Source organism: Dasypus novemcinctus, chromosome 1 (genome assembly GCF_030445035.2).
Source record: "Dasypus novemcinctus isolate mDasNov1 chromosome 1, mDasNov1.1.hap2, whole genome shotgun sequence".
Taxonomy (NCBI): domain Eukaryota; kingdom Metazoa; phylum Chordata; class Mammalia; order Cingulata; family Dasypodidae; genus Dasypus; species Dasypus novemcinctus.
In genome coordinates, this window is record NC_080673.1 from 155,288,732 (window position 1) to 155,432,910 (window position 144,179).

General features: G+C 42.4%; 1 protein-coding gene and 1 long non-coding RNA gene across 3 annotated transcripts in view; both read left to right on the forward strand.

Moving 5' to 3' along the window:
• LOC139439406 (uncharacterized) overlaps positions 1 to 1,188 on the forward strand; it is a 3,290-nt gene extending 2,102 nt beyond the window's left edge. Inside the window, exon 2 of the long non-coding RNA XR_011649319.1 lies at positions 160 to 1,188. This is a non-coding gene — a long non-coding RNA (uncharacterized lncRNA). The remainder of the gene's footprint in view (positions 1 to 159) is intronic.
• An 8,406-nt stretch (positions 1,189 to 9,594) lies between these two features.
• USP46 (ubiquitin specific peptidase 46) lies at positions 9,595 to 82,254 on the forward strand. 2 transcript variants are annotated; one of them, XM_004460625.4, is made up of 9 exons: positions 9,595 to 9,914; positions 44,826 to 44,906; positions 46,819 to 47,032; positions 49,742 to 49,971; positions 65,505 to 65,581; positions 70,251 to 70,334; positions 72,440 to 72,637; positions 77,690 to 77,768; positions 78,617 to 82,254. In XM_004460625.4, exons 1-9 carry the CDS (start codon positions 9,879 to 9,881, stop codon positions 78,716 to 78,718), a joined length of 1,101 nt encoding a protein of 366 aa, XP_004460682.1. In that variant the 5' UTR covers positions 9,595 to 9,878; the 3' UTR covers positions 78,719 to 82,254. The 2 variants fall into 2 exon arrangements, with proteins under 2 accessions (XP_004460682.1, XP_023445208.2); XM_023589440.2 differs by lacking the exon at positions 9,595 to 9,914 and adding an exon at positions 12,370 to 12,478.
• Positions 82,255 to 144,179: the final 61,925 nt, after the last annotated feature.

Genomic DNA, 144,179 nt, shown 5'->3' on the forward strand with positions numbered 1-144,179 from the left:
GTTGTGGATCTTAAGCACATAACCTCTTTTGGCTCCAAATTGGTTGAATTATATATTCAATTGTTCTATAGTCTACCTTTCATTTTTTAAAAGCGGGTAGTTTCTCTGTTATTCCTTATAGTCTTTGAATATCCATTTCTCTATCTTGTTTTGTTTCAGGAAATATTAGACAAATCCTTCTGTTTACCAGATGGTTCAGATGGACCTGTCACATATCTATGTTGCTGTTTTTGTATGAGTTGTGACATGGACTCATAATCAAGATGGACCTAAAAGGAAAAAGGATGATGTGGACACATCACCAAAATTATTTTTATGAGTACTCTGAAGTCATCTATGGTTATGTCTGCTCTGTGATAATAGGAAACACAATTAGCTGTTTATTAAATTATGTCACTTTAATACCATGTGAAATATGACTACATATGCACAAAGATGGCTAAAGCTAAAAAGCAGGAAAATTTGATGTGTGGGAAGGATTGTGGAGCAATAGAAACTCTGACGCTTTGCTGGTGGGAGTATAAACTAGTATGATCACGTAAGAAAACTGTTTGACAGTATCTACCAAAGTTTAACGTATGCGTACCCCATATGACCCAGCAACTTTATGCCTAAGCATATAACCAACAGAGATGTAGGCATACAAGAATGTTCACAGTAGAATTTTTGGTAATATCCTCAAGTAGACACAACCCAGATTTCCGTTAATGTTGAATCTGTAAAGAAATATGAGGCATCATCATACAACGGAATATTTTATTCAGTAATGAAAGCTAATCAGCTCCAGTTTTTCTGGAAAAAACACATGAATTTCACAAACATAATACTGAATAAGAGAGGACATGCACAAAAGAATACAGACTGCATAATTTTATTTATATTAAGTAAAAAAACAAACAAAATAACCAGGCAAAACTAAGCAATGATGTTAGGAGTCAGGATGGGGGTTACCCTTGGGGAAGAAAGGGATGGAGGCTGGGAAGAGCAGGAGGGGACTGCAGGGATGATGATGCCTTCGTCCTTGAGCTGGGTGTGACTACTTGGTGACAATGCAGGGAACTGTGTACGTAAGATTTATGTACTTTTTTTTCTGGGGATGAATCCATGACACCGTGATTATATTAAAAGCCACTGATTATACACTTTGGATAGATTGTATGGTATGTGAATATATCTCAATGAAACTTTTTTTTTTAAGATTTATTTTTTTCTCTCCCCGCCCCGCCCGCAATTGTCTGCTGTGTCCATTTGCTGTGTGTTCTTCTGTGTGTATTAGCTGTGTGTTCTTCTGTATTCTTGTCAGTGGCACCAGCAATCTGTGTCTCTTTGTTGTGTCATCTTGCTGTGTCAGCTCTCAGTGTATGCGGCCCCACTTCTGGGCAGGCTGCACTTTTTCGCGCGGGGTGGCTCTCCTTACTGGGTGCACTCCTTGTGTGTGGGGCTCCCCTATGCGAGGAACACCCCTGTATGGCAAAGCACTCCTTGCACACATCAGTACTGCACATGGGCCAGCTCACCACATGGGTCAGGAGGCCTTGGGTTTGAACCATGGACCTCCCATGTGGTAGGTGGATGCTCTATCCATTGAGCCAAATCCGCTTCCCGAAACTGCTTTTTAAAAAAGCATGCACTAGAAAAAAAAGATTTATGCACTTTTCTGTATGCATGTCATTTTTCACTTAAAAATATTTAAAAACATAACAGGAGAAATGATGCTTTGTGTCTGGACATAAGAGATTCTTTAAAAAGTTGTAGCAATCTAAAAAAAAAAGTTGTAGCAATCTACAGGAATCAGTAATGGCTGTTTTCCCACTCTATTTATAAGTTGAAACTATTTTATAACACTGTCTTTGACCAAATGGTGCATAATCACTCCTCCAAAAAAGATAAGTATGCTGTCCTAGAACTGTCCTTTTTATTTAAAAAATGTCCAAACAGCGACACATATAATGTGCCTAAACTGGAAACATCTACAGTATCACTTTTTCAAAGACTCCAATTGACCCAGAATTCTATCAACAACAGCCTAAAACATTTGTAATCATTTGACTCAACCAGCACTTTTGAAACATTTGAATCCACTTACCTAGTTCATGTAAGCCTAGTTCATCTTGTTTTTTTTTTTGTTGTTGTTGTTCTGTTTTGTTTTAGTTCATCTTGAAAGGCTTAAGGAATGAGTACCCAGTACTGAGAGAGTCAGTTCCTCACAGCCTATCTCTTGTTGGCCACTGGTGACAGTAGCAATGACCAGCATCTGTAGAGTGCTGTGCAGAGCACTGCACCCTAGGAAGAGGCTCCTTAGGTGGCCCTTTCAGTGTAAACCATAATCTGACTGTATGACCCTATTTCCGGAGAAGAAATAGAAGGTGGAACCCTAACCCCTGGCTGGAGACAAAGCTGTAAAAAGAGAGAGCTCAGAACAGTGTGACATTGTTTTCAGTGGACCACATGGTTTCCAGCTTTCCAAAAGGGCAAGACTCACAGAGCAGGATAGGTGCTGCTCCTGGGAGAGGTCTCATTCCTCCGCAGCCTGTGCCCTCCCGCCAGGTGCTGGTACAGCTCTGGGAGTGCTCACACATGGGCTGGGAGGATGCTGAGGCGTACTGTCTGAATTAAGGAACGTTTCCTTCATAGTCAAACAGTGTTTACAGGCATAGGAGGAATATATATGCCCCCAAAGAAAGCCTGCTCTAAATATGATCAGGCTATAGAACAACTCTTCACCTTACCCTACAGAGTCTATAATTACAGTTCTTCCAACCTTAGCCTTTTTTCTACTTAATTTTCAACCATACTCTTATTCACAAATACTTACTGAGCAGCTACAATGCATCTGCTGTTCTGAGGGCTACAGCAGTGAACAAAAGTCAAAACTTAATGGGGTCTTGGAATTTATATTCCCTCCTACTCTCACTGAGAAGATTAAGGCCATCTCATTTAACTTCCTCCACCTTATGGATGGACTTCCTCCTTTCCAAATCTCCAATACCCTTGAATCACCTCTCCCTTCTAAAAACTGCCCACATCAAGCCTCACTCCTAGGTTTACTAGTTCCTCCCTTCTGATGACAGACATACTCAGGGGTTCCTGAAACAAAAGAAAAGAAACAAAATGATCAATTCTCCATTGATTTCATTGCCACCCTTAAGTTACTGCCTGTGCGCTCTCCTTATTTTATGGCCAAACCTCATTTCTGGGGAAGCTCATTTGCTTCAACTTTCTCACCACACATGTAACTTCTAATCCTGCCTCCTAACCCCTTAGGGCCAGCCTTTCTATAGAATTCAGACCAGAACTTGGAGAGAGACCACCAGGAAGCCAGGATGGTGAGCAGAATGGTGCCGACCAAGGGAGCCATGTGTTCCTGACAATCTCCTGGGTATGTGCCTCACACCGAAGCTAGCCTTAGGTTTCTAAAGAAATGCCAAAAGTAATCTTTGATTCAACTTCACTAAGGAAGATGAGATTGAGAAGACCTCCTGCAGAAGTGAGTTTTCAGGAATGAGTGAACTTAAAGTAATCGGCTGAGGATGGGGGAGGCTGGGTACCTGCAGGCCTGGAAGCATGAAGAGTGTGATATCCTTGTTTGACTTAAAAGTTGGAAGAGGTGCGATAGAGCCACGTTAGGGAAGTTCTTGCAAACCAGGCAGGGCACCACTCACTGAAGGTATTTTGAGCTTATCCTTCCCTTAAAAACGAAACATCTTTGGAGTTACTGGCTTGTCAGTTTTCTCAGCTCCCTTTTGCTTACCAACCTATTCCAATTTGTGTATATATATATATTTTTGTATTCAATCTTAACCATTCCATCCAAATTGCTTTTGATGGAATTCAAAAGACTCCTTGGTAATTGGTGAAAGAATACTTACTAGACTCTGGGCAAGTTACCTAAATCCTCTGCACCTCAGTTTTCTCTTCTCTAAAATGGCGATTATAATATTTCTTCCTTCATAGAGTTGTTGGAAGGATTAAATGTATTAATGCATGTGAAAGCCTTGTTCAAGAAGTGAGTGTTGTTGCTATTATTATTTATCTTCCTTGATATCTTTTAGCTGCAGTTGATATATTTGGTTGCTCATACTTCCTTGAAATCTGCTTGACTATTGAGACTTGAGGTTGTTGGCTTTCCTTTACCACTGCCCCCCCATCGTTGTTTGGCTCACTGTCTGATCCCTGTGTCCACTGACTGTGTGTTCTTTCCATGTCTGCTTGTCTTTTCTTCTCGTCTTTCTCTTTAGGAGGGACTGGGAACCGATTCCCAGACCTCTGGTGTGGGAGAGAGGCACTCAAATGCTTAAGCCACCTCTCACTGTCTCTCCTGTGCATCCCCCTTTGTTGTGTCATCTTGCTGCGCAGGCCGCCAGATCTCTGTGGTGCGGGCCAGCTTGCCTTCACCAGGAGGCTCTGGGAATCAAACCCAGGGCCTCCCATATGGAAGATGGGACCCTAATCACTTGAGTCACATCCGCTTCCCTCCTTCTACCCCTTTGGAAGCTCTGTCTTTGTTTTCCTTTGGCGCCTCTTCCTCTTCCTGATCCTTGCATGGTGGAGCTTTTCAAGACCCTACGTTCCTAACCCCTGGTCTAGTCCCACTCTAAACTCCCTCCTTAGGCAATTTCATCCACAATCCTGTGTCCTCCATTATTTTCTCTATATAATTATTTTTAGATTTTTATCTCCAGTCCAGATTTTCCTTGAGCCCCTGACTTGTATAGTCAAGGGCTTACTTGATATAACTCTTTGGATGTTTCATGATTATCTCAAAGTCAGCACATCTGAATGGAACATACTTTGTTCCAACCACCTACACCTGAAACAACCTCCTCCCACATTCTCTATCTCAAAAAACATTTCTCTTAATTCAAGTCAGAAACCTGGGACTCAACCTCGGCTCATCCTTGCCCCTCATTCCACTCAATCACCCGTTCAGCTGTCTACCTCCCAAATAAGTCTTGCATCTGTCTACCTCTCTTTTTCCATTGCTACTCCGTAAGTCCAGGATGCTAACAACAGTCCTGGGACTTTCCCTCACCTCAGGCCTCTAACTGGTCTCACCTAAAGCCCTCTTGTTCTCCTCCAATCCTCCTGTGAGCAGCCAGAGCAACCTGTTCTTTCAGTTAATTAAAATGTATTACCAAATAAGAATCTAATCATTTTTGAAACTAACTTAAAAATCCTTCAATGGTATTTTGGTCCAAAGGCTTAGGAAATCTTAACCACACATAAATACATTCATAATTTTAGATGTAGTTTCCCTGTCTGAGGAATTCTAATTTGATGTTGACTCCAAAGTTATCATATCCTGACTTTATACTAATAGCACACAAAAATAGCAAAGACATTCATAAACAATGCCAGTGTCTCACAAGATTTGGCACAAAGTATGTCTTTTAAAAATATTTGTTGAATACGTGGTGAATAAAGAAAAAGGCTGTCAAAGTTCTTCACAGAATTGAAATATACAGACACCAGTTTGGTAATCAAACTCAGGTCTACAGCCAGCAAAATACTTGTTTTCTGTTTTCTTCCCCCTAGACAGCCAAACAGTCACTAGTCATTCATATATCAAATGAGCTGTGATAGCCTATTGCCAGTGAGGAAAAAAGGAACAAGAATTCATGTGCCAGGCATAGTGCTTAAGACTCCAAGAGATTAAATTTAAGAAATGAGAGAGAGAGAGGGAAGGAGGGAGGGAGAGGCGGAAGGGACAGGGAGGGGGAGAAACACAAGACAAGGCTTCTTCCCTCCAGGAATTTCCAGCCACTTGGAGAGAGGCAACTGTGTAAATATTCCATGTGTGATTTATAGACTCCTCCTAAGGACAAGACACTATATTTTATTGGTGTAAAATAGTGAGCAAAAACAGAGCGTGTCTCTTCATCTCCGATGAAGGGTGGGAAACAGGCATTAGTCAAAAAATCACATGCACAATAGTAATTGCTATCACTTGTAGTGGTTAGTATGTGCCGGGCAGATTCTGAGGATTTTGCACAAAATCATATTATGAGGAGTACTCTTATTATCTCCATCTTACAGATATAGAAATTGAGGCATAGAGAAGTTAAGAAGCTTGCCTAAAGTTGTGCAGCTAGTCCAGACAGCCTGACTCCAATCTTTTTAAACCTCCCCCTCTACTGCCTCTGTGTTGTGTGCTCTGTGACATAAATAAACTCTACAAATAGGAGTGCTGCGAAGAGAAGATGGATGGTGCTCTAAGAACATATAACGAGGGCACCTCACCTTGTTTAAGGTGACATCTGCAGGCTGAGGTGGTGTTATCTAGGCGAGGAGGTGGAGGAGGAGGGAGACAGTCACCGAGTGAGGAACTGTAGAGGGGAGAGTGGCATCAGTGGCCTCATGGGTGCAGGAGTTCAGGGGTGATGGTGGGGAGACCAGCAAGTGGGAAAGCAACATGAGAAGTCCTCATAGATTAGGCAGGCCTTGAAAAATCTGTTTAGCAGGCAAAGCAGAGAGGAAGGGGAAACATCAGAATTCAGAATGAGCCTGGCAAATATCCGGGACAGGGAGAGACAGGTGTATTAGGGTTCTTTCTGTTGTGCAGCAAGCCGACACATGCTCAGGAGCTCTCTTCATTCCTAAGCTCCATTTTCTCGTGTTGGGGAGTGACAGGATGGCAGCTCTAGATTTCTATCTCATCAGCTCAGCAAACGCAGGAAGGAGAGCTTTTCTTTCCCCAAAGCCCCCGGGCTGGCTCTCACTGGCTCAGCTTGCATTGTATCCTCTTCACCGAACCAGTTGCTGTGGCTAGGCCTGGATTTTGTGTCTTCCTCTGGAGCCAGGGTTTGGGTCAGTCACACCTGAAGCCTAGGTCCTGAAAGCTGGGAGAGGGGAAGTTCCCCAAAGGAGAAATCCAGAAGCTGTTACCAGAATACAGGAATGGAGGCTGAGCAGGCAAAAAAGAGTGATCCCACCACTAGTGAGTGGCTGGGGCAGTGCTGCTCACAGTTGATGCAGAGTCTGATTTTTTAGGTCTGGGATGGAACCTCAGGGTCTGTACTTCCCAGGTGATGTCATGGCAGGGGGGGTGGTCCATGGACCATACTTCATGTATTAAGGGGCACGAAGCTGGAGACTCCCTCCCTCTAACCCATTTAGACTCTTTTGTGCCAGTCAATGTCTCATCTAATTGCCTACTTACCCCAGTCCTAACTCTCTATACCAGCAGCTCTTAACAAGGGGCCCATGAGCTTGAACTGAAATTCTAAAAAAACATATTCATGTGGGGACATGTTGGTGTGAGTGTGAAATATTTATTATATAGTACAGAGTATAATGCAGTCCGTGGTTTTCACCTGACTGGCAAAGGGGTCAATGGAACAAAAAAAAGGTTAAGACTCTTGCTCTATACCTTCAGACCAACTGATCCTTATAAATAGAACACTTTCCTCAAAGTTCTCTCATTAGCTTGTCAACATTTCAAGATGCTACCTATCACCCCCAAATGTTTCGTCAATGAGTACAGCTGAGGCAATGATTATTCTTCAACCCAAGCCTCTTCAAATTTAGGCCTGTGAATACCAACCTCGTAGCAGTGTAAAAATGTATTTAATTATTCATGTGTCTGACAAGATCTGCTGTGTTCAGTTGAATTGTTATGTATGTAATTCACTGCCTGAGTTTCAATCTGGATGTTTGTCTATATTTGAACACCTCAGTCTTAGGCTTTAGACTGTTAAAAGGCATGAAAATGATACTTCTAAAATGCTGATATAGCACTCAGTAACAAGTATTTTCAATCCTGTGGCAGTTATACTGAACTGTAAGATGGTATAACATTTCCATATCATTTAAGGCTTTGGATTCGTGTCTTTATAGTAGTACATCTGTGAAATTGAGTACTGAGGCCTGAGTTTTAGCCTGAAGTTGCTCCTGAACTTGTTTTACAACTTTCGTCAAGGATTTCCTTCAAATCTTTCTGGGCTCCAGTTACCCAGTTGGTCATGGTCTGAGCATCTGCTGTTCTTCTCTGTTCCTTCCCCTAATTTATTTGTTCAGTCAAATCAGCCCACCAGCTTCATCTGTAACATTTGGGGAACAAGCTCTGGATAAGATACTCAGTCCTCCAAAAGGAAATAATAGCATCAAACACCTAATAATACAGTTACTGTGCCATTCAATGTAATCTTGAGTGTAGACCACATTGTGATAAAAAAATAGGTAAGAAATCAAAGTTAGCTGTCAGCACTACCAGGGTCTATTTATTTGGAAACAAGATGAAGGTAAGTGGGAATCTTACTCCTTAATCCTCTTGAAAAACACAGAGCCAATATGATCCTTCAAAATTTCAGTCAGCAGTTGAATGTCTTCTTTTATTTCCACCCTAGTTCCTAGGGATATTAGAAATCAGCTCCTTTCAAATTTTATGTACATAACATTAAATAGATAATGGCAGATAGGAAGGGTGATATTTTCCTAGGACCCTTGTTTGGATAAAAAGCTATCTTCAATTATTTTAATTTCTCTTCTAATTCCACTTGTTTTCAAATATATTGGGTTAAGAATTCATCACGCATTTAATGTGTACAACTTCTCTTTGAAAGCACTGAATTGCAACCTGTAAAGTAGAATTGTTTCACACCTTCGGAAATGGGCTCCTTCAATTTTCGTGAACCTATCTGCCAAGATTCGCGCTTTGAGCCAGATGCCACGACCTTTTAAGCAGGATATGAGTCTAATAAGCCGATACAGCCTCCTTAAAAAACTCAAGAGACTGGGTGCCCCTGCGAGAATTATGTTTTTCTCGAAATGAGGAAGTTTTGTTCTCGTTCTTTCCGGATTCAAATGACTCCTGTGACAGTCTCAAGTCCTTGCTCAGAACTGGGCTTCTCCTTTGTGCATGCTAATGGCACAAACTGGCTGAGTGCGCCTTATCTAGCCTCGGCCCAGATCCACCTTCCTCTCCCTTCCTGGCGCCCTTTACCAGGCAGCCAGCTCGCTGCTGGCCAGGTTTTCTGACCACTCCCTACTCCTGACCCTGTTTTACTTTTGGGTCCCCCCCCCCCCCCCCCCCCGCCCCGCGGCCGGTGCCATGTGGCGCAACCACGGGGAGAAACTAAAAGTTGGATGTAGTTACCTCTACCCCTCGCCCCAAATAAAACCCCAGGGCTGTTGGCGCAGGAGGAGGGGGCAGGCGGTGGCGCAGCGAGGAAAAGGAAAAGCAGAAAAAGCTGAGACGGAAAAGCGCTCGACTCCCTGCCGGCCTCTGGAGCCGGCGCCCGCCTCCCAGCCCGCGGCCGGCCGTGGGCTCGGCCCCTTCCGCCAGCCCGCGCCGCAAGCCCGGCGCTGCCCCTTCCCTCCCGGCGGCGCCGGGCGAACTTGATGGTTCAGCGAAGCCTAAGGCTCCCCGGAGGACCTGCGCCGTGCTGGGGTCTGTCCCGGGGGGAGCAGGGCCTGGGCTGGCATTTACGGCCCAAACAGGGAAGCAGGAAAGCAGGAGGGCAAGGGAAAGAGCCCGCCCGGGCGGCCCCGGGCGCGGGCGGGCGGCCGGAGCGGCGCGGAGGCGCGGGGAGCCGGCCCGGGACCGAGAGCGCGGCCGGGGCGCGGGGAGCTGCGGGCGCCGACTCCACGCGGCGCGCCCGGGCCGCCCCGCCTCCCGGCGCCGCCGGCCGCGGCCCAGGCTCCCCAGCTCCGCCACTCCCCGCCCCTCCGCGCCCCTCCCCGCCTCCCCGCCTCCCCCGCCCTCCCCGCCGCCGCCTCCTCTTCCCTCCCGGCCTCCCTCTCCCAGCCAAACTGCCGGCCGGACCCCGGGCCGCGTCCCCGCCGCCGCGCCCCGCCCGCCCCGCGCCCGCGCCACCATGGACATTCCCGTTTTCACCTCGTAAAGATGGCGGTGCGCGGTCGCTGCCACCTTTAGACTAATGACTGTCCGAAACATCGCCTCCATCTGTAATATGGTGAGTGGCCGCCGCCTCGGGGGTCGCGCCCCAGGCGCGGAGACGCGAAGAAAGGGAAACCCGAGCCGCGCACCCGCCCTGCGCCGAGGGGAGGGGGGCGGCTCGGTTGGGGTCCGAGGGGGCGGTGGCACAGGCCGCCCCGGGAGGGCTTCTCCCGCCGCGCGAAGAGAAGTTGGCGGCCCGGGGGCTGGGCGGGTGCGCTGCAGCCCCGGGGGCGGCCGGGGGAGGGGCCCGAGCCCCCCGCCCCCCTCTGAAACCGGGGACCGGGGAGCGGGCCCGCGTGTCCCCCGGCCGGCGCCGCTGTTTCCCCGCCCTCAGGTTGCGGTGCAAGCGGCTTGGGGGGCTGGGGGGGCTGGGGGAAGCCGAAAGACCTCTCGGAGCGTGGATTGGGGGAAGAAGTTGGGGGGGGGGTCCATCCTTTCCTTGCAATAAATAAAGCCCTGCAGGGCTCCCGGACCGCCCCCGTCTCCTTTTGAATCCACACGTTAGACAGTATTTAAAATTCACTTTGCAAGGGCAATCAGTGTAGCTGGAAAAATTGGAAATATCGTAAAGCTGAAAAAAAGGGGGGGCGGGTTGTGATGGTGGTGGTGGTACAAAATTGTGGTTAGAGGACTGAAGTTCAGCCTGGCTGGGGACAGCAGGGTAGTTTGCTCTGGATATCCCAGTTTCCCGGTCTGTGAAAGAGGCACAAGGTTATCTGGCAGTAATATTCGGAGGCCCGCAGGGTGGGACTGGCACTGGGAGTGCAGGAGTGTGCCAGGGTTATCCAGCTTGCTTCACTTTAGAGGAAGCTGTGGGCATGGGCTCAGGGAGGGGACATCACTCGGTCTCAGATGGGGTCAGGGTCCATGATGCAGGGTCACTTCAACTTGTCTCCCATTGCTTTCCCTTCCTGTTCAGCTTCTGCAGGAACAGTCTCCGGTCTTAGGTCCTCAAGCGTGTACTCTGCTGGTCCCCCTACTTGTTGGAGCCTTGAGGAGCCTCGCTTGCCCCTGGGCGTAAGGCCTGGCCCTCATCTGCAGGGTGGGAGGCTGTGTGTCTTGCTTTCACTCCCCTGAGGCTTCCCTACCCGACCCCGACCCCTGTCCTCTCTTCGCTCCCCTCTCCGCCAGAGCTGGGACACATGCTCTGTTAATATCAGTTTTGGGGAAACCTTCCTTGAAGCTACTAATGAAGTCCCTTCAGGGGAAGCTGAGACACTTGGTGGAGAAGCCTGGGCGTAAGATGATCTGGCTGCCCTCCTTCCATCACGCAGCCTTTTAATCTTCTGTCCCACATTCTGTTGCAAGATCAGCACATGGCAACGGAGCATTAAGGAACCATGTGTTAGCTCAAGGATGGAATTGAGACCCACTGGTGCTGCTTCAGTTTTCGGCATTGTTGGACTTGGCCGCTCTTGCAAGCAAATGCCTGGTTTCTCAGAGTGATAGCTGCAAAGATACTGGTGCAGGGGGCGTTGGATGTGGCAGGTGGCTCCTGGGGCCTGTCCCTTTGCTCTCTTTCTGCCCCAGGCAGAGGCAGCTTTCCTCCTTTTTGTCTAGTGGTGTTAATGTTACTTGGTGCAGTGAAAAGGTGATGCTTTTCTTCTCGAATTTACGGCTACCACCAGCTCCTGAGGGGAAACTCTGAAACCAGAGCAGTTGAATCCTCTCTTTCATGCCTGCTGGGGTGGCCTCGGGCCTACAGGGGTGTCAGGCACAGCCCCAGCCCCTGGTGTAGCTCCTGTTTTGCGTGAGCTGGGGTGACAGCTCTGCTGCACTGATGGAAACGTGAAAGCTAGCATGTCCCAAGAGGAAAGCAGCCTCCAGCTTTTTTTTTTTTTTTAATTGTTCTCTGTGCAGCTGGGGCTTCTGGCACACCTGGGCAGAATGTCACACCCTGCTTCCAGTAAAGCTCAAAACTGAAAGCCCCAGCCAGGGAGAAGACTGTGGGAGGACACAGGAGTGGCAGGCGAGTACTGTTGTAGGCCCAGCATTTGTCCTGAAAGTTGCCATCCAATGTGGAGACCTGAAAAGGTACAGAATTTAGGAGCATCACCAAGTGAGGAAGAGTTTGGGCCCTGAAGTCAGACTTCCTACAGTCAAGTACCGCACAGTGTCTTTGAATCCTTGAACAAGTCACTCGGACTTACTTTGCTTATCTGTAAAATGGGGATGATAATGAATCATTGGGTTGTTGTATTAAATCAGTTGCCGCCCGGCCCACCTGCTTAGAAAGTGTTACCTGTAATTGACAGCCTTTTTCCTCATTATTGCTCCTTCAGATTGTCTAAGAGACCCGACACACGCCTTCTCTGCCTGAGGGAAGCAGCTACTAATACAAACAACCCACGTGTTCATTTATGCAAAGCAAGCTGAAAGGCAGTGTATACAAAGGGCTGGGGTGGGAATCCTAACCCCGCCCCTTTTCAAAACCTGGCTCAGATCACCCCTGCCCCTCCCAGTCTCACTTCCCAGAGGAGAATGCTTGGTGGCCGAGGAGACTGCTGCCTTTACCTGATCAGACTTAAATATTCCCTGCGCCCCTTTCTAAGTTCTTCACTCAGGATGAATTGTTTCCAGGTAGGACTTGTACGGATCTCTCCTTACTGTTTAGCACCTCTCTGAGGCTCTTGATGATCCTTCCCATTCCTTACTCCATTTGGTCGCAGCTCATTTGTAATAAGAGCAGGTGGAGATTGCATTTTTTTTTAAAAGCAGGTCATTTGGTATATTTTAAATACGCTGATGTGTGTCCAGGAAGCACGTTAAAAGAGACTATACTTAAGCGTGAGACATGAACAAATCAAGACTTCCTATTGAAAAGCAAATTTGTTTCCTCCACCAGACAAAGTACCTTTTGGCAGAGCAGAAACTGAGAAAGAAGCACCTCCTCTTCCCCCCACATCCTCTTGGACCAGATTTTTGACAAATGGTACTAGGAAAATATCCGTATCCCACCACCTCTCCCCTTCCCTGGTGAAGGTTTATTGTCTGTTGGAAGTTTAATGCCAGTTCGCATTTGTTTTAATTTTTTTTCTTCCATGTAAGTCTCTGCCATCGTGATTCTCGAAGAGTTTGCTTAGGGCATGTCGGCTTGGCTACATGCAGTGTCTGGTTCAGATAGTAAAGCTTGTTTGGCTGGTGTGTTGTAATTTTTGAAATGCACTAGCTGCTACCAAGCATGAGGAAATGTCCCCTGTTGATAATCCACTGATTTTTGTCCAGACCAATGCTTTTAACTTCCTATGTATTCTTTTTGTTTTTGTCTTATGTATTTTAAAAGCCCTACAAAGGGAAAGTGTTTTTTCTTATTAAGTTTTTTATTTGAAGTTGAAGAGCTTGAGGAATTTTTTTTTTGAAGGAAGCATTTGTCAGGAAAAACTAAAGGTGCCCTCAAGAAATGTGCCATGTACCAATGCAAATTGGTCTAAATCATCTAATCGTCATTTCATTTGTAAATGGTGCTGTAAGATGTACTGCAGAGGAAATGCCGTGTATCAAATAGATTACAAACGTTCCAGTAAATGACCATTTGTTGAGGACCTGCTTTGTTAGTGTTGGCACATTTTCTGTGAGGGTGCTTAGTAAATGAGGTGAACCTTTACCCACAAGGAGCTCAATGGTTCCTTATCTTGTGGGCATGACATTGGTAAGAATGTCAATTTCAGTACAGTGTAATATCTGCACAGATACAGCTCGAACAAAATCCTAAAAGCAGTGCAGTGGAGAAACTGATTAACATAAAAGAACTTATCTTTAGTATATTTTTGTTTGGCCAAAATTTGATCCACTTTCTATTTGTGGCTTTTATTTTATAGGAGGACATGATTATAGTCAATGTAATTTAGAACTTTAATTTGTAGTGTTTCTTCAGTTAAGGGTAAATCATGTGATACCCTTGGGTAAATAGTTGTAATTCTTGGGACTTTAGTTTTTCTCAACTAGGAAAACTGATTTTTTTTTTTGGTCATCAAAAGCTTTTTAGTAAATATGTTTCTTAGATAAAGGCTTTATAAAATTCTACATTTCTTAATTGATTAGCAACCACCTGAGTGCCTAACTACCTTGCTTGAAACTTTGTCACTTCTTTAGCATCTTTTGAACATCCCCAGCATATTATTTGATACCAGTTGAATACCAGATTTGAATTCTTGTAAATAAGTGCAGTCACTTTGAAATGAAGGGAAAGTAAAATTAGTAAAAATTTGGAGCAAAAACTAGGATTTGCTGCAAATTTTTGTTTCTGCTCTGCTGGGTCCTGTATAAAGATAGGTCCGTCTTGGTAAGTCAGCAACTTACCTGAGGCAAGTATTTGACAATAGTTGGGACAATGTTAAAAATTATTTGAAAAATGGGTAAACCTCATAATTTGGGGAAAGAGATAACTCATCTCTTCCTCTGTTACTGTTACTCATTCTCAAAGAAAATTGGAAACTAAGTTTAGTTTAATATATCAGCTGAGAGTTGTTAAAGTCATGCATGATGGTCTGCTCTTAAGAGTTGTCAGATTTTTAGAAATTGCTGCCTGAGAAGGGGGTGGGTTAATGTTTAAAGAAAAATTCTGTTCTTCTGGCCCCTCAGGATTGTGTGTGTTAGGTCAGGACCTGACATTTAAGGCTGCTGATTTTTCTGTTTTTCTTGGAATATCAGGTAAAAACAAAGTTGATTGTTAACCTTCAGTGTTAAAGATTGTTATACCATTTTTCTGGGTATCAGGTTTATGTGTTCGGGTTCACCTGTATAATAAAACCTTATTTCTTTGGATTTCACCAATATGGAATTTTGGTATGTTCATGTTGTAATTGAAAATAATTTTCAAGGTGGCATTGGATTGAGAAAAGTGGACATGATGGCTGATGGGTATGGGGAAAGGCAGGAAGAGATGAGAGGTGGAGGCGTCTTTGGGACATGGAGCTGCCCTGGATGGTGCTTCAGGGGCAATCACCAGACATTGTAAATCCTCACAGGGCCCACTGGATGGAATGGGGGAGAGTATGGGCCATGATGTGGACCATTGTCCATGAGGTGCAGAGGTGCCCAAAGATGTACTTGCCAAATGCAATGGATGTGTCATGATGATGGGAAGGAGTGTTGCTGGGGGGGGGGGGGGGGGGGGGAGAAGTGGGGTGGGGGTGGTGGGGTTGAATGGGACCTCATATATATATATTTTTAATGTAATATTATTACAAAGTCAATAAAAAAAATGAATAAAGTGAAAAAAAAAATTTTCAAATTTAATTTTCTTAGCATTTCAGAGAAATCTAATTCATATGTCTCTTTGTTCCGGGCTGGTCTTTCCAGTTAGTTTGAATGGGTTGAGGTTGTATGATTGTATTTAATTTTGTGGTATTGGTCAGAACAGCATCTCTTGGTGGTTTTATCTCCAGCCTATTGATGAAACCAATCCAAAGAAAACTGACTCGAACAGTTGTAAATGATGATTTAGTCTAGTTAGTTAACTTTTCTGGTCTGAATACTTTAAGGCAACTTCTTAATAATAAGTCTTCAGTTGTGGAGAAAACAAATGCTAGTCTAAGGGTTTGAAAGGCCTTGCTGGTATTTTAAGAGATAGGCCACTCAAAAATGAAACAGTAGTAACTTTCTTTTTTTATTTCTATTTTTTGAGGTACTGGGGGCCAAGAATGGACCCTGGGGCTTCATATGTGGAAAGCCCGTGCTCAACTACTGAGCCACATCAGCCTCCTGAGTTGGTTTTTTCATTTGTTTTGCTTGTTGTTGTTTTCAGGAGGCACTGGGAACGGAACCCGAGACCTCCCGTGTGGGAGGCAGGCACTCAACCACGCGAGCCACGTCTGCTCTCTAATAATTTTTAAAAAAAATTTCTCTCTCCTTCCCCACCCCCCTAGTTGTCTGTTCTCTGTGCCTATTTGCTGCATGTTCTTCTTTGTCTGCTTCTGTAGTTGTCAGCAGCAGGGGAATCTGTGTTTCTTTTTTTTGTTGCATCATCTTGGCTGTGTCAGTTCTCCATGTTTGCGGTGCCATTCCTGGGCAGGCTGCACTTTCTTTTGCGCTGGGCGGCTCCCCTGGGGCGCACTCCTTGTGTGTGGGGCTCCCCTACATGGGGGACATCCCTGCATGGCAGGGCAATCTTTGCGCGCATCAGCACTGCACATGGTCCAGCTCCACATGGGTCAAGGAGATCCGAGCTTTGAACCGTGGACCTCCCATGTGGTAGACGGACGCCCTAACCACTGGGCCAAGTCCGCTTCCCAATAATTTTCTTGATACAGGTAAATTCTGTATCAGTGCGAACGGCACTAAAGGCATTTTGGAATATGTTTCTGTTCTGGGATTATGGCTTAGAATTTGGGGTCATCAGAAGTCCTCTATGTGGAATTTTACCACAATTCTGAGCCTGATCATTTCTTGTGGATAGTTTTAACAGCATGAAGCGGGGCGGGGAGGATGGGGGACCCTCTTGGTTCCCAGGGCTTCACTTTCTATTCCTAGGACCAACCATCTTCTTGCTTGTGTCTGTAAATCAACCACGTTCTGATGCTACTTTCAGACCCTTAAATATTTTAGTGTAACCAAAATTGGGAGTCTTTTTTTTTTCCTGAGTGGTGATAAATTACAGGCATCCAGAGAAATGTGGAGAATAATGTAGTGAACACTTATGGACCCACCACCAGTGAAGAAGTAAAATATTGCAAATAAACTGAAACCCTTGTATACCCTTCCCCATCTGATTCCCCCTTCCCCTAACTATTGTAACTGCTATTCTGAATTTGGTGTTTATCACATTTTTATACTTTTACTAGATACGTATTCATATACCAGTACAATATTTCTCTTGTTTTAAGATGTTCTGTAATACTGAACAAATTCTTTTCAGTTTGCTTTTATTGTTTAAATTATGATTTTGGGATTTACCCACTTAGATACCTATAATTCTAGTCTTTTTTAACAACTGAATGATATTCCATCATATGAATATGCTATATTTCATTTTACCATTGAAAAACACTTAGGTTTACAATTTTTTGCATGTTTTATTATAGTACTATGAACTGTCTTGAACTTGTCTCTCTGTGTATATGTTTGAAAATTTCTCTGTGTTACGTACCTAGAAAGGAAATTGCTGGGTCCAAGGAAACAGGCATCTTTAATATATTGCCAGATTGCTCGCCGAAGCAGTTTTACCCATTTGCATTCCAGCCAACAGTAGGTGGCAGTTCCAGTCCTGCCTCATGCTTGCGGACATTTGCTATTCTCATCTTGATGTTTAGCCCATCTGATAGGTATGAAATGGTATCTTTGTGGTTTAAAATTTAGATTTTCCTATTTTCTCGCGTAGGTGAGCATCTTGTCATGGTTTATTGTGCTGAATTGTTTTGAATCCAGGGGCTCAGGAGCAGTTTTCTAAGGCTGGAAAGTCAGGGTTGCATTGTTGGTTTTGTCTGAAAACAGGAAAAGGCATAATGAAGGGGGATATAGGGGGAGACAAAGAAAAAGGTAAGAAAGGAAGGGTGGAATGGAGTTTCTAGGTTGAGGGAATGGTGATGAAATGGATACTGTGCCATCCAGGATGAAAACTTGTAGCAAAAGAATTATAGACTAGAGTCCACAAGATAGTTTGCATGTCACGAGTGAATTTGGGAAGCATTGCTGTGGTAGGCTGGCCTCAGCTCAAGTCCCCTCTTTGATGCTGGAGAACAGCTTTTTGTAATCAAAATGGACTTTGGTGAAAAGTGTGTCTGGGGCCTCTTCTGAGTGAGAATAACAGCAGGGCTGTACTTGTGCAGTTTTCCTGTTTACACAGTTGCTTTTTGAAGTTTTTTAGAAAGGTAATGTGAAATTATGGTCTTTCTCCAGAAATACATTTGTATCAGATTAAGTACAATGTGCAGGAAACCAGTTTTTATCAGGATCTGCTTGAATATATTTGTGGGATTGCTATCTCAAACACTTAGAAAAAATTCCCTCTATTTTACTTTATTTTTCATAGTATGACCTCCAAATGTTAACTTATTGAACACAGATGTGTCAGTTTTAAAATGTTATCCTTTAATGATTCTTCAGTGGTATCAAACAATTGTGCCCACAGGTGGATACTCTTATTAAAAATATAAATTCTGGCATTCTACCCCTAGAGATTTTGATTAAATAGGTCTAAGTTGGAGCCTTGAAATCTGCATCTTTTTTTAAAAAAATATTTATTTTATTTATTTTTCTCCCCACCCCCCTTGTTGTTTGTGCTTGCTGTGTGCTGTGTTTTTAGGAAGCACCAGGAACTGAACCTGGTACCTTTGATGTGGTAGGGAGGAATCTAATCTCTTGAGCCATCTTCATACCCTGCTTTGTTGTATCTTCCATTATCTTTTTCCTCCTGTCTCTTGTTGCATCAGCTTGCAGTGCCTGCCTGTCACATCAGCTCGCTGTCTTGCTCGTTTTCTTTAGGAGGCACCGGGAACCTCTGCTCCCTGTTTTATTGTGTCTCTCATTATGTTTTTTCTTCTTGTGTCTCTTGTGTCATCTTGTATCAGCTTGCTGCACCTGCCTGTCACGCCAGCTCACCCTCTTCTTTAGGAGGCAGCAGAAACTGAACCACAGACCTCCCAAGTGGCAGGAAGGAGCTCACTTGCCTGAGCCACATCCGCTTCCCAAAATCTGCATCTTAGAATGGGTATCCGTTCCCCTAACCCCCACTGTAATTCTGTTGCAAGTGAACCAAGGACCACACTTTGAGAAATATTGCTATACTTCGGTAATAGTCTTGGCTGCCTAAAATATTTTGCTTATAGAAATCACCTGTCAGGTGAATATTTTTAAATCTATGTATAGTTATTTTAGGTAGTTAAACTATCAAAGCCACAAATCATGAAACATTAATGCCCAGAAAAAACATGGGGAAGATGTGCAAAATAATATATAACATATACCCACTCCTAGATAACAGATATTACAATTTAACTATATTTGGTTAAGATCTTTTTTTTAGACTAATATCTTAAAAATATAGCTAACTGCCTCCATCTCTTTCCTCTCCCGTCCTCCTAGATTTCACCATTTTCTTGAAGTTGGTATGGTGCTTACCATGCAAGTCTTTATACTTTTATTTCATATTTATGAATCCAAAAACAGTACATTAAAGCTTTTGGGTATAAAAATATATAGCCTTTACAACTTTCTTTTTTCACTTGGCAATTACATTTGAGATTATCTATGTTGATACCTATAGATCTGGTTTATCCATTTTAACTGCTTTATAACAGAATTGTTTTCTTTTTAAAAAAATTTTTGTTCCCACCTCCCCCAGATGGCTCCCTTGTCTGTCTGCTTGTTGACTGCTCGTCTTCTTTAGGGGGCACCAGGAACCAAACCCTGGACCTCCCATGTGGTAGGTCAGTGCCCAATTGCTTGAGCCACATCCGCTCCCATAACAGAATTCTTTGGCTTAAACATGGTTTTCTTACCCATTTCTTTATTTCCAAAATATTTCCTCCTTAAATATTCCTGTTTCTCTCTACTGTGAACATGGGCCTTCATTTCTCCAGGATATAGTCCTGGAGGTGGAAGTGTGCCTCTCACATACAGCTTTAATATCAGAATGGAGCTCTCCAAATGGAGCTTATTTGATATGTAGCTTTCTAGAACCTGGAAACTCCATGGGGGGGGGGCAGGAGCTTTATTTATATTATTCACTGTTTACTTCCCAGCTTTTAGCACAGTGCCTAGTGCATAGGTAGTGTCTGCTCAATAAATAATTATTGGCTGAGTGAATGAAGAGAAGTAGCTTGGTAGAGTGGAAGAATTACTTTGAATGCAGTGAAGCACTGCTCCCCAAATTTTAATAAGAATTCCCTGCAGGGAGCTTGTTAAAATGCAGAGTTGGATTTAGTTGTCCTGATGTGGGGCTCAAGAGATTGCATTCCTGACAGCTTCTCTGGTGATACAGATGCTCTGGTTTGGGGAGCAAACGGATCAGCAGGTCCCTAGGGAGAAAATAAACCAATTTTTTTTTCTTCCATCTAATATGTTGTAAAGCAGAGGAGCTTTGATTTTTGAACTCTTGCTCTATTAATTTCACAGCCTATTTCCTCACCCCTTTACAACAAAGGCAAATACTGAAAAACCTTTCTCACAGCTTTTTTGGGGGAGAATAAAAGGAAGTCCTGCCCATGGAAGCACTTTTAAAGTTGCAATTCCTTCACACATTACTTCTCATAATTAGTCTCACTCTTTGAGTGAACTGCCATTTCCTTGCAGTTTGTGCAAGCTGTAGAGCCATCTTCCTCTTAGTCTTGCAGGAACAAATAGTATGAAATTCCACTCTCCCTTGATGAGCCACCTATGTTAGAGGGTATCTTGGGAGGAGTGGGATTGGAGGAGGCTGGGCAGAAGCAGAGGCAGAATTCACTGCATGGCTTGCTTTTGATGAGGCCGGGTGGTCCCGTCTTGCTCTTTCTGTTGTGTTGGGAAAAGAGGGCTAGAGGGGGGCCCACAGCTCTCTCCTAACTCAGCGCCACACTGTGGGATCATAGTGGGTTTCTAGATGACAGATCGGTGAGCTTCCTTGGGAAACGGTAGCATTGTTTTTTAAATTTTTATTTATTTTTTAATTATTTCTCTCCCCCCCCCCCCCCCGCCCCATTGTCTGTTCTCTGTGTCTATTTGCTGTGTGTTCTTCTTTGTCAGCTTCTGTTGTTGTCAGCGGCACGGGAATCTGTGTTTCTTTTTGTTGTGTCATCTTGTGTCATCTCTCTGTGTGTGTGGCACCATTCCTGGGCAGGCTGCACTTTCTTTCGCGCTGGGCGGCTCTCCTTACGGGGCATACTCCTTGTGCGTGGGGCTCCCCTACGCAGGGGACATCCCTGTGTGGCAGGGCACTCCTTGCACGCATCATCGCTGCGCTTGGGCCAGCTCCACATGGGTCAAGGAGGCCCGGGGTTTGAACTGTGGACCTCCCGTGTGGTAGACGGACGCCCTAACCACTGGGCAAAGTCCGCTTCCCTGAAACGGTAGCATTGTGGATGAGATCTGGCTGGAGTTTCCACACCATACTTGGTTGGGTAGGAGAACTTGAAATTATCTACCTTCTCAAAGACTCACTTCTCATCCACAACATGAAAACAACGAGAGAACTTATTTCCGTGGGTTGTGAGGCTTACATGGAATCACTTACGGCAAGTTCTTTACCCAGTGCCTGCCCATTTTTAGTACTGTTCTCTTCTCTCTCTCTCATTAGGGATATGAAGTCCTGGCCACCAATCCTACCCTTGCCACTTTAGTGACTTTGGACAGGTCACTTGGGCTTCACAGGGTCTATAAAATGGTCAAAACTATCTCTACTGGTGAGGATGAGATAATGTCTCTGCAAGCATCTTGTCAACCAGCCGTGGCTTCCAATCAGAGAGAAGACCAGGGAAGGGACATGGACAAGGGGAAAAGCCACAATTTTGGACTGGAATGTTATTAGAAGATGCCCAGCAAAGCTCTAATAATCACCAGTCAAGATAAAATGTTTTTCCTTTCCTGATTATGAGGGCACATCATGTAGCAAAAGACATTTAGTCATCTAATGAGCTTATAGCATACCCCTTTGTGTTACTAGGTGTAGAATGTTGTGTTCCTAATTGAGAAGTACACAAAGCAGCTAAACTTAGTTGTTGTTTTTTAAGTTTTTCAGTATATAATGAGAGTTCACATGATAAAAATTTTAAAATGTACAAATAACATCTGTTTTGTACAAATACAAATGTTGAAAATACATCTGCTGTGCAGTTCTTTTCTCTGGGATCTACTAATATTTGCAGTTTTTATGGTTCCATCCAGAGGTGTTTTATACATACACCAGCATATATATGTACAGTTTTCCCAAGTTTTTTTTTTTAAACCAAAAGTAATACATATAGTATATACTGATCGTCCTGATCAGCACCTTGCTTTTTAAAATTTTTTTAATGTCATTGTATCTTAGAAATGAGTATGAGCTGAAATGTAGAGAGCACCCTTATTCTTTTTTAATGGCTAGAGAGTATTCCGTTTCTTGAATGTATTGAATTCACTTGACCTGGCCCCCACAGATGGAGATAGTTTTCCAGTCGTTGGTTTTTACAAACAAGGCTGCAGTGAACGTTTTTATCCGTACATCATTTTGTATATGTGGGAGTGTATCTATCGGTGAACTTCCTGGAAATGGAATTGGACTTGTAACTTTGATGGATTTCTGCCAAACTGATCCCCACCGGTAAAGTAATACGTGTAACTCTTGTTTCTGGCACTCTTGCCAAAGCCGTGTGCTGTCCAAAAACGTTTTGATCTTTGCCAGTCAGGGGAAAAATCGTGCCTTGGTATATTTCTAGTTTGCATTTCTCTTATTAGGAGTGAGCTTGAGCAGCTGTTAACATATTTAAGAAAACAAACTCAATTTCATTTTAGCTGTTGGCAATTATTTTCAAAACTGGTGGGGAAGAACTAGTTTTATTTTTATTTTCAATCTGTTGCAGATCGATATTTTTGTAAAGTACAATAAAAATGAATTACTGGACCCTGCCCCAGTCAAGATGGTGGAGTGAGGCACTGTAGGGCTTCATCCTCCCACAGAAGCTTTGAACAATCAACAAGAACTGACAAACATCTTACACCAAGGTCCAGAAAATTAAAGGAATGTAGTAGCAGGATGAGTGCCAAATCAAGAAAAAGACTACTTGAAAGTGGTAGAATCTTGTGATGCCATGGCTGGCCACTTCCCTGCCCCTCACTGGTCCAGTGTGGAGCTGACCTGTGGTCAGCTCCCTCATCTTGGTCCTGGTTCTGGAGGTCACAGAGTAACCCTCGTGCACATATGGTGATTGTGCATTGTCTAGCCTAGTCTGTGTGGTGGTGGCCTGAGGAACTCTCTGTGCCTAAACTTGCCCTGTGTGTGGTTGGTTCACATAGCTCTTCTACAGAATGCTGTGGGACAGCAGTCAAGTGGCTGCATGGGGCAAGGGATGGCTGGTGCTACAGTACAGTGCCCAGGACCTTGACAAAATATTTCCTGAGGAAGACAAAATATTTCCTGAAGAACCATGTAGAATGGAGGAATTCCTAGGGCCAAATGCACATGCCCAACACAAGACAAGAAGCATCAACCGAAGGGAGCAAAGTCACTGGAAGTTTTGGCTTCAAGCTATTCTTTAAACTCATTGTATGGAGAAGTCCTGGAGAAAAGCACTGACACTGGGCAATCTGCAAAAACTGGAAAAGGCCATTCCTTTCTCCCTCCTTTCCTCCCCCTCTCTCCCTTCCTTCCTTGATTCCCAGCTGTATTATAATACTAAGTAGATACAGGGTTAAGGAACAGATACCCCAGAGTCTAGCACATTAAAATATCAAAATATCTGGATTTCAGCAAAAGATTATAAAACATACAAAGAAACAGGAAATGATGGCCCAGGCAAAAGAGAATTAAAGCATTAGAAACCATTGATGCCTGTGATATACCCCACAATGACTTTAAAATCATGGTCCTAAATTTGCCCAAAGAGCTAAAGAAAAACTTGGACTGAAAACTAAAGGAAATCAGGAAAATGATAGGTGAACAAGAAGAGAATATGGAGAGATGGAAATTATATGAAGGAACCAAACCGCTGAATACTACAGTAACAGAAATTTCAAATTCCCTAGAGGGATTCAACAGAGGATTGAAGCTGGCGGAGGAAAGAATCAGGGAACTTGAAGATCAGACAATTGAAATCATTCAGTCTAAGGAGCAGAATGAAGAAAGAAAAGTGAATGGAGCCTAAGGAATCTATGGGATGCCGTCAAGTGGATCAATATATTCACTATGGGAGACCCAAAGGGAGAAGAGAGAAGACAACAGAAAGAATATTCAAAGAAATAATGGCTGAAAATTCCCCAAATTTAACAAAAGACCGTGAATATATACATCTAAGAGATGTAATGAATTCTAAACTGGATAAACCCAAATAGACCCATGCCACTGCATATTATAATCAAACTGTCAAATGCCACAGATAAAGAGAGAATTCTGAAAGCCACAAGAGAGAAGCAACATGTCACATACAAAGGAGCCTCAGTAAAATTTAGGGCCAGTTTCTCATTGGAAACCACAGAGGCAAGAAGGCATTGGGATGAATTATTCAGTCTGTGCTGAAAGTGAAAAACTGCTAACCAAGAATTCTCTATCTGGTTAAACTGCTTTTCAGAAATGAAGGAGAGTTTAAGAACTTCCCAGATGAAAGCTGAGGGCGTTTGTCACCACTACATCAGCCTGTTAGAGAGGCTAAAAAGCTCTGCAGATTGAAGGGCAAGGGCAATAGACAGTAGATTGAAGCCACATGAAGAAATAATGACCTCCAGTAAGGTTAACAACTGGGATGAATATAAATGCCAGTATTATTGTGTTGTAGGCTTGTAACTCCACTTTTTACTTCCTACAGGATCTAAAAAGCAAATGCATAAAATGTAATGATGAATCGGTGATTTTGGACTCAATGTATAAATGTGTTAATTTCTGACAAGAACTATGTAAGGGTGAGGGGAATGGTGGGGCATAGGAACGTAGTTTGTATATTCTATTGAAATCACGTTGTATCAAAGCAAAAAAGATTGTTAAATACTTAGGTAGGGTGTTAAATTGCAGCCTATGGTAATGACAAAGAAATAACCAGAGAATATGTAAGCTTATAGATACAGAAATTATAGTACAGGGTGCCAGGGACAGGAGGAATCAGGAGTTAATGCAAAATGAGTACATGGTTTCTGTTTGGGGAGGTGGGAAAGTTTTAGCAATGGAAGGTGGCAAGAGTGCCACAATATTGTGAAAATGAATGGTGTGCTTGGGAGTGGTTGAGATGGGAAAGTTTATGTTGCATATATGTTCCCACAATAAAAAAGAAAAGAGCAGCTAAAAAGGCAGTGACAATTAAAGGGAATACATGATCCTGGATGGGATCTAACAAGGAGGAGAAAAGGCTCAAAAGGACATTATTGGGAGATATGAAAAAATTGACATATAGACTGTAAGCTTTGCATCAATGTTAAATTTCTTGAACTGATGACTGCCACTTAATCAGTTCAAGTTAATACATAAGTGACAATTCTTGTTCTTAGGAAATGTACATGGCAGTATAAAATATTCAAGGAGCATGATGTACATAACCTACACTCAAGTGTTCAGAAATGGATTGATAAATGGATAGACAGATGAACAGATAGATTGATGGATAGTTATAATGATATGACAAATGTGGCAAAATATTAAAATTGATGGATCTGGGTATTTGGGAGGAGGATTGGGGTATGTTGGAGTTCTCTGGGGTTTGTATTATTTTTATAACTGTCTTGTAAGTTTGAAATTATTTCACAGTAAGTTTTTTTTTTAGTTTTTTAATTTTTAAATTTTTTAAAATTTAATTCCCCCCCTGCCCTACCCCCTGCCCCGCCCCGCCCCCGTTTGTCTGTTCTCTGTGTCTATTTGCTGCGTCTTGTTTCTTTGTCCGCTTCTGTTGTCGTCAGCGGCACGGGAAGTGTGGGTGGCGCCATTCCTGGGCAGGCTGCACTTTCTTTCAGGGGCTGGGCGGCTCTCCTTACGGGTGCACTCCTTGCGTGTGGGGCTCCCCTACGGGGGGACACCCCTGCGTGACAGGGCACTCCTTTCGCGCATCAACACTGCGCATGGGCCAGCTCCACACCGGTCAAGAGGGCCCAGGGTTTGAACTGCAGACCTCCCATGTGGTAGACGGACGCCCTAACCACTGGGCCAAGTCTGTTTCCCCACAGTAAGTTTTAAAATAAAAAAATTACTATCAAAATGAAATAAACCCAAAGATATTAACATGCAAACTCTAATTTTTTATTACTAAACTTGACAGCTATAAAATTACCCGTTTATATATTTCTGTTTCTGTGCTTAGCTGATACAGACTTTTTTTTTTTAAGATTTATTTTTATTTATTTCTCTCCCCTTCTACCTCCCCGCCCCCCCATTGTCTGTTCTCTGTGTCCATTTGCTGTGTGTTCTTCTGTGTCCGCTTGCATTATCGGACAGCACCAGGAAACTGTGTCTCTTTTTTGTTGCATCATCTTGCTGTATCAGCTCTCCATGTGTGCAGTGTCACTCCTGGGTGGGCGCTGTGCCTTTTTCATGCAGGATGGCTCTCCTTGCAGGGTGCACTCCTTGCACATGGGGAACCCCTACGCCGGGGCACCCCTGCGTGGCATGGCACTCCTTGCACACGACAGCAGCACTGTGCATGGGCCAGTTCACCACACGGGTCAGGAGGCCCTGGACCCTCCATATAGTAGATGAATGCTCTATCAGTTGAGCCACGTCCGCTTCCCTGATATAGACTATTAATACTTGGAATAATGTTGCTATAACAGACCCCTTACTCATCTCTTTTCTTCTTTCGTTACCCTATTTGGGGGTGGGAGGAAAGATCACAGAATTTAACATTTTTGTTTCACAATAAGTACATTTCAGGATGTTTTTTTACATTAGATTAAAATATCCCTGATGGTACAATTCTGCCCAAGGGCAGGGATGCCATGCAGTCACATTCAGGCACTTTAGCTCCTTTTGTCCCCTCCACGCTGTGAAGTGGAGATACTGGTATCACTCTTTTCACTGATGAAGTCCTTGAACTTGAGTTTGAGAGAGAGAATTGCTCAAAATCACCCTATTAATAACAGTTGGGCCCAACCTTGGGGTTACCAGGATCCCGTGCCATCCTTCTTGCCTCTCAGGGAAGCAGTAGGAAATGTGCCCCTGGCAACCAGAGAGGGTGGATTCCTGAGGACTTTTCAGAACCTGGGACTGGGAATGAGGTGAACATTGTATCCTTCTCCACCTTCAGCCAGAAAGTAGGGCCAGGCGCAGGATTCTTTGTTCCTCTGCTTTTAAATTGAAGTTTTGCCTTTGCCCATGAGGAATTCATTGTGCTCTCTCTAAATATGTTGCAAATGGTTTTACAAACTAAAGCCTCTGGCTGTTCTTTAATGTTCCTTCCATCATGACTTGGGATCATTATAAAGTCACGTAACCTCAGTCGTCTTCAGTAGAAAACGTTTCTGTTGCTATATGTTATGAAGTATAGATTATTTTAAAGAAGTCATGTTTGTTTTATGTCTCCCCGAGAGTTATTTTTCCCTATCCATTATGGTGTGGACTGATGTGAGGATGCCCTTTACCTGCCTTCCTGTTGATGACCAGCTTCCCAGGAAGGCATGGAGAGTCAGGGCATGCTGGATGAATGCTACCAGACCGGAGGAGTTGGGGTTCGGGTTGTGGTGTAACAGTATTAAGATCATGGGTTCAAAACCGACCTCTGCCCCATCCGCTGCCCCATCTGTACTAACTCGTGACCTTTGGAAGTACTTAACCTCCACAAACCTCATCTTCCTCACTTGTAAAGTGGGGGTAGTGATTCCCTGCTGGTGATTTATCTGGGAGGGAGAGATTTTACCCAGTGCTGCACAGCGGGACAAAGGTTCCGTGGTGAACTGCCTGCTAACCAGGCAGGTGGGCCATCTGTAGCTCCTCTGGGTGCTGTGTGCTGAGCAGTCAGCTAACGTGACAGCACCCCAAGGACTCACTGTTTTATTTTTCTAGCTGTCAAAGCAAATACTCTGCAGTGGGTTGTCTTAAATAATGGGATTTTATTAGCTCACAGTTTTGAGGTCAAGTCCAAATCAAGGGGTCAGCAGGGTGATATTTTCTTCCTAGAGACTGAAGTTTTGGGGCTGGCTGCTGGTGATCCTTGGCCCTGGGCTTTTCTATCACATGGCAATGCATATGGCGGCCTCTCCTGGCCTCACCCTTCTCTTATAGGTTCCTTTGGTCTCCAGCTTCTTGTTTTCTGTGCCTTTCTTTCTATGTGAATTTTTTTTTTTTATTGCCAGTCTCTTCTTCTTTTTCTTTTTTAAAAGATTTATTTATTTATTCCCCTCCCCCCCACCCTGGTTGTCTGTTCTCTGCATCTATTTGCTGTGTCTTCTTTGTCCGGTTCTGTTGTTGTCAGCGGCATGGGAATCTGTGTTTCTTTTCGTTGCGTCATCTTGTTGTGTCAGTTCTCCGTGTGTGCGGCACCATTCTGGGGCAGGCTGTGAACTTTCTTTTGCGCTGGGCGGCTCTCCTTATGGGGCGCACTCCTTGCGCGTGGGGCTCCCCTATGTGGGGCCACCCCTGCGTGGCACGGCACTCCTTGCGCGCATCAACACTGCGCGTGGGCCAGCTCCACACGGGTCAAGGAAGCCCGGGGTTTGAACCACAGACCTCCCATGTGGTAATGTGGTAGACAGACGCCCTAACCACTGGGCCAAGTCCGCCGCCTCTATGTGAATTTTATTCTGCTTGTAATAGTAATAGAATTAAGACCCATCCTGATTGAGTTCGTCACACCTTAATTGAAGTAATTCATCCACAGCTCTTCCTTATAATGGGTCCACACTCACGGGAGTGGATTAAGTTTAAGAACAAGTTTTTCTGGGGTTACATACAGCTCTAAACCACCACAGTCATGTTCAGAAACAGTCCTGGCCCTCTGCCCAGTTCCTACATCTGCAGCTAAGGAGTTACTAAAAATGTGAATGAAAGGGTCATCCCTGTGACAAGCTCAGAGTCTGGACCTGAACGGCCTAGGTTTGAGTCCTGGCTGAGTAAGCTTGGGCAGTTTCTTTCTGCCTTCAGCTTCTACATGTGGAGAGTGAAGAATAATAATCTGCCTTGGGTTAGTGGGCAAGATTAAATGAATATATATATATATATATAGATGTAAACCCGTCCCTGTTTCCTACATTTATTTGACAAATTTTTCGAATGCCTTTAAATGGCAGACTCTCCAATAAGTGCAGACCAGTCTTTTGGATACAATCTCTACCCTCATAGCTCCAATGATCCAGTATTGGGGTGGGCAGGCTTTTCTGTAAGGGCTACGTAGAAGATATTTTAGGCTCTGCAGCTGTAAGGTCTCTGTAGCAATGACCAAACTCTGCTATTATAGTATGAAAGTAGCCACAATATGTAAGGGTCATGGCTGTGTTCTAATAAAATTTTATTTGCAAAAGCAGTTGGTGAGCTGGCTTTGACTCATGGGCTATGGTTTGCCAACCTGTGGTCTAGTCAGAAGACAGACTAAATAATCACAAAGAAATATGTTATTGCCAACTGTGGTCAGGGCTCTGAAGGAAACATAGGATTCTGTGAAAGAGAAGGTCAAGAAAGACCTGTTTGAAGAAGTGACATTCAAGCCAAATGATGAGTGGGAGGCGGCCAGATGAGGAGAAAGGGAAAGAGTGTTTCAGATCCGGGGGGTAGCGCTAGGGGCAGAGGACTGCCTGCACTAGTTCTGAGCCTCTTAAATCATCACCATACACATTTCCATCTATTAAAGGCACAACACATATTCTGCGACTTTCTTTGGATAAAAATATATATATATATTTTTTACTTATATATAATTCATGTAAATTCTTCCCATCCCACCACCCCCCTTTCCCCAACAATCCTAACACCTAGACATGTACTATATTAACACATTTTAGTAGTATACTTCTGGTAGGATCTCATTTCCTTTTTCTTTAAAAAAATTTTTTTTGTGGTGACATTTTTTACTTATGTACATTAGTAAAGAAGTTGAAAGTTTACAGAAAATCATGCAGAAAATACAGAGTTCCCATAACTGCCCCCCTGCACAGTTTTTCCTAATAATAACTTTTTTTTTTTTTGAAGTGCTAGGGGTTAGGGATTGAACCCAGGACTTTGTATGTGGGAAGCCAGAGCTCAACCACTGAGCCACATTGGCTTCCCTGAGTTGGTTTTTTCATTTGTTTTGCTAGTTGTTTGTCTTTGTTTTTGTGGGAGGCAGATGCTCAACTGCTTGAGCCACATCTGCTCCCAATAATTACTTTTTCATTAGTTGTGGTACCTTTGTTAGAACTGATGAAAACAATATTATTATAATTGTACCATTAACTGCAGTTATTCTTTCCACATCATGGGGTTTGGGGTGCAGTGCCCCCGCATTCTGGAAAATCCACACAAAATATTTTGGCTCTCTATTCATACCAGAGAAGTTGTTTTTTTTTTTTTCCCCCCTTTATGGGGTGTTTATAGTACCTTATGATAAAATTAGAGTATATTTATGTTATTAAAAGATAAAATATGGGAAGCCGCTGTGGCTCAGCCAGCTGGGCTCAGTCAGTTGGGCTCCCGTCTGCCATATGGGAAGCCCTGGCTTTGTGTCCCAGGGCCTCCTTGTGAAGGCAGGCTCGCCCACATGCTGTGGAGAGCCACCGGCCCACAAGCGCTGCAGAGAGTCGACTCAGCAAGGTGACACATCAAAAAAGAGAGACAAGCAAAAACACAGAAGAGCGTGCATCGAATGGACACAGAGCAGACAGCAAGCAAGCCGCAAGGGGGGAGGGGAAATAAATAAATACAGGCACAGAAGAACGCAAAGTGAATGGACACAGAGCAGACAGCATGCAAAAAAAAAAGATAAAATGTTGATGTACAATTCATATATTTTATACATATAAATATATGGGTTTCTAAACTTTTTCTCTATTGTTGCTGGCCTTCTCATGTCATATGTGGCCTCCAAAAATTCCCCCCAAATTCCCATTTAATTTGTTATACCTACCCACAGTATATATTATAGAAACTGCAGTGGGAAGGTAGTGATGTGGAAGGGATACCTTGTATAGTCCCTAGTTTATATTAAGGTTCACTTGGTTTTGTATAGCCCATATGAGTTTTTTATTTCATTTTATACTAGTAACATATATACAGCCTAAAAGTCCCCTCTTTTAACCACAGACAGCTATATAATTGAGTGTTGTTAATTGCATTCACAGTGTTCTCCTGTCGTCACCACTGTCTGTTATCTAAACTTTTCCATCACCCCAAGCAGAAACTCTGCACCAGTTAAATGTTAGCTCCCTAGTCCCTCCTCCACCCCAGGTGCTAGAAATCTGTATTCTCGTTTCCCAACTCTGTGAATTTACTTCTAATTATTTCGTATCAGTGAGATCACACAATATTTATCCTTTTGTGTCTGGCTTATTTCACTAAACACGGTGTCTTCAAGGTTCATCCCTGTTGTCACATGTATTATAACTTAATAAAGCTGAATAATATTCCATTGTATATATATACCACCTTTTGTTTATACATTCATCTGTTGTTGGACACTTGGATTACTTACATCTTTTGATATATGTGAATTTTGCTGCTGTGAACAGTGGTGTGCAAATACGTGTTCAAGTCTGTTTTCACTTCTTTTGGGTATACACCTAGAAATGGGGTTTCCAGGTCATAAGGTAATTCTATATTTAATTTTCTGAGGAACTGCCAAAATGTCTTCCACAGTGGCTACACCATTTTACATTCAAACTAATAAGGGAGTGTTTCTATTTTTTTCACATCCTCTCCAACACTTATTTTCCATTTTTTCAATGGTAACCTTTCTGGTGATATGAAATGGTGTCTCATTGTGGTTTTGATTTGCATTTTCCTAAATGGCTTATGATGTTGAGCATCTCTTCATTTACTACTATTTCTTTTTTTTTTTTTTAAGATTTATTTTTATTTATTTAACTCCCCTCCCCCGGTAGTCTGTTTTCTGTGTCTTTTTGCTGTGTCTTGTTTCTTTGTCCGCTTCTGTTGTCGTCAGCGGCACGGGGGACACCCCTGCGTGGCGCGGCACTCCTTGCGCGCATCAGCACTGCGCATGGGACAGCTCCACACGGGTCAAGGAGGCCCGGGGTTTGAACCGCGGACCTCCCATGTGGTAGACGGACGCCCTAACCACTGGGCCAAGTCCATTTCCCACTATTTCTTTGAGTATTCCTTCTGTATCATTATCTCTTCTCCTGCTGTACATATTGGTATACTTAATGCCCCACAGATGTCTTAAGCTCTGGTCACCTTTTTTCATTCTTTTTTCTTTCTGTTACTCTGTTTGAACTATTTCACTAGTTTTGTCTTTGAGTTTACTGACTCTTTTTCTGCTAACTCCAATCAGCTGTTGAATTTTTCATTTCGGTTATTGTGGTCTTGTGTGTCGGTTTATTACCTTTTAAAAATTTCTACCTCAATACTTGAGATTCTCATATTGTTCATGCATCATTTTCCTAATATCCTTTAGTTCTTTCTCCATGTTTTCCTTTATCTCCTTAAGCATATTGAAGATCATTTTCTTAAAGTCTTCTGCTCATATATCTAAAGGCAGGTTTTCTTCATTGATTGCTTTCTAAATTTTTATCCTGTTTTTTTTGATGGGCCATCATTTCCTGTTTCCTTGTCTATCTTGTAATCTTTTGTTGTACACTGTATATTTTAGTAGTTTAATGTATTAATTCTGGGATTTAGTCCCTAAGCTGTCTGTTCCTTACATTTCTATCCAGCTAGTGATAAAATAGAGATTTACTTGAATGCTAGGAGCTAAGGAAATAAACCAATCCAAAAAACATCTTTCACAGTCTTTACAAATTGGATTTTTGTTGACTGGTGTTCTTCAAAGCTCAGCCCTTTTATCAAGAAGATAAGCCTGAGGCAGAGTGAAGCACAGGGTTTTCTCCAAGTTGAGTCTTGTCCTTGGGTTGAGTCTTATCCTTGGTTGTGTTCCTTATGGCTTTAGGAATTTCTGTTTTTATAAGAAGGAATGTCACTTCTACTTCCTATGAAATAGCCTTCCTTACCTCCCAGCTGCTCTATTGTTTGTCTTAAAGCCAGGAATCCTTTGCCCTAGGCCACTTGGATTTAATTGTTTCTTATGCTGCTTTAGCTGTCTGAGTGCTGCTTCTGCTTGCAGGGCAAATTCTAGAAGGGAAAGCCTGAGATGAACTTCCTGGTTCAGGCTTCCAGGCTGTCTCCTGATGGACTGGCACTGACAGATAAGTACCTCTGCAGACTGGCTCTGCATATGCTGGAGTGCAGTTTGGAAGGGGCCATCAAGGGTGCCATAAACTTCTCTTTTTTTATTTTTCTTTGCAGGTATTGGGGGCTGGGAACCACCTGTGGCCTCCCATGTGGGAAGCAGGTGCTCAACTGCTTGAGCCACATCAGCTCCCCTCTCCTACATTTTTAAAGCTGCATTTTATTGATTTGGTACTCGCTCAGGTACTATAGCCCTTTAACTTTTTTTTCTAGAATTTTGAGGAAGATGGCTCTGCCAGTTTTTTCTGGTTCAAGGACTCATTTGGGGAATGGCATCATGGAGTGCCTTATACTGCCATCTTGGTTGGCCAGAAGTCCTTTCTCTCTCTTCTGTTTCGTTATTTTTGTTATATTATTGTCAGTACATTCAAAAAATTTAGAGGTTAGGGAATAAAATTTCACATTATTCTATTGTTAGCCCTAAAATGGCTCACTCCTTAGAACTCATTTTTCTTTTATGCTGTTTTTTCTTTATGTCTTTTTAAAATTAATACTGTTTTCTCTACATATTTGGCTAAAGATTCACAGCCCTGAAACCATTTTGTAAAGGTGAAAGATTTATGTGATCTGAAAAGAAACCAGAGTATACTGAAACCATTTTGAAAACTATTTTCTTCTTGACTGCATCTCATGTCTCCCTTCATTCCCAGCCTTAATTTTAAGTTTCCTTATATTGTTTATGGTTTAAATCCTTCAACAGGTTGTGGTGCCCTATGTAGATTTCACAGCAAAGGGCATGTATGTTTTCATTCTAGAGTGTTTTGAGGGATTTCTCAGAGGTTGGGATTTGTTGGTACAACTTTGTGACCCTTCCAGTTACTTCAGTCTTCAATCTCTATGGTTCTTTGGTTCCAAGGAGATTCTGCATTCCTGGGAAACAATATTGCACAGTGGTTGGGAGCACACACTGCAGAGCCAAACCAGCTCTATTATTTAATAGCTGTATGAACTTGAATGATGTTAGAGTCATGTTGCTTACCCTCTCTGTGCCTCAGCTATCTAATATGTAAAATGGGGACAATGATGATATCCACCTCATAGGGTTATTATGAGGATTAAAATGAGTAAAATGCACAAAGTGAATAGTGACTGAGCACAGTTGAGTGCTCTTTACTTGTTATCTATTATTGTTCCTAATCACATCTGAGGAACTAGTGGCCATAATTCCTCTTTAGACATTCTGGAAATCTGGCAAGCAGCTCCTGACTCTCCTCAGACCTTGGTCTACATCACTTCATTTTTGCCTCCCTCTTTACATAATGCTATAGGAATGAAATCTGGGAAGACAAGTCCTTTTGAAGATTCAGCTTTTATGTGCTTTGAGAATGTACTTAAGCAAAACAGACTTTTGAACATAGATCTAAAAATGTGATTTAGCAACATCACCACTCCTGTCGTATATTTTAATTCATTTTTAAAAAAGTTTTTCTTTTCAGATTTATTTTTTCTCCCCCTCTACCCCTTACCCCTCTGCACTCTGTGTCTGCTCATCATCTTTTTAGGAGGCACTGGGAACTTAACCTGGGACCTCCCATGTGGGAGGGAGGCACCAATTGCTTGAACCACATCTGCTCCCTGCTTGTTGTATCTCTCATTGTGTTTCCTCGTTGTGTTATCTTGTTGCGTCAGCTCGCCATGCGAGCCTGTTGCATTTGCTCACTGTCTTGCTCGAATTCTTTAGGAGGCACAGGGAACCGAACTCGGGACCTCCCATGTGGTAGGCAGGCACCCAGCTGCTTGAGCCTCATCTGTTTCCCCTTAATTAATTTTTAATGAGTGACTTATTTCCTGGATAGTTAGAATGCCTTGCATGTTATTTGTGGCATTTCTTGTGTCCCTTCTCTACCTTGTTCAAACTTGAAAGAGAGGCAGCAAGTCCTAAGTTGAAGATAAATGGTTTGCTTTGTGGTGACATTGGGCAAGTAACTTTACTTCTCTGGACCTGGTTTCTTCATCTGTGAAATGGTCCAACTGATTGCCAAGGATCTTTTCTGGTTTCTGTTTTTGTTTTAGGCTCCCTTTCCCCCATGCTATGGCAATGTCCTCATTGGTTTTTACAGTCCTTGTAAAGCCATTGTTCCTCCTCTTTCCTCCTCTGGGTCAAGGATCTGTCTCTTTTTTTCCCCTTTAAGGAAGAAATTCTAATTGGTTTTCCTTACAAATTGCTTTTAAAGTTGCTTTAAAGAGAACTTCTTTTCTATACCCGTATTATGCATTTATGATTCATCCTTCCTGGGTTTTTGTTACTGTTGTTTGTTTTGTGTTTTTGTAGCACCCCTCAGTAGTCACAGAATTGCTTTCAGAGCAGCTTTGAAGAGCTAACATTATAGTCTTCTTGTTGGAATTGGTCCCAGCCCAGATTCTATTTTTAATAAAGTTGGGTGCATTGTTTTTCAGATTCCCATATTTTTTACTGATGAAAGTAAGAACTCTATGTTTCTTATACCTTCAGACCCTATGATTTACCCCCGTAGACAAGTTCTTTGTTCAGCAGCTGGTCAAATAATTATTTTTTCGTGACTCCCATTTGACTTTTATTGCATTGAACTGGGTGCTAGCAATAGAAGTGCCTTTTCTTGGGCCTGTAATGTACTTTACAATTTCCACAGTGCTGGTAACTTTCCTAGTGTCGCCTGATTGCTCCCCCACGCTGAGGAGTAGGCAGGTTGTACATCAGCAGCCCCACCCACCTCCCTGCCAGAAGGCTAAGGCCAAGAGAGGTGAAGTGACTAAAAAAGGTGTGGCCAAGTACAACTCGAAGGTATGTGCTGAGGGCCTTAGATAACTGGTTTGTGGGGTTTTAGTTTACAACTTATAATAAGGTTTATTTTTAGAGAAGTTTTAGGTTATAGAAGAGTTACATCAAAACTATAGGGCTTTCCTATGTAACTCCCCTCCTTCCCCTCCCACCTTTCCCCCTTTATTAATGACTTCTTATATGAGTGTGGTACATTGGTTACAATTGATGAACCAATTTGGAAGCATTGCTACTAACCAAGGTCTATAGTTCACATTATGGTTTACATTTTGCACTGTACAGTTTTATAGGTTTTGACAAAATATATACTGGCCTGTATCCGTCATTGCAATATCAGGCAGAAAAATTCCAGCATTCCAGAAATGCCCCATGATCCACTTATTCTTCCTTCTCCCACCCTCAGAGCCTCTGGTGACCACTGTCTTTATATCAATGTTACAAGTGCTTCCCTTACTACAGTAACAAGCCTACTTTGGTCCATGGTTACCCTCCCCCTTTATGTTGGTTTACTCCTCAGTTTTGAAGAATTTGAGATGATGATGTCCATTCTGCTTCCAGCTGAGAGGAGGCTTAGATTTTATGGGGCGGATAAAAGGAACTGTTTTGGTTGCAGTTGTAGATACTCCTTGTTTTTTGGGATGGGGTTGTCCATCATCATCATTTTGTCAGTTGTCCTGGGTGAGTCTGATGAACTAGAGAGTAGGTGTTGGCTGCAACTCTGCTGAGACTCAGGGCTCAGCTCGCATGTAAACAGACTGAAAATTTAAGTCTCGGGTCATATATTTAACAGATATAGTGCTAATTATAGGTTCAAATAAAAGGGGTAGAAGAATTATAGGTATGGAAATTATAAATGCGTCCAACTCTGTTATATTGGGGAAATATATTATTTCAAGATCAGGCCCACTGATGGGGTGCTGATTTCATGGAGTTGTGTGCCTTGCCTGTAGTGTCTGGATGTTTTTGGAGCCCTCATGAGCATCCTTATTTGAGGCTTTGTTTACCATAGCAGTTAGTGCATAAGCATAACCTCTGGAATGATCTCCCAATTCTGAAATGTCTTAGCTAAAAACCCTTTTGTATTCAGTGTTTCCTCCTTTTGGGCCAGGTCTTTTCCAAATGCATCACTGCTTGGCGCTTGGTTGAATCCCTTGGTGCCAGAGAGGCTTATCTGTGGTAGTTTATAATTTTTTATTAAAATATTTATTACATAAATGACTTATGCTCATAGCATGAGTAAAAAAAATTCAGATGAGAAAAAGAAAAGCTGCCCTTCCTGACCTTCTCAATTCCTATCCGTTCCTTCCAGATACTGGTGACGACTGTTATTAATTTCCCCTGCATTCTCTCAGGAATTTCTTAAAGAATGTAGTGTCCTGGTCTGCTCTGTTCACTGTGTGTTTCCTCAGCTGTAGAATCGTGCTGGACATAAAATGGGTTCAGTGTCTATTGAGTGAATGAATGACATTTCCAATATTGTCTTGCACACGTTGTTAATCTATAACATGTTTTTACTTTTGAATGTATCATGTACATATTTCCATAGCAGTATCTATACAATGACTTATCCTTAAAAAAATAGCTACATGGTGTTCCATCATCATTATTATTATTTTAAGTTTTATTTATTTCTTCTCCCCTCACAGTTCCCCCTGTTGTCTGTTCTCTGTGTCCATTCACTGTGTATTCTTCTGTTCCTGCTTTGTATTCTCATTAGGCAGCTCCAGGAACTGATCCTGGGACCTTCCAGAGTGGAGAGAGGCAATTACTCTCTTGAGCCCCCTCAACTCCCTGTTCTGCTACATCATCTTATTTTCTCTCCTCTGTGTCTGTTGTTGCATCATCCTGCTGCGCGAGCTCTCGGTGTCAGCTGGCACTCCTGCGCAGGGCAGCTTTCCCACAATGGGTGGCATTCCCACACAGGGTGGCACTCCAGCATGGGCCGGCACTCCGTGTGATCCAGCTCACCACGTGGGCCAGCTTGCCCTCACCAGGAAGCCCTGGGCATCGAACCCTGGACCTCCTACATGGTAGACGGGAGCCCAGTTGGTTGAGCCACATCTGTTTCTCCAACGTCATTATTATTTAACCATTTCAAGTTAATTCTAATTTTTTCTTGTTCAGATCTTGCTGTGGGGACCATCTGAACTATTGACTGCTAATCATTTCCATTTCTCTAAGAGAAATTTTAGCTGGACGCGGCTGCTCAGGTAATGGCCACATTTGCCAAGCTCCTTTGGAGGTAGGTGTGGCCATATGGTTGGAGTAGATTTAGGCTAGCAGGTCTTAAAAAGGGTGGTGTGCTCTCTCCCCTTCTTTTCTGTTTCTGGCTGATGGCAGATGTTATTTGATGGCAGGAGCTGGAGTAGCCGTCTTGGTATCAAAGATAGAAGTTGACTTTTGAGGATAGCTGAGCAAGATAAAAGGAGCCCCTATGCTGTCGAGCTGCCCTATCAGTCCTGCACTGCGTCCTCTGAACATTTACATGAAAGAGGGAAATCAGCTTCCACCTTGTTTATGCCATGCTTATGTTGTTTGGGGCTTTTTGCACCTGTGTATGTATGTAGAATAAATTGCTTAAAGTAGAATTACAGAGTTGAAGGATCTGCTTATTTAAAATTTTGGTTGATACTGCCTAATTGCCTGCACTTAGAACGGTGCCTGGCGTAGAGTAAGCACTCATTCCTCATCATGTCTGTCATGGAGAGAATTACTTTTAACATGTTTAATTCCAAAATCTGTTAAAGATGCACACAAATTCTCGTTACCAATGGAAGAAACTGGCATGTTAAGTACGAGTTTGGTTTCATATGGCAATTTCACTGACAAAACCTCTATTTTCTGTGTCCACAAGAAGTATTTTCTAGTGTGTATTTACAAAAGGGAAGCGGGTTTGGGAAAGTAGTGGAGGGCACCACTTTTGCCTCCTTATCCAGTAGGTAGGTAGAGTGCACATATCTGTGTTCAAATTGTCATGCACATGGAAGCTGCTACTCAGACAGCCTTAATAAAATCCCTGTTCATCCATCCATCTATCCATCCCTCCATCCAGTAGGTATTGTGGGCCTACTGTTTGCTAGCCACTGGAAGTACGGATTTGTGCGGATCAGTCTTTACTTCCGTGAGTTATATAGTTTAGGAGATAGGCCAGATATAAATAATTACTTAAATAACAATTGCTGTAACTAGCGTAAGGTATAGATGTACAGGATGTTGTTAGTGGTGGGCGGAAGTTGGGGGGTGTATTAGTTTCCTTTTGCTGCTGAAACGAATCACCACCATCTTAGTGGCTTAAGTAACATGTTTGTTATCTTACAGTTCTGGAAGTCCAGAATCCTAAAATCAAGGTGTTAACAGGGTTGCATTTCTTCTGGAGGCTCCAGGGGAGAATCCATTTCCTTGCCTTTTCCAGGTTCGAGATTCTGCCCACATTCCTTGGCTTTCAAAGCTAGCAGTGCAACATTTTTCTAAGGGTTCTCTCTCTTTTTCTCTCTTTTAGAAGGTACTGGGGATTGAACTCTGGACCTCGTACGTGGGAAAGCAGGCACTCAACCACTGAGCCACACCCACTCCCTTCTTTCTTTCACTTCAACCTCTGCTTCCATCATCACATCTCCTCTCTGACTGATACTTGCCTTCCTCCTATAAAGAACCTTGAGGTAACATATTCACAGGTTCTGGGGGTTGGGATGTGGGCGTCTTTGGGAGGCCATTATTCTTTCTTAATCTAGGGGTGGTCAGTGAAGAATTCCCTGATGCTACAGTCGGAAAAAGAAGCAGAGGGCAGGTGTTGAGATGATGGGTGAGAAGAAATGTGAGGTATTTGAGGAAGAGAAAGAAGACTGCTGTGATAGGCAAGGGGAACCGAGAGAGCAGTGGAGGGCCTATGGGATTTTTAAGCAGATTTGTATTTGAAAAGAGCACTTTTGCTACGGTGTTGTCAGTGGGGTTAGAGGTGGATGAGGTGAATGTGGGGACCAATTAGGAGGTGGTTGTAGCTCAGATGAGAGATGGTGGTGGCCTGGTCCGTGGGTGGTGGTAGAGTGGAAGAGAAAGGGGCAGATTTGAGAGCTTTAAGGGGTGTGGATCATTGGACGCCACGACGGATGGGTGTGGAGGGCCGGGGGCACGTCAGGCGTGACTGCGAGGTCGGCGTGATCCAGGAGGAGCCGGGTGGTAGTGTTTGCTAAGTTAGGAAATATCAGGAGAGGATCAGGTTTGGGGGAAGGAGACGTGAAAAATTTAGTTTGAGGCAGAATGATTTTGAGGGCCTGTGACAAGCAAAGTGGAAGTACCAGTATTCATTCAGATTCTGGAGCTCAGAAGTGAAGTTTCTGGGATGAAGTGAAGCAGTTGGAAATAGCCGGCCTGGAGTGGCTCCTTGGAGCCACGGCAGTGGTATTGCCTGGGCCCTAGAGAGAAGTCGAGAAAAAAGGAGAAAGAGAGCCTAGGCCAGCACCTGGAGAAGGCTAACGGTCTAAGAGCGCCCCCTGGAGCTTGCCATTTTGGAGGTCATCAGAGAAGCAGTAGAGGCAGAATCCAGAATGGGCTGTTTTGAGTAGAGACTTGGAGGTGAGGAAGTGGAGACACGTCCTAAAGAGTGTTTTTATTATGGAAAAGTTCACTCTGTAGTTCTTAGTGCTACTGTAACACACTGCCATAAACCTAGTGGCTTGAACAATACAAACTTATAATCCCATATAATTCTGGGGATCAGAAGTCCAAATTGGGTCTCACTGGGATAAAACCAGGGTGTCAGCAGGGCAGTGTCCATTCTGGAGGCTCTAGGGGAGACTCCGTGTAGGACACCTTTTTCAGCTTCTAGAGGCTGCCTGCATTTCTTGTCTCTTGGCTCTTTCCTCCATATTCAAAGCTAACAAAGACAAGTTGAATCCTTTTCTCACTGCATTGCTCTGATCTACTTTTCTTCAATTTTCCACTTTTAAGGACCCATGTGATTACATTGGGCCAACCCAGATAATCCAGCATCATCTCCCTATTTTAAGGTCAGCCCACTAGCAACTTTAATTCCTCCATCTGCAACCTAAATTTCCCTTTGCCATGAGCCTAATATATTCACAGGTTCCAGAGATTAGGATGTTGTCATCTTTGGGGAATCATTATTTGGCCTGCCAGATATAGGAATATGTAAAAGTAAAGAGAATAGCATAATGAGCCCCCCTATCACTCAGCTTCAACCACAAGGTTTTATCTTTCTCCACAACTCCCCACTTCACCACTGGCTTATTTGAAACAACCTAGAAATCATCCAGTTTCCTCTGTAAATACTTCAGACTAGACAGTTGCTTAAAGAAGTTTAGCTATGAAGGGAGATGAAAAAGAAGATGGTAACGTGGAAGGGGGAAATGTGTGAGAGGATGTTTTTGTACGTATTTTTGATATGGAAGAGACTTAAGCATGTTTACATTCTGATGGGAAGGAGCTAATGGAGGAGGAGAGATTGACCTTGGACAAGAGACAGATGTCTTGGTTATCGACAGGACCAAGTCATCTAGGTTTGTAGGTTTGGGAGTGGGAAGTTGAGAGAGTTCCTGTCTGCTGGTTAAATGTTTTTTCTGTTCAATAGGAGGCAAGTGAGAGGGGCAAAGGGGATGTTGACATTGTGAGGAGATTGGAAATAGTCATTGTGGGGTGGGAGAGTAGATATGTTAGAGAAATCTTGTCGGCGTGTGGGATGTATTGAGGTCCACTTGAATTTGGTGTCCTTGAGTTTCTAGTGAATCCACTTAGCTCAGTTGTGAATTTTCCCCCCTAGTTTTGTACATCTGTCTAGAGCTATATTTAGAGAAGGTGGATAATTTAGTTCATATTGGCCTGTTTTTCCCCCTTCCTACAAGCTGTTGTGACCAAAGGACAGGATAAAGGGGTATTTTTAAGTGCAATTGGAATCATCATCCATAGAATCTAAGATGAATGAGAGCATAAAGAGTGAAAGGTTCCAGTGAGGTTTAAGTGTTGCTGTGACAGGATATACTTAAAGAAGCAAGAAGGAGACTGGAGGTTGTGGGATGATGGTGGGAAGCTGGGGATGAGAATTTCAGGGGTATTAACCAGATCTGGGCTGTATCAGAAGTGGAGTGGAAAAGAGGACATGGCAGAAGCTGAGCGTGTAGGCTTGGGGTTCTTAACCAGGAGTCTGTGAGCTTGAATTGAAATTCAAAAAAACATTATTCTTTTGGGGACGTGTTGGTGCAGGCGTGATATATTTATTAAGTGATACACAGTATAGTGTGGACTTAGTAAGGGGTCTGTGGTTTTCACCTGACGGCAAAGGGGTTTGTGGAACAAAAAAGGTTAAGAACCCGTGGTGTAGGGTGTGAGATGCTCATCCACATAGATGTTGGAGACCACCCAGGAAAGATGGCAAGAATAGGGCTGAAAAGGTAGGTCTTCATGAGTCGGGGTCACCCAAGAAGAGGAGAAAGGAAGGGGCTTGTACAATGCGAGGAGGCACGGGAGTCAGCAAGGCGGAGGTCTTGACAAGAGGCTCACCGGGTCTTGGTCTGGAAGCAGCACTGAGCGTCAGGGCCCTGCTGGCTTCACCTGCTGATGTTCGCCAGTTCTTGTATGTGCACATGGTGTGCAGCGGACAGAGCAAGCTTGACCTGAAGGCGGTTGAGGGAAGAGCCAGGTTCACTGAAGACACCGGTACTCACTTTCTTCTCTGTGGTCTCAGTGCTCCCGCTGTATTTCCTGAGTCCCTGCCTCTTGCTTCCAAAGTATTTCTCTTAAGCACTGTCCCTGGGGTAACTGTTCTTAGTGCAAGTCACCACCCACACCTTGCCCTTTTCACACAATGGGAAAATGCTGATGGTAGAAAAAAAGTAGACTCTCTCCAAGGATGGTCAAGTAGCACAAGCCGTGGATTGACTTGAATATTATTGCTGCTACCTCATGAAGAAAGATTTAATGAGATATATCTCTGTGTACTCTGCTTTTATATCTGGCACTCCTGGGATCTAAGCCATATATTCTAATTTTGCTTCAAAACTGTCTAGGGGTGTATTTAATGTGTATTATTTACATCAATATATGGGAGAGATGTAGTTCTATTGAAAATGTTTAGTGATTTTTGTCTGTAGCATAAAATCCTGCCATAATTTGATGTGTCATTTAAAAAATTCAGCCTTGTATATGGAGCCTCATTATTGCAAAGGCAATGTAAGCAATATACACATTTTAAAGGAAAGAAAGTAAAAAATATCCTACATACAAATGACCACTGAACTCAAAGTCACGGATGATGGATAAAGCAATTTGGAGTGTTGAAACAGTATGCATGACCTAGCAAATAAATGGAAACAAGGGATATTATGATAAGGGGTTGGAATTGCCATTTCTGCTGATGTTCTGTTTGCTTAGAATTGTGGTTTTTTTGTTTATTTGCTTGTGGGCTTTTTTTTTCCATTTAATGTTTACATGGCGAAAAGTGGCCATTTTGGCTACTTCTCACCCCACTTTTTGGCAATTTATTCCTATAACAAGAGATGCTAATTATACAAGTCAAGAATAGGTAGTGGGGGAAGGGGACTTGGCCCAGTGGATAGGGCGTCCACCTACCACATGGGAGGTCCACAGTTCAAACCCTGGGCCTCCTTGACTCGTGTGGAGCTGGCCCATGCGCAGTGCTGATGCGCACAAGGAGTGCCGTGCCACGCAGGGGTGCCCCCCGCATAGGGGAGCCCCATGCGCAAGGAGTGCACCCCATAAGGAGAGCCGCCCAGCGCAAAAGAAAGTGCAACCTGCCCAGGAATGGTTCCGCACGCACAGAGAGCTGATACAGCAAGATGACGCAACGAAAAGAAACACAGATTCCCGTGCTGCTGACAACAATGAAGCGGACAAAGAACATGCAGCAAATGGACACAGAGAACAGACAACTGGGGAGGGGGGGAAGGGGAGAGAAATAAATAAAATAAATCTTTAAAAGGAAAAAAAAGAATAGGTAGTGAAAGGCTTATTTTTAAAATAATGCATAATCATCTCTTTTTCTTTTTAAAATACCTGTATCCCAAATCCTTGAGATTCTGTGAACTGAGCTTTCTGTGCTAGCCTGAGAACGTGACAAGGCTGTGTGTTGATGGTAGGGCATGGATGCCAGTGGAGCTCTGTCCTCCCCTAACTCCTTACCATGTTGTGCTGAGCGTTGGTCACTTTTCCTAATCCCAGCAGAATCGTCCAAGCCTTGGGGAAAAACGATGATCAATTTGGTATTGCCAGACACTGGCCCTTCGTGTGGGGCTCAGTGCATGGTTTTGACTGGTATGATTGCTCTGTATAGCATCTGGGGTTCAGTTCATGGGCTCCTAAGTCCAACTCCCTGGGTGCAAATCCAAGCTCTACCACTTGCCTGAGGTAAGTGGGCACTTATTGTGGACCTTGGGCAGATTCTTTAACCCTTCTGAGCCTTAAGGTCCTTGTCGTTAAATGGGGATAATAGTACTACTTAACCTATTCTTAGAGGGTTGTAAAACTTGGGTGCATGAGGCTTATTCGTTTTGGGCATTTGGTAATTATGAGGTTTTAAATTGCATCTCTCCATTGTTTGCAGTATTCCTTGGGCATGTTACCTACTCAGTAAGGCCTTCGCTGACCACATATTTAAAGCTGCAGCTACCTGTCCCCGACTTCCTCCCATCCCTCTCCTCCACCCCCCATTCCCTGTATTCTCCACCCTCCTTTCCTACTTTATTTTTGTTTACTGCACTTACCACCTTCTAATATATTGCCTCGTGGGCCAGCTTTGTGTTTCAGCTATCTTCATTCACTAGAATATAAACCCTGTGAAGGGATCCATGCTTGTTTTGTTCACTTTCTAAAATAGTACTTGGCACATAGTGGGCACACAGTAAATCTTTATCAGATGAATAATTGACTGCAACTAGTAATATGATTCCATGTACCATCAAATATTATAAAGGTTGCTGCAGCTATCTGAGCGAAAATGTTTTATTTGGAAGTTCTCAGTGATAGTTTGCTCATTTGCTCATATCTCAAGCCTCCTGTCCTAATAGAAGGAAATGGAACCCGGTAAAATAGGTTTTGAGGGGATGAATGGATGAGTAGAAGACTAGGGGTGGCCTTATTAACTAATTTACCTGTTTACTTCTGATACCTTTTCTTTCAGCACACACATCACCAAACACCTCGGAGGTGCTTGTCTCAGTTGTTGACTCTCATCATTTTACTTTCTTGTCTGTTTTACAAGAAACAGAACTTTTGTTATTTTTCTTCTTTAGGGCACCAATGCCTCTGCTCTGGAAAAAGACATTGGTCCAGAGCAGTTTCCAATCAATGAACACTACTTCGGATTGGTCAATGTAAGTATTTAAAAATGTATTACTTTTTATCAAATGGTTTAGAGTACTTGAAGCAACTCCACTGGCATTTTCATCATTTCCAATTTCTATGTAAGCGTTTATTCTCTTTAATGATTAGAAGTAGCAAATGTTGGGGAAGGAGGAAATTGAATCCACTTTGAAAGTATGAGCTGTCCCAGAAAACAAAAATAAAAACATTTTATTTACCACACTATTGGGTTAGATTTTTTTCCCTTGTGCTTTAAAGGGCTCTCCTTTGCACTTTTAAGTTTCAGACCTATTTTATTAGCCTTTTCAGCCAAATTTCCTTTTATACAGTTCCCCTTGTTATCTGGATGAATTCTTCAGGCAGTCTGTGTTTTAATAGGCATCAGTATAATTAGAACTTTAAAAATTTCACTTGTTCATCACCAATAACCATCTAACAATATAACTTGGTAGTAGTTCCTGAAGCAGGGACAGGGTCAAAACTGAGACCAGTTTACCTCAAAGTTACTTGGCCTCTGTTCTTATACTTTGTGATGTCCTTTTGTATGTGGCCAGAATTATCAGGCTCAGTTTCCATAAGTTCATTATAATGTCATAGTAAGTCAGTATTTATTACCTACCACCTCATGAGATTTCTTCCTCACCTGATCCTTTTTCTCTGCAAAAATATCTACTTCCTAGTTTGTGGAAGAATCCCAGAGTCTAGATTTATTAATTGCCCCATTTTTGTTCCCTTCTAATGATAATATATAAAAGTCCCAGCTTCTCTGTAAATAGAGGTTTATGTCCTATTGCCTAATTGTGTCGACTAGATTAAAAATATGTAAAAATAGGAAGTGTTCTATTTTACCATATGTAGAAATGTCACATTAAGCATGGCAGAGCATCTGTCCTGCTCTTGGGTAAACGATGCACAAGCCAACAACCACTTTTGAGAAGAGGTTCATGTTCTATTTTAATCCTATGCAGCACTGTGTAATCTGTATTGGTAATCTTGTCACGTGCTTAGATTTTTTTCCTTTACATTTTACTGAGTATGAAAAGCTGTAAAGCAATAGCCTCAGCTGTATTCTCTACCAGAGTTGGTCGGTCTTACAGTCAGTTGAAAACCCGTAAGATGGTGACTTTCCCCCTTCACAGTCAGAATCTGGGTCACTGTGATTTTTGAGAGGTATCAAATATTACTGGCTGGGCCCTAATCTGATTGTCGGAGACCAGAAAGATATTGGTAGAGTTGCCAACTTGGCTGAAACAAAATTGGGGGCAATTTAGAAGTTAAGAGGGTGGGAGCTGGTGGGGGAGTGGCTTAAGGTAGCAGCTTTCTGCCTCCAGTGCTCTGAAATCCATGAGGAAATGTGGTCTGAAGCCAGTGGGCAGGGATGCTGGAATCTTGAGAGAGGAAACACTTAAAACAAGTTCTCATTCAATCAAAGCTGTTTCAGCTGAGCAAGTAGTTCCTAGTTCCTGGATGTCTTTCTGATTTGGGTTTTGTTTTCACTGTCATGGGCGTTTTGATGTGTTGCAATGTGGCATCTTTATGTAGCCACCTGCCTTTTTGGATTTCCATATTATGCAGATTTTCATCCTTTCTCTCTCACTCTCTCTCTTTCTCATTCTTCTTGAGGCAGAGTGCTTATTGTTATTTCAGAGGCTTTCATGGGCTAGGGAGGCACTAGAATATTTCTTTATCAGAGAGAAAAGGTCCTGAGACTTATAGAAACTTTTTTTCGTTTCCCTGTTTGCTCCAGATGAGATAGTCAGTAATGTTTAGAGTGGTTTACTAGTGTTCTGATATGGCCAACTGGACTCAGATAAAGGGAAATCTGGGCTGGTTCAGAGAGGGTGGCATTCTCCTTCCCCACCCATCCCAGAGGGGGCGCATCCCTGGACCATGATTTGAACCATCCCTGTTGTCCTTTGGCAGTTTGGAAACACGTGCTACTGTAACTCTGTGCTCCAAGCGTTGTATTTCTGCCGGCCGTTCCGTGAGAATGTGTTGGCATATAAGGCCCAGCAAAAAAAGAAGGAAAACTTGTTGACGTGCCTGGCAGACCTTTTCCACAGCATTGCCACGCAGAAGAAGAAGGTTGGTGTGATCCCCCCAAAGAAGTTCATTTCGAGGCTGAGAAAAGAGAATGGTGAGTAATACATCTAAGGCTCAGAAATAAGGAGCATTGGCAGCTCTGTGTATGCCAAAAATGAGAAGATTTTTAAAAAGGGAAAATAATTATGGTCAACTACTTAAATATCAGTTTTTAAAGAAAATATATTTCTCCTTTTCAAACCAGTATCCTTAAAACAAAGGTAGATTAGGACTGCATTTAAAAATTCAGATATATCAGGGAAATGGACTTGGCCCAGTGGTTAGGGCATCCGTCTACCACATGGGAGGTCCGCGGTTCAAACCCCAGGCCTCCTTGACCCGTGTGGAGCTGGCCCATGCGCAGTGCTGATGCGCGCAAGGAGTGCCCTGCCACGCAGGGGTGTCCCCCGCGTAGGGGAGCCCCACGCGCCAGGAGTGAGCCCCGTAAGGAGAGCTGCCCAGGGCGAAAGAAAGTGCAGCCTGCCCAGGAATGGCACCGCCCACACTTCTCGTGCTGCTGATGACAACAGAAGCAGACAAAGAAACAAGACGCAGCAAGTGGACACAGAGAGCAGACAAGGGGGGAGGGAGGGAATTAAATAAATAAATAAATCTTTTAAAAAATTCAGATATATCATGTCATTTTGAAATGATCCTTTTTTTTTTGAGGCAGTACTGAGGATTGAACCTAGGACCTCATACATAGGAAGCAGGCGCTCAACCACTGAGCTATACCTGCTCCCCAATGATCTTTGGTTTTTTGTTTTTTTTTAAAAAAAATATTTATTTATTTATCTCCCCTCCCCCCCGCCCCGCCCCAGTTGTCTGTTCTCTGTGTCTGTTTGCTGCCGTCTTCTTTGTCCGCTTCTGTTGTTGTCAGCAGCACGGGAATCTGTGTTTCTTTTTGTTGTGTTGTCTTGTTGTGTCAGCTCTCCGTGCGTGAGGCACCATTCCTGGGCAGGCTGCACTTTCTTTCGTGCGGGGTGGCTCTCCTTACGGGGTGCACTCCTTGCGCGTGGGGCTCCCCTATGTGGGGGACACCCCTGTGTGGCATGGTACTCCTTGTGCACATCAGCACTGCGCATGGGCCAGCTCCACACGGGTCAAGGAGGCCCAGGTTTTGAACCGCAGACCTCCCATGTGGTAGACGGACGCCCTAACCACTGGGCCAGTCCACTTCTCCTTTGTTTTTTTATTTGCTGCACATTAGGAGGAGTCTTTTTTGGATAGGATTGTTGTAAGAGGAAAAATCGTCCAAGGCAACCTTCTAAATGGAGCACTGATCAGAAAAATTAGGTTGATGGAATAATTGACTAAAATGATACTGTCTTATAAATTTGTTATACGTGATTAAAGTAAATGCATATTATCTAATCAGAGCCTCTGCTGTTTTAAAAATAATACCTCTAATTTTAATTTGCCTAAGACAATTGAAGGATGTCAAGTTGATATCTTTATATGATTAAAATGTTCTGGTGTACTCTGATTTTCCTTGTTTTTCTATTTTCTTCTTTTGGGTGGGGGGGTTGCTAGTGATAGAACTGGGTGTGTATTCCAGAAGTTTTGTATTGGTAATTATGAGCATAGAAATATATGAAGGAAGTGGATTTGGCACAATGGTTAGGGTGTCCGCCTACACATGGGAAGTCCAAGGTTCAAACCCCGGGCCTCCTGACCCGTGTGGAGCTGGCCCATGCGCAGTGCTGATGCGCGCAAGGAGTGCCGTGCTACACAGGGGTGTCCCCCACAGAGGGGAGCCCCACGTGCAAGTCGTGCACCCTGTAAGGAGAGCCACCCCGCACTAAAAAAATGCATTCTCCCAAGAATGGCGCCGCACACATGGAGAGCTGACACAGCAAGATGACACAACAAAAAGAGACACAGATTCCAGGTGCCGCTAACAAGAATATAAAAGTGGACATAGAAGAACACACAGTGAATGGACACAGAGAGCAGACAACTGAGGGGGGGGGCAGGGAACAGGAGAGAAATAGAAAAAAAAAGAAATATATGATATGGCAATTTGTGTTTATTTTAGATTCAGGCTTATTCCAGCAGAGTTGTATAGTTAATCAAATGTTTTATAAAATCTCGTTTAATTGCTGTTTTTTGAAGTTGTTATAGTTTATACATCAGAATAAAAGTAATTTAAGCAGAGAAGGAAGCAACGCAGTCCCCATCTAGTTGTGAACATGATTAATAATGAAATTTCACAGCTGCGTTCTTGATTGTTTGTCCTTATGGCAGGGAACAGCAGTAGGCTTCTGGAATCATTTGTATTTGGTTTCAAAACATTATCAGATAGATACATTCTCCTGCATATCCCTCATCTGCCTTACGTGTTTCATTTAAGATGCTTCCAGGCTGGTCAATGATTTAATATGATCTTTGGACAAGAGACCTCAGTTACTCTGGGTAGGTTACATGAGTAATTGAGCATTGTTTGTCACATCGTATTCAAATTTGATATTTTATCAGGAAACTTATCGAGTAATTTCTGTTTTTTGTCAAAAAAATTAAAATTTTGAAGCTTTGTATATAAATGACGACTTAGGGAAATATGAGAAATTGTGTTCTTGGTGGGTGGTGGAAAATGGGGAACAAAAATTTTTTTAAAAACTTACCCATTGAAGTTGCATGATAGAGTTGAATATATTTATGTTCCATACTTGTCCACCCTTGCAGTAAAAATGGAAATAAATTTAAGCATGTCCTTTTGCTTTTCAAGAAACAGATGTTGAAATAATGACCTTCTCCTTTTCAGATCTCTTTGATAACTACATGCAGCAGGATGCCCATGAATTTTTAAATTATTTGCTCAACACTATTGCGGACATCCTGCAGGAAGAGAAGAAACAGGAGAAACAAAATGGAAAATTAAAAAACGGCAACATGAATGAACCTGCAGAGAATAATAAACCAGAACTCACCTGGGTCCATGAGATTTTTCAGGGAACGCTCACCAATGAAACCCGATGCTTGAACTGTGAAACCGTAAGTGTTAGGGGAGTTTTCATTTAAGTTGCTTTTGCATATCTGTACCAACTATGTTATGTGTGAGTGCAACATGGTTTTGTAGTACTTAGCAATTTCCTTCAATGTATTTGACCAGTTTTAATCATAGGAATATGAAACTCAGATGTAAACTTTTAGAGCCTTGGATCCATCAAAGATGCCTCAGCTGTATATAGCAGAGTGCTGGGGGCGCAAAACTCCTCAGAAAGGCTGGCTGGCTTTGCACCATGGGCAATTTTTAGGGTCCACAAATGGAAAGATTGAATTGGATCTCAGCCAGTTATCCTGCAAAGATTTTGGCCACAAGAGGCCATGTGTGACTCAGCACAGTCCTTTGCTTTAATTTAAGGAGAATGGGCTGTGGTTTGAAGCCTTTTGTTTCTACTGCAGTTAGCTGGGTGTTCTGGGTGAGTCGTATATGGTGCTTCTATGAGGGTTGGAGGAGCTTATGTGTTTGGATGAGGCTGGCATCTGATAGGCACTTAACTTTTCTCCAGAGCATGATTCAGGATGTCATGTTTAATTGGTATATATATATATTTTTTAGGTACGGGGGCCAGGAATTGAACCCGGGACCTTGTATGTGGGAAGCCGGCGCTCAACCTCTGAGCCACATCAGCTTTTCTGAGTTGGTTCTTTTGCCTGTTTTGCTTGTTCAGTTTTGTTTCTTTAGGAGGCACTGGGAACCGAACACGGGATCTCCCATGTGGGAGGTGGGAGCTCGACTGCTTGAGCTATATCTGTTCTCGGTATATTTATTTTAGACCCTATAAGTATTCCCATGGTGTGGAAGTGAAGAGCCTGGTTCTGTAACCAGGCTGCCCAAGTTGTATGCTGGCTCTTCCTCTTGACAGCTGTTGAACCCTGGGCAAGTTACTTAACCTCTCTGTCCTCACTCTCCTCATCTGTAGAATGGGAACGATGAGAGCCTGCCACAAAGGTTGCTGGAACGATTAAATGTGTTAGCACTTAGCATCAGTTGTGCTTGGTACGTAGTAAGTATGCAGTAAATGTCAGCTGATGTCATTATTTAATTTGTGCACTGACAACATAGAAAGTCTGTGGGTTCACTGGGATCTTAGTCTCTTGACATTGTACACAGTTCTGCAGGACTGCGTTTTTCTAGAGAGAAAAGTATAGTGGCTTTCATTAGATTCTGCAAAGGGTTTTTGACCCAGAAATGGTTAAGAAGTATGGATTTACACATCAACTTCCATGTGAGGTGGAAGGCTTTTGATTTTTGGCCGTCTCTCCTGTGTACTTTGAAATAGTTCTTGAATGACCATTCTGGTTTGCTCATTGTAGAAACAATCAGAAAATATGGCTAAGCAAACAGAGACTAAAAGTTACCAGGAATCTTCCCAGCCAGAGATGATAAATTAGTAACATTTTCTAAAAATTGTTATCACATTAGCCCAGAGATAACAACTTGAATGTTCTGAAATATATCCTGCCAGAATATTTTCTACATGTACTTATTCTTCCTTCCTTCCTCCCTCCCATTTTTCCTCTCTGCCACTTTACTTTATATTCCAGTAAAATTCAAATGAATAAAAAAGTAGAGGAAATAGTAGAATTAATCCCATGTGTATATTATTCAGGAGTAATGATTATTAATACATTGATCCATCTTGATCATCTGTCTCCATATCCCACCACCACTTCCATCACCAAACTGGTTAATTTTTCAGCTAATCCCAAATAACATGTCATTTCATTTGTAATTTCTTCATTATTTTTTAATATATCTCTAAAAGGAAAGGAATCTCTCTCTTTTTTTTTTAAACCTACCCTAAGTCCAATACCATCATCATACCTAACAATAATCCCTTTAAATCAGTATTCATTCAGTGTTCAAGTTTCTCTGATCAGGTCATATTTTTTTTTAACAGTTGGTTCATTCAAATGAGGGTCCAAACATATTCTACACACTGCATTTTGCCAATGTGTGTCTTTCTCTTTAGTTTACCTCTTCTCTCTGTCTCTCTTTTTTTTTTTTTCCCTGCAATTTATTTGTTGAAGAAATCAGGTGTGTCCTAATGAATTTCCTACATTCTAGAAACATCCTTGTAGTATTGTTCTACTTATATAGTAAAATGGTGGTATGTTTTTTACCAGCCTACTCTTTGTTTTTAATTTTATGTTCTTTATTTCTCTTGCCTTCTTTGGAATCAATCAAGTATTTTAAATTTTTTCCCAGCTATTAGGTTGCTAGTTATAAATTCTTTAGAGATTACCATAGAGACTACAATGTACAACCCTGGCTTATTTCATTTATTTAATTCATTCATTTTTATTACCATACAGTATACCATAGTATAAATAAGCCATAACTTACTTATCCATTTTACTTTTTTTTAAAAAGATTTATTTATTTATTTCTCTCCCCTTTCCTCCCACCCCCACCTCCATTCGCTGTGTGTTCTTCTGTGACCACTTCTATCCTTATCAGTAGCACCAAGAATCTGTGTTTCTTTTTGTTGCATCATCTCGTTGTGTCAGTTCTCTGTGTGTGTGGCGCTATTCCTGGGCAGGCAGCACTTTCTTTTGTGCTGGGCAGCTCTCCTTACAGGGCGCACTCCTTGCACGTGGGGCTCCGTCCCCTGCGTGGCAGGGCACTCCTTGCGCACATCAGCACTGTGCATGGGCCAGCTCCACAGGGTTCAAGGAGGTCTGGGGTTTGAACTGCGGACCTCCCGTGTGGTAGGCAGATGCCCTATCCATTGGGCCAAGTCCGCTTCCCTCATTTTACTTTTGATGGCTGGGTTGTTTTGTTTCTGATTTTGGGCTATTATGAGTAATGCTATGAACATTCAATATAATTTGGTGCACATAAACCCAGTTTCTCTAGGATATCTACATAGAAGTAGATTTATTAGGTCTTATGGTATGCTTATCATTAACCTCATCAGGTAATGTCAAATTTCCAAAGTGGTTGTACCAATTTATCTAGTGTACCCAGTGTACGAACACTCCCATTGCTTCACATCCTTGTCTGTATCCACTTCTCAGATGTGATCATTTCTGCTAACTTGGTGGATATGTTGACAAGTATTCTTTTACTCAGTGAAGATACTTTTCAGCAGATCTGCCATGTAAATATACAAGGCAATGAGGATACAGTGAGGGCTTTTTTTTTTTTTTAAGATTTATTTATTTATTTCTCTCCCCTCCCCCCCTTGTCTGTTCTCTGTGTCTGTTTGCTGCGTCGTCTTTTTTGTCCGCTTCTGTTGTTGTCAGTGGCACGGGAATCTGTGTTTCTTTTTGTTGCGTCATCTTGTTGTGTCAGCTCTCCGTGTGGGCGGTACCATTCTTAGGCAGGCTGAACTTTCTTTCATGCTGGTCGGCTCTCCTTATGGGGCACACTCCTTGGTGGGGCTCCCCTGGGCGGGAGACATCCCTGCATGGCACTCCTTGGCGCTGCACATGGGCCAGCTCCACACGGGTCAAGGAGGCCCGGAGTTTGAAACGCAGACCTCCCATGTGGTAAATGGATGCCCTAACCACTGGGCCAAGTCCGCTTCCCCAGTGAGGGCTTTGTCTTTATGGCACTTCCAGCATGGAAGACAGATATTAACAACAAAATGAATAATTAATTATGTAATGAATTGCAGTGAATGTTACGAAGGAGAAGTATAGAATACCCTGTGAGCTTATGATACAGGAACCAGAACAATGGGGCATCACATTTCTACATTTGTGGTCAAGAAACCTACACCAGACTGCATAGCTGATCTAATCTTTTTGGTTATCTTTGAAATTAACACTATTACTGAATCCACCTTGCAGTACTCTGTAGATTTTCAGGAAGGCTCAGTCACATTTGTAGATTCTTTATTGTCTACAAACAACAAATGCAAATATTGCATCTTCAAATTATATTGCAAAAGCTATTACTTAGCCTGTTATTTCCTGGAGGGTTACTGTGTTCAAATATTCCTCCACAAATTTATGGATGATGCGTGGAGTTTGTTATAATGGTATTCCAACCATTTACACTTAGTGGAAGTTAGATTGTGTGTTGTGTCTTTCAGGAAAACAGGGTAATCTGAAAACCTACCTTTTTTCCTGCCTGAAATGATTAGTTTATTTGAGTCAAGAATGTTTTTTTCCTCTGGAGTTACTTAGATAATCACCTCCATTTTCTTTTATCCTTCACCTGGACAGATCCTCGGAGTCATCTAATCCTTGCTCTGCCACAGCTGAGTTCCTTCTATGACATCCTAGCCATTCGGTCACTAGCATCTCCTGGAACCTGTCCAGAGACAGGGAACTTAATCTCCCAAGGCAGTGCATTCCATTTTTAGAAAGCTCTCATTGTTAGAAAGCCCTCTACTTTCTAAGAAAACACAGTCTGGGCTTTTGGTGGTACTGTACAGTGTTGAATACTTAATGTAAAGACTTAGTATTAAAAATTTTTTGGTCATAGGATGAGAAACATGGGACCTCGCTTTCGAGTATCCATTTGCTGCCCAGAGCAGGCAAGCCCTTAGGCAATCTTTCAGTAGGAATTGCCAAGACGCACCTTTGTGAACTCTTACTGGAGGATTAAACTACACTTAGATCCTAAGCAGCAAATTAGCCCCCGGGGGCAGGAGGCTTGCCATTGTAGCCACCTCAGCCATGAGTTCCTCCAATTGTGGAAAGCCCTTTGTGCCAGCCTTCATGCTTTCAGAAACCAATAATTTTATTTTTCTGGGTCTCACTCTTTGTAAATGTTGCTTGTGATTGTAGTGCAAATGTCAACTGAGGGATTTATGGCAACAATTTCATTCTGCAATAGACTTGGAGAGACTATTCTAAGGGGATAATTCAGTGCTGACTTTTTCAGATAACCTTGAGAAAGGCACTTCAGAATTGGGGCCTGGGGATTTTCCACTCTTCCCCAAGCTCTACCTTGGTTGTTCCTTTGCTTGGTTCATAATGTTTGCTAAGCCAGGTGGAGCTTAATTTTGTTGTTGTCATTGTTTTAATCCCTCCTCCCCTTCCAATTAAGCTGAGTTTTATTGTTCTTTTTTTTTTTTTTTTTTTTCCTCTGCTAAGTCTGTGGTTTTCAGTACTTCTCAGTGGCTTTAAGACATATTTATATGTTCCTGCAGCCAAAAGGTTGTTTAAAGAATTGCATTGTTGGGTACCAATTTGACAGCTCCTTATTGCTTTTGTTTACAGAGGTTAAAATGGATCCAGTGGAGCTTCCAAGGCCTTAGCAAAACAGGAAGAGGTGATGGTGGTGTGGGAAGTATGATCCCTCCTCAGTTACTGCAGAGATTCAGACTTCCAGGGATTCAGATTGACTGATGTTGTGCTTTACCTCAAGCCCAATATTTGGCACTGTATTCAGGCAGCACAGTGTCAGTTCATGGTTGAGCAGCATAGAACCGCTGCTTAGTCACCTTTTCTGCAAAGCCCAGGAAAGGAATCTGGGCATTCAGAAACACATTTGAATACAAATTTAAATAATTATTCAAGAAATTAGCCAAGCTCAAGATTATGTGCATGTCCCATATAGGTTTGTTCTGTTAATTAATTTGTAATTAATTTATAAAAAGAGCAAGCAGATCCTCTCTGCCCTTTCTAAACTAGAGTTTTTGGGGGAATGCCATGCCCAGAATATGAAGGAGAAGAAAGGAGAATAAAACATCGCCTGTACTTGCTGAGCATGTTGGAGTATCTTAGTGATATATATGTTTCCTTGGAGACAAGCTGTATTTCCACTTAGACCAGAATGAGATCCCTGTGTGTGGGAAGAAAATGGTTTTATCTTCCGACAGCATTCTTGGAAGAGATAGAGGGAAATTTTTTTTTGCTTGGTAGCCCATTGTTTTTTAAAAATTTTCATAGAGAAGTTGTAGGTTTACAGAAATAGAAATATAGAAATAGCGTTTCTCTACACTCCCCTCACTCATGGTTTTTCCGATTATGATCACTTTGCATGAGTGTGGTACTTTAGTTACAACTGATGAACAATATTATTATAATTATCTTTTGTCCATAGTTTACATTAGTTTTACTGTATTGTACAGTCCTATGGTTTTTAAAATTTTTCTTTTAATAACATGTTACAACCTAAAATTTCACCTTGTAATCACATTCAAATATACAATTCAGTGATGTTAATTACATTCACAATCTTGTATTACCATCACCACCATCCATTATAAAAAAATTTTCCATCACACCAAACAGAAACTCTAGTCCAATTAAGCTTTAACACCCTGTTCCCTACACCTTACCCCAGCTCCTGGAAATCCATATTCTAGTTTCTGACTCTATGAATTTGCTGCTTCTACTTATTTCATGTCAGGGAGATCATACAATATTAGTCTTTTTGTGTAAGGCTTATTTCATTCAACATATCTTCAAAGTTCATCAATGTTGCATACATCAGAACTTTATTCCTTTTTACAACCGAATAGTATTTCATTGTATCTATATAGCACATTTTATTTATCTGTTCATCTTTTGATGGACACTTGGGTTGCTTCCATCTTTTGCAAATGTGAATAATGCTGCTGTGAACATCGGTGTGCGAATTGGTTGAGGCCCCGCTTTCAGTTCTTTTGGGGATATACCTAGAAGTGGGATTGCTGGGTCATATGGTAATTCCATACCTAAATTTCTAAGAAACTGTCAAACTGTTTTACACAGGGGCTGCACTATTTTACATTCCTATCAACAATGAATTAGTGTTCCTTTTTCTCCACATCTTCTCCAGTACTTGTTATTTTCCATTTTTCAAACAGGAACCTTTTTAGTGGTTGTGAAATGGTGTCTCATTGTGAGTTTGATTTGCATTTCCCTAATGGCTTATGTTGTTGAGCATCTTTTCATGAGCTTATTCACCATTTGTATATCTTTTTGGAGAATTGTCAGAGTATCCTGCCCAGTTTTTAATTGGGTTGTTTGTCTTTTTGTTATTGAGTTGCAGGATATCTTTTTATATTTCAGATATTGGATCCATATCGATATGTGGTTTCCAAATATTTTCTCCCATTCTGTAGGTTGTCTTTACTGTTTGTTTTTTTTTAGGAGGTACTGGGGATTGAACCATTGAGCTACATCCACTCCCCAATGACTGTTAGTTTTTCTTTTTGTTTGTTTTTAGGAGGTACTTGGGATCAAACCTGGAACCTCATACATGGGAAACAGGAGCTTAATCACTTGAGCTACATCTGCTCCCTATAGGTTGTCTTTTTACTTTTAGGATGAAAAGTAGTTTTTGATTTTGGTGAAGTCCCACTTAACTATTTTTTCTTTTCTTGTTTGTGCTTTTACTGTAAAGTCTAAGAAACCATTGGCTACCACAGAATTCTGAAGATGGATTCTGTTTTCTTCTAGAAGTTTTAAATCTTTGGTTCTTATATTTTGGTCTTTGATCCATTTCGAGTTAAATTTTGTATATGGTGTGTGTAGGGATCCTCCTTCATTCTTTTGAAAAGAGAGATCCAGTTTTCCTAGCCGCTTTTGTTAAAGAGAGTCTATTTTCCCATTGCATGGGCTTGGCACCTTTATCAAACATCCGTTGTCCATAGCTGTGAGGGTTTATTTCTGAACTCTCAGTTCGGTTTCATTGATATATATACCTGACTTTGTGCCAGTGCCATGCTGTTTTTTTTCATTACTATTTTATTTTTAATTTATTTTTAAAAGATACTTAGGTTACATAAAATGTTACATAAAAAAATATAAGGGATTCTATATGCCCCACTTTGCCTCCCACTTTCCCCCACATTAACACTTATTAGTGTGGTACATTCATTGCAATTAGTGTGGTACATTCATTGCAGTTGATGAACACATTTTGGAACGTTGCCACTAAGCATGGGTTATAGCTTACATTGTAGTTTACACTCTCTCCCACTAATTCTGTAGGTTATGGCAGGATATATAATGGCCTCTCTCTGTCATTGCAGTGTCATTCAGGACAATTCCAAGTCCCGAAAATGCCCTTGTATTACACTTCTTTTTCCCTCTCCCTACCTTCAGCCCCTCCAGTGGCCACTGTCTCCATATCAATTATATAATTTCTTCCATTGCTAGAATCACAATAAGTCTATAATAGGAAACCAGTAAGTCCACTGTAGTCCAAATTTTAGTCCCCAATCCTAAGGATTCTGGGATGGTAATACCCAACTCTACCTCTAATTGAGAGGGGGCTTCGATCCCATATGGTTGATGAATGGGGGGTTCTTTTTCAAGATTGCTTTGGTTATTTGGGACCCCCTACACTTCCATATACATTTTTTTTCAGATTTATTTTTTTATTTATTGCCTCCCCCCATCCCCACCGTTGTTTGCCTGTGCTGCCTCCTTTCTGTTTCCTTTCATTGTATGCTCATCTTCTTTTTAGGAGGCACTGGGACCAAACCCGGGACCTCCCATGGGGGAGGGAGGTGCCCATTGGTTTAAGCCACCTCTGCTCCCCACTTGTTTTGTCTCTTTGTTGCGTTATCTTTGCATCAACTCTCTGTGCCAGCCCATTGCATCAGCTCACTGTCTTGCTTGTCTTCTTTAGGAGGCACTGGGAAGGGAACCTGGGATCTCCCATGTGGTAGGCAGGCACCCAAGTACTTGAGCCACAGCTACTTCCCCATATACATTTGATGATTGGCTTTTTCATTTCTGCAAAAAAGGTTTAAATTTTGATTGTAAATCATTTTGGGTAGAATTGACATCTTTTTTTTTTTTTTTTAATTTTTAAAGATTTATTTATTTATTTTTATTTCTCCCCCGCCCCCCCCCCCGCCCCCCAGTTGTCTGCTCTCTGTGTCTCTGTGTCTATTTGCTATGTGTTCTTCTGTGACCACTTCTATCCTTATCAGCGGCACTGGGAATCTGTGTTTCTTTTTGTTGCATCATCTTGCTGTGTCAGCTTTCCGTGTGTGTGGTGCCATTCTTGGGCAGGCTGCACTTTCTTTTGCGCTGGGTGGCTCTCCTTACGGGGCACACTCCTTGCCCATGGGGCTCCCCTACGCAAGGGACACCCCTGCGTGGCAGGGCACTCCTTGCGCGCATCAGCACTGTGCATGGGCCAGCTCCACACGGGTCAGGGAGGCCTGGGGTTTGAACTGCGGATCTCCCATATGGTAGGTGGATGCTCTATCCATTGGACCAAGTCCGCTTCCCAGAATTGGCATCTTAAAATTTAGTATTGTAATCCATGAACATAGGCTGCTCTTCCATTTATTTTCCTTTCCACTTTCTATGCCTTTTATTCCTTTTCTTGCCTTGCAAGGATTTCCAGTATAATGTGGAATAACAGTGGTAAAAGTGGGCATCCTTGTCTTTTTGCTTAGAGGGAAGATTTCAGTCTTCCACCATCAAGTATGATTTTAGCTGTACACTTTTCATACATGCCCTTTACTCTATTGAGAAGTTTCCTTCTATTCCTAGTTTTGTCATGAAGTTGTGCTGGATTTTGCCATTTGCTGTTTTTGTGTCAATTGAGGTGATCATGTAGTTTTTTCCCCTTTGTTCTATTAATGTGGTATATCACATTAATTGATTTCTTTATGTTGAACCACCCTTGCATCCCTGGGGTAAATCCCATTTGATCATGGTGCATAATTTGATTTGGTTTGCTAATATTTTGTTGAGGCTTTTTGCATCTGTAGTCATAAAAGGATTTTGGTGTGTAACTTACTTTTCTTGTGTTCTCTTTATCTGGTTTTGGTATTAGGGTAATGTTGACCTCATAGAATGAGTAAGGAAATGTTCTCTCCTCTTCAGTTTTTGGGAGGAATTTATGCAGAATTTGTGTTTATTCTTCTTGAAATGTTTAGTCAAATGCACCAGTGAAGCAATCTGGTCCTGTGCTTTTCTTTTTGGGGGTGGGGGGGGAGTTTGATTGATTTTATCTTTTTATTATTGTTCTGTTGAGATCTTCAATTTCTTCTTGAATTCAGTATAGATTGTGTGTTTTTTAGGAATTTGCATTGTTCTTGCTGATTTTCAGGATTTTCTGTATATAGGATTTCACCTAGGTTATCCAGTTAGCTGATGTATGGTTTTCGTAGTATCCTCTTATAATTCTTTTAATTATTTTGGGGTCAGTAGTAATGCCCTTTCCTTTCATTTCTGATTTTGGTTATTGGCATCCTGTCTCATTTTTACTTTGTCAGCTTAGCTAAAGTTTTGTCAGTTGATCTTTTCTAAGAACCAACTATTTCTTTTGTTGGTTCTCTCTCTGTTTTAAATTCTCTATTTGATTTATCCTTACTTTAATCCTTGTATTTCCTTCCTTTTAGCTATAGGTTTTAAACTTTGGGGTTTAATTTGCCCTTCTTTTTCTAGTTCCTCCAGCTTTGAGATTTGGGGTCTGATTTGAGATTTTTCTTCTTTTCTAATGCAAGCATCTACAGTTATAAGATTCCCTCAGCACTGCCTTTGCTGCATCCCATAAATTTTGATATGTTGTGTTTTCATTTTCATTCCCCTCAAGCTCTTTCCTAATTTCCTTTGTGATTTCTTCTTTGACCCATTGGTTGTTTAAGGGTATGTATATTGTTTAATTTTCACATATTTGTCAATTTTCCGGTTCTCTCTGTTATTGATTGCTTGCTTCATTCCATTATGATTGGAGAAGATACATTGTTTGATAAAGTTTTTAAAATTTATTGGGACTAGTTTTGTGACCTCACATGTGGTCTCTCCTGGAGACTGACTCAAATGCACTAGAGAAGAAAGTATATTCCTCTACTGTTGGGGGAATTGTTCTATATGTCTGTTAGGTCTAGTTGGTTTATAGTATTGTTCAAGTCTTCTTTTTCCTTATTGATTTTCTGTCCAAATGTTCTATCCATTATTGAAAGTGGTATATTGAAGTCTGTAACTATTAAGGTAGAACTGTATTTCTGTAACTATTAAGGTAGAACTGTATTTCTTCAAATCTGTCATTGTTTGCTTTTATGACTGCGTCTTTCTGGAGCAGGGGAGAGAAAATCCATATAGCAAGTTTTAGTACCATGCTTTGATAGCCCCTAGCAGGGTTGCTTTACCTGAGCAGGCTTTCTCACACTCTAATTCTGGAAGTAAATTGCTTTTGAAATTGAAAAAGTTCCAGTAATTTTCTTCTGTTAGTTAATTAGATTAGTGTCTTTTCTTCCTGTCTCCTGAAGCCATTAAGTAGTGAAAGAAATTTGCATACAATAGAAGATTTCTCCTCCACCTCCCCTCAAGTTCAAGAACTTAAGCAGAGGGGGATTCTAACTATCTAAGGCTAAAAACATTTTAATAATTTAAAAATATATAAGAAGATATCTGAAACAGGAATGTGTTAAAAAGAAAATAAATCAGTCATAATTCTGCCATCTAGATGCCCTTGTGGCATTTAGATATCTTTGCATTTGCTCAATATTTTATTTAGTTATTTATTCATTCATTTAGTAAATACTTAATGGGTACCTACTAAATGCTGAGAATTAGTTTAGGTGCTAGGGATTTATCAGTGAAAATAAAAAAGACAGTCCCTGCTCTTTTGTTTATTAATATATACATTTAAAGCTATAAATTTCCCTCTAACTACTGCTTTAGCTGCATTCCACAAATGTTGATATCTGATGTTTTCTTTGTCAGTGGTTCACAATATTTTCTAGTTTCTCCCATTATTTTTTCTCTGACTCACGTATTACTTAGATATATCGTCTTTGTTTTCTAAATATTGGGAGTTTTCCTAAATATCTTAATGTTGTTGGTTTCTAATTTAAATCCTTTGCAGTTAGGGAATAAACCTGTATGATTTCAATCTTTTAAAATTTATTGATACATAATTTTTATGTCTTAATGCATGATCTGTCCTGGTAAATGTACTGTGTGTACTTGAAAACCAGGTCTCTCAAACTTGGAACTGTTGACCTTTTGAATTAGATAATTCTTTGTTTTGGAGAGGCTGTCTGTGCATTGTAGGATGTTTGGCAGCATCCTTGCCTTCTGCCTGCTAGATGCCAGTAGCATCCACCCAGTTGTGACAACCAAAAATATGTCTAGGCATTGCCAAATGTCCCCTTGCTAAGAATCACTGACTTGAAAAAAACCCCTATTTTGTAGATTTTAGTTATAATATTCTTTAATAGGTCAAGGTGGTTGATAGTACTATTCAGATCACTGATATTTTTGTTGATTTTTAAAAATCTAGTTTATCAGTTGTTGAGAGAGGGATGTTAAAATCCTATGATTGGGGAGTGGGTTTATCTTAGTTGGTTGAGCACCTTCTTCCCTTGTACGAGGTCCAAGGTTCAATCCCTGGTATCTTCTAAAAAAAATTCTATGATTGTGGAATTGTCTTATTTTTCCCTCTAATTTTGTCAATGTTTGCTTCATGAAATTCTTAACTTTTAAAAAATAACTTTGTTGAGGTATATTTTACATACCATAAAATACATCCATTAAGTGATTTTAAAATAATTTACTGAGTTGTGCAATCATCACTGTAATCTTGTTTTTGAGTAATTCCATCACATCAATAAGATCCCTTCTGTCTGTCAGTTGATTCCTGTTCCCAGCCCCAGGTAACCACTAATTTACTACAGATTTGCCTTTTTAGGACATTTCATATAAATGTAATTACCCAACACATGTAGTCTTCTGTTTCTGACTTTTTTCATTTACATGATGTTTTTAAGGTTCATTCACAGTGTAGCATGTGTCAGTAGTTAATTCCTTTTTTATTGGTGAAAAGTAGTCCAGCATAATATATTCTTAAGGCTCTATTATGAGGAGTCTCCATATTTATGATTATGTTTTCCTGACAAATTGACCTTTTTATTATTAGGAAATGTCCTTGTTTATTTCTCATAATAATTTTTTGTCTTAAAATATATTTTATCTGGTAATAATATAGCATACCTCAAGGTACTTATATTAACCTTGTGTATAAGGTATCTTTTTTTTTCACCCATTTACTTCCAACCTGTGTCTTTATATTTAAAGTGTAGCTTTTGTGGACAGCATATAGTTTATCTTGTTTTTTATATCTATTCTGCAGTTCTTCCTTCTGCTTAAATGTTTAGTCCATTAGCATTGAATATAATATTGATATGGGTAGATTTGGGTCACCATTTTATTGTTTTCCATTTATTCTCTCAGTTTTTCATTCCTTTGTTCCTCTTTTGAATATTTGAACATATAATTTTTTAGAATTCTGCTTTTTAACAAACTACAACTCTGTGGCTTAAATCAGTTATTGTTTATTATTAGACTCACATAGCTGGCCTAGGCTAGACTTGACTGACCTGGGCTGGACTTGGCTGAACTCATGTGCTTGTCATTTAGCTGGCTCACTCATGTATCCTAGGTTGGCCAGGGGTTTTGTTTGACACTGAGCTCAGCTGGAGCACCTTAATTAGGGCAACTCTTCTCCATGTGTGTCCTTCTTCTTCCTGGGAACAATGGACCAGTTCCTGGGCTTGTCCTCATGGTGACTACAGAAGAAAAAGAAAGCAATTGCATAAATGCTTTCACAAGCTTCTGCTTTTGACATGTCTTCTAACATCCCACTGGCCAAAGTAAGTCACATGGCTGAATTCAGAATCAAGATTGGGAATACTCACCTCTTGAGAGGATCTGTAAAGTCATATGCAAAAGAAATAAAATAGGGAATGGTGAAGCATATGGACATTATTAGCACGTTCTACTGCAGGAATTAGTGCCATAAAAAAATTTTAAGCAGATGGTAGAAGAGCGTGTAAGTACGTGTATGTGTAAATATAAGCACACCTTTTTTAAAAACAGAATTGGAATTAGTTTTTAATAATCTTTTAATTTTTATTGTGATACCATATATATGACCTAAAAGTAGTTCTATAGCCAATTTTTCAGTTAACGTGATGAGCACAAGGTAGTAAACCATTCCCAACTTTTTGAATGTTTTAGGGCATTTTAAATTTTTACCCCTCCCTGATTTATTGAGTGCTTATAATGTTCTTTCTGTGTGCTTTTAAAGCACTGTTATCTTATTTCATCTTCACAGAAACCTTATGAAAGAAAAACTCTTACTGATCCCACTTAAATGAGAAAATGAGAAAATGAGGGCACAAAGAGGCTAAGTAACTGGCATCTTACAAGTGGCACAGATGAGCTATGTACCTGTCAGTCTGTCTCAGTACACATTTATGTATGTATGTATGTATGTATGTATGTATGTATGTATGTATTTCTCTCCCCTTCCCTCCTGCCCCCACCCCGGTTGTCTGTTCTCCCTGTCTATTTGCTGCTGCTTCTTCTTTGTCCACTTCTGTTGTTGTCAGCGGCACGGGAAACTGCATTTTTTTTTTGTGGCGTCATCTTGTTGTGTCAGCTCTCCGTGTGGGCGGTGCCATTCCTGGGCAGGCTGCACTTTCTTTCGTGCTGGGTGGCTCTCCTTACGGGGCACACTCCTTGCGTGTGGGGTCCCCTATGTGGGGGACACCCCTGCGTGGCACGGCACTTCTTGCATGCATCAGCACTGTGCATGGGCCAGCTCCACACGGGTCAAGGAGGCCCGGGGTTTGAACCGCGGACCTTCCATGTGGTAGACAGACGCCCTAACCACTGGGCCAAGTCCGCTTCCTTCAGTACACATTCTTGCATATAAATCTGTGTTCACATCTCTGAATATTTCTTTAGATCATTTCCTAACAGAATTTTTGGGTCAAAAGGTAGTCGTTTAAAAGACTGTTATTTTCCTTTTGTTGTCCCTGGCTGAGGGTTTCAAGATTGTCCTCCCCACTCCAAGAGCAAGGCAGTGAAATTCCAGGCTTGTTAGGGCACTGCAGAGTGTAAGCCCTTCTCAGTGAGCTTTGCGGAGTCTGAAATCCTGAATTGGTGTGGTGTGAACTGCAGAACGCTGAGAGACAGCTGGGGTCAGTGAACCAGCTCGGCTGGGAGTGGGCCGAAGTGTGTGGCTGGCCTGTGTGAGCCAAGGCTGCAGGCCAACTCCAAGTCCCATTGTTATCACCAACAGCAGAGAGCTCTACAAATAATGATCCATTCCTGGGCCAAAGGACAGCTTTGGAATGTCCAGCGTGTTGCTCATTAGGCTCCCTGCCCCGTTCCCCACCCCCAGTGATGTGAGTGATAAGGCACAGAATGGACTGATTTCAGTGGACTTGCAGAAAGTGAAAACAGTTTGATGAAGGAATGGTCATCTGGATAGGAGAGTTTATAAGTCTCTTGTCTTTTGTCCATTTCCATTTTTATTCTGCCAGTTGGGCTATATGGATGTTCATCTGATACCTCCTATTTTGAAACCAATAGGGGAAGGGAATAGAGAAGAAGAGAACTCTAGATGAGTTTTAGTTATTAAATGTTCTAATGGGAACTGGGATAAGGATGAGGTATAAGTTAAGAATTTGGGATTTTTCTCTAGATTAGGTTTTGTTTTTTTTTTGGAGGTAATGCTGTGATTTCCATTGGGTATACATGGCCACACCTAATTTTCACTACAGTTACAGTTTTTATTACCTATAAATGCCTTTGTTCAAAGTTTTATTCACTATTTTATACCTAACGCTTTTTAAATTTTTTTCTTGCTTCAGGTTAGTAGCAAAGATGAAGATTTTCTTGACCTTTCTGTTGATGTGGAGCAGAATACGTCTATTACCCACTGTCTAAGGTAACAACATGACTTCTGATTGTGGTTCTAGCTTTTGATCAGGCTAGCTAGTAATGGAGAAAAAATCCTGTATTTCTTTAGGAGATGATCTTTCTTTCTTGTAAAACAATATAATCCTATTGTTTTATATTCTTTATTATTTTATATTCTTAATAGCAATTAAAAATAAGTGTATGTGGTCTTGAGAAGAGTCTCACTCAGAGAGGAGAGAGAGAGAGAGAAAAAGGATCATGTGGAAGCTCATTAGTCGTTACGTGTAAAAATAAGTGTTTAATCTTGATGTATGCTGTATTAGTCAGCCAAAAGGGGTGCTGATACAAAGTACCAGAATTGTGTTGGCTTTTATAAAGAGTATTTATATGGAGTAGAAGCTTACAGTCACAAGGCCCTAAAGAGTCCAACTCAAGGTACCGTAAGAGGTACTTCCTTACCCAAAGTCTCTTGCCACATGTTGAAGCAAGATGGAGGGTGACATCTGCAAGGGTTCAGCCTTCCTTCTTCCTCTTAAGACTCCATGGTCCCAGCTTCTTCCTATCTTAGCCATAGTCTGGCATAAGGCTCATCTCTTGCCCCAGGGTTCGTTTCTTTCTGGGCTCAGCTGCTCCATTCTTGTCACAAGGTCACCTGTAGACTACCAGGATCTCTCTCCTACCTGGGCATCTGCCATGTCTCATGAGCTTCCTTTCTTCCTCTGTGTTCTTCTCTGTGTGTCTACTTCCATGTGAGAGACTGTTTATTAGCCCACCAAGGGAGCTGGGACTCAACGCTTAGCTGTACTCTAATGACCTGGTTGAATCAAAGCCCTAATCTTAACATTATTTAATCAGACGACTCAGCTGAATCTAATACAATCAAAGGTTATTGTGTCCAGAGGAACAGAACAGTTTACAAACAATCTAAATGTCTTTTAGAATTCATAATTAATATCAAACTGCCACATATGTTTTTGGCTTTCATTAGTCTCACACACTATATTAGTTTCTTAGGGCCTCTTAACGAAGCACTATCAGCTGGGTGACCTGAAACAAAAGAAATTTATTCTTTCACAGTTGCTGGAGGCCAGAAGTCCCAAATCAAGGTATCAGCAGGGCCATGTTCCTTCTGTAGGCTCTGAGTCAGGACCCCTTCAGCTTCTGATGACCCCAGGTGTTCCTTGACTTGTGGCAGCACAACTCTAGTCTCTGCTTCCAACTTCACATGGCTGACTTCCCTATCTCTGTCTCTGGGTCCACCTTTTCCTCTTATTAGGACATCAGGCATATTGGATTTAGGGCCCACTATAGTAGTAGAGTCATACTAAACCAGTATGACCTCAGCTAAAAGAATTCCATCTGCAAAGACCTTATTTCCAAATTAGGTCACATTCTGAGGGTCCAGGTAGATTTTAATTTGGGGGTTGGGGGGTGGGCAGCCCTCTTCAACTCTGCACAATTAAGTTATTCAATGCTTTAGATGCCTACCATTACTCTTTCTTTTCCTGAACTAACCCATCCGATTGTTTTAACATTTACTTCCTTTGAGCTGAGACCCAATCAGAGATTTGCCATTTACTATTCTGTGGAGATCATTCATGGAAAGAAGTCCCTCCTCTTTGGGGTTGAGAGAAGGCAGGAGCCCAGAGTGTGACGATACTTGTTCAAGATTACTTAGAAATTGTGTCTTGACTTGGGCATTGAAAATGGGCTCAAAGTTGATATAAAGACTCAATCCTCTTTTCCCCACTCACTCCCTCCTCCCCTCTCTTCCTTCCAATAAGAGGTAGTATGTGCTTATAATTTCTACCGCACCATTCTAGACACAGGGGATAGAGAAGTAAACATCAGACAAGGCCTCTGCTCTTAAAACACTTTCATCTACTGGGAATATAGATGACGATGAGTGCTTGAAGGAAGGAGACCAGGTCCAGAGCATAGCTGGTAGTGGGTGCCATTATCAGCCGAGTGGTCAGTACAGCCCTGCCCATTGCTCAGTGTGTCACACGGTTCAGGTACACTTTATAGAGTTGCCACTGGGCACTGTTGATTTTTATCAATAAGACTCACACGACGGCTACTCTCTCAGTTCAGATGACTTGGAACCTTTGAGAAGAATAGACTAAAGGAACTTTCTGTGGTGGTTTGCTGTTGGAAAGTCATCTTCCAGGGCAAAGGCACTACCTCCAGCTTGGGAGAGCTTCCTGGTCCATCGTGGAGCTGGAGGGCCGACTGCTCTCCTTGGTCCCAGGCCCCACATGGCCTCCCCACCCCCATGTCCTGACAGTTACTGCAGCATTTCCCATGGGTTGGCTGGTTAAGTCCTTGTCTTAAAAGACTGTAGATCCACATCTCTAAGGCAAGGTTGTTGTCTCTTGGTTTGGGAAGTGTTTTGTAGATAAGGATGGCCTCTTTTTTTGTTGGTAATTCTGTGTATGGCCTGGGTTCCTGACATTTCTCCACAAAGAAGCCATTTTGAAATTTCCTTGAGGTTTTAGGATCCCAGGGAGTGGAAAAAGTTGGGGTTGCAGCATTTAGATGAGGCAATGGGAAGAAGGTATTAACTTCCCATCCCCCTTCTTGGCGAGAGTTTGGAAGTTGACTGCTTCTTCTTCCTTCTAGGAAATTCTTGGGCTGTTGAAAAGGGGCAGTGGCAGTGGTCTGTATCATGCACTAAGCACTTGAAATTTGAAGGTTGCATATAATGGCTTTTCCATTTTTTTCTTTGCCTTGTAACACCCTCTAACCTGTCCTCTATAGTGACACCAAAGTAGTATTTCTGAAACGTTCTGATTATGTCTTTTCCTGGCTGAAACCCTTTCATGGTCCTTGCCTACTACTTAGCATCATACAGGAAGCTGCGTGACACACCAGCTGAGGTCTGTCCTCCATGCCCAGCGGTCCACACCTTACCTCCGTGCCTCTGCGCTGCAGCATCCCCTCTACCTGGAATTCTTTACTCTTGCCCACTTGGATATCGCCCTTTGGGGAAATGTCCTGAATTACCCCAGTTCAAGTTCATTGTGCCTTCCTCTGCTTCCTTCAACTTCATACATGCTTCTGTATTTATTTGTTCATGTCTTAAGCCAGTAAATTTTATTGTGAACACCGTTATGTCTCAGGCTTGTTCATAGTGCTGGGGATACAGCAGTGAGTGAGACAGACAAGGGCTGCCCACCCAGAGGGGAAGCAAGGAGTCAGACGACTGGGAGGATGATTTCAGATAACAGAAGAGAGTAACACAGCGTGTGATGGGGATGGGTGGGGTGGCCAGGGAGACCACTTTGGATAGTATAGCCAGGGAAGTACTCTGTGAAGCAGTGGCATTTGGTTGATCTCTGAATGATGAGCCAGGTCAGCCATGGAAGCATGTAGGATGGAGCTGCCAGTGCAGAGGATACAGTACCTGCAAAAGCCCTAGGCAGGGAGAGCTGGGCATTTCAGAGGGACAGAAGCCGGCCAGTGGGACTGGAGCAGAGTGAAGGGGGCAGGGAGGGATCTGCTGATAGAAGGCCTCACAGGCCTTGGCAGGAGGTTGGCATGTATTCCTACATGCAATAAGAAACTGTGGGAGGGTTTAGGTAGGGGAATCCTGTGAAATGACTTCCCCTTAAACTGCACGGAACGGGTCCTATTCTAAATGGCTCATGTGCATATGTCTCTGATAGACTGTGAGCAGTATGAGGGCTGCTAATCCATTGAATCTCCAGTACCTATCCCAGAGTGCAGCTAGTAAACATTTGGGCATTTAATTAATGAACAATGTATGTTTTTTCTGTCGGCTTGTTTTTGATAAGCTCAATTTAAGTAAAGTTATTTGCTTAAATCACCCGTTGAAGAAAATCTAATCATTCTGGTGCTGGGACACTTCCATATGAGTAAAGAAGGGCCGTAGACTTTTTCCAAGACTCTAGGGTGTTATTTTATTCTGGATGTTCTTTTCAGCCTTTGAAGCAGCACCACAAGAATGTTAAGTAGACTCTCGGTGACCAGGAAAGAATGAAAGCCATGACATTTAAAAAATGAAAACTCTTAAGTAGTACAATAAGACCTCATGATAAAGCGAATTCAGATATAACAAGCACAATGGCGTTTTTTCTTAAAAGCAGGTAGGCGCAAGTTCTCACCTTCTGGGGAGGACAGGCAGGGATTTGGTAGGAGGTGGTCATCTGATGATTTGGGACTTTATTAGTTCACCATAAGGCCAGTTGTGTCTCATTTTAGTTTCACTGTCTTTTGTGCCCTTTGACAGTACAAATCGCCTGAAAAATACTGTTTTTCATTAACTACAGGAAAATGTCCCCTTGCATTTTATGTGATGGAATTTTTTTGGACCCAGCTTATAGAGTGACGGGGGGTTTTACTGTAGGGAGTATTTTTCTATTATAATTATTTAATTTTAATTTAGAGGTAGTCCCCAGGGTTTTTTTCCCAAATCAATTGGAAACCTTAATTTATGTCTTTGTGTCCCATTAAATAAAGCTGTTTGAAAATCTCTCACGGTGAAATTGGAATCCCATTGTGCCTCCGTTGGCGTACTCTCATGGCACAGCGGCACTTCGTCTTAGAAGGAAGTATCTTTTCTGATGACTTCATTCCCCACATTCATTTAAAAATTACCCCATAGGTGATAGAGGGGTTTAGAATACCATGTTCATTCTGGACTTTTTAAAAGATGAAAATCTTTTTCTCTGCAGAGACTTCAGCAACACAGAAACGCTGTGTAGTGAACAGAAATATTATTGTGAAACATGCTGCAGCAAACAGGAGGCTCAGAAAAGGTACGTGAAGGATTTGGCTCGGGAGTAGCTTGGTGTAGTGTAAAGGAACCAGTCCATGGAGCCCAGCAGGTCTGGTTTGGAATCCCAGCTCCATCAACTCATAGTCATGGAGCTCTGGCAAAGCCACTTACCTTCCCTGGCCCTCAGCTCTTTGCTGGTGAAACTGGGGGATACCCACCTTGGGGAGATATCCATACATCCAGCTGTTCATTAATTCATTTATTTATTCAACAAATATTTACTGTGCTTCTATGTATCAGACACTGCTGGGTAAACAGACAATCAAACATTATCCCTCACCTCTTGCAATTAGAGATAAATTATATAAAGGACTTAGCATAGTATATAACAGTAGATGCCCAATATTATTGTTTTTCGTATAATCTATAACATTGGGACTTCTTATTTAGAGATATAAGAGATTTAAAAAATAATCGTTTTATAAGGAATCACAAAGAAATCAATAGCACATCAGTTATATAGATAGGTTTGTGAGAAAGTTACTGCATTCTGAATTGTTATAGAACTCAAGATTCCCCATCTTTTTTTAACCAGTGCCAGCCAGTTACAGATCTTGGACAATCTGAAGTAACTAGTGGGAATTCCCATTATCTGCACCCAGAAGCCAGGAAAGCTGACATTTTAATTAGCCTGTGAAGCCATACTGTGAGTTAAATTTATCCTGTCAGAGGTTCTAGCATATTCACAGTAACTCACAGGCGCTCACTACTGCCTTAAAAGCCCTCAGGGGTCTAGAGAGCTGAGGTTGAATCATTTCTCTGCCCAGCCTCCGTAGCCCTCCTCCCCCGCATATGCACACTTTCTTTACTGCATCAAAACTTACAAAGGGATAGTCATTGTAGCAGGCAGAGGCAGAGGGTATTGGACAGGGGAGCCTTCTCTGCTCTCCAGACTTTCAGTCCCAAGTCTGTCCAATGCCAGCCCCAGGTCCTCCTATGTGGCATTACAGCATTTCTGTTCAGCCCTGGGAGTTTTATCCATTAAGGTGCCAGGTGTTCCTGTTAAATGGGTTTCCCTATACTTCTTATCCTTCTACTGATATTGTTATTTTGCTTATTTTTATGGACAGGGTTTTATACTAATAGATTCCTTAATCAATATTCTCTTAAAATGCCTGCTTTTCAAATAATATGCATCGAAAACGTAGACAAGCCAGACCGCATTTACACCAATTCAATGAATTATACAGTTGTGGCACTGGAAGGTACAGAAGGTCCTCTAGTCTAGAACACTGTTATCTATGTAAAATGTTATGTTGTTCCGTGTGACTTTTTACCAAAGAATATTCATGATCGTCTAGTGCAAAAAAACTTTATTTGCCTATCTAAGTTTGGGAAATGTCTCAAATCCGAAACAGTTCCTTTACTGCGGGATTTTGCAAAACCTTCAGTATGTGAATGTGCATGGAGGATCTTCAGGATGGAAAAGAGCACTGTCCAAACTTACTTGACCACAGAAAACCCATCCCCTTTAACATCTCCAGGGATGGGGGACAGTGTTCGGTTGCTGTGGGCCAACTCCTACGTTTTATAATGAGGAAACCGGAAGCCAGAGAAGGGAGAGGACTTGTCCCAGCTCACGGGATAAGGAGTGAGTGAGCCTGGCACACTGGGCTTCCCGATGACCAGGAGGGTGGAGTTTCCAAAATATCCTTCTGCTGGTCCTCAGAACTTGCAAGTTCATTCTGCCTCCTGCTGCTTATCCTTTTCCCAACATCCTTTTCTCAAAAGCTGTCATTCCTCCTCTCTATGATCTCAGGGGATGCATTACTCAAATGTTTCTCTCTGGAAGGCAGAGAGCAATTGGACCTCAATTTTTATTTGTGCACAAATTATGGAATGTCTCCTTTGATCAAAGAGAGAGACATTGCTGTGCTTGTCTCTCGCTGGCACTCCAGGTAGTAGAAGAGGTAGGGTGAGTCAGCTCTAGATTGATGTGCATACAGTATGCTTGTGAACTGTTCTGGAACCTTGCTAGCCTGAAGTTGGTTGGACCCCTTCTGCCTTCCATCTGTGCAGGTGATGGTGGATTTTCCCCCAACAGGTGTTGGGGACAACTGATTTTTCTATTTCTTGCTTTCTTAGGATGAGAGTAAAAAAGCTGCCCATGATTTTGGCCCTTCACCTAAAGCGGTTCAAGTACATGGAGCAGCTGCACAGGTACACCAAGCTGTCTTACCGGGTGGTATTTCCTCTGGAACTCCGGCTCTTCAACACCTCCAGTGACGCAGTGAACCTGGACCGCATGTACGACCTGGTCGCCGTAGTCGTTCACTGCGGCAGGTAAGGCAGGGCTGCGCGCTGGACGTGGAAGGGCGTCCCTTCACCACAGCAGACCAGCTTCACCTTGACCGGGCTGTGAGATGCAGTAGTAGGTCTTTGGGGAATCTCTTCCAAGCTCTTGTTTACTTATAGTCTCAAAGTTAATGTAGACATACCTACATATATACATGAAATAAAATGGTATTATAACAAGGATAATAATCTAAATACTCTATCGTAGGAAAGATAATTTTAATAAATCTCCATTGGGTAGAAATGATGCTTAAGAGGAGTTTGAAATAACATGGAGAAATCAATGCTTATGCTATGTTTTCAGTTTTCAGAATGTCAGATTATAGATATATAGTATGATAACAAATGTATTTCAAAATGTATGAATAAAGACTGGAAGGAAGAGCTGAAGTTGAATTATCTTCCAGTGTTTAAAAAAATGGATTCTCTATACCTTTTCCAGTCTTTCCCCATTATTTTATAATAAGTACATAATCAGAAGAAAAGAGGATAGAGAGAGAATGCTGCTTAAAAGGGAGATGCACAGTGTTTTGCTGAAAGTCCTGTGAACAAGTATTTCTTATTCTATAATTTGATATAAATGTGGAAAAGTACATTGAAAATTCACCTGTAGGTTATCCTCTGCTCAGGCGGGGCAGGCTTCTGTGCCCTCCAGGGGATGGGCATAGCTTTCCTCTTTGCCCTCCTAAAATTGAGATTGGGGCATGCTGTGAAGCAAGCATCTTTTCCTCTCCATCTGCTGGATCAGATTGCAGTGAACGTATCTGAGGCAGTTTGAAATTATTTCATGAATCCCAAAAAGAGAAATATTGTGTCTTAAACTAATCCATTCTTGTGGGTGTGAGATGCATTTGACTGGATCATGTCAGGAGGGCGTGATTCATGCTGAGTCTTCATCCTCTTGCTGAGTCTGATAGAAAAGGAGACACAGACCCAGGCACAGGAAAAAGGAGGAAAAAGCAAGTTGGCGTATTGGATCCTGCAAAGTAAGAGAGAGGAATGCAGGAAAACAGAAACCCCAGAGGCTCAAAGAGGCTGGGCCCCTGGAGCAGCTCAAGAGGAGCCCAGCCCTGCTATATGCCTAATGACCTACAGCTGAATTCGGGAAGAGAGCGGAACAGCTGAGGCTGATAGAGGAGGTCCGGAAAGAGACCAGCCCTATGCCCGCTTGCTCACAACTGTGCTCCAAAAGATGGTAGATTCTAGAGGGAAAAGTGGAGACCTCTGCAGAGATTGCCTCCCTTCACCAATTTCAGCATCAACAATAGCTGACTTGAGTGAGAAAGCACCTCTTATGGTGCCTTGAGTTGGCCTTGGAACTGTAAGCTTTTACCCAAGTAAATCTTCTTTATAAAAGCCAACAGATTTCTGGTACTTTTCATAAGCAGCTCTTGGTAAACTTAAACAATACCATTACCAAGAGGTGCCCTTTGAACACCCTCCCTTCAGGACACTGGTTCTGTGTGGAGTTGCAGATGGACGTTTTTCACTTTGTGGTTGGGTGGGCTGGTACCAGAACCTGTAGCCTCAGCACCCCATGATTTGTCTCGTGCTCACTAAATGTAAATCATCGGATATTTTCTTTCCTTCTCGTGGAGGTGTATTTATTGGCTAGTGTTTTAATTTGCTAAAGGCTGCAAAGGCAATCTATCAGAAATGGTTTGGCTTTTACAATGGGGATTTATTAACTTAGAAGCTCACAGTTCTGACTCCATGCAAGTGTCTAAATCAAGGCTTCATCAGGAGATGCTGCTGTGGGTGCTCAGGCACATGGTGGGTGCCTGCCAGGCTCTGCTCTCCTCCAGCTTCCTCTCTGCTCCTGTGGGCTCTCCTCTGAGGTCCTGGGTCTTTTCTCCCTCTGCTCCTGAGGCCTTTTCATGATATTTATAAAGTAAGAGGATTAAGGCCCACCCTGGGCTATGCCTTACCAAGTAATCTAATCAAACAAGCCTTTAACTGAATTTAATCTCATCAAAGGGTCCCACCTATGATAGGTTCACACCCACAGAAATGGACTAATTTAAGAACATTATTTTCTGGAGTCCACAAATAACTCACTAGTATCACACTTAATATAAGCCACCTCTGTTTCCTCTGAAGAATAGTTCTAACAGTCATTCTATCAAAGGCACAGGGTCCCATGATCCAAAGCTAGCTCTGCATACTGGGTACAACCCCAGGCCAGGGTGGGGAGGATGGCTGAGGAGGCAAATCCTGATACTTGGAGGGCGGAGTGGTCAAGGTGGGCGGTAGATGGGTAAGACGTGCCAGGGAGGCTTGGTGAAGGCAGCACAGAGTACTTGGATGTGCACGATAGAGACGTAGGCTTTCCTTGGACCTCTGTGGGTGCCCAGAGGTTTGGGGGTAGGACTCTCATCCCTGGGGGGACTGGGGATGGCAAGGAGAGATCCATAGCGGGGAACTGGGGGACCGTGGAGGTTGGGCTCTGGAATAGTCAGTTTTAGTAACGGGAGCACGAAGTTAGAACAGCCCCTGCAGGGAGGGTGATTTAGGGCAGTCACACGAGTCACTGAGCTCGGAGTCGTTAAATGCACCAGGCTGGCCTGTGCATAGGGATCAGGTGACTTCCAGCTATGGCACCCGAGGGCTCTAGGCTTATGGACCTGCGCCTGTTCTTCCCCTTCCATGCCAGGAGCTCCTGGGCTACGTTCCAGTGGGTGTACAGGCTCATTTGTTGATCAAGTATCTCTTTGAACTCTTCTTTCCTGGGTTCTCTACCAGGACCGAAAGATATAGAAGTGAATATGTCACATGGGGCCCTGCCCTCATCATGAAGCTTGCAGTCTTGTGGGGAAGACAAATAATTAACAAGTAAACACACCTGCTTGCTACCACCAGAAACAAACCATTGACGCTTGGGAGGGGTCGAAATGGGAAAGTTTGTTGTTAATAATGTTCCCACAATTAAAACCAAAAAGAGCAAGTTGCTGAAGGGACAATGACACTTAAATGCAATACATGATCCTAGATGGAAACTAACAAGGAAGCGAGGGTTCAAAAGGGCATAATTGGGACATATGAAAAATTAGAATCTAGACAATGTTAAATTTTCTGAAGTTAAGGTGGATATATAAGTGAATATCCTGGTTCTTAGGAAATGTGCATGGCAGTAGTAAGTGTTCAAGGAGTATGGTGTACATACATGGCCCACACTCAAGTGTTCAGAAAATGGATTCATAAACAGAAAGAAAGGCAATGGATTGATAGGTGTGATGGCAAATGTGGAAAAATGTTAAAGCTGGTGGATCTAGGTATATGGGGGTATACAGGTATGTTGGAATTGTCTTTCAGATTTGTATTATTTTTGTAACTGTCCTTTAAGTTTCAAAGTATAAAAAACAAACCACTGCAAGATCGTTTGTAATTATTATTAGTGCTACGAGGAATGAACAGGGTGGTGAGAGAGAGGTTGTCAGGGAAGGTGTAGCTGTGGAGGTGACCTTTGAGCTGAGGCCTGCGGGGTGTAATGGGGGGAGGCTCATTCCGGGCAGAGTGAGCAGAAGGAGCAAAGGCCCAGGGTAGTAGGCAGGTAGGAGAGGGCGATGGAAGCCAGATGAGATCAGAGGAGGGCAGGAATGGATCAGGTAGTCGTTCTGAATATAAAGAAAGCAAACAAAGGCGAAATTCAGCTTTTCAACTGAAATGGTGGTTGTTTTTTTTTTAAGATTTATTTCATTTATTTCTCTCCCCTTCCCCCCATTGTTTGCTCTCTGCATCCTTTCGCTGTGTGTTCTTCTGCATCCACTTGCTTTATCTGGCAGAACTGGGGAACTGTCTCTTTTTTGTTGGTATCATCTTGCTGCGTCAGCTTGCTCCATGTGGGCAGTGCTACTCCTGGGTGGGCTGTGCTCTTTTCAAGTGGGGCACCTTTCCTTGCGGGGCTCACTCATTGCGTGTGGGGTACCCCGGCGTGGTGCAGCACTGCACATGGGTCAGGAGGCCCTGGGGATTGAACCCTGGACCCTCCATATGGTAGGCAGATGCTCTATCAGTTGAACCACGTCCGCTTCCCTAAATGGTGCTTTAAAAACAAACAAACCACTCTAGATTTAGATTAAAATCCCCTCAGGTATACTCTTGTACTATAACTGTATAGTTGTTCTTTCTCCTTTTTTCCCCCTAATTTTATAGCGTGTATCTTTTCTTTATTTTAGCACTTGTTACTATGCATATGGTCCATTAGCATCTTTCTAAAACTTAGGTCATGTCATCACTCCTCACAACTCCCCGTCTTCCCTGTTCACTCACAGCAAAGTCCAAAATCGTAGCCACTCTGCCCCCTTGGTCTGCTCCTCCCCGCCTGCTGACCACCCCCCTTCAGTCCCTCTGGGCCCCTTGCTGCTCCACGAACACACCAGGGCCCCCTCCCCTGCCGCAGCCTTTGCACCGGAAAGTCTCTGTATCCTGAAAATTCTGCCATCCAGTCACAACGCTTGTTCCTTTCCCTCACCCCCACCCCGGTTTCCTTAGGGAATTTTCCTTCTCTCAAATCTCATGGTATCAGAGAAGGCTTCTCTTACCACTTTATATCAGACTGTACCCTGCTATTCCTCACTGTCCATTCTCTTGCCCTGCTGTGTTCTTCCTCATGGCACTTACCACCACGGCTTGACATACATTTCCATTTAATTTATGTAGTGTCTGTCTGCCTCCCATCCCAAGCTTCATGAAAGTTGGGATTTTGTTTTGTTCGCAGCTTTTTTCCTTGGCAGCCAGGAACTGTTTTGTTACTAGTTGCTGAATTTGAAGGACCCTTTTCCCCATGGAACTGTAAGTCCTTCGAAGGCAGATGTTTTCCACATCTCTCTTTTCCCTGTGCCCAGCATGGTGCCCGCAACAGACACTCCTCTGTCCATTGTGGCCAAATGAACTTGGAACCTGCAGTGAGGCATTTCACAAGTTCTTTCTGCCAATGCTGCAGTTCTTTTTAGTGAATCAACTGCTTATGAAGAGCTAAATAGTTTTATGAAGAAATAAATGTTAACTGGGTAACTTTCCTTTGTTTTTGTTCTTTTCCAGCGGTCCGAATCGTGGGCACTATATCACTATTGTGAAAAGTCACGGCTTCTGGCTTTTGTTTGATGATGACATTGTAGAGGTTGGTATGCAGAGATGGTTCTCCAATAGGGCATGTGGACGTGTGGACATTCTTAAAAATGGGCTTGTTTCCTCGTAATCTGATCTGAAAACAACTTACATTGTTATTGAAACTAAATTCTGCAGCTCTCAGAGAAGGGCTGCTTGTGAGCATTGTCATGTTCATCCTGTGCTCTTGCTAAGTTGTCCCGTTAGCCCATAGATGTGGGGTCGCTGGTCATGTTTTAATATGTAAGTCCTCTTTCCTTCCATGGACGAAGCCTTCTCTGGTACAGACCAAATAAGAGACTTCAAAGTTCTATTAAAATTCTTACGTTGTACCAGATTTTTCTGCACAATGCATTGCTGCCTGTTTACTATATATATATATATATAAAACATATATCAGTCTCTTGGGCCTGGAAACATTTATCTTCCACAGAACTATTCCATGTATTGATTTAGTTGTAAAGGAATGCTAGCTGGCATGAATTCCACACTCAAAGACATGATCTATTTTAGCTCACTGAGCTAACTGTTTTAGTGAAATAATACTAACAACTCTTGTAGTCTGAATGAATTAAAGTTATCCCCAAGACACCCAGTATACCATTTGAAAAACAGAAGTCCTGACTTCTTCAAGGAGTGCCTACATATGTTTGCTGATAGATGAAAGGGTGATCTTTTACCCCAGTTATGTGCAATTATGTCGAGTCTATTGAATTATCCGTTTGCTATTGAAAGTTCCTAATTGTGATGCTGTAATAATAAATAACGCTTGCTACGTTTTGTTGTGTGTTCCATTAGTTCTTTCCTTCTCCCACTACTCACGTTAAACAGTTATATTGTTTTATCTCTCTTTTATTGCAGAAAATAGATGCTCAAGCTATTGAAGAATTCTATGGCCTGACATCAGATATATCAAAAAATTCAGAATCTGGATATATTTTATTCTACCAGTCAAGAGAGTAACTTAAAGAACTTGGACCTAATTCAAGTGGGGAAAAACGTTCAAAGCACCATTACCTGGTTTCTCTGCAGATTTTCTTCGTCCCCAGTGGCCCTCCAGTTGTATCACTCCGAGTCTCAGTGGTCTGGATGTGTTAGATTCTCTCCCGTTTGTTTTTTTACATGCCGCACTACTCTTGGTTTTATTTTAGTCTGAGGTAGAGTTAACTGCAATCAGAGTGTAGTGAGATTTATATGAGTAACTTGCTAATTTTAGGATTGGGTATATGCTATGCCACTTTTATGTCTGGCTGAATTAGAATGACATTTCCAGTGAAATGTCTCCATTTCTATTTTGGGTCTTTGCTCAGCTTCATAAATGACTTCCAGGGTCTCTTTACGATGCATTCCTTTTAACTCGTCCTTGGAAGCTGGCCTCCCGTTTTTAGCTTCTCTGCCTCTTTTCTGACAGAACTGGGTAGATGTTCTTGTTCTAGGGCTGCAACCGTAGCTTTACGTTTGTACAGGTGAGAAAGTTTAAAAGGGAGTAACCGCAATTTTCAGACCATCTTCCTTGTGGAACAGGGCGAAGAGAGGCTGTTTGCGATGGTTAGCGTCCACACTGGCCACTAGAATTCCAGGGGCGAAGAAGGTGCGGAGGCAGGCAGAGCCAAGCGGAGGAAGCGGACAGTGAGAAGTTACTTTCTTACCTTCCTACCAAAACGAAGTTTCAGGAAAATAATTATATGCTATTTGTTTTCGGTGGAACCCTTAAAACCTTTTCTTCCGTGAGGTCCTGTGAGTAGTGTTTATCCTTTATCTGGCACTGCTAGACTTTTCAAGGTTTCTTTCCAATCCTACTGATATTTTACAGTCTGTGGTTGCAGAGCTGATGATGCATCACAGTGACTGCAGCCGGCATAGCTCTCCTCAGCCAGAACATCCCGACAACATCCGCGTATCAGGAAATAACGAAGGCACTGCACCTTTACAGCCATCCATTGCACTGTACTGCTGTTCACTTTTTTTTTTTTTTTTTTAAAACATTTCCAGTCTGTTTCCTGAGGCACTGGCAAGTCTCAGTGCTAATAAAGAACCTTTCTAGAGGAAATACTGGAATTAGCTGGGTATCAAGGTGGGTCACAGGAAGTATCAGTGGGGTGGGGGTAAATGAACAAAAGGGTAGCCTTTTCTTTGACTCAGACTTCTAGAATGCTTGATAAGATGGCGTTTTTTTTTTTTAATAACCTCATCTCACCATTGTTACTTTTACTCATTTTCTTCTTTGTTATATCTGTATTTATTAGAACACTTGAGTATTGGTGCCTTTTATTAAAAGGGTCATTTGGTGTTTTGCTGTTAAGCTGGTTTTTTGGTTTCCTACAAATATTATGAGTTGCATTTCTTGGCTTCTTTGTGGGAAGTCAATGAACTTCCATACACTATAATATACTGTGAACGTATTATTTTGTTACCTAATAAATCAGTCAATGAACATGCATACTTTTGGCATAATGTGAACTAAAATTGAAATTGAAAATGTTAGTGTCCATTTTGCATCAAGTAAGAGGATAGCACTTTAGATGAAAACTGGATTTCTTATCTTTGAAGTATCTTGAACTGTATCTTGCTCAGAACTTAAACAAGCATGCCAACACTTCATTTGTTCATGCTTGAGGTGAAATATTTTACTTTTCACTGGAGAAGACAAAAACAGGGTGATCTTCTTGTTATTGTTTTATACAAATGACAAAAATATACCTTGCCTTGTTTAGAGGCTGCTTCATATTTATAAATATTTTGTCTTTTTGTCCTCCACTAAATGTATGCAGTAATCACTTACCTCAAAGGTAATTCTTTGTTCTGTTTTTTTTAAGGAGAGACACTTCCTAATTGAAGCTGATTGATATAGGGAAATGTTTTTATAGTATGTAACCATGTATTTAACTGCGGGTCACTAAGTTTTAAAAAAATGATGACTGATTGCTAAAACATTTGGAATTGATTCGTAAGAAAAACTATTAAAATTATCTTCAAAATGACTCTTGGAGCTAATTTGTTAGAAAAAAGCTTCAATTGGAAACCTGTAAAAGTAATACTTAAATGCTAAAACATTGGTTCAAAACATTTCTTTTTTGTGTTGGGGGTGTAAGTAGTTTTTCTTAGTAACTTAACTGCAGTTATTCTTTTTAACAGATATAATCAATTAAAATTCAATATTTGTGGATAAATTTATGAAATGAAAAAGTTAAGTATGGAAGATATTGCAAAGACATTAAAATAGCTGTATGATGCAGGGAAAGAAGATTAGAAAAAGATCAAAATGTACTTATCCACCAACACTCCAGTTATTTTTATTTTTTTTGAACTTTAGAGCTATCTGGTAATTTCTACCCTCTTCCTTTTCTATATGCAAAAACACTAGGCAGCTACATTTTTTTCCCAATCATTTCACTTTATGTGAAGAAATTAGCATAGAAACCTTTTTTTTTTTTAATCCCTCCTTTGTAGTGTAGAGACTGGTGTGGGATATGTGAGAGCATCCTGAGGTCAACAAAGCACAAGGGCTCAGCCATATTCTCTCAAAGGGCCAAGCCAGGGTTTTCGTGGGCCATTTCCTGGCTGAAGTGCATAGCCCTACTGTATTTCTTTTAACTGCTAGGTGTTTTAAAATAAGTTACAGTGTTTTACATTTTCAAAAAAGAGGAGAGATTTGCTTTATTGGTGTAGCATCTAGAGTAACATACTACAGTATGTTATTTTTAAAATGTTTTGAAAAATAAGTTTTGGTAAGATGCTGACATCCAGCCCTGTTATGTTAATACATGTTCCATTCCAAGGCAGTATGAAGTGGGCTGGTTTGAAGAGAGCCAAGGAACAATCCAAGCAGGGCATTGATTTGAATAGTAGGCCAGCCATATTTGGTTTTATGGCCTGTTATATTTTGGACTTAAGATGAAATGGGGGGGGGGGGGGGGAATCACAGAAATGGTCCCTATGCATTTATTTTCATGAATACCCTTAATTTCATGGGCATGCCTAACAATGAACTATATTCTAACAGGAGCTTAGGGCTTATTTTAGATATTGAAGTGTAGCTTTATTACAGATGGATTTTATCTTTAAACATTGCATTTTGATCAACTTTGTATAGTCACGTGTATTAAAATGTTGTGCACTAAATGTTTTGCCCTTGTTTGCTATTCTATGGTCAAGGCATTTATCAGCATTATTGTGATTAACTCATGTAAATGGCATGGGTCAGGGAAAATTGTTTTTCTGCCTAATTAGTTTTCCGTTTTTCAGTACCACATTAATTTATTTTTGGCTTCCATTTCTGTATAACCAAAACAGTTGCTGTATTTGTGTGGCATTCATTTGATTTTGTTGCTAAAAAAATTTATAGTTTTTATTTAAAATATTCTGTACTTTATTTTTTTTAATGTAACCAATTCAAGCACTTTAAGCAATAATGTCAATCTTGTGAAATTTTAATCAATTTATTCCCCTGCCTCTAAAACTGTTTGCAAAAAAAAAAATAAATAGGAATTCTCTCCCAAGAGAATTATATCTGGGTAATCTTACACACATGGACTTAACATGCTTTTTATGATATGCAAGTCAGTGGTAAGTAGCATGTTCAGGTAATCATTCAAATATTAATTTTGGAGCAGTGGACATGGTAAAGAAAATTCTCGTCAGTGTAGTACATAGAGGCGGAGCTACTGTGTAGGTTGATAAAGACCATGTTCTAGAGAGAACCTACCACTTCTCCGAGTGAAAAAGATCAACAGAATTAATCTAGAAACCAATATCTGGGGCATAGGAAATTAAGAATATCAGTGAAAAATAAGAATTTAGGGGTAGGTAATTAGGCATCAAAATGAGTTGCTTGGCTGGGACTTGACATATAAAATCCCCTTAAAAGATCCAGTCCCAAGGTAAGAGAGTCCTGTCTTAGTTTGTCAGGGCTGCTGTAACAAATACCACCCACTGGTTAGGTTCAAGAGCAGGAATTTATTGTCGCCCATTTGGAGGCTAGAAGTCTAAAGTCCAGGTTTTGGCAGGCTCAAGCTTTCTCTGAGGCCTAGCTCGCTGGCAGTGGCTTGCTGGGGAGGCATACCTCAATCTGCCTGTCTCCTGTGTCCAAATTTCATCTGCTTATAAGGACTCCAGTCATGTTGGATTAAGGCCCACCCTGATCCCATTTGGTCTCATGTAAACCAATAACATCTTCAGCGATGACAGGACCAGGGGTTAGAATGGGAGCATGTCTTTGAGCGGCTGTTTTAGTTTCCTGAGCTCAAGCTAATACCACGGAATGGGTTGGATTAATCAATGGGAATTGACTGGCTCACAGTTCGGAGATTAGGAAAAAGTCTGAATCAAGGCATCCCTGGCTTTCTAGAGCTGGCTCCTGGCAAGCCCTGGTCTTAGCTTGTCCCATGGCAAGGCACATGGCAGCGGCACCTGATCCTCTTCTTTTCTGGGTTCTGTGGATGCCCAGCTTCTGGCTGCTTCCCATGGCTTTCTCTCTCTGAGTTTCATTTCACTTATAAAGGACGCCAGTAAAAGGATTAAGACCTGATTGGCCTGGGCCACAGTTTAAGTAACCTCTTTGAAAGGTCTACTTAGGAGGGGTTTATGCCCACAGGAATGGGTTAAACTTAAGAACATTTTTTTCTGGAGCACATACAGTTTCAAATGACCACAGAAGGGTCCTGATTCAATCCCTAGCAGATTCCTTCAGCGCCTGGCTTGGAAGGAGCAGAGCGTGAGGCGCTGACCCTGCTGTGCTGGTGCCAGCCTCTGGCTTCTGGATTTTTAAGGATCTGTGGGAAAACCCAGCTTCAAGAAGACTTTCTTGGGAATGTTTTTAACTTTTTCTAAACCTTGTTTTCTCCATCTGTTCAATGGCATGTCTATAGGGTAGGCCTGTCACCGATGGGACACAATTTCTGGGCAATGAGACGTGTTTCTCATTTCTCCAAATTTCTTTCCCTCTCTGTTCATTGATAATACCTTGACCAGGGAATGAAGGCTTCCATTCCATTGTCTTTTACTTGCATGAAGATAAAAATATTTGCTAAATCTTTTTTTTTTTTCCCTGAGAGGTAATTTTTATAGTGGAGAGATGAAGTGGGGAAAGGCCACTGAGAGTTCTTAACCTTTTTTGTTCCACAGACCCCTGTTCTGCCAGACAGGTAAAAACCACAGACCCCTAACTGAAGTCTTCACTATACTGTGTATTATTGAATAAATAACACCTGCACCAACACATCCCCATGAAAATAATAATACTTTTTTGAATTTCAGTTCAAGCTCACAGACCCCTTGTTCAAAACCTCTGACTGACTTTTCCTAGAGATGCCCCATGTAAGGGGATTTTCAACTAGGCACTTGTTTAGCACCTATTACATGCTAGGCATTGTGATAAAAGTTGGGGAATGAAAAGGTAAATCAGATAGGATCTCCTCTCTTGCCTTAGAAAAAAAGTTTGTGAGGAGAAATTTAAATTGTGACAATTACATGGGAAGTTCACCACAATTCCACATAGTTTGGTTTTAAACCTGGGGCTTATAGTACAGATGGCACTGTTAGAAAAAGCAGGCCAGTTCCTTTTTCTCTTGGATACACTTCTGGAAGCCCACCTTTCTTCCCTGCCTACTTTTGATGTTGTCTCAGCGACCAACTTAAGCCTTCTTTTTAGCTCTTCTAGGGTGACACAGTTTCTAAAACAAGATAGTAAATCAGTCATGCTGTAGCAGTCAACTTGAGCATTGTATCTTAATTCTCAGGTTAAAAAAGCTAGAATAGTGAAAGCCCTAACAATATATCCTATAAATCAAATATCTGTGGGGTGGTTTTTTAGGCCCCAGGGCCAGGGATTGAACCTGGGACCTTGTTCATGGTATGCTGGTGCTCAGCCACTGAGCTACACCGGCTCCTGCAAATATCTGCGATATCTAAGCAGTCTGATCCCATTATTGCTAAGAATCCACAGACCATCCAAACTTGCCAAAATATAAATAAGGGCATGAGAATTTTTAAGCTGTGTGACTAGTGATTTTATTGGTTTATCCACCTGTGTCTGTTTCCTTTCTAGGTTCTCCACAAAGATGTAGACACAATTGTCAAAGTAATGGAGAACATATAAAAATAGCTGGAGTTACTTAAATACTTAGGAAGCTCCAGGCGTCACCCTATGCTATTTGCCTTGCATATAATCCTCACAGTGTCCCCCCTGCATGAAAGATAAGACGGAAGAGAGAGGGGAATGAGAAGAGCAGCCCTGGTTGCCAGCAACCAGCCTGCCTCCACTACGCCTTGGATGTTGTCGGGACCTGGCCTGGCACCCACATCTAGGCCTCGGGTTCTGCTGTGGGTCGTAAACAGTCTCCACCAGGCAAGGTCATGCCGAGACCATGAGGGGGAGAAGGGAGAAGCAAGACTTCCATGATTTTGCTGAAGCACAACCAAAGCAAGGTCATGGCGCGACTGCACAATACCAGACGCCCCCCCTCCTGCCCAGCGTGAGTGACTGCTGCTTTACCAGTTACACTTTTACCTTCCTGCTAATCTGTCTGCTTTCCAGATGAGATTTATTAAGATACCCACAGAATTATCCCCTCTTCCTGACAGCACCCCATCCAGAGCCTGTAAGTTTTTTTTTTTTTTAAGATTTATTTATTTATCCCTCCCCCCTCATTGTTTGTCTTCACTGTCTGCTCTCTCTATCCATTGTGTGTTCTCATCTTCTCTTTAGGAGGCCCCGGGAACCGAATCCAGGACCTCCCGTGTTGGGGAGAGGCGCTCAATCTCGTGAGCCACCTCAGCTCCCTGGTTGGCTGTGTCTCTCATTGTCTTTCCTCTTTGTGTCTCTTCTGTTGCAGCATTTTCATGTCAGCTCTCTGCGCCTGCCTGCTGTGCCAGCTCGCCTTCTCCAGGAAGCACTGGGGACCAAACCAGGACCTCCCATGTGGTAGGCAGAAGCCTAATCCCTTGAGCCACAGCTGGTTCCCAATAAGTTCTTTCTAACTAACACTCTCTTACTGAGGGGGCCTGTGGTGTGTGGTCATTCTCACTGCAACAAACATTAAACCCGAATTGTTCACACAGGGTTGTATTCCCGGTGGAGGGCATCTTCCCAAGGTCTGGCTGGGTTTGTCTGTCCTGTTCTTGTGGATGGAAGGGGACAGAAAGTGCCACACACACAATGAGTGGCTGTTAGTGTCCTGATATCTAATTGGTCTGTAACGACTCCTATCCAGAGAGAATGTTGGGGTGGGAGTGGAAGGTCGATGACAAGAGAGGCTTCTTACAAGTAATTTTGGGTAAATTTGGACCTCAGTTTTTCCTAATCTGTAATATGAGTTTAGAGAGCAGGTTGTGACGATTAGTTGAGATAATGTATAGAAATTGCTGAAATGGCAAGACTGACTAGCCTTGCTCATTGTATTTGGATCCCTGGTACCTCCAAGATGCCCCTAGAACCCCTTATACTTAGGCCTGTCTCTGGAAATCGTGATCTCACTGAAGTATCAGACCCCTATTTGAGGCAGGGTCTGAAACTGTAAGACTGGGCCTGACCTCAAGGTTGGTTGGGGTGCTACAGAGTTTATTTCAGGAATTCCAACAGGGAAGATCCCAGTTCTGTCTGAATCTTGTATATGCCCCAAAGCTTTCTAGAATCACAGGGTTGGGGAGGGTGTGGGGGTAATGAGGGCTGGAGAAGGCAGATCTGTGATAGAGGTGATGGAGGACCCAAATACAGGGTCTGGTGCCCTCTAGTGGGCATGGCCCCAAAATGCCCCTAATTTTCTCAAACGTTCCCAGACTTTAAAAGATCACAAGGCTGGCTGTGTGTGTCTTCCTTTTATTTTGTATTCATTAGTTGTCCATGGGTTTTTTGTGTTTTTTAAAGGTGGTTCCAGGGCTCAAACCTCATACATGGAGAGCAGGCACTCAGCCACTTGAGCTACATCTGCTCTCTCCTCCAAATTGAAAATTTATTGAGTCCAAACCCAGGCTTAAATCAAACAGTCTCTCAGCTTTTGCAAGATAGGACAATATATGGAGCAAAGAATGACCAGGATCAAAGGAGACAGAAACTGTGCTCCAAGAAGACAGTATCCTGTTCACCTCTGAAACTTTATGCCTAAAAATGGTTGTTGAGTGAAAACAAATGCAGGACAGTAGGGCTCAAGTGGTAGAATCTTAGAAGAGTAGAGGACAGTTGATTCCTGTTCTCTGATTTGGTTCTTACTATTGTAAAGCAGGGTGGGAAGAAAGGAAAAGATAGAAGGAAAGAAAAATGGCACCTTTGAGAAATTGATGTAAGGGATTAAATCAAAGATCTCAGAGCCATTTTCTTATTTTGAGAGGTGCAAAAAGCGTACTCCCACAGCACACCAGCTAAGGTGACAAAGCATAATTTTAATCCTTACAGTCATACCCGAGGGCAGATAGACTGTTTTGTTTTTGCTATTCAAGTTTTGGTTAAAATTCTTGGCATAACTATTGATTTTTATAGACAAAGACTATAAGGGCTCCCCAGAAGTGTTAGGGAGAGGTATGTACTTACTGTTTTAGAATTTTCAGAGAACTGCTTTTCTATTTTTACTAGAGGCATTTATTTGTGATGATGAGTCTGCTGATCTCAAACTATAAAATACATGATAGAACTTTAATTACACAAGGCTCAGAATTTTTCTCTTTTCCATTGGCATGTATAGGGGTGTGAAGTATTGGATAAAAAGTCTATAGTGACATTCTAAGAGCAGGAGCTATGAATAAGGGAATGATGGAAAGGTGAAAAGGAGATTCAGAAAGAAAAATGGCAAAGCAAAGGAGAAGGGAATGGGAAGAAATGGCGCGTTCTTCTTAGGCATGGGTGGCTGGTGAGTTATTTCTGTCACACTAAGATTTGAATGAGGATGGCTGATAGAATTTATTTTAAAATAGATTTAAGGGAATCTATTTTTAAACTATCTGTTATGGAAAATTTCAAACATGTACAAAATTAGAATAGACTGAGCCTCTGAAACCATGGGTCTGCTTCGCTGGTTATTACTCGGGCCAGTCTTGTTTCAGACTGATGGAATTTTCAGGCCATATTGGAAATTCACCAAACTAACAACTCCCCAGCTATTCAGAATCTCTCAGCAGGTACAGGAGAAGTGTATGAAGTATTGTTTCTGTCAAATAGACAACCAGCTCTAAGGGGTTATCCACTTATTTTGTCATTCCTCTAAGTGGAATTAAAATGGCCAGCTTAAAGGCAGAAATGTTTTTTTGTGATGCAGAGATTTTGTTGTTGAAAGGCTTTAACTGGTATAGCGGCTAACTACATGAAATATAATGAAACTGAAGCTGCCGTGTGTGGTGTTGGATGTGACCACATTTATTTAGAAAATTGCAGTGAAAGCAATAGCACTTTATAACTGTATTACATAAAACATAAGTAACATGGGATGTGGTTTTATGTGAAGTTATGCATGAGCAAAAACCTCTACAGGAAGGCCCTGTCAGTTCATGGCTGTCAAATTTGCCTTCTCTTCTAGGTTTTCACTTTTCCATTTACCCTTTACTTTTCCAGAATTTTCTGAAAGGGAATGGGACCAGGTTCAATGTTTCTATTTTGTCTCAACCCTTTCCTCTTGGTGTTTTCCCCCATGTCACTAGCAGGTTCCACTTTGCTTTCGTCCAAGAATGTCTGAGCCAAAGAGAACACCAAGAGAATAGTCCAAACTTTCCGAAGTTGAGCTAAGGAAATTGAAGCCCTGAGGTCTTACCCAGTCTTGAATTGGTTTCCCGGACAGCTTTACCTTGAGCAGGGAAGAAGGGACTGGTGGAGGTTGCCTGGCATTGAAGCAGGGTCATTATTTTGTGTGGTGGACCCCAGCAGCAGGGAGGGATGCAAGTTGCATGTTCACTCCCTGATACTCCAGCTGTAGCTGGTTCCTGTGAGAGAAACATGGGGAGCCCCAGGTGCAAAGGCTATGGGCAGGGAAAGAGAAAGAGGTGGCCTTAGCAGTTGATGGGCTGGAGCAGAAGGCCTTATTTATAAAACCTGACCAGAACACCGACCCTCCTTCCCCTCCCCATCCCATTGTCCAAATGATCTAGGGCTGAGGTTTACAAACTTCTAGTCACACAACCTTTGTAAAAAATACAATCTTCTGTAGAACTTTGAGTGTATGTGTGGTGTTTTGTGACATTTTATTAGTATTCATTTATAAGTAGTTTTTATAAAGTTAATGAGAGTGTGAGGCCACTTGATGAATGTGATAGTGAAATCAAGGATTATTGATCACAGTAGCAGTCTTTTTATTGGTCTCAGTACTTATATCTGAATTTTATTTTGCTTACATAGGATTAAGAAAATCCAAGTTCACAGAGATATATGTTTGCAAATGAGAACAGTGTTTGTTTTTTAAAGCTGCTTTGTAATCCAGGATTCTTTTCAATAAAGCAGATAGTGGGACAACTTTTACTTTTAGGTCTTCTTAAAAATAAGCTAATCTCCCAAGTTCACCTCACTTTTTTTTTTTTTTTCCACCCCAGTTGTCTGTTCTCTGTGTCTATTTGCTGCATCTTTTTCTTTGTCCACTTCTGTTGTGTCAGCTCTCTGTGTGTGCAGCGTCATTCCTGGGCAGGCTGCACTTTCTTTTGCGCTGGGTGGCTCTCCTTATGGGGCGCACTCCTTGCGCGTGGGGCTCCCCTATGTGGGGGACACCCCTGTGTGGCAGGGTACTCCTTGTATGCATCAGCACTGCACATGGGCCAGCTCCACACGGGTCATGGAGGCCCGGGGTTTGAACCGTGGACCTCCCATGTGGTAGACGGATGCCCTAACCACTGGGCCAAGTCCGCTGCTGTTAAGTTCACCTCACTTGAGGTCTCCAATGAGTTAAAATTTGATTTATAATACACTTGGATATAATGAAAACATTTGGGGAACTCCTGAAGCAGTGTTCCATGTAACACAGTTTGAAAACCACCAACCTGGTGTTGAAAAGGTAAAGCTGCCCTTAGTCCCTTACCTAAAAACATCCTTCAGTCTTTCATGCTATCCTTTCCGGGCTTATTTTTCCCTTCAGTGGCATTGAGTTAATTTTGTTTCCCTAAGATAGCACTGCTGGTGGAACATTTGGGAGGGAGGGTAAAGTTCCCAGCCTGTTCCGCCTTGGATGCTGGACTCCCACATCTCTTCCTTCCTCTCACTTCCCTCTTCTGGCAGGAAGAGGGTGGGTTCGGAGCCATTCCCAAGTAAAATCGTCAAGCTGGTGGACCTCTATTCTCACAGCCTCACATTTCTGGCACCCCCTTCCCTTTAGGAACCTAAGGTACTAAAGCTGTTCCTATTTGCACATCTTCCACCTCACCCCCAACCCCTCCAGCTCCCAAAGGGTCGTGATTCCAGACTTCTTCAGTTTCCCTCAAGACTTCCCCATTCAGGGTTCTATGACTTGGTCCCTGCTTTCTACTAGGTGTTTATAGGCTATGCTGATAACCTAATGCTTCTGATATAGGTATACTGTTATTAGTAATTTTTATCCCACATTTATTGAGCAATTACTCTGTGCCAGATAAGAAGCTAAGCAATTTACATGAGTTATCTTATGGTTCTTTGACCAATTCTGTGAAATAGGTTCTATTATTATCAATCCCATTTAAAGATGAGAAAACTGAGACTGGGACTTCCGGCATTTGCCGAGTCCTTTTGGAGCTTTTTGTTCTGGTAATCGCTCAGGCTTCTTGATGCAAATTACAAGTGCAAATGATGAGGTGATTTATTTTTATTATTATTATTTTCATTTCTTAAAGAGGTACTAGAGATTGAACCCAGGACCTCGTATGTAGGAAGCAGATGCTGAACCACTGAGCAACACCTGCTCCCGATGAGGTGATTTAGAACCAAGCTTTGGTTTCTCAGAAACTAGCTCATTTTCCGAATACCACACAATGACGAGAACAGGCTTTGAAATAAAATCAACAGAGATTTGAATATAGGCTGTGCCCTTACCAGCTGTGTGACCTGGGTCAGTCTCAGCTTCCTTATCTGTAAAATGGTTGTAATAATAGGACCTACGTTCAAGTGTTGTTGCAAGGATTAAATGAGATAAACTATGTAAAGCACATACACTGATACGTACTAAGTGCTCAGAAAGTACTAGTTATTATTTTGTTATGATTCATTGTCAGGCCTGGACTAGCTGAATACAACATTACCAGTCACATCTTCCACGTAAACCCAGTTTAAAATAGAAATAAGTCACCTGGATTAATTTAAGAAAAAAAGGGAGACTACGCTAACACCATGTAGCTTAATTATTTTATTCTTTGGATGTATGAATTATCTCTCTGAGAGACCCCAAAATATACGCTATTTCTGCTGTGGCTGGTTCCAAAATTGCTTATTTATTATTTCTTTTCCATTAGGGCAGTAATGTCTGCAGATTTGGGTCTCGGGCATAGATGGACGCTATTTTGGCCAGCCAGTGAGAGAGGAAGCAGAACAGGCTGACATCACCAAGTCATCATTCTTGCTGTTGGGGCCAACTTTTTTTTATAATTAGCTTTGAGAAACATTTTGCCCCTGGGAGCTGGTGATGCCGCGGGTGTGTAACCGAGGCAGCTTTTTCTCCACGAGTGCGGTTTCTGCACTCCAAGGACAGAGGGCCTTCTGGTCGGAGGCCTCCCTGCACACACAGCGTGGAGCCTTCCAGGGCCGGGGCGGACAGGGAGTGGGGTCCAGCATGAAGGTGGCCTGCTCTGCTCCGTCCACTCACTGACCGTCACCCCAACCACACTAACTTCTGAATCATTTTTGGAAGCCCCATCCTGAACTATCGTATAGAGAAACATTCCCGGTGTCCATAGTTAAAGTAGAAAAACAGGCTCACCTTTTCTTTTTGAAAATACGTTTATGGGAAACAGGTGTGGTTCAGGCAACTGAGCTCCCACCTCCCGCGCGGTGGTTTGGTTCTCCGTGCCTCCTAAAGAAGACAGCGAGCTGGCGTGACTGGCAGGCATGGCAAGCTGACCCAACAAGATGATGCAGCAAGAGACACGAGAAGAAGACATAAAGAGAAACCCAGCAAAAGCTGGGAGCAGAGGTTCCTGGTGCCTCCTACAGAAAAAAAATAGGTTTGTATTACTCTTTTAAATAAAAGTAATAAATGCTCATTGTCCATACTTTGGAAAATATAATTTAAAAATCGGAACCTTCACAGTGTTTTGGGGTTTTTTTGCCACTTATCTTTTGCATATTTTATGTTCAAACACAGTTCTTAAAAATTTGACATGATGTACAGCTCATGATTACAGTTAAAAATGCAAAAACATTAATGTAATATTTTTACAAAATCAATTAAAAAAATAAAATTAAATTAAATTAAATTTAAAAAATGCAAAAACACCAAGTTAAATAGAGCAAAAACTCAAAGCCCCTGATTCCATTTCCTTCCCCAAAGGTAACTACCAATGAAAATTTGTGGAACGACCTTCCAGACCAGACCTTTTTCTTTAGATTAATGAACATGTAAATATACATACATGTATAATCATGTATATATGTATATAGTTTTGATTTTAAAATAAATGTTATTCTGCAACTTTTTTCCCCTTAATAGTCTTGAAAATCTTTCTATATTAGAACTACCTGCTTCCTTATTTTTTTTTAAAGTTTCTGCATTTAATTCCAGAATGTGGATGTACCATAATTTAAAGAACATTTTTCTTTTTTTTTCTTGCTATTACAAGTAACTTTACTGTGAGTATATTTGTACAGATATCCTTGTGCAAACAGTATTCAACTTAAAAGATTTCCCCCCCATAGGACAGGAAGGAATTATACTACTAGGCCCAGGAGGTTTAACTGTATCCACTTGCAGATCTTGAATTGGTCCAGGGAAGGTGCTTGGGGAAATGAGACAGACTCATTAAATCGATTGGACCAACAGCTAACACTGAATCCCCAAATTACTTGCATATAGGGATGCCAAAAGAGATTTTTTAGCTCACATTTGTTTAACATGCCTAGACACTGGGAACATAATCTAAGGATAATAATTTAAGGAATAATTTTAATATTGCTGCAAGACATTGTAATAGGCTTTGATGTCTGTCCTCATCTGGTGTTTGGAATTCTTTCCTCTGGAGTATTCTAGAGTCAAGAGAGGCTTGAAAGCTGATAATGTGTTTGTTTTCATCATTACCTTTTCAACAGGGTCTAGAATTTCTAAGTGATCCAATTGTGAAACTTTTATTTTTGCTGAAATGTTTCTCCTTGATTTGGGGTTGTTTTGTAATGGGTGCCAAAGTCACATGATATAAATTGTAAATTCCGCAAAATTAATTCTTCTTATGCTATTCTTTTTTTTTTTTTAAAGATTTACTTATTTTTTTATTTCTCCCCTCCTTCCCCTCCCCCTGTTGTCTGCTGTCTGTGTCCATTCACTGTGTGTTCTTCTGTGTCTGCTTGCATTCTTGTCAGACAGCACCAGGAATCTGTGTCTCTTTTTGTTGCGTCATCTTGCTGCGTCAGCTCTCCGTGTGTGTGGCGCCATTCCTGGGCAGGCTGCACTTTTTTCGCATGGGGCAGCTCTCCTTGCAGGGCGCACTCCTTGCACGTGGGGCACCCCTACGTGGTGGGCACCCCTGCGTGGCATGGCATTCCTTGTGCGCGGCAGCACTGTGCATGGGCCAGCTTGCCACATGAGCCAAGAGGCCCTGGATTTGAACCCTGGACCTCCTATATGGTAGGCAGACGCTCTATCAGTTGAGCCACATCTGCTTCCCTCTTATGCTATTCTTGAGATAAAATATAGAAATTTGAAAGTCGAAGGGTAAGGCTTGGAAAGAGAACTTAAGAAGTTACTGTTTCAAACAAAGCTCTTAATGAAAAGAATGAGGTCACCCCTGCTTTGACTTTAATGTCTCTTGAATAATCTTCATCTCTCAAACAGTTCCTGCATCAGTGATTAGTAAATATGCTTTAGCCTACAGGTTTGCTCCAAAAACACTGAGGGAGGCAGAATGCAAGAGTCAGCCTGGAACCCAAACCCAGACTATTCCTTAGTGTGGCACTTCTCAAACTGGACTGTGCATCAGAACACTGATAAATTTATAAACAACAGCAATAACAACAACAGCAACAACATAGTTTCCTGGCTCTCACACGAGACCTACTGAATCACAGACTCCTGCATTTGGTTGCAGTTCATCCATAAGCATGAATTATATCAATGGAAGCAAGTTATCAGTCTGTAGTTTGTAATAATTACCTTAATGATAATACTTATTACATTTATGTTTATGATTATTTTAATGATTATTACAATATATTGAAAGATAATATATTGATAGACCAATCAGAAATAAGATGACATGTAGATTTGTGACAATGACTAGTGTAAATAAAGCACCTCCTTTCCCTCATTCCCCACACCCATTCCGGCAGTTCTGAGATGTATGTCAACTGTATGGGCCTCTCTTATCATCCATTGTCATCCCCTAGTCCAAGCCACTTTTTTGTCTTGCCTCTCTTGTTTCTTCCAATCCGTTTGTGGCAGCCTAAACAATTTCTTCATCTTTTTAATTTGAAAAATTGCAAACCTACAGAAAAGTTTCAAGAATGGAATAATAAATACCTATATGTCTTTCCCTTATATTTACTGATTTTCATATTTTGCCTTATCTGCTTTCTCTCTCTCCCCATAGGTACTACTTCTTCTTGTTATTATTTAATTTTTATTTATTTTTGCTGAGAGTACATCATGACATTTCACTTCTGCATACTTAAGACTGTCCTCTAAGAACAAGGGCATTCTCTTACATAACCACAGTATAATGGTCAAATTCAGGAAATTTGACATTGACACAGTACCATTATCTAATTTTATAGTCCATATTCAAATTTCAATACTTGTCCCAAAAATGCACTTATAGCATTTTTTTTTTCCTTTCCAGGATCTAATCACAGACAAGCATTAACAAAATTAACAAAATTAACAAAAATAAAATAAAAAAGCATTACATTTAGTTCTCACGTGTCTTTAGCTTTTTTAATCTCAGACTTGATCTTCTTAACATTAGGGATTTTGAAGAGTACAGGCCAGTGATTTATAGATGATTTCTCCATTTGGGTTTGTCTGAAATTTCCTCATGAATAAATCCAGGTGATTCATATTTGCTAGGGTCCTTCTCAGGGCATCACATCAGGGGACAGAAAGACATTTTAAATATGTAAGTTAGACCTTGCTTCTTAGTTTATCCTCCTCCAGTGGCATCTCAGTGAATGAACCTTTGCATACCATGATCAACAAGTTCAGCCTCCGCTTCTCTCTACAACTTATCTCCTGCACCTCTGCTTTGCCTCACTAAGCTCTGACAAATAGGGCTTGTGGTGGTTTGCAACTATATGTATCCCAGAAAAAAATATGTTCTTAAAGTTAATCCTTTCCTTTGAGTGTGAGCCCATTGTAGATAGGACCTTTTGATGAAGCTTCTTTAGTTAAGTTGTGCCTGCCTCCTTCAAGATGGGTCTTATTCCTACTACTGGAGTCCTTTATAAATGGAATGAATACAGAGAAAGTGAGAAAAAGACAGGGAAGAAGTTGAAATCAATAAAACCCAGAAGAGAAGGGAGAGAACAGCATACGCTGCCGTGTGCCTTGCCATGTGGCAGAGAAGCCAAGGATCACGGGCTGCCAGTCTTTGGGAAGGAAGCATCGCCTTGATGATGCCTTGATTTGGACATTTTCCTGGCCTTAAACTGTAAGCTAATAAATTCCCTTTGTTTAAGCCAACTTATTTCATGCTGTCTTCTTTGAGCAGCCTAGAAAACTAAAACAGGGCTTCTTTCAGTTCCTTGAGCAGATCAAACTTTCGTCCTGGAAAGATGCTACCCACTGTTATGCTTGACTTTGTTCACTTGCTTTATCTAGGAGTTTATGCTATGATAATAGCAAAGAATTGCCATTATCTTAAAATGGAAGTAATTTCAAATAACTTTTACTAAATAAATTTGAGCCCCGTCAGGCTACATATCTTCTGGGTTTTTTTGCTTTATACTTTTAGTTTAATTCTAGATTACCCAAAAGGCAGAATAATCCATAAATTGGTTCTTGGGACACTGAAATATGACCTCTACCCCATGTGACAGATTCAGTTTTTTAAAATTCTGCAATCAGTATCTAAAAGGCATCTTTTAGAAAAAAATAAACTTTTAATTTCAGAAAAATTTAGATTTACAGAAAAGATGCAAAGGCAATACAGAGAGTTTCTGTATACTTCTCACCCAATTTCCGTTAATATTAATGTCACAACCTAGAAACCGATATTGGTAAATTATTAACTGAACTCCAGATTTTGTTGAGATTCTACCCATTTTTTTCCACTAATGCTCTCCATAATCCCTTCCAGGGATTATACACCCCACCAAAAGGCATGTCCTTAATCTGCATTCCTGTAGGTCTGAACTCATTTGTAAATAGGACCTTTGAAATGTTATTAGCTAAGGTGTGGCCAACTGAATCAGGATGGGTTTTAATCCATTACTGGGAGCCACATAAAGAAAAACCAGAAGCCAGGGATCAGCAGACCCAGGAGAACAAACACAAGGAGAGAGATCACCACGTGAGTGGAGGCAGAGATGCAAGCCACGGATCCCCAAGAATTGTGGCAAGCTAGTGCAAGAATGCTATAGATTTTGGGGAGAAAGCATGACCTTGCCAATGCGTTGATGTTGGATTTCTAGCCTCTGAAACTGTGAGCTAATAAAATACTTTTTTGTTTAAGCCAGTCCTTTGTGTGCTATTTTTCATAGAAGCATGGCAAACTAAGACACCAGATACTACATTCTATTTAGTTGTCATGTCTCCTTAGTCCCCTCTGGGCTGTGACAGTTTCTCCTCTTATTTTTCATCCTCCTTTACAAATTTATAGAGTATTTGTCAGGAATTTTGCAGAATGTCCCTCAACTTGGGTTTGTCTAATATTTTATCAAATCTAGCCTGAGGTTATGAAATTATGGAAAGTCTACCACAAAGGTGAGGAATCCTTTCATTGCATCAAATCAAGGGTATGTAGGGGGGTGGGGGAATATATGGGGACCTCATATTTTTTGAATGTAATAGTAAAAAAATAAAGACAAAATGAAAAAAATAAAATTGTTTTTGTAGGTAAAAAAAAAAGGGTATGTGATATCAACATGACTTATCTCTGGTGATGTTAATCTGGATTCCTTGACTTAAGAGTGTCGTCCAGGTTTCTCCATTGTAAAGCTATTTTTCCCATGCCACAGTCTCTTCTTTGGAAGAAAATTCCTAAGTCCAGTCTATACTAAAGTGGGGAGGTAGAAGGCAAAAGGCAACTGAAAAACTTTTAGTATCCATGTTAGTTTGGCGATTTATAGTTTAGTAATGTTTTTCTTTTCAATTACTTCTGTGGAGGGAGGTGCTACATTCTTTTTAAATGTCTTAATCAGATCTTGCTTCAATACCTTCCTAATACTAATTGCAAATACCTGAGTATGATGTGGCATTTCTGAGCTTGTTCATAGCTAGAACTGGCAAGCATTCAATAGGAAGAGTTTCTTTATGTTGAAAATAATTTGAACTTTATAAGTAAAACCCTAGATTCATGCACTTATTTAATAAATAGATATTGAGTGTATATTCTGTGCCAGGTAGTTCTAGGATCCATGGCTTTATTTGTCTACCCTATGTATGGTGTGGGAGAATTAGTATGATAAATATTTATAAATATAAGGACTTGCTAGGAGCTGGGCACTAGGCTACCACTCTACACTCATCTTCTAATCCTCTGACAGTCCTGCAAGTTTTTACCATCCCTGGTTTCTTTTGATTTAAAAATTAACAAAAATAAAATAAAAAAATAAAGGTGGCTTTAAAAATAGCATATTGATTAAAAGTAGGGCCTCTCATATCTGCCTGGGTTCAAATCCTGGTTTCTCCATTTCTTAGTGACTTGGTGACCTTGGATAAATTACTTAATCTCTTCTGGCTACAATATTCTCTTCTGTAACATGGGGTGATAGTTATCATAGTATTGTTGTGAGAATCAAATGAGAAAATACGTGCAAATTGCTTTGAGCAGTGGTTGGCAAGCACATAGTGAGTGTTCAGTTTTTAAGCTGTTATTCTTTATAGTAAGGAGTAGATGGAAAATGATCAGCTTAAGGCTAAAGGACACACTAGGATTTCCAATTAATTTTATTTGCTTTTATGCCTGATAAATTTCCAGCTCTCCTTCATGTGTTTGGGGATAAAATTAATTCACCCACAGCTGTTCTTTAATCTATGGCTATTTTCTGACTCCTTTCCACATAATTTATCAGCTCTTAAACCAAACAGTTCTAGCTTGAAAGAATTTGTATATATCTCCAAGGCCATGCACAGTGGAACAAATCCTTTGTTTCCTCTGTTTATATATAAACCCTGGGCTGTAACTACTAAAAACCTCTGCTGTTCTCTAGGGCATTTGGGGGAAGGAAAACCACTATAGTAATTAGTGTTTGGCAACAAAGAGGAAACTGTTGTGTTTCTATGTACATCCTTAAAACCCAGAAATCTCTCTGGATCTATTTCTTGCGAAAGTAATTTTCTAATATAGGTGGTTGCACTCTTATGGTTAAGGACATTCTGAAATTATTTTATCAGAAATTGAAAGTAGAGATAGATCTAGACATTTTACGTCTGTCATAAAAATGTACACGTACGCACACCTCTTTTATTTACCCTAACCTAAAATTGTTGGGAAAGGGGTGAGTTGTGGTTAACTACAGTATCTCACAGCAATGTCCATGTTTTAAAAAAAAATCCAAATATTTAAACAATGTTAAGCATAATCTTCAGTGATTCAGAAGGTATTTCCTATCTTCAGAAACCTGCGAGTTACCTATGATGTCTCCAGTCACCTTCACCCTACATTCAGTCAATCACCAAGTTCTGTAAATGTAGTGTGAATATCTCATGAAAGCATCCACTTTATTGTTTCCCCATCATCACTCTCTAGCCTCAGCGGCCATTCTCTTCTCTTGACTGCTGCAGAAGCCTCCTAAATGGTCTGTATGCACCGAACTTTGCCCTCCTTCCTTCTATTTGCCCCTCTGCAGGCAGCACAGATTTTAACAATACAGTCTGATTATGTTACCTCCTGCCTAAAATCCATCAATGAGGACATCCCAGGGCTCCTGGACAGAGATCAAACTCCTCAAGAGAAGAGACTTTGTTTTCTTTTCTATATGATTCCTAAAATAGTACACAGCACACAGTAGGTGCTCAGTAAATATCCTTAGAACAAATGATTTACGTCTACAGTGTCCTTCGTAATCTGGCCCTGGGATCTAGTCCAGTCCCTCTACAGCCAAGTTCCTGGTGGTAGAACTTTAGGAAATTCATTGAAACTGTCAGGTTTCTTCCAGGATCCACTCCTCCTTGCCCTCTCCCTCTCGTAGCCATACTGAGTTTCTTGGGTCTTTGGCTCTTTCTTGCCTAAGTTTTATACCACCTGGGTCTCTCCTTCTGGAAGGCTCTTACGCCAGTCCCCTTGTTAGGATCTAAACACCAAATGTGACTTTCTCATTGAAACTTCCCAAATGAGGCATTCTAGACCCCCATGGGAACTTGCACATCTGCTTTGCATCACATAGGGCCATTTGGAATTATATATTACTTTTGGTGATTCCTTGCTTGCTATCACCTTCCCCTACTAGGCTGCAGGTTCCAAGGGCAGCAGTGGCCTGACGGACTCCACTGTGTTCCCCACTAGATCCGCAGAGCAAACCACAGTACATAGTCAGCACTCCATACATTTCACAGTGAGAGCCATTTGCCCTGTGGTGTCTCAGTATTGCCATGGTGGAGGTCAACGTGCATAGCATGGTCTGTCAAAAAAGGGTGGTAGGGAAGCGGACTTGGCCCAGTGGACAGGGTGTCCGCCTACCACATGGGAGGTCCGCAGTCCAAACCCGGTCCTCCTTGACCCGTGTGGAGCTGGCCCACGTGCAGTGCTGATGCGTGCAAGGAGTGCCCTGCCACGCAGGGGTGTCCCCGCATAGGGGGGCCCCACGTGCAAGGAGTGCGCCCCATAAGGAGAGCCGCCCAGCACGAAAGTGCAGCCTGCCCAGGAATGGCGCCGCCCACAGGGAGAGCTGACACAACAAGATGACGCAACAGAAAGAAATACAGATTCCTGGTGCCGCAGATAAGGATAGAAGCGGTCACAGAAGAACACACAGCAAATGGACACAGCAGACAACTGGAGAGGGGGAGAGAAACAAATATTTTTTTAAAAAAGGGTGGTGCCTTCTGACTGGGGTTCACAATGAGGACTTTCTTAGTAACATCCTCTGGGGCCCAATATGGGTGTAAAACGATTGGCTTCACCTTCTTGGTGGACACTGCTTGGTGTGGTGGGCAGTGGGAGAGGAGGGAGGTAGGCAAAGGTGGTGTACGCAGGCAGGAGGCTCAGGGGACAGGCACTCAGCAAGAAAATTAGAGTGTTCACCATGCCCCTGCCCTTTGCAGACTGCCTAATTTAGGAGGAGAAAATCAGGATGAGGATGGGGATGGGAAGAGGAAAGAGGAAGGGGTTCTCTCAATACTTGGTAGGCTACAAATGAGAGGGAGATCGAGCCTCCTTTTAGGGAAAGAGTTTTGTAACTCTATACCTCATGGTTCCCCTGAGAAATTAACTAATTTATAGCAGCATTTAGAAGTTTCATTTTCTCCCTGATGCAGCTATTATGATGTGGTAGGGTTTCCCTGGGCCAAGAGACCAGGAGGTAGGATGAGAACCAGCATTTGCTGAGAGACTTCAGGGCAGCTTCATATTTTAACTAGTTTATTCGTCAGTCTGTTTGTTCTTTTTTTTTCTTCATCCATCTATCCATTCATCCACACCCAGGCATTGGGTTAAAGGCTGGGAATACGATAGTGATGTGTTAGTCAGCCAAAGGAGTGCTGATGCTAAGTACTGGAAATCTGTTGGCTTTTGTAAAGGGTATTTATTTGGGGTATAGGCTTCCAAGCCTCTAGAGTCCAACTCAAGGTACCATAAAAGGTACTTCCTTACCCAAAGTCTGTTGTCACGTGTTGAAGTAAGACAGCTGGTCTGTGAGGGGTCAGCCTTCCTCTTTCCTCTTAAGGCTCCATGGTCCCAGCTTCTTCAGATCTCAGCTGCAGGCTGGCTTAGGGCTTGTCTCTCTTCCTCTGGGACTTGTTTCTTTCTGGGCTCAGCTGCTCTGGTCTCTTCACAAGGTCAGCTGTAAACTATCAGGTGAATGGCTCACCTCTCCCTGGGGCTCCAGCATCAAAACTAAGTTCTCTCCTCTGCCGTGTTTTTTTTTTCCTGTGTTCTCCTGTGTATCTCTTTCTGTTTCCTGATTTTCTGTTTATGTAGCCCACCAAGGAGGCAGGGACTCAACCCTGCATGCCATAATGACATGGGCCAATCAAAGCCCTAAACTTCATTTAATAAAGTAAATATAAAGCCTTTGAATTTAAATCAATCAAAGGGTATCATGCCCAGAGGAACAGGTCAGTTTACAAACATAATCTTTTTTGGATTTCATAAATAATATCAAACTGCTACAGTGATTAAAACATACATGGTCCCTGCTATCATGGGGCTCACATTTTAGGTGTTTTTGGGTGGGTTTTTTTTTTTTGTATTTAATTTTTATTGTGGTAACATATATACAATACAAATTTCCAATTTTAATAAGTTTCATGTGTACAATTTAGTGATATTAATTACATTCACAGTATGCTACCAACACTACTATCCATTACCAAAACTTTTTCTTCACTCTAAACAGAAACTCTGTACCTATTAAGCAATAACTCTCAACCCCATCCCCACTCCCACCCCATCCATCCCCTGGTAACCTGTAATCTACTTTCTCTGTTTTCTTATTCTAGGTATTTCATATAAGTGAAATCGTATGATATTTGTCCTTTTATACAAAAGGACATCAACAATCCATCGTGATAGTTATTATCCCTATTTTATAGCTAGGGAAATAGGCTCTGATAGGTTACAGCAACTTACCCAGAGCTGAATTCAGCATTCAATCTACATCCCTTTTCATGAACTATTCTGCATCCCTTCTATGGCAGTTTGAGTCTTTCGTGGATCCCAAAAAATCCTGTTCTTAAAGCTAATCCATTTCTGTGCATGTAAACCTATTATAAATGGGATCTTTGGATTAGATTCAGGGAACTTCCTTTTGATTAGATCACTTCAGTAGGGCATGACCCAGGGTGTATCCTCTTACTGGAGTCCTTTATAGACAGAAGAAGAAAAAGCTGCTGATGCAGAAATAAGCTACAGAGTCAGAAATAAGCCTCTGAAAGTTGAAATCAGTGGACACAGCAGATAAAATCCACAGGTGGAATAGTCCAAAGCAGAAGTAGAATAAGGCCCAAAGAAGAGCCTATGCCACTGCTGTGCCCTGCCATGTGCCTGATCATGCATAGCTGCAGTGAGAAGGAAAAGATCTCCCAATGATGCCTAGATTTGGGCATTTTCACAGCCTCAGAACTGTAAGATTTTAACCTAGTGAATTCCCACTAAAAAAGCCAACCCATTTCTGATATATTGCTCCCAGCAAATTTTAGCAAACTAAGACACCTTCCCTAGGAAGGAAATATATACAGCCTTGGGAAGGCCGTAATCCTGAGGGCCTCATTGTAGAGGATCCAGTGAGAATGGGGTGGGGTGAAGGAGAGGGCACTGTCAGGAGGCTTCTGGAAACACACAGACATCTGGCAGGTGCTGCTGGCATGCCACTCATCTCCCCTTGACCCTCACCATTCTGCCACATGCCAAAAGCATCCCCCTGCAAGTCCATGGGATTTTTCCCACAAAGACTTTCTCTCAGCCTCAGCATGGGAGGTAGGCTGAACAGGCCACAGATTGAGTGCCTTTGGAGGAGCCCCAAGCCTATGGTGGATGGAGGTGAGAAGAAAATACCCCTGTGGTACCACAAGCTTCTATACTGTTTCCCAGGGGTTCCCCGGCTGGAGAAGGCCCACAGTTAGTGTGATGGTTCAGCTAATGTGGCTACTCAGCCAGAGAGTTGTGCCCAGTCATTTGGTCAAGCAAGCACTGGGCTAATTGTAATACAAGGACATTTATAGACTTTAGTCACCAATGACTTTACTGCACTGATAACTGATTATATCTACATCAACCAGGGAAATTGCTGTCAACAATGTGTGATGCTTTATCCAATCAGTTGAATGCCTTAAAAGGGGAAACGATTTCAGCATTCAGAGAGAATTTCTCAGCTCATCTTTGGAAGGCAGCTATGCTCACCACTCCATCACCAATGCTTCCCAGCTCATCTTTGGACAGCCAACATCTTCCAGAAACTCATCAAGGACCTTCATTGGACTTTCATTGGAGCCCTGCCTGCCTGCAAAACCTGGACTTGTGCATCCCCATGGTATTGTGAGAGACTTTTATAAAATCCCATACTATTTATGGATATCTCCTGCTGATTCTGTTTCCCTAGAGAACCCTAATATAGCAAGTAGCCTGCTCAGTCATGCTGACTTTATTAACTTCCTTCCCTTTCCTTTCTGATATCCCTTCTGATACTTCCTGGGATTTCATCTAAAATTACCTATTTGTTCTCAGTTCCTTGTCTCAGGATCTTCTAGGATGATAATGCTTTCTACTACACCCCAGTTCTAGTACTGACCCCACTGTTTAATAGTCACAGGACCTTGGAAAAGTCTTTTACTAGAAGTCTCCGTTTCTTTATCCTTAGAAATAATATATCCTGGGCCTCCATGGGGTGAACATGAGGTAAGGATCAAATGAGAAATTGCCTGTGTAAATTTAGAATTCACAAAAACTTGGTGTGGTGTGGTGTTGTGCAATTAGAAACCACCCATGGTGTTAAAATGAAGAAGTTGATGCATTCATGAGTCCCCAATTCAGTGATAGGCTTGGGTCCCTGAAACGGTTCTTCCCTGGACTGTCAGCAGCAGTTTTCAGTTTAGTAGCCTCACTCTCTGGCTTGAGCACATCCTGGCAACTGAGCACATTCAGGCACAACGGAGCTCTGGACGGAGGATGTTCCTCAGCCTACCTGCCCCTCGCTAGCCAATGTCAGTGACAGGGCCAGGTGGGGCTAGGAAAAATGAAAAGACGGGCAGAAATATTTCTCTACATTAAAGTGAACTTCCTTAAGATGTTCTCTAGTAAAACACAGTGCTCTAAGCATCAGCCCTACAAGGGTCTGGATGCTTTTCTTATTTTCCACTCACAGTGGCCATTTGCAAATCAGATCACTTCACCCTACAGATGTCAGGGGTGCCCCTTCTCGTAAAATTATGATTCTTGTACAAATATAAATTGAACACATGTCAAAGATTTTATTTAGCTTATTACTTCATGGGGGAACCTGTATGATGCTACAACTGGTTCAGATGGGAATCCAAAGGACACACACATAAGCAATCAGAATGCAGAAATGAATTTGCTGATAGATGCAAAACTGGTCAGTATTCCTGGGAAAAAGTAATTTGCAATTCTCTGGACTAGAATCATTTGTATTACTGTCAGTTTTCTACTACAGACAGAGTTGGGAAATATCTCCAAGACCGTGAACGTCTCCAAGAAGAAAGTGCTAGCTAGACAGGACTATTGAATCTTTTGCTTTTTTTTATCTTCTCACAGTCTTCTCTTTCTTCCCCTCCCTTCTCTGCCTCACACACAGACATCAGAGGGGTGTTGCTTTACTGACCTCATGGGCAAGTCAACCGCCACTAAGGGTCTCACTGCAAAGGAGTCAGTGGTGGGAGAACAGGGTGAGTTAGGAGGCCTCAGCTGGATGTTTCTGCATTGGAGAGGATTCTGCCAGTGACGCTTCTAGCAGAGGCAGTTTGTACATAATGGCAAATGGGAGTCTCTTTCCTCAGATGGAAAGACAAATGGACCTATGTATACTTATAAGCACCTGCTATGTGCCAGTGCAGGGGGAGGGCAGGGATGAGAGGGCAAGACCGAGCATTTGGGAGCCAGACGAAGTTCAAAGCCCAGCCCTGCTACTTTCCAGCTGGGTGGGGACATTCTGCCAGCCCCTTAAACTCTCCAAGTCTTTGTTTCCTTATTGGTAAAATGGGGGATAGTGATAATTATGCTTGGTTTGCATGTCAAAGGCACTCAAAAAACTAGAGGGGTTTCATTAAGACTCATGGTCTCTTTAGAAGAGTCATGTAGAATCTCTATTTTCAAGTTTACAATATTTGAGGTGGAAAAAACACAAGTCGATTATTTTTAAATAACTTATTTGCTATTGCAGTTGTTAGAGAAACTTTCATGAAAGTTAGGATCTCATGGTTTTATTGAGTGATTCATGAATTGGGCAGCATCCCCTTCAGAAAGTAGACGGAAGCTCCACCAAGGGGGTGGGAAGGGGAGGCTCGCACAGGGCGAACGTGGAAGCAAATGAAGAAACGTTCTGATTGGCTGATGTTAAGCTTGCATTTTACTTAGGGAGATCTTACAAAGTAGGGGCACATATACATTGATTAGTATGGTATGCTTGTCCATTCTCAAAAGCTATCTCTGTGGGACCAAAACTGGTTTATTACCAGGTGTTGCTTATCTGCTGTTCTGTAGGTGCTTTCCGTTGTCTTCTGGAAAATCCTTCCTTGGAAAGAGGTCCCTCCCGGCAGTGCCTGATGCAGGCAGTCATTTTCTTTTACTTAACACAGTTATTTATAATAGGAGTTCAGAGGTAGAAAATCAGGATGGATTTAAGGGGTTAACAAGGGCTTCCTGAAGGTGGCAGGTTTTGAGTTGGACCTTGAAAGATGCAAAGGCAGAAAGAAGCAAAGGGAGGCATTTAACGGGATCAGTACAGACTGTGGTGGTGGAAAAGGGACACTCTGAAGGTGGGTCTGGAGGATGCGGTGACCAGGGGAGTATCAGGCATGCCACTGACTGACAGGTCCTGGTGAGGTGCTTTGGTTCTTTAGGTAACCAGAGAGCACGTTCCCATGTGTGTTTTACAGAGTACCAGTGTCATCAGATAATAGGCGCCCCATAGCAAAAACAGTGAAAAGGAATCTGTGATCAAATCAGTTGAGAAAATTCTGGGTTAAAAAAAGGTAAGAGAAGTTGTCATAGACTTTCTCATTTCTCAGAACATTCAATGGACCTGTGGACGCAGTGGCTCTCTAAGTAGGAAATTAGATTTTCCTATTACGTGGCCACAGCATGCCTCACAATGTTTTCATTCGTTATGGCTATGGCACTAATGGTCTCGTTTTCTTGCTGACTGTTGGCTGGAGGCAGGTCTCTGTTTCTTGCCACCTGGGTCCCCCAACATGGCTGCTCACTTCTTTTAAGCCAGCAAGCCAGAGTGTCTCCCTCATCTTATGTAACTTGCTCACTCACGTGTAACCACAGGCTTCCCATCACCCTAGCCTATTCTACGTCTCTAGAAGCAAGTCACAGGATCTGCCTATACTACAGGGGAGGAGTCACACAGGGGTGGGAAAGCCAGGGGTCGGCCATCATAGGGGCCACTTTGAAAGTCTTTCTACCTCAGCCTCGCAGCTCAATTGTGGCAGAGTTGTGACAGAGCTCTTAATTCCATCCACCTGTTCTCAGCTTCTACCTGTCTCTACCTGTCTTGCTGCTTGTTTGGACTCAGTTACAATTGGACAAGCACATTCAGTCCCTTTGCAGATTCACCATCATTCTTATGGGCATTCTTGGAACAGTGTATGACTGCACAGTGCAACGTTTTGTGGTCAAGATGAAACTTTATTCATCTGACAAGGAAAGCTCTGAGTAGAGAAGCTTTAACTTTGAAAAGAATCTGCATCTCTTAGGATTTGTGATTGAGAGGTATTTGGGCAGAGTAGAGACAAACACAGACAATCTGAGCTTGCATCCTGGGCAAGTTGCTGAACATCTCTATGTTTTAATAGGCAACAATGTAATCAATGATGATGATAGCAAATATTTACAGAGTGCTTATCATACACCAATGTATTTAACTTGTTTAATGAGGTAGGTATTAATATACCATTGTTCAGATGGGGAAATGGTATAGATGAAGCATGGATAAGTCAAGTTGTTTACCCAAGGCCCATAGCTAATAAATGCCAGAGCTGGAGCTGAACCCAGGCAGGCTGGCCCCCGAGCCCACATTCTTACCCACTATCTGGACTTCCACTTGCTGTACAAGCTAACACAGAGCTCTTGAGAGCATCAGTGAAGTTCAGAGCCTAGCTCCTGGTGGGCTCTTAGTTGTGAGAGTCAGCAGAAAACAATGGGGGTTGGAAAAAGGAATAACCTGCCCTGCTTTTAACTAAATCCAGAACCATGCAGCAACGTGAAACAGAATCTGTCTTGAGGCTCGAGGTGCCAGGTTCATGTATCGAGTTTAAGTTTCTTGGCCAACCTTATTAAATGCCAGGCGCTTTGCTGGAAAAGAAATAAATCTTAAAAAAAAAAAAATTCTCTTACATGAAGAGAAAATTGTTAAATTTTAACAATTATTAAATTAACAATTTAACAATTATTAAATTGTTAAAATTGCCAGATTGTTAAAAGTTACCCTCATAAAGCAGATGACAATATTTACTTATTTTTGTTTTACTTTTTGTTCAGGCCAGATAGAGATCATGCCTTGGAATTCAAGGGGACATCAGTTAGGTAGAAAATGCTCTTTTAAAGTTATCCAAAGATGAATTATTGCTCCATATTGTTTTCAATAACAGCCAAGCAAACAAATAATTTGCTGTCCCTTAAACCTCATTTTCTAACAAAATGAAAAACATGATTTAAAGAGCAGGAATTCTTTGAAACTTTAGGAATACATACCGTGGTATTAATCCTATTCCCAAATCTTTTTATTGCATGGAGAATCCCTGATAAAATTTACAGGAGCTTAAGGTCTATTTAAAACAGAGAATTACAATCATCTACTTAGGATGGAGGTTTTTCCTGGGGGTGCGTGATTTGTGGAATGTGGTTTTAGTTAAGCTCTTGCAGTAGGGGTCTTTCATATGATGAGGATTACTCTCTTGGCAATGCTGCTAAGCCCCTTTTGAAGGTCATCATGATGTTTGCAGCAAAGGGCAGCATAGCCAGTTTAGAAACTAGGCTCACAGTTGGAATTTTAAAAAGCACAAGATACTACCTGCCCAACTCCTTGAGGACAGGAGCGCGTTTGGTTTGGGTACTAGGCCAATACTTAGGCCACAGGGATCTCAGCTATCAAAATCACCTCTGAAAAATCAGCCTCTGAGAAACCAGAAGCTGTTCATAATAACGTGAAATTTAAGTAGCTGCATTATGTCAGAAGTTCCTTGAGTATCTGCAGCCTTGAAGAGTTTAAAAAGAGTTTCTGGAGTTTAGAATGCAGGAACTGGGTATTTGCCCTTGATCCAGCATTCTTTTTTTTTTTTTTTTTAATTATTTATTTATTTATTTTTTAAATTACATTATGAAAAATATGAGGTCCCATTCAACCCCACCGCCCCCGCCCCCCCTTTTTTAAAAAATTATTTATTTATTTATTTTAATTACATTATGAAAAATATGATCAGCATTCTTTTTGATGAATCCATTTGTTAGAATCCAATGAGGATGACATTCCTTTCTGGAATCTGAGAGAGCTAGGAAATCTAGTCAGTTTATTGTTCTCCTAATGGCAATCACTCCAATCATATGTCCTCCCTAAATTTATACACATATAGGCACAGTATTTCTTGACATGAACAGTGGCATCCTCTTTCCAAGCTCCCTGCAGTCACAGTTGCCAGAGGATCTGTTGCTTGCACATCTACCGCTTCAAGTCTGTGGCGTGTTTTCCTGCAGTCACACCAGTGAGGCATCCTTTCCCACTCTACTCTGTAACGATAGCCCCACTAGCTTATCAATTAGGCTTCTTTCTTTGCAAGTGACAGTAAATTTAACTGCCTTAAGTGAAAATGAGAGATTATTGTTTCACATAAGAAGTATAGGGCTCTATCTCTAGCTTTAAGCGTGGTTTAATCCAGAACTTATATAATGATGCTAGGACACAATCTCTCATTCCTCTTTCCTTTGTGTCTTCTGTTCATCTCACCACCCATCTGCTTCAAAGATCACTGCAAGCTCAGAGTTTCCAATGTCTCAGGTTCAAGTCCACCAGGAAGGAGCACTGCTTCTATCCTAGCATTCCCACAAAATGTCTCCTTGTGTTTCACTGGTTCTGATTAGGACATGAGTTTGCACCCTGGACCAGGGACCTGGCTGTGGAGTTTGAATGAGCTGACTGAGGTCACATACTTCATCTTTTATGCTTTGTGGGTGGGAGTGGGAGGTGAGGAGTGGTCTGTATCTGAACCTCATGGCGTAAGAATAGGGGGTGGGGAAAAAAAGAATGGGGGAAGGATAAATCATTAAAAGAAAATTGGGGGCTATGACTTTGAAGGAGGGTGAATGGACACTGGATAACCCCAAATCAACAAGTGTCCATTACCAGTCCTGTCTAACCTTTTGTTCTACATTAGGATGACAAAAAAATGTCTTTAATCTGCTAAATATTTAAAGGAGGCCTTGATTTTCCCAACAATTTTACTCAGAGGTGCATGAGAAGTTTTATTTAGAGTGTACATCTAGATGCTCTGGGGGAACAAAGCTTCAGATAAGAAGAGTATTTTTTGGAGTTGATTAATAAGCTCAGCCTTGAACAAGAAGAAGTACAAAGGAGGACTGTTAATTACAGAGCTATAATATCAGCATTTATCCCCTAAGTACTGTGCTCAGCACTTTACATGAGTTTCTATGGCCAACAGAGAAAATGCAGGCATTTTAAAGATTAGGATGTTTGATCATCAGTTCTTTAATGGATAGGCCAAAACAGGAACTTCTGGTCTAGGCCTCCCTCTGTGGTCGGAGAAGGCTGCTGACTCATTGCTGACTCTCTAACTTGCCATTTTGCTCCCATGTGGCTATTGCTTTTACTCTTTGAGTTTAGAAAGATCTTGTGTGTCTTAAGATTTAGAAGCCTAAATGCATCACTTGTGTTTCCTTTTCTTACCAAATTAGAATGAATAGGTTGGTTTTTCCTAAAATTGGTCTTGCTGCCTTTAAAGTTAAATTTAAGCTCCATTGCATTCTCGCTAGAATGCGAGCTTCACAAGGGCAGGGGTGTTTCCTATTTTTCTCCCCATGTTGTATTTTCTCAGTATATAAAATAGTGGATAGTACAAAACTGGCAGCAGCCCAAACCCTTCCAGACTCCCAAATGCTCCTGGGTTTGAATTTGCTTGGGGTTCACCTGGAGGCAAGGCACTTCCTGAAGACACTGTAAGGATTCTGCAGAGATGATCATCACAGAGGAGGAATTTAGGACCCACTAGCAGGACCCTAGCCTGTAATCTAATCTGGAACTGCTTTTTGGAGAAAGTGGATCAATACGTCCTGGTATATATCCGAACCTCCAGCAACAGTGGTTCTACAGACTGTGGAGTCCCAGTGATTGGGTTTGCTCTAGAACCAAGATGACAGTTCCTTTTTCAGAACTCTTAGTGATAGGTCCTTTAAGTCACCTGGGAAAACACTTGGTTAATAGGGTCCAAGGAACTGTAGGCAAGCGGAAGAATAGCAGCTTTGTTTACAATAGAGAAAGTTCAGCTGAGTGTTTTCCAGGTCATGTGGTCACTTGACGATCTTGCTTGGGCAATCATTTGCAGGGGGCCCACCCTGGTAAGCTGAAAACACATGCTTACCTCTCTCTTCCCCCACCCCCCAATAGAGTAAAGGGATAACTAAAGGCCCAATCTCAGAGGACACCAATTGAACAGTGAATACCCTCTTTCCTTCTTTCTCCCCCAAGATCTGAAAACACAAGCAGACAGGTAAAGACCTTTATGCTGTCAATAAGGAGGAGAGACACCTAAAGAGATGCCAACCTCTCCAATGCAGTGTCGGGGTCACCAACAGAAGCATGACTCACACAGCACTGGATGGACCATCCTTTTACTCACAGAGAAGAGGCAGAGAAAGGTCAACTTCACTAGCGGGCATTGGTTCCCTGGAACCAGAGGATTTCAGTCAATGTCTGAAGGAGGAAGAGGTTCTATGCACAGCACCCCTCTTTTGTGCCTGTATGCCCTATTGGAGGAACTCATTCCTTCCTTCCCAGGGACAGATATTCCAACTGGGATATGAGCAGGATGTTGTAAATATGCCCACCACAGTCAGACTGTCTCCAGGGCATACGCTCAGGGCAAAAGGGGAAGGAATACACTGACAGTCACCTTATCTATTAGAGATTTGTGTTTTACCCCACCAGGCTGACACATCCTGAGTACAAGATGTATTTGGGGGTCTCAGGGAAAGGTTGGCAAGCTGTGCTAGGACTGCTGCAACCATAATAGCCCTCTCTATCCCAGGCAGGAAATGGGAGGAGTCCTCTTAGGCCAAATCAATCAACCCAAGAGACAGAGGAAGAAAGAGTAATATCTAATCTGATTATGTAACGAAATAGTGATATCTAGTTATATATCCCATATCAGAGAAGCCCACCAGTCAACAATCCCTGGGCACACTGTTCTGCTATTTCTCACTTTGTCCTCAAGCTAATTTATGCTTATACAGTAAGGTAGAGGCATAAAGTGGTATCAGCAAAGAGACAGTGCACACTTCCTAAGGATGGGCCAAAAGTTTGGCTCACTCATTTAGCAGCTGACTTCAAATGGGAAATAAGGGCAGCTGTAAGTTTTGCAATATCCACAAGATAAAAGCCAATCAGTTGCCCCCAGTTCTCTTCTCCTTTACTATACCCATATCCCCTGGTGATGGTTGCCATGGAGTCTTCCTCTGGACTCTACTTTTATAGATTCAGTGTTGGTCCTTGGGGGGGGCCTCTCAACAAAATTCCAGTAACCTCTGGTTCTATTTGAACTGCAGTTGCCCTGATGAGTCTGTCATTAATTACCATGTCTGGCACACACATTTCCATTTTCATAACAGCTGAGGAAGATACTTCTTGGGTAAATTTTGCCGTGCCTTTTTGACTTCTAACCCGCCAATCCACTAGAACCCTAAAAAGGATTAAAGGGATGATGGAGATTAATTTTTTTAAAAATTCATTGTAAGGGTTGACTTCTAAAGCTTTCACACCATAGGGGGGCTATGTCTGTTTTTCCATGGAGATTGCCATGAAGGAGCAAAAGTTATTTGCAAGCTCCAGGCATCATGTTTTGGAACTTCAGGGTACCCCCATTGCAGCAGTCAGTCCTGTGATTAAATTCAATTCAAGGCACATACTGCGATCTACAAACTTACTGTGTGGAAGTACAAAGCATACCCTTTTTAACTTTTTTCTGAAAGCCTGAGAAGACTCCCTTTGATATTTCCAAAGTAACTGAAAAATAAATATGGGTCAAGTTGTCTTTTAATGCCCCAGGTGGTCCATTAAAGCAGAACTTTATCCCTTAATTAGAAATGGACAGAACAACTAAGATATCTGTATGTACAAATAAGATACTTTTAGTTAGGATATTCTATTGCACTTACTCGCTACATAGATTAAGTATCTATTATACACCAGGTACTATGCGAAGTGTTGGATAAATAACAGATAAGGCCCCATCCTCCTCAAGGGGTTCATGTTCTAGTGGGGAGATGGACCCATAAAGAAAACAAAAAACACAACTCTGTTAAGTACTTTTAAGTAGGTTTGTACAAAGTGCTGTAGAAGCAAATGAAGGAGCAATAAATTCTTTCCCATGGACTGGAGGTGGGGCTGAGGGCAGATGATGTTAGGTAAGATTTTATGGAACCATACTCATCTTTTCACATTTATACAATAAAAGAGAAAGAACTGCCAAAGTAGTTTAATTCAATCATCTATTGAGTGATAGGCTGTGGCTATAAAGAGAAATAACGGGCAGTTCTTGGCCTTGAGAAATATCTTCTTTGAATGAAATTTATTTGGTTTCCTATCAACAGTGTTGGCTAGGGAAACACATACTTCATAGGTGTTGATAAATATCTGGATGATTTGTCTTGAAACTAAAGAGTAGATGATCTGCCCAGTTTGGCAGGGGAAGATGTGACTCGAAATACTCAAGGAATAACTGGTGAAATAAGGATTGGACTTATTCTGTGTGCCGCAGATAGGCAGAATTAGGGCCAATTGGTGGAAATTACAAGAGAGCAGATGTGAGCCCACTTTAAGGAATAAGTGTTTTTCTGATTCTAGAACTCTTTAAAAGTGGAATAAGCTGTCTTGTGAAGTGGTAAGAGACTTACTCCCATTAAGTAAAACCGAAGATGATAATAAGATATTCAGGCATTATAAAAGGTTGGATTATATTCATTCATCCAACCATTATCTATCATGTGCTCAGCATTTGCCAAGGTCTAGGCATTTAAAGTCATAGATCCTGTCCTCAGGGAAACTGACATCTTTACAGGCAATTACATACTGTATGGGTGTGGCAGTAGAATTAATGCTGGGGAAGGAGGTTATAGAATGCTTTGCAAAGGAGGTCACTTCTGAGCTGAGATCCAAAGGACAAGAAGAATCTTGCCAGACAAGGTGGCAGGGGGAAGGAGGGAAGGAGAATGCCAGGAGATCCCCAATAGTCCAAGCAAATGTATCGACTGGTATACTTTTAAAAAAATCTATGCATTAATTTTACCCAGAGCTTGAGACAAACAAGATCCGGTTTATTAGGCAGCCTTCAAAAATTGTGTTTAGTCTGATCATGTTGCCAGGTAGCTGTAATGTAAATGGAAACTAGAAATTCACAGAGGATTGGGAAGTGCCTCTGCTATGCCTCCAAACTCTTCCTGCCACCCACTACCTACTCCCACAAACCTTCCCTCCTCTTCCCTAAACCACTGCATAGGGGAAGCATGAACGTCTGGTGGGGGTTGTTCCATGGCCAGTGCTGACTCACGTCCTCTCCAGTGTTTCAGTGGCATCAAATGAAGCTTTGGGGGGAGAAATTTTGTCCTCTCCAGTGGAGGATTGATAATGACTGTCTGGCTTCATCCTGCTTTACTAAGAGTCTAGTTATACTCAATCGGTAGGGCAACTGTAGGGACCACTTAATAGAGAAGAGCTAGGCTTGGTCATTATAGATACAGCAACCCATCAATCAAGCAACCAATAAAGTGTTGACTGAGCACCAGTTGGGAGTAGGACAGTCAGTGTCCTCCTCAAAGGCATTTAGTATGTGGTCAAGGGCTAAGTTGAAAGGGATTGAAGGAAACAGCTCTAAGGAATTCAGAAAAGGGATAGATTAGAGGATCCTCTATTAGAAAAGTCTTCTGGGAGAAGCAGGGATTTAAATGTAAAGGATGAGAAGAATTTGGAAAGATCCACAGGATAAGGTCATTCCACATGAGAAGACAGCAAAGGCCCATACTCGGAAGCAAGGCCGAGGCACTAGCAGACAGTTGTAGTGCTTAGGCTTGGGAGGCCATGTACTGTTTGCCAGCTGTACAACTTTTGTTAAGTTATTTAACCATTTTGGACTATTTTAAATCTAAAATGTGGAAATGAAATACTAACTAACTCATAAGACTGTTTTGAAGAATAAATGACATAATAAATGAAAATATTTTAGCGTGGTCCCTGGTACATAGTAAATAATCAATGTTGGCCATTAGTAATGATGATGATGATGATGATGATAATGATAATGTAATGAAGAGTGATCAGTATAGAAATCACTCAGGCACACAGGATTGTTTTTTGCCCAACCTGTGAAGATTAGCCTGCAATAACCAAGAGAAAGTGAAAATAAAACCCTCATGCCTAGAATACAGCAAGTGAAGACAAACTTATTAAAAGTCTAAATGCAATAAATACTTTGATCATTCAGATATGCACAGACAGAGGGATAGGAGCGAGACTTACCTGTTCTGAGAACCCTGAGCTCTAGGCTGAAGCACTTCCACATCAACAGTATTTTAGAATAAAAAAGATGTCTCAGAAATGGCTGGCTATTCCTCTGCCTAGACTTCTAACCTCTAAGTGCATTCAAAAGTTGCCAGAAGAGCAAAAATTGAGTTTATAACCAATATCCTGGAGCAGATTTCTTTTGAAGGCACAAAGAGAGGATGTGTTTCTCTTGGAAGCATCTGAGGAAGACACATAAAAAGTACCTTGAAATAATGTGTTTAAAAATTTGATGACACCAGCTGAGCAGGTGCTGGTACGAGATGGCTGCCAACGTCAACTGGTGCTTCCCACTGAACCTCTGTCCCTGTGTCTGAAGCCTCCTCCAGCTTGGCTCTGGGGTTGAATGCTGAATGGGAGGTTTCCTGCATTTATACCTGGAAAGTAGGCTCTCACTTCTGGTTGTTTTCTGGCCTCCAGGTGCTTGCATATGCTGTTCCCTCTGCCTGCAAAGCCATTGGGGAGGGGGAGGGGATTTAAACCATAGAGTGTCAGGATCAGATTTATGTCTCGAGAAACTCTCTGGCACTGCAGTTTTATGGAGAATGGACTTGCAAGGGCAAGCATGGAAAGGAAGACGTAATTAGGAGTCAATTACAGTAGTCAGATGAGAGCAAGTTCTGGCTTAGATAAGTACGATGCAGTGGAAATGAAAAAAGCGAGTACTTTAGTTACAAGGTAAATAATGCCATTTAATGAAGTGGTGTAGTAGATAAGGATAAAAGACAGGCATAAAAGAAATTATATTTGGTGCCTCTTCATCCTGCCTGGCTTAGTTGTAGATTTCCCTTTGAGCTGCCACCGCCCCTTAGCCCTGGGCATACCTGTGACTAGTAGGGCATGTGCCTCCTTACATTTTGGATGATAAGAGCAGTCCTTAGCTGCTCCAATGGACCCTGACCCTTGCGAGCTGCATTGTTTATTAGCAAGACCTATATCTCCTTGTGGCTTGGATGATAAGAAGCTGCCCTTGGCTTCTACAAACAGCCCTTGCTGCTTCTGCTTTTTGTGCTGTAGAGTGTGAAACTTCCAATCCCCAGGATCTACAAGAAAGCCTTCCCCGGCCCCTCTGGGTCACAACAAAGGCGAGAGCCAGGGGTCCACATGTGCTTCATCCGCCTCCTCCATGGAACCTCACAGAAGCCTGGGTAAGCCCAGTCGTCCTGCCACCCTCATCACCCTCCAGGGCCTTTCATCTAACAAAGCTCTCCTTCCGTGCCTTCGTGGCTGGCTGCTTGTCTGTCAAAGAACGTCCACACAGACAACTTCGAAGGTGTCCCCAGTGACCCCCACCTCCTAGTATTCTCGTGCTTGTGGAAAACCCTCCTCTTAAGTGTGGGCTGCACCCAGTGACTTGCTTCTAACAAACAACAGCAAAGGAATGGATGACACTTTTGAGATTAGTATACAAAGGACTGTGGCTTTGTCCTGCATTTTCTCTTTCTGTCTTGCCCTGACAGTTGCCAACTTCCCTGTTGTGAACTGCCCTTTGGAGGGGCCCATAAGCAAGGAATTGAGAAAAGCCTCCGATCCACAGCCAACAGCCTGCAAGTGCTGAGCTTGAAAGATGAGACCACAGCCATGGCCAGTACCTTGACCACAATCTCATGAAAGACTGTGAGCCAGAGGCACCTAGCTAAACTGTGCCTAGATTCCTTTCCCACAGGAACTGTGAAATAATAAACTGTAGCTCACCTGGCACATATTTCCAGACTAATGTGCCAAGTATCACTTTAAAAAAAACTATCAATTCAGTGGTTTTTAGTATCTGTACAATAACACAATTTTATAACATTCTCATAATCCCAGAAAGGCGTCCCGCACCATTTATCTACCACACCCAATTGTCCACTTTGTTTTTTGTTTTTTTCTTTTAACAATTTTTTTCACACATCATGCAATTCATCTAATGTGTACACTCAGAGGCTCTCAGTGTAATCATGGAGATGTGCATTCATCACCAAATGAAAGATCCTGTATGCCCTTTTGCCCTCCTATTGTTGACGCTTAGCATTGATATAGTACCTTTGTTGCAACTGATGAAAAACTACTATAAAATTACTGTTAACTATAGTCCTTAGTTTACATTAGTTGTATTTTCCCCATGTATCACCATATTATTAACGCCTTATAATAGTGACAAACATTTGTTGAAGTTTATGGAAGAACATTCTTGTATTTGTACTGTTAACTGCATTCCTCATCCACCACCAAGTTCACTACATTACATAGCCCCAAGTTTATCCTCTAGTTTTCCTTCTATCAACATTTAGGGCCTGAGACTTTCCCTTTCAGCCATAATCACATGTATAAATCAGCACTGTTAAACTCACAATAATGTGTTACTTTAGTCTTGATCCATTTCCAAACACTTAAAAGCAGTCTTATTCTACAAACATTAAGCATCAGCTCCCACTTTTCAACCCTTATTCAATCTCCTAGTAACCTATACTTTAGATTTTAACTCTATGAGTTTACTCATTGTAATTTGTTCATACTAGTGAGACCATACAATATTTATTTTTTTTGAATCTTACAATATGTTACACAATATATTTTGGTCATAGTATTGCAATCATACAGTATTTGTCTTTTTGTGTCTGGCTTGCTTTGCTCAACATAATGTCCTCCAGGTTCATCCATGTTGTCATATGCTTTATGATTTCATTTCTTCTTACAGCTGCATAATATTCCATCATATGAATAGACCACAGTTTATTTCTCCATTCTTCAGTTGATGGCCACTTGGGTTGTTTCCATCTTTTGGCAATTGTGAATAATGCTGCTATGAACGTCAGTGTGCAAATGTCTGTTTGCATCCCTGCTTTCAGTTTTTCTGAACCCATGCTTAGTAATGGGATTGCTGGATCATATGACCGTTCTATATTTAGCTTCTTGAGGAACTGTCAAACTGTCCTACACAGTGGCCATTCTATATTCCCACCAACAGTGAAGGAGTGTTCCTATTTCCCCACATCCTTTCCAACACTTGCATTTTTCTGTTGTTTTTTCAACAGAGGCTATTCTATAAGTGTGAGATGATATCTCATTATAGTTTTGACTTGCATTTCCATAATAGCTAATGACGTTGACCATCTTCTCATGTGCCAGGTATCACTTTTTATAACATCACTCACTGTTTACCAATCTACAGTGCCTTCTCTGCTGACTGGAGGACCAGGTCCAGCTCCTCATTACAGACATTTAAGTGACTGTCTGTGTACGGTCTCATCCTCAGTATCTACCCCCTCATCTCTCTATTTCTCCACATGCATCTCCATTACATCCTGTGATACCTTGCAGTCACTCTGCTCATTCTTTTCTCAAGTCACCTTCCAAGCTAAGAGGCTCTCCCTTCTCTCTTCCAAGCTACACCTAAGTTTTTAAGTTCTATCTGTTGGGGATTGAACCATGTCCTGAAAGACATATTCAAGTCCTAATCCTTGGTCCTGTGATGCAAACATATTTGCAAATGGTATCTTTGAATATGTTAAGTAAGGTGTGTCAGGGTGTGGTTGAGAAGCCATTTGTGAAAATGACCTTTGAAGATGTTATTACTCGTTAAGGTGTGAATCTATTTTAAAATAGGATCTTTGAAAATCCTATTTAGTTGAGGCTAAATTGCATTAGGGTGGGCCTTCATCCATCTGACTGGAGTCCTATGAGCAGAGGGAATTCAGATGCATTCAGTCAGTAGAAGCCAGGAGAAACCAGAGAATGAGGCAGATAGTTCGATGATGAAGGCAGAGATGCCGGCCAAGGTGGCAAGCCAACACCAGAATGTGACAGACTCCAGAGAAAGCACGGCCTGTGAAGATCTTGATTTGGGACTCCTAGCCTCCAAAAACATGAAACAATAAATTCCTGTTGTTTAAGCCAACCCATGGTGTAATATTTTTCATAGCAACTCTGGAAAACCATGTTTGTTTAAGGTTTTTTTTTCAACAGAGGTAAAGCACCACATATATAGATGGTCTTCCCTGAGACTCCTTCCCAGTCCCATTTGTAACAATTTGCCTGGTCTTGCTACTTATCTTTTGCATGTTTATATTAAAACTATTACTGCTTCCATATGTATTCATAAACAAAAATAGCTTTGTGTCACATTTTAAAACATGAAAAGTTTTTGAAACTTATTTTTAATGATGCAGTAATTTGCTAGTCTTTTGTTCATGATTATGTTTTTAAAATTTATCCACATAGGGAAGCGGACTTGGCCCAGTGGTTAGGGCGTCCGTCTACCACATGGGAGGTCTGCGGTTCAAACCCCGGGCCTCCTTGACCCGTGTGGAGCTGGCCCATGCGCAGTGCTGATGCACACAAGGAGTGCCATGCCATACAGGGGTTTCCCCCTCTTAGGGGAGCCCCATGTGCAAGGAGTACGCCCCATAAGGAGAGCCACCCAGCGCGAAAGAAAGTGCAGCCTGCCCAAGCATGGTGCTGCACACGCAGAGAACTGACAACAAGATGACACAACAAAAAGAGACACAGATTCCTGTGCCGCTGACAACAACAGAAGCGGGCAAAGAAGAACACACAGCAGATGGACACAGAGAACAGACAACTGGGGCGGGGACGGGGGGAAGGGGAGAAAAATAAAATAAATAAATCTTAAAAAAAAAAAAGAATTCTTTTTCATGAATTTACTGCAGTTTTTTTGCCCCATTCTTCTGTTGTTGGACAGCTGTATCTGATATTTTTGTTATTAAAAAGGTATTGCAATAAACATGTCTTTGTGCAAGTCTCCTGTTCACAAAAGTGAAAGCTTTCCTTATAGAAACCTCCAACCAACCATCAGCAAGGATTGAGGCCTTTGGTCCAACAGTTTCCCCAGAGAACTGTTTCCTTGGGGTTCTTAGTTGCAAAAAAAAAAAAAAAAAAAAATTGACTGTGCTCCAGTTTACACAGTAAAGGCAATGATTAGAGGACTCTGAATCACACAATCATTTTGGAAGAAGACTCGGATGCTCCATAATGAGGAAAGCTACCCAACACTATGGTGCTGCTGCTGTGGAGATCTGTGGCTGATGCCTCCGGCGGGGATACTATATTTCTCAGGATGATGCCAGGCACGGGCCATTTCCACTAGGCACTCCACATCTTTGGCCTCTGAAAGGCCAATGCTGTGCACTTCCATTCCTGGGGTCAATTCCATGCCCCTCTCTTCTGAATCGAAGGATCACATGGGTATATCTAACTGATGACTACAGGGTCATATGCCTGTACTTTTGTAGCAAGAGAGGCTGGGAGAGAGTGACTTATGCCCAGGGGAGGTAGAGTTTAAGAAGGACAATTCTCAAAGGATACTGGGTGTGGGAAACGGACATGGCTCAACTGATAGAGTGTCCACCTACCATTTGGAGGGTCCAGGGTTCAATACCCAGGGCCTCCTGACCCATGAGGTGAGCCGGCCCACGCACAGATCTGTCACACACAAGGAGTGCCATCCCATGCAGGGGTGCCGCACGTGCAAGGAGTGTACCCTGCAAGGAGAGCTGCCCCATGTGAAAAAAGCGCAGCCTGCCCAGAAGTGGCACCACACATATGGAGAGCTCATGCAGCAAGATGATGCAACAAAAAAGAGATGCAATTTCCCAGTGCCACCAAGGGTGCAAGTGGATACAGAAGAACACACAGTGAGTGGACACAGAGAGCAGACAATGAGTGTGTGTGTGGGGGGAATGGTAGAGAAATAAATAAAATAAATCTCAAAAAAAAAAAAAAAAAAAGCATGGCAAATGTATACTACCATAACCAAAACTAGAATTTCTAGTTTGAAGGTATGTATATCTTCTACCCTACTAGATGTTGCCAAATTACTCTCTAAGTGGTTGTATTTTCACCAGTAATGTATTAGTTATCTATTGCTGTGTAACAAATTGCCCCAAAAGTTAGCAACTTAAAACAACAAATGTGTATTTCACAGTTTTTATAGGTCAAGACTTTGCCTCTTATGAGGATCTCTTACAAGGTTGTGGTCAAGCTGCCAACTGGGGCTCCTGAAGTGTCTACTGGGATTCTAAGCTCACTCAGGTCACTGTCGACTGGCTATAACCTATGTACTTCCAAGCTAATGCACATGACTGTTGTCAGGTCTCAGGTCCTTGCTGGATGTTGGCTGGAGATATCAGTTCTATGCCCCCATAGGGCTGCTCACAATATGGCATCTGGTTTCCTCTGGGGCAATGACTTAGACAGACAGAGAGAGTAGTGCAAAAATTGGAAGCCACAGTCTTTTTAAAACCTAATTTTGAAAGTCTCATTCCTTCACCTCTTCTGTATTCCATTCACTTCCAGGCCCTAAATCTGACCTACACCCAAGGGGAGAACATTGTGAAAAGACATGAATATCAGAAAATATGGATCACTGGGGGCATCATGGAGGGTAGATACTTTAATTAGTGAAGATGGGCCATTTCCCCACATCCTTGCCTACCTGTGGTACGAACTTAAAATCTATTCACCACTTGTGAATACAATATGTATCATACTCTTATTCACCTTTCTCTGGTGCTTTAATGTACATCATCAGTCTTGGGCCTCAAACTGCATAATATATAATTCATAAGCAAAGATCACATCTCCAGCTTCTTTTCTATCTGCTACAACCACTTAAGAGTGGGCAAATATATTTTTGCAGGACCCCACTTATATAAATAATTTGATTAAAAATGCATTACAAAATTCATGAACCTGTGTGAGGTACTGCTATTTATTGAAGAAGATTTAGAATATCGGGTAAAGAAGAGAGACTTACATATTTGTTTACTGTGTAATCTTCTGTGAGAAGATTCTTCACTGTGTCCAGGTACCAGTTCTTTCTGTTCAGATCCAGGAACCCATCTCCTTGTCTTCCAAATGGACCATTCCTGGCTAAGCTCATTTCTTTCATCACAAAAAAACCAGCAATACTTTTATTAGTCATGTTGGCTCAGGAGAACATGTTGTACTGAAACAGTGTAGATTTCTTATGACCATTTATGTAATTCTGGTTTCATTATTACTCTATTGGTCTCCTATTGTTACTATAACAAATTACCACAATCATAGTGGCTTTCACCATCACAAATTTATTATCTTACAGTTCTGTAGGTTAAAAAATCCTAAGATCAAGCTGTCAGCAGGGCTTCATTCCTAAAAGAGGCTCTAGAGGATAATCTATGTCCTTGCCTTTACTACCTTGTAAAGGCTACTTGCATTCCTTGACTTGTGGCCCCTTCCTCCACCTTCAAAACCTGAGCAGTCTCTCTCTCCTTCCATCATCACATTGCCTTTTCTCAGTCTAACCCTATTGCTTCCTTTTATAAAGCCCTTGTGGTTACATTGGGCTCACCTGGATAATCAAGGATAATCTCCCATCTGAACATCCTTAACTTAATCGCATCTGTGAAGTCCCTTTGGCCGTGTAAGGTAACATAGTCACAGGTTCTAGGGATTGGGGTGTGGACATCTTTGGGGAGCCAGAGCCATTATTCTGCCCACTACATTACTCATGACACTGTATCATCCAGTGTCTCATTTGTGATTATTGGCATCTAGTGACTCTCTCATGGTCTGTTACTGTGCTTCACTGATAATGACCACAAATTCAAGCCGTACCCAGAGTACCCAGGAAAATATGAATGATCTTTTCTTTACCTTTCTGAATTTTTTAGCATGAACACAAGACAGTGCACCTTCCAGACATGTCTTTTCTTGAAACCTTGAGGTCATAATCGTTGCATTACTAGACTATGCTCTCTTTCAATGTTGGTCCCCTGCCTTTCACACCCTGCCACCAGAAGGGAGGATAGATGAGGGGCCTGTGGGTGGAATGTGACAAGGTGTCTCATTCACACAAGGGAAAGCATGCCCACGGGTTTCAGGACAACCCCAAAGGGACAGGGCCTGGAGATTTTCAGGGTATCTGATTGACCCCACACCTGGGGTAGAGAGGCAGAGAGTGTCTTGAAGAAAAGAAATGAGGGGCTCGGTCCATGTGAGCCTTGGTCCAGGCTTGGGGCATCCTACCTGGATGATGCTGATGGTCCCACTGGTGCCAGGCATGGAGGGAAAACATTGAGGTAGGTGCTTTCTATGATAGGCACCTAACACTGCTGGCCCCTGCCAGTCCCAGACACCTAAGGGGGGCTTATTTTGGAGAAGGTACCTCCAAACATGGGACCCTAAGGCACAGATCTAAGGGCAGAACTTCACACAACAACCTCTTGGGTGTCGTCCATATAGGGTGTGCAATCAACCCAGCTAAACTTTGTCATTGTCTGATATTCTGACAAATCCTCAAATTCCAGAATACCCCTTATGGTGACAAGATTGCTCAATGGTGAGCTGGGTCCACAAATCAGGAATCCTGGAAATTGAACTCTGAAACTGAGATTTGCCTGCTGGAGGTATATTGGGGAGTGCTCTCAATTCAGCAGATGTGGAAAGGGGATGGTGAGTAAAGCAAGTTTGGGTAGAGAAAGAAATTGAACCAAGATGCAGCTGTAACAAAGGCCTCAGCTGATCCCAAGGGAAGTTCTGGAGCTGGGATAAACCTTCAGATTTATAACAATTTAAGGCAAGTTGGTGAGGTCCTTATAATCCCACATCAAACCAGCCCTGGATGTGGGCTGCTCCCAGGAAAGGAATGCGACCTTGTGAGAGACGTTCTCTCCAGCTGAGGACATTTCCTGGAGCAGGACTCAGCTGAAAGCCATTGATTGCCATGTGTCCCTCGAGCTTTGGAAATGAGTTTGTCAGTCCTGGGGGGTAAGGGGTGGGGAGGAGGGAGGATGGAAGGGATTGTTTAATCATCACAAGAACACCATAAAAAGGAGTTCCTTGTTGCAAATAGTGTGCCATGACCATCAGGATAATTCACGAAGAGTGTAGACCTTGAACAGCAAATAGAAGAAGACCAAGTTGTTCTTATTTGGTTAAATACTGAGAATTTGATGCTTTGGAGTGTGGTTGTGTGTATGTGAGGGAAGGAAAGAGAGAGGGAAAGAGGGGGGAAGAGGCAGAGAGAGATAGAGATAGAGAGACAGAGAGGGAGAGAGAAAGAAAGAGAAAGAGAGAGGAATATACAGGGAAGGCAGCAAGAGAGAGAGAGAAAGAGAATCAGAGAGAGACAAAGAGAAAGAGAGAGAAACAAAGAGGGGGTTGGTGAGAGAGACACACACAAAGACCTAAAGACACTGAGAGGGGGAAGTGGACTTGGCTCAATGGATAGAGCATCCACCTACCACATGGGAGGTCCAGGGTTCAAACCCAGGGCTTCCTGACCCGTGTGGTAAGCTGGCCCATGCGCAGTGCTGATGTGCGCAAAGAGTGCTGTGCCATACTGGGGTGTCCCCCACGTAGGGGAGCCCCACACGCAAGGAGCGCGCCCCATAAGGAGAGCTGCCCTGTGCAAAAGAAAGTCCAGCCTGCCCAGGAGTGGCGCTGCACACACAGAGAGCTGACACAACAAGATGACGCAACAAAGAGAGACACAGATTCTCGGTGCCACTGATAAGAACACAAGTGGACACAGAAGAGCATACAGCAAATGGACACAGAGAGCAGAGAGCAGACAACGGGGGGTGGGGGGAAGGGGAGAGAAATGAATAAAAATTAATCTTTAAAAAAAAAAGAGTTGGAGGGCCCTTAGACTATAGGAAATAGAGGAAGGAAGTTTCACGGTCCTTTCTCTCTCTCTCTCCCTTATTTCCCGATCAAACACAACACACTCACATCGGTCATGCCCTTGCCGGGACTCTGCAGCCCTTTAGAGGGGCATGGCTTAAACTGAGCAAATGACTGGGGAATTAGCAAGAGGAGCAGAGTGTGGCTTCACCCAGCCTCTGCAGAGCATCAAGCACCTTAGACAACTGAGTAAATCTTATTTGCCATCTTCCTTATGATGAGAAGCCCACTGAGAAGGATGGGCTGTACCATGTCTAGGGGCCCTGCCGCCTGGCTGGTATAACTCAGTGGTGCAGAAAAGCCCAAAGGGAGATTTAAGCATCTTTGATACAATTGTTTACCTCCCTTCCCTGCCTGCAACAAACGAACTAAACCCAAACCCCATGCCAAAATTCGTTCACACAGCATTTGCACCTTTCCCTTTTTACCCCCCACCCCCACCCCCTGTGGATTCTTCAGATCTCCTGGTTGAACACCTATCTGGCGAAAAGCAAGGCACAGTAGCTAGCTTCATGTTTCCACAGAGAGGTAACTTCTCATGGAATAATCCAATTTGCTTTTATGTTTAGTCTATCTTTCCAGTTTAATCACACTCTCAGTATGCATTCTGAATGCTAACACTCAGGAGCCTTTGGGTAATCATGTGTATTTCTTATCCACAGAAAAATGCTTACAGACCTTTTCAGCTGGAGCAATTGTGTGTACTGCTTAATTATTATTTTAGAATTTCTTGGAGCCGTTCCTTATTTGAACACGCCCTATCTATCAAGCCCAGGCCTGGATTGGAGAAGAGAAAATGTGGTTTGACAGTTCAGTGAAAAATTAGTACTGTTTTCCCCAACTGCACTAAAGAAAGGAGGGCTGCTTGCTCTGGCAGCAAGGGTGAGGGTGTGAGGGGGTGGGCACGGGCTCTTTCTAGCATAGTCATTTTTGCGCTCTCAAGTTCCTTTTTTAATGCACTGGAAAGTTCTTTGAATCTAAGGAAGTTTACTTCTGGATCCTTCATTTTACTCTTTTTCTCTAGTTAAGGTTTTAAAAAGTAAATTTAAAGGAATTTTGGAGAAGGTAATTTTTATGTTTCTCTAGGTCATATCATAATGAAGTAGGCTCATCAAACTTAGCTTCCATTTTCTGTTTGAAAATGAAGGTGGATTTGAGAAAAGCCTGGTTTTCCTATCTTAGCCTAGTGCCTTCCAATCCATCTCCCACATTGCTCCAGAATTTTCTATTATGCCCTATTATTCTCATTGAATTAAGTCATTATTATGCAAATTATGTGATGGTGTGGTGTCTGAGCGTGAGCACACATACGTGTGTGCACATGCACAAGGAGATCAAGAGCCATGGGCGGAAACGGCTATCATTCTTGTTCCCTTCTTTCCACGTTCTCTGTGTTCCTGACCAAATCTAGAAGCTGCCTCCAGTATTTTCATGGCTTTCCATGGCTCCATACTGCAAAACCTGGCACAGCCTGACTCGGCAACCCCATCCAGCATCCTGAAGGCAGGATTATGTTTCCATGGCTTTGCTGAGCCTCGCTGTAGTGGTACAGTTGGTTGTCCTCCAAAACTTTTTCTAATCTCCCTTTCCCTTGTCCCACTGTCGAAGCTGAAAAAGACAGATACTCACTTTTCCAGGGACAGTCCCACCTCTGAGTCTAGGAGAGTTATGTGACTCATTCCTGGCCAACTGGATGGAAGGGAAAGTCAGCCAGCTAGAACATCTGGAAAATATGTTCCTCTCTGAAAAAGGAGAGAGACACAAAAGGCATACAAGGGGAGACCCCTGATATCTGCTCCCTGTCTTTGGATGTGGTGGGCGAGTACATGATACCTGGAACAGTTACAGCCATCTTGTGATCATGAGGCATCAAGATGAAAAGCCAAAATTCTGAGTCTGATGAATAGGAGGAAGGTAAAAAGAATGGGTGGAGATGGCAAACCATTTCTGGGACTGTCTCCCTCTAATATGCTCATTATATAAATGATATTTCCTCAGAGTTTAAGCTGCTTTGGGGAAGGGGTTATTTTCAGTCAAAATTCTAGGTGATGCACAAACTAGGTACATGGCGCAATGAGGCTCTCTCTATGTATATCTTTATACCTGTGTTGTATCTTTGTTTTTTCCCCATATGATTTCTCCAGTATTGCAGCTTCAAGGTAGTTGGATTTTTTTACAAGGTGGCTCAGGGCTCCAATAGTGCACATTGAGAGAGAGAGAGAGCCACTCATTTGTACCTTCCACCAAAACACTTCTTTAAATTTTGAGACAGCTCTTAATTGCTGGTTTCAGCAACCTTCCCCCTGTTCACATTCTCTCTTCATTCTTTCTTTATTCTCTCTTCATTCTCTCTTCATTTGTTCAGTTGATCCTGATATCTAATACGTTTTTTTTTTGTTTAGAGATCATTTTAATTTGACTCATGAAGAGGTTTTTCCTTGTGGCACTCACTAAACTTTTTAAGCTAAATCTCAAAGAATCGTATTTGTTGATGTTGCACTGGAAGAATTCTCTGACTTTGCTCCATTAAACATGATAAACGTGGAAGTAACATGGTATATTGCAATGATTACATTAATTACTTCTAATTTTTTTAAAATTATTTATTTATTATTATTATTTTTAATTACATTAAAAAAAAATGAGGTCCCATTCAACCCCACCGCCCCCGCCCCCCACTCCCCCCACAGCAACAGTAGAATACAAATGCTGGAGAGGATGTGAAGAAAGGGGAACACTCATCCACTGCTGGTGGGAATGCAGAAGGATCCAACCATTCTGGAGGACAGTTTGGCGGTTTCTCAAAAAATTATCCATAGATTTGCCATATGACCCAGCAATACCACTGCTGGGTATATACCCATCAGATCTGAAAACAAGGACACAAACTGATATATGTACACCAGTGTTCATAGCAGCATTGTTCACCATCGCTAAAAGTTGGAATCTAATACGTTTTGTTCCCATTTTGTTTTCTACCTGGAAAAATACTTCCTTATGTCTAATCTGTATCATGTACACTAATGTAATTATCTGCGTTGAAAGGTTGTTCATGTTATTTAAGCCATTTACCATTTTCATGCACTTTAACCTCCCCTTTAAACATTCTTGTTGATTGTGTTCATTAAGTATCTTTAATCTGCCCTCTGGAGCCTTTGTTTAAATCCACTTGTCATAACCTGTGTGTTTCCTCTTTGACATGTCCTGTTTTTTATTAAACTGTCAGCAGAATGCCGAATGTACTTGCTTTTTGTGTGGCTTTTGAAGAGTAACAAGCTTTGTCTTTTCCATCATTGTGAAAGTGGGCTGTGGGGGAGCTTGGTCTTTATTGACAAAAGTGAGTGGCTTTGTCAATCGCTTTTTTTTTTAAGAGTAAAAACAAATGGGTTTTCTTCTGGAAGCTCAGAGGTGGGGCTGTGTTGGGAGTTGAAGAAGTGTGACTGAGGCTGGGAAGAATTTACATCTGAAGAGTGAACTTTATTTTCATGAAAATGAAGGTGAAATTGGAATCTGAAGTGATGGGGGAGGGAATGTCAAAGTTTTGCAACAAGTCACTTTTGTTGTTCTGGATAGAAGTTGCAGCTTGCCTGAGGCTCCTGCAGGGAAAGACTGGAAATCAGGGTGGCATAATCACAAGTAGCTGGCTTTAACCCACGTGAGTTCAATTGTCAGCATGGACAGAAAGAGAGAGAGAAAGAGGAAAGAATGTAAACTTCCAGAAGACAGAGTTTTGTCCATTTTGCTCACTTCTGTATCCCCAACACTCATTCAAGTCATTCACCAACTATTCACTAACTATTATGAGCCAGGCACTGTTCCCGTGCGTGGTCGCCATCAGTGAGCAAAATAGGCTAAGACCCCGCCTGCTTGAAGCTCAGCATCTGACCTGGAGGGAGAATGGGGGCAGAAAGACCACAAACAAGGCAATAAGAAAAAATACATAGTAAGTTCATAGGTAGCACAGGTTGTAAAACAAGAAAAAGTAGAACAGAATAAGGGGGTGGAAAGGCTAGGGTGGGTTGCAGCTTTAAGTCTAGTGAGGTCAGTGAAAAGAGATTTGAGCAAAGATTCAAAGTGAAGGGCTTAGCTCCTAGAACAATGTCTGGCATAGAGGAGGTGTTCAGAAAATATTTGTTAAGTTAATGAACAAGTCAACTCTGCCTATCCTTCCTCTCACTTCTTGTGTGCTTCAGAGAGAGCTTGAGACTGGGCTTGGGAATCTTCTGCCCTGCAGTGAGACCTAGATACCTGAGTATCTCTCCACAATGAATATTCCCAGTGTTAAGGAATTTCATACCCCTCAACTTCTAACTGTAAGCCAACAAATCCATCAGGAGTTCAACCAAAGATTTAGATAAGTTTCAAAGGAAAAAATTAACTTTATTGGATTTACAGAAAAATGCATTTACGTAGGATGATTGTCTCTGTCTTGTACTTTCTCAAGGGATGTCATCTGTCTACTGAACCAAATATTTCATGTAAAGGGGATTGTGGTAGTGGCAGTGGGTGGAGGCATGGAGATTTGCAGAGGTGGGTTAGAAAAGACACATTTTCATGGTTTTGCCTGGGGCTAGCCCTATAGGAGAGTTTTAATAATGAAGACTCTCCATGTCTCCAAAATTATTTAAGGATGATTACATGACTCTCATTTTAAGAGCTGAGGCACAATGAAAGCAGATCATTTCTCCAAGCTCCCATAGAGTGAAAGCACTAAGGTCAATAAAAAGTTTCATGTTGCTAGAAACTTAACCTCTCATGTAAAATAATAGATCCAAATGGTCTTGGTTTGGAGGACTTGAAATTGATTAATTAATTCATTCACTTTAAAAATACGTTTAAAAAAAGAGATGACAAACCCAGAAAAACAAAGAAAAATAAATAAATAAAAATATGTTTGAGCATTGGGGTAGGCCACCTCCAAGATGGCCCCCAAAGATCCTTGGCTCCTTATATTCATGCTCCTGCATGCTCCATTCTATGATTACCACTTTGCAGCGGCGACAGGGTGTGACTTACAAGGCTAGCTCAGAAAACACATTATAGCTTCTGCTGTGCCCTCTAGAATCACTTGCTGTGGGTGAAACCACCTAATATGTCCTGAGTAGTCCCACGGAGAGACCCAAGTGGCAAAGTACTGAGGCCTCCTGCCAACAGCCAGCACCAACTTCACAGCCATGGGAGGAAGCCCCTTCGGAAGTGGATCTTCTAGACTCGATCAGATGACTGTAAACCCTGGCTGCCATCTTTATTTATTTATTTATTAAATATTTATTTTGTAGTTCTTTCTCTCCCCTTCCTCCCCCCCCACCCCCCCGCAGTTGTCTGCTCTCTGTGTCCATTTGCTGTGTGTTCTTCTGTGACCGCTTCAATCCTTATCAGCGGCACTGGGAATCTGCATTTCTTTTCTTTGTGTCATCTTGCTGCATCAGCTCTCCGTGTGTGCGGCGCCATTCCTGGGCAGGCTGCACTTTCTTTCACACAGGGCAGCTCTCCTTAGGGGGCACACTCCTTGCACGTGGGGCTCCCCTACGTGGGGGACACCCCTGCGTGGCAGGGCAGTCCTTGCGCGCACCAGTACTGCGCATGGGCCAGCTCCACACAAGTCAAGGAGGCCCGGGGGTTTGAACTGTGGACCTCCCATGTGGTAAGTGGATGCCCTATCTATTGGGCCAAGTCCGCTTCCCCCTGGCTGCCATCTTGACTGCAATCTCACAAGAGACCCCAATCCAGAACCATCCAGATAAGCCACTTCCAAATTCTTAACTCATAGATTCTATAAGATAATAAATGTGTACTGTTTTAAGCCACTGCACTTTGAGGTAGTATTTTACTCAGGAATCGATAACTGACCCAGATGTTGGTAGCTGAAGAGGGTGCTGCCAAAACAAAAACATGAAATTACAAATGTGGTTTTGGCAGTGGGTGATGGGCAGAAGGACTTTGAGAATAGTGTAGTGAAAGCTTAAAATATATTGGAGGCACTTGAAGTCAAACTCCACTCATTTTGGGTTTTAATTTTGCGTTTTAAGAGAAAATTTTTGACTGAACTCCAGATGGCAGCTTCTCCTTCAATGACCCCCTCGTCTGCATTGAAAAAACTTTCTTAGGTAATTTCCAGAAGTGTTCTTAAAATGAATGACTCTGAAACACTGGGAATGATATGAAGCCAAAAGCCACCTTCATCATTTTCATTTTTTATTCATTTATTCAATATATAATGTATTGAGAATCTACCAAGTGCCAGGAACTATTTTAGGTATTGGAGATATGTAAGTGAATCCAATAGATAAAGTCCCTATTCTCAGGGAATATACATTCCAGTGGGAGGAGATGGAGAATACACAGACTAATGGACAAGATAGTATCAGAGGGTTATGTACATGCCCTGAAGAAATTAAAGTCTATGATAAGATTGACCCCAATAAATAGTCTCCTTTTCATCCCCAATGCCTCCCTCACCTAACACTGTTACAACTTCTAGATTCTAAGAATTCTGCCTAGATCCTGTGTTTTTGTTTGCTAAGGTACCGAAATGGATTACGCCAGAAATGGGTTGGTGTGATGGACTGGAGCTGTATAGACCCCAGGAAAGTATGTTCTTAAAGTTAATCCATTCCTATAGGTGTGGACCCATTATAAGTAGGATCTTTTGGTAAGAAGGATCTTAAGATGTGACCCATCTCATTCAGGGGGGTCTTAATCCTCTTACTGGAGTCTGGAGGACTAAAACACCACAGACACATTAAAAAAAAGCCTTAGAAACAGCAGGAGATGTCTCAGAGGCCAGAGGCTGCAATCAGCAGAGCACAGAGCCACAGCCACGGAGAGAGGCCCCCGAGAGGCTGGCCCACGGAGCAGCGCAAAGCTGAAGAGACCAGGCCTGGAGGAGAGATCAGTGGACCAGCAGAGTGCTCTGCCATGTGCCTGATCACCCACAGCATCTCCTAATGATGCCTTGACTTGGACACAGTCCCAGAACTGTAAGCTTTTAACCTAATAAATTCCCATTATAAAAGCCAACACATTTCTGATATATTGCTTGGGCATCCTTCAGCAAACTAAAAGAGTTGGCTTTTACAATGGGGATTTATTGGCTTGCAAATTTGCGGTTCTGAGGCCATGAAAATGGCCAAATCAAGGCATCATCAGATGATGCTTTCTCCCTGAAGAATGGCTGTTGGCCATCCTGGCAAGGCACATGGTGTCTGTTCTTCTCTCCCTTCTCTTCTGGGTTTCGTTGCTTCAACTTCTGACTTCCTCTGGCTTTTTCTCTCAACTTCTGTGGATTTTTTCCTTCTCTGTATTCATCCCATTTATAAAGGACTCCAGGAAGAGGATTAAGACACTCCCTGGGCCATGTCCTTAATGAAGTAACCTAATCAAGACGTTCCCCCTATAATAGGTTCACACCCATAGGAGTGGATTAGCTTTAGGAACATGATCTTCTGGGGTACGTACAGTCTCAAACGACCACAGCATGCTTTTCTTCCTATTGTGTTTTTGCCAATAGGCTGCAAAAGAGAACTTTGATACTGCCACCTGGGGTGTGTGTGATGGTTAGGCAAATGTGTCAGCTCAGTCCCATAATGGGGCCCAGTTGTTTGGTCAAGCAAGCACTAGGATAATTATAATACAATAAAAATTTCATGGGCTTTAATCATCTGTGAGTTTACTGTATAGATGACTGATTACATCTACAATCAACCAAGGAGATTGCCGTCAGCAATGAGTGACATCTTAACAAATCAGCTGAAGGGTTTTAAAGGCGAAGTGATTTCAGCATTCAGAAAGAATTCCCATCTCTACTTCAGACAGCTAACTTCTCCTGGGAACTCATCAAGGACTTTCACGAGAGCCCCTGGTTTGCAGCCTGCCCTTTGGAATTTGAACTTGTGCATCCCCACAGTCATGTGAGAGAATTTTATCTCTTGTTGGTTCTGTTTTCCTAGAGAACCCTGAGTAATATAGGGTGGAACTCCTGCAATAACTGGTTCTTGTAAGAGTGCAACACATCATGCTTTTTGACCTGAATAAAAGGGGGAAATGGAAAGGACAAATGAGTTTATATGGCTATGAGTCTCCAAAAAGAGCGGGGAGGTTATCAGAGGGATTGCCCTTATGCACACCTCAGCAGAATCCCAGAGACAGATAAAGTAGATACAACCCCAGGTATTGATTCTTCTGAGGGCTACAGAGACCCACAGGTTATATGGTCATGGCAGATGGAGTTCAGTGCCATGTCAGTTGGCCCTACTTTGGAGTTGGTGTTTCTGTGTGATGGAGCTGGACTCAGATGTGATCTTTGTCTACAAGTTTCTCCTGTTACTTTTACCGGAGCTGTAGTTGGTGCTGGGGTTTAATGTATACCCAGGAGACCTGAATCTCTGGACTGACCATATGATAGGCAGGCCCTGAGCCTCAACAGACTTGCAACTCCTACACTCAGGTTTATTGGACTTACCCCACTCAGCTAACACGGAGGTGAAGAGGGTCAACCACAACACCAGGGAGCCAAGAGTGCCTATAACTGAAAGCAGGAGAATTGTATCCAGCATCCATGTGGAATCTAAGCCCCCTCTTGATATAGATGTGGAGTGGACACAACCATTCCAAGGTCCACAGGATGGAGGAATAGAATATGGATTAGAGTGGACTTACTGATATTCTATTCGTGAACTATTGTGATTAGTAATCAAAGAAAATGTGGCATTGGTGTGGAGAAAGTGGCCATGGTGGCTGCTGGGGGTGGGGAGTGGGAGGAAGAGATGTGATGTGGGGGCATTTTCAGGACTTGGATTTGTCCTAGGTGGGGCTGCAGGGACCCTTACCGGACATTGTATGTCCTCCCATGGCCCACTGGGTGGACCGTGGGAGAGTGTGGGCTATGATGTGGACCACTGACCATGAGGTGCAGCGGTGCTCAGAAATGTATTCACCAAATGCAAGGAATGTCTCATGATGATGGAGGAGGTTGTGGTTATTGGGGGAGGAGTGGGGTGAGGGGGGTGGGGGGTATATGGGGACCTCATATTTTCTGAATGTAACATTAAAAAAAAAAAGAGTGCTGCATATCCAAATGCAGATAGAAAATTAGGTCTTAGGTCATAAGGTGGATCAGAAGGCTTAGGGAGCCACCTACCTGAATGATTTCACAAGTATCTTGTTGAGTCAAACCCTAATGGCTATTCCTGAAGCTATTTCATGTAAGCAATCAAAACGTATTGATTTTCTCCCTTTTTATACTTTAATTTACATTTTAAGTCACTCCCTACATGCTTGAATACCTACATATGCAAAAGCACTTTGTGTTCTGCTTGATTGCAAGATATAATGACCCCATGGGGCAAAATGGATGTTTAAAAATTTAGCTGGATTCTGAGTGCTGAGCCCTGAGAAACAGTGGCTGTGGTGTATCAGGGTGAATAAAAACAGAAGAATCAAGTCAAGCTCTCTTAACCAACAATAACAACAAATAACAGGATTGGAGGACGTGCAACTGATTGCTCACAGGATCCAAGGAGGGATTGAACAGCTAATCCCTGCTGTGACGTTAATGAGACTCAGCTCTCAATTCCCAGTTCTGTGTCTCTCCATTTAAAATTTGCAAAGAAGAAATCATCACATTATGACTTGTGAAAATAAATAAAACAAAATAGTTATTATGGTTAAGAGATTTAAAATGGAGCTGGGAGGCCATTCAGGACATTACTCTTATTCTCCTTTCAACTAGGTATCACAAACTGCAAATGTATGCATAACTTTAAGCAAGAATATTTTTCAAAACCCTGAGGACATCTGGACACCATAAACAAACCACAAGTTAAAGAAATCAGTAAACTATCTAACTTGAAGGACATTTGGAACACCCTGAATAGCCACAATCACAAACACTTTCTGTAATCTTTTTCATTAAAAATCTGTACTTGGAAGCCCCAGTACTGGACACAATTTGAGTTGTTACCTAAATCTGTGGTCTCCAAATTGCAATTCTAATTCCCCAAATAAACAATTTTGTGGCCTTGCAATTGAGTTTGTTATTTCTCAGGCGGCAGACTCAAAGCAAGACTGGCCAGACTGCATAAATACTGGGTTCCCCTTTTTCCTCATGAGGGGGTGAGACCCATTTTCTTTCAGTTTTATTTTTTTAAAGATTTATTTCTCCCCACACCCCTTGTCATTTGTGCTTGCTGTCTACTCTCTGTCCATTTGTTGTGTTTTTTCTGTGTCTGCTCGTCTTCTCTTTTCCTCATCTCTTTAGGAGGCACCAGGAACTGAACCTGGGCTCTCCCCTATGGGAGAGAGGTGCTCAATCACTTGACCCACTTCTGCTCCCTGCTTTTGTTGTGTTTCTCATTGTATTCTATCTTTGTGTCTCTTTGTTGCATCAGCTCACTGTTACCAGATTTTGTTTAGGTTCTTTGACTACGCTGGAGAAAAGAATTTCAAGAGCATGCTGGGTGAGTTAGGCCAGTAATTTATTCAGGTTGGGAGGGAAGAGAAATAGGAGAAAATAACAGATCAGGGGTCCCAGATAAAGAGGAAGGGGCTGAAAAGTGATAAAGAGGGTTGATTTAGGCTACAATTTCCCATTATAGGTTATAAATGCCCAGGTTTTACTTGCGTGGTGATCCAAGCGAGGGAGAAGGCAGTTAGAGTCTGGGTCCAGAGGCAAGAGAGAGAACTCAGGCCTGGTGCCAGTTTTTGAACTGTTAATTATCCCACCCCTTTGCTAATGGCAGGGGAGGAGTTCCAGCTGTTTACTGTTTTGATGGCTTGTTTCTCCTTTCTGTCTCCCAGGAGGGCCCAATCATAAAGGCCTTGGGGAATATCTGGGGCTTCTCCTGGCTTCCTGAGGAAGTCTTCTTCTGAGTGGCAGTATCTTGGGGAGAGTTTTCCAGCAACCATCTTGGGGATGCTGATGTCCACATGGACTTCTTGCCAGGTTTCAGATCCATCTATTGATTCCCTATTTTACTAACCTGCTTCATCACTGCGTCAGGCCATTGTGGCAACCCATCAGCTCGCTCTATTGCTTGTCTTCTCTAGGAGGGACCAGGAACCAAACCCAGGACTTCCCATGTGGTAGGCAGGCCACAATAAGGTGGGATCTTCTAGGTCCCTTGTTTTAGCAGCCTGCATGTTTCCACTGTCATCCCTTCCACCGCTTCTTTCAAAAAATAATAAAAATAAACTTTATTTTTGGAGAAGTTTTAGTTTACAGAGAGATTGTAAAGAAATTTCCATCTATTCCCAATCCCCACAGTTTCCCCTCTTATTCATATCTGCATTAGTGTGGTACATTTATTACAGTTAATGAACCAATATTGATACGTTATTATTAACTACACTCCATACTTTACATTAAGATTCACTCCTTTTCTTCTACAGTTACATGGGCTCAAATGCATAAAATCATGGTTCTACTACTCCAGTATCATGCTGAATTGTTTCACTGCCTTAAAATCCCCTGTGCTTCCTCCCCCTTGAAGCTATGGCAACCACTGGTCTTTTTACCATCTGTATAGTTTTACCTTTCCCAAAATGTCATCTAGTTGGAATCAGAGTTCAGGTGACCTTTTCAGACAGGCTGTTTTCACTTGGCAATATACATTTCCAATTCCGCCATGTCTTTTCATGGCTGAATAATATTCCATTATATGGATTACCACAGTTTTTTTTCCATCCACCTTTTGAAAGACATCTGGGTTGCTTCCAATTTTTGGAAATTATGAATACAACTGCTATAAAATTTGCTTGCAGGTTTTTTTGTGGACTTTTCCGCTTCTTTGGGTAAATACCTAGAGGGTGATTACTGGATCGTATGGTAAGACTATGTGTAGCTTTGTAAGAAACTGCCAGACTGTATTCTAGAGTGGCTGTACCATTTTACATCCCTCCGCCTCTCAATGCAAAAATATGAAAAGGTATAAAATGGGTACTCTGTTAAATGCCCCAAATGTTAATTTTCAGTAATTAATTTTTCTTTTCTAGGTAAAAAATAACCAGTTATAGTTATTGAGCCTTTACTTTGTACTAGAAACTGCTGTAAGCACTTTTAAAGCTACACAACAGCCCTAAAAGGAAAGTGTCATTTTTAGACCTATATCACAAATGACACCAGTCGTGCCCTGGAGCCTGCACTCACACCTTGCATCCTCAGGACATGGTCTCTCTCTGGGCCTCGGTTTTTCCCAGAAGTGAGCTGGTATTCTGCAAAGCCCAGGGATCCTCTTGGATTTCTCACTTAATGAATTAATGTCGATCAGGGTTGTGATGGTTAGGCTAATGTGTCCGCTCGGCCAGGTAATGGTGCCCAGTTGTCTGGTCAAGCAAGCACTGGGCTAATTGCGATACAAGGACTTTTCATGGACTTTAATCATCAGTAAGTTGATTGCACAGATGGCTGAATGCATCTACTATCAACCAAGGAGGATGCCGTCAGCAAGGAGTAGTGCCATCTCACCCATCAGTTAAAGGCTTCCAAAGGGGAAATAATTTCAGCATTCAGTGAGAGATGTCCCAGCTCTATTTCAGATAGACAGCGTCTCCTGGGAACTCATCAAGGACCTTCATCAGAGCCCCTGATTTGCAGCCTGCCTTGCAGAACTTGGACTTGTGCACCCCCCATGGTTGCGTGAGAGATTTTATAAAATCCTCATACTTTTTACAGATATCTCTTGTCGGTTCTGTTTACCTTGAGGGGTATATTTAAGGAAAATTTGTCCTAACAATTATAGTCTAAATGCATCAGAAGACTAAGTTTTCTTGATAGTCCTTTCACCAACCTTGGATCAAAACAGACTTCTTTTCTTCCTTTATTTAAAAAATCCTATCGTAAAACAGTATCTGATATGTCTACAACATATTTGTTCAGAATGAAGAATGAATAATATAATGCACAAATGGGCACATTCCCACAGCCAGGGAGCCTCCTGTGTGGTCTCTGGATTGTATTTCCCCTGCCTCCACACTGCCCCCCGCCCCCCCCACTCCAGTGTTGACCAGTCTCTTTGAATTATGTGTTAATTAAGCCTCTGCTTTTCTTTATAAACCTCACCACCTGTGAATATATCCCTAAATAATAAAATGAAATTAGCCTTCAATGGACTCATACTCCCTCCATGCTTCTTTTTTAGTGTGACCATTATGTTCTTGAGATTTTATCCATATCTTTTACATGTGGTTGAGGCTCATTCCTTTACATTGCCATATACTATGCCACTGTTAGGTGATGCCATGTACTTATCCATTCTCCTCTCAATGGACAGGTGGGGCTGTTTGCAGGGCTTTACTCTGGTGGTGCTTTTAACATTCTGATAAATAGCTCCTGGTGCACAGCTGCATGAATTCCTCTAAGGTAGAACTCTGCTTTTAAATCTGTAAACTTGGTATTATTCCACCTTCAGGGATGGTGTGATAATTGATGGACCAGGGTGGAGAGTTTTAAACGTGTCTGCTCTCCATCAGACTACCTGGAAAAAAAACAGGTGTAACCACTCACTAGCTGTGTGATCTTGGGCAAGCTACTTACCCTCTCTGAGAAAGTTTCCACATTTGCAAAAGGTAATTATATAGTAGTGCCTTTTTTCATAGGCTTATTTTGGGGATTAAATTCTCTAATGTTCATTAAGGAGCTGGTTAGCTAGTGCCCCAAGCTGAGTAACGACTGAAGGACCCGTATTTCCCTTTCCTTGTGTTACTAGGTGGAGGGACTTTCCTTCTGGCAACAGTCCTGGCCTTTCTCCCTACTCTCCAGTTCCTCCTCCACAGGAGAGGAGAAGTGACGTAGCTGATGTGGAGTCTGGGAGAAGAGACTGAGTTCAGCACCTTGGACACTCTCTTTTGAATGCATCCCAGTTCAGGGATGAAATGTTGTATGCTCCTTTGTTGCAATCTACAGCCTTGTTCTCCAGTCATTTCATTAATAACAGAGCTGACATTCTGGTCTGCACCTCTCATCCCCTGTGTCTCACTGCTCAGTTGGTTCCACACTCTGCAGAGGGAAGAAAGGGGTATCACTCATTGAGTCCCCAAGACCCTAGAGGCAGGTGCTTCACAAACATTAATCATGATAATGCAAGATGGTTTTAGAGCCTCCAGGTTTAAGGCACAGGACAAGCTCCTTTGGGTAGAGCTGAGCTATCCAGGTGGGTTCTGAGACCCAAGTTCTATCTGGAAATAATCACAAATATCTGAACAATCTTCATAGTTTTTTGTGATATGAATGAGATGCATGTGTCCTTTTAGTGTGGCCCATTGACAAGCAGCTGATGTAAGGATTTGAACTTAGAATCCTCGTCAGTACCTGTAGTCCCTCCATCCTGGCAGGCTGCCACCTTCCTGATCTGGCAGCCGGTTTATGATCTGATTCTCCAGTCCCTCAGTCACAGAAGGCAGAGTGATACTGAGGACCACAGAAGGGGTCCCGCTGGCATGTATGTCGGTGGCATTATTGTTCTGGATCCTGTTCAAATGGCAGAGCACCCTAGATTTGCATGGTTAAAATCACATATGAGAGAAAGAGAGAAGCAGAAAGAGAAAGTCAGAGACAAACAGAGTCAAAGACCCAGAGAAACAGAGAGAGGGAGAAGAAAGACGACAGATGACCAGCAAGACAGACAGACATAGATGACCAATGAGACAGACACACAGAAAAAAAGATTATGAAAGAAACTACAGTGAGGTAGATACAGAGAGGAGAGTGGGGGGTCAGAAAGAGAGAAGGAGGGAGAAAGGAAGGAAGGAGGGAGGAAGGAAGGAAAGGAGGGAGGAAGGAGGGAGGGAGGGAGGGGGAAGAGGGGAAGGAATGGAGGGAGGATGGAGGGAAGGAAGGAGGGAGGGGGAAGGGGGGAAGGGAGGAAGGGAGAGGAAGAGGGAGGGAGATGGAGAAGGAGGGAGAGGGGGAGGGAGGGAGGGAAAGAAAATACTGAGAAAATTAGACAGGAAGACAGAGGTGGGAATAGTAGGCAGTGAACCTGCAAGCTGCTGGTGTCAATGGCCCTCCATTTATTTAATGTTAAAAACTATTTTCCCAATGATATTTATCAGATTAATTAGTTGTTTTCAAAGACACCAAAAAAATGTGTTCTTTGCAAACCACAGATGGGGACCTGAGATCTTCAGTGCCCCATAATCTAAAAGCCTTCCTTCTGCACACCCCCTCCCCCGCTCTTCCAGTGTACCTTCTCCAGGGTCTGTAGGCAGAAGGCATGGGACAGTTTGAATTTGGCAAATCCCCGAAAGATGAAGATGATGTTTTTGCTCTAATCCATTCCTGTGGGTGTGAGACGCTTTTGACTGGACTGTGTCAGTGAGGCGTGACTCAGGCTGGGCCTCTGTCCTCTGGCTGGGTCTAATATCAACTAAGACACAGGAAAGGGGAGCTCTACCGTTTTGATCCGTCCACGTGAGAGAAAGGATTCCAGGTTTGCTCACAGCCAAACTTAAGGAGAGAAGCCTTGAGAGACCCAGGGAGAGATGACTGATCAGCCACAGCTGAGTTTGAGGAGAAAGTCAAGTGAGACCAGCAGACCCACCGTCTTGCCTGATCGCCACGTGGAAGGATGCTGGAATCACCGGTAGCTGACTTTGGTGAGAAAGCAGCTTTGATGGTGCCTTGATTTGGATATTTCACGGTTTGGAATTATAAGCTTTTCCCTAAAAAAATTTCCCATTATAAAAGCCAACCCGTGTCTGGTACTCTGCATGGGCAACCTGTGGCAAACTAAGACAAGGGGTCACCTCCAGAGAGGCTGCCAGCACATGTGCAGATGCAGTCAGTGCAGGCTCTTCCAGCTCCGTGGCTCTCCTGCTTGCGGTTTTCACTTGCTGCTGTTCCGAGAGCAAGAAGGTATTGTGGGAGAGCTGGCGGGGGGAGCAGACTTGGCCCGGTGGTTAGGGCGTCCATCTACCACATGGGAGGTCCGCGGTTCAAACCCCAGGCCTCCTTGACCCGTGTGGAGCTGGCCCATGTGCAGTGCTGATGCGCGCAAGGAGTGCCTGCCATGCAGGGGTGTCCCCCGCACAGGGGAGCCCCACATGCAAGGAGTGCACCCCATAAGGAGAGCCGCCCAGCGCGAAAGGAAGTGCAGCCTGCCCAGGCATGGCTCTGCACACATGGAGAGCTGACACAAGATGACGCAACAAAAAGAAACACAGATTCCCATGCTGCTGACAACAACAGAAGCAGACAAAAAAATAACACACAGCAAATGGACACAGAGAACAGAGAGCTAGGGTGTAGGGGAGAAGGGAGAGAAATAAATAAAAAAATAAATCTTAAAAAAAAGAAAAGACAATAGAAAAGGAGTCCTGAAAAAAAGTTTAAAAAAACAAACAAGAGCTGGGGGTTTTCTGCTCCGCCACCAGCTGGCAGGTGACACTGAACTTCTTTCAGTGACTAGGGTCTCACTGCCCTGTCCCAGAGTTCCAGCTCATCTCTGGCCCTGTTTCCTCCCCTCTCAGGACTGGACTGTGTCTAGTGGCCAAGCCTGGCCGTGCAGCCAGTCTGGGCATCAGTGTCCTGCGCACCCCCATCCCCCAGTGCCCTGGTCCAGCCTGCCTCCTGGGCCACCGCTTATCTCTGGGAGACCTTTGAGGACTGTGGCCAGGTTAGATTATCAGCAGGTCGCATAGGCAAGGCTGCCAAAGATGCTGGAACAGTTCCATTCCAGTTGGTGATAGTGGCCATCCGGGTCCCTCAGGGGTCCTTCTGCTGTCCCCAGGTGCCCAGGCTTCTGTCTCAGGACCCCCAAGATCTAGTGACCAAAGGGACAAGATGGGGCCCCCAAGATCCTGCTCCCATACCTGGCAGGGGTGGATCTGGTTGCTTGTGCCCATGGAAGGGGCAGGACAGGCTGTGATGCTGAGGCTGGCCACAGCCAGGCGGAGCCCTGAGAGAACAGGGGCAGGGGTGGTGTCAGCACACCTCCAGTTGGCGTCCTCGCTCCCTTCTTCCACAGTCCCCTCTGCCTCCTGGTCCTCACTGAGGGTTTTATCCTTAGCGCTCACTCGAGAGGGACTGCTCTGCTTGGGGTTAAAGCCAGCACCATCAGATTTACCTGTGTGCTTTAGGGCACGTTACTTACTCTCTCTGTGCCGCTGTCAACCTCACAGGGTTAGTGAAGGAACTGAATGAATACTTAGAATGGGGCCTAGCCCACAGCGCTATATAATTATCCACAGTACATTCATGAGGAAACTGAGGCATGGGGAGATTGTCTTCTTCCTCTGGATAGGTAGCTAAGTAGGGGAGTCAAGATTTTAATCCAGTCCCTTTGAATGCAGAACCTACATTCTCACCTGCTAGGCTTAGACAAATGCCCTTTGTCAAAACATGCTCCAGCCCTTCCATCTGCAGCAGCAGGTCCCCTAGAGTCCACTGCTTAGGGGCTGGTCAGCTCTAGAAACCAGAATGGCAACTCACATTGGTTTCCTATTGTTGCTGTAAAATGACCACCAACTTAGTGGCTTAAAACAGGACAATTATTCTCTTACTGTTCTGGAGGTCAGAAGTCTAAAATCAAGGTGTCTGCAGAGTTGTGTTCCTCCTGGAGGCTTTGGGGGAAACTCCGGTTCCTCGATTTTTTCAGCTTTCTAGAGGCCACATACATTCCTTGGCTCGTAGCCCCCTCTCCACATCACTCGAGTCCCTTGCATCTGTTGTTAGTCACTTCGATTTTCCTGCTCTCCTCTTCTAAGGACCCAGGTGATGCTACTGGGTTTACCCAGATAATCCACGATAATCTCCCCATCTCAAGATCCTTCACTTATCACATCTGCAAAGTCCATTTGGGGCCATTTTTCTGCCTAGCTCTCTCTTTATGCTTTCCATGTCCCCAGGCCAGCCAGGTGACAAGGTGACGCCCACATGTGGTTGCTCAGAACCTCACATACAGGTCACATACAGGTCACATACAGGGAAATCAGAGAATGAATCAAAATTCATATACCAGTCTGAAAAAGACTCCCCCCAACCAGAGTTTTAAAGTTGTTCATAGGAAAAGTGATGCATGTAGAAATATGAAAATGATAGCACGTTGGTTCTGCAGTAAAGCATTGTTAGTGAACATATTAAGCATTACATGGAATCAGCACACTCCTGGAAATTCCAGCATTTTTCTGGAATATGGTCTGTGCAAATAACAAAAGGTTCTCTTGCCCTGGCATTTCTTTCCATCTCTTAGCCCCATATTTCCACCATTGATCCCTCTTAACAGACGTCTTCAGGAGGTTCATATCTCAACTGGGTTTAGACATTAGGCAAATGCAGAGAAGGCAGCACATTAGGAGCAAGGACTTGTTCATCTGATTAGTGAATGTAGTACGTACTTTCTCTAAGACATTAGAGTGCACTGCAATACGCATAGTAGTGAAATAAAAGTGCTGTAAATTATCTTAACTAACATTTAACAAATATCAATTCTGTGCCTTGCATTGCATACTGCAGCAGTTTGATATTTTTAATGAATTCTAAAAAGAAATATTGGATTATGTTTGTAAACTGGCCTTTTCCTCTGGGCATATTAGATTATATTGGATTCAGATTATATTGGATTGTGCCAGTAGGGTACCCCTTGGTGGGTGGGGACTCAGATAAAAGACATGGCAAAAGACAGAGTTGGAATGCTTTTTTAAAAAATATTTATTTATTTTATTTATTTCTCTCCCCTTCCCTCTCACCCCTGCCCCAGTTGTCTGTTCTCTGTGTCTATTTGCTGCGTGTTCTTCTTTGTCCGCTTCTGTTGTTGTCAGCAGCACGGGAATCTGTGTTTCTTTTTGTTGTGTCATCTTGTTGTGTCAGCTCTCCGTGTGTGTGGCACCATTCCTGGGCAGGCTGCACTTTCTTTCGTGCTGGGTGGCTTTCCTTATGGGGTGCACTCCTTGCTCCCTCCTTATGGGGTGCACTCCTTGGGCGTGGGTTTCCCCTACATGGGGACACCCCTGCGTGGCATGGCACTCCTTGTGTGCACCAGCACTGTGCATGGGCCAGCTCCACATGGGTCAAGGAGGCCCAGGGTTTGAACCATGGACCTCCCATGTGGTAGAAGGATGCCCTAACCACTGGGCCAAGTCCGCTTCCCTGGAATGCTTTTTGATGCTGGAGTTTTTGATGTTAGAGTTTGATGCTGAAGTCTTAAGCTGGACCTCTGGGAAGTAAGCAAATAGAGGAAAGAGAAGTGAGCTCCGGGAAGAGAGGAACCCTGAGCCTGGAGAGAAGCAAGACCCAGGAAGAGAAGAATCCAGGAAGCCTGAACCATGGCAGATGTTGGCAGCCATCTTGCTCCAACATGTGGAAATAGATTTTGATGAGGGAAGTAACCTATGCATTATGGCCTGGCATCTGTAAGCTCCTACCCCAAACAAATACCCTTTATAGAAGCCAACAGAAGTTCTGGTATTTTGCATCAGTACCCCTTTGGATGACTAATATACATACTATCTCATTTGCTTCTCTTAACAGCTCCTTGAACGTTCTACTGTACAAATAGATCACAGGTCTCATCCAACATCTCTCAGCTAGGAAGTGATGGCTCGGTTTTTAGCACAGCTCAACAGTGTCACCACTGCACAATGACCAATTGTTCATATTTTTGATGTACACTATAGCTCAGAGTTTTTTTTTATCTTTCATGTCCTTACCTGATTCACCCAACAATCTGGAGGGCTGGGCATTATTAGTATATCCACTGAGGCACAGGTGTTGAAGATTGAATCACGTATCCCACAAAAGACATGTTCTTAATTTTAATCCCTCTTCTTGTGGATATGAACCCATTTGAAAACAGAGGTTTCTTGAAGATATTATTGGGTAAGGTATGGATAAATTGAATCAGGGCAGTTCTT

Coding starts and splice junctions, on each gene's coding strand:
- USP46 (XM_023589440.2), top strand. CDS start 12,380: ATGCTTGGTGGCCGAGGAGACTGCTGCCTTTACCTGATCAGACTTAAA. Junction 12,479..44,825: donor TCAGGATGAATTGTTTCCAG/GTAGGACTTGTA, acceptor TTTCTTCTTTAG/GGCACCAATGCCTCTGCTCT. Junction 77,769..78,616: donor TTGATGATGACATTGTAGAG/GTTGGTATGCAG, acceptor CTTTTATTGCAG/AAAATAGATGCTCAAGCTAT.